Below are 102,491 nucleotides of genomic sequence, written 5' to 3' on the forward strand. Positions count from 1 at the left end.
AGAGCAGGCCGGACCTCCTGCAGTGGGGCAGCTTCTCCTCTGCATCCCCAGGCCTGACCCCAAGCCTGAGAGTGCGCGTGCTTTCGGTTCGGAGACGGTTTCCTGGAGGAGGTGACTTCTCAGACCTGAGGGATGAGTGGATGGGGTGGATGACGGTCTGTCCCAAGGGCCCCCCCAGGACCCTGGGGAGAGGCACTGTGGGATTCAGAATTGGGTTGCATGGGATACCGGGGAGGGAGTTACCCCTGAGGGCCTGGTCCAGGGTTGGCAGACAGGAGGGAAGAGACTCCAGAGGATTTAGAAGTCAAGTTGCCAGGAATTGAGGGCTGGTGGGAGGCAAGGGTGTGGCTGGAGTGGGCAGATGGAGCTTTGGAGCCCATGAGTCCAGTGTCAGTGAGGGCCAAGGGAAGGCCAGGGCTCCCCCCCACCCCCCTCCCCTCCCCCGCCTTTCATACCCTTTGTGATCTGGTGATCAAGTGTGGGACTGAGATAAGATGAAGGAAACTGTAAGCCGCAGGACAGCTGAGGGTGTGTGTGTCCTCACTTCTCCCAGCCTGCTGTGAGCTGGCCCTAGGCACAGGGCCTTTTCCAGACCAGAGACCAACACAGCCAGGCCCGAAGGCAGGACCCTTGACAATGGACCTGTGTGAGGTGGCATGAGGAGCCCTCTGCTGTGTCCACACACCCTAGCCTCTGACAGACAGGGCAGGAGAGACTGTAAGGACCCTGAGATGGGGGATCTTCCTGGATATCCAAGGCCCAGTGTCGTTCCCCGTCACCCACAGCTTGGGGCCCTGGCCCCTCTGCCATCCCCAGGACTACTGTCTGTTCTAGTGGGTGTGGAGAGCAAAGTCCAGAATGTCCATGTCTCCCTTTCTCTGCTGGCCCTGCCAAGTCCACCCCTGGGCCTCAACCTCCAGCCCCGAGCCTGGCCTCCTTTAGTCCCTCATACTGGTCAGGGTTCTGCCCTCCCAGCTTTGGCTGATCTGTCCTCTTTGGCACAACCTTTGCCAAGCAAGAGTCCTCCTCTCCATGTTGGGGGACTCTCTGCCCCAAAGACAGGAGCCTTCAATTAAGACAGAGTTGGACCCACATTGGGGCTGTGTGACTTTTAGTGTTGACACAGCCTCTCTGAGCCCAGTGTCCTCATCTGGGGGACGGAAGAGGATCATAATGGGTGGAGTGGGCCCGGGGGAAGCAAGTACCTGGAGTGGAGAGAAAACTGTCCTCACATGGCCCTGACCAAATGGCCTGGAAGGGGAGCAGGGAGGGGACAGGAAAGGGAGGGTGAGGGTAGAAAGGCCTCTGCATTGGCTGCTCCTGGCTGATCTTCGTGCATATCCACATGGGTCCTTCCCTCAGTCACTCTGGGCCATCAGTGGGAGGCCCCTTGTCCTGCTCCCCTCCCTGTAGTCTGCTCCCCCTCCACAGTGCCCCTCACTCCCTGTCACGGGTGCCCCTTCCAGTGGTCCAGCTCCCAGGGCAGGGCCTGGTGCCCCCGTGCAGGTAAGCAGAGAAGAGAGGGTGACGGGGTGACGGGGTGACAGGGTGATGGGGGAGATGCTGGGTCCGGGGACAGGCTGGGACTGCGGGAGGTGTCATCTGTGTGTCTACGTGTTCCTCTCTGCGTTCCTCTGTGTGACCGTCTGAGTGTGTCTGGGTGCGTGTCTGTCTCTGGGGACGTGTGTGTGTGTGTCTTTGTGCATTTTTGGGTGTGAGTTGTGCTTCTGGGCTGGTGCGTCCTGACTCTGTCTGTGTGTCTGGTCACACGTGCGCATCACGGTTTCTTATGTGTGTGTGCCTGACCCTCTCTGTGTGTCTCTGTGTGCCTGGGTGTGGTCTGTCTCCATGTGTCTGGGGACCTCTGAGCAGGGACACGCTCGGCCTGGCCCTCCTCCTGACTCCTGGAGGCCTGGTGTGGCCCCTGCCCTCCTTTCCTGCTTCTCACCTCTTCCCAAGCACCCTCTGGGCTCTGCCTCTCCTTCCTTACCTTCCCAGAGTAGAGGCTTGGCACAGAGCCTCCCTCCACCTCCTCCTGGTCTTTGCTCAAGTCCCTCAGGGCAGCTGGCACCCAGCACGTGCAGGGAAGGAGAACCAGTTCACAACGGTGATGCCTCCTGCCAGCCCCGGGCCCCGTGCCCGACTGTGGTTCCCAAAGGCTGGATGAGGTAAGGGCCCCAGAAACCCAGATGCCGAAGGGATGGGGGGGAATCATGACCTGGAGCAGCAGGTGACTTAAAATTCCCATTTTACAGATAAGCTCAGAATGGTTCAGTAAGCTGCCCAAGACTACACAGCCAAAGGTTGGGGGAAATAGATTTCTTTGGCTCCAGCTCCGCCCATGGGCCTCCCTATTCTGCAAATAAGAAAACTAGGAGGACTCGGGTGTGTCCTGGGATATGGGATTTCTAGGGCTAGTGCCAGGACAGTCCTGAGCAAACTGGGATGATTGGCCACCCTACCAAGAGGTGAAGAGATTTGCTCAAGGACACACAGTAAGGACAAGAGTTCCTAGGCCAACACCTGCTTGTCCAAGATGTCACCCCCTTTTCCTAACCAGACTGGGAGAGGGCGGGACCTAAAGGGAGCTATGGAGGCATTGCTCTGAAGGGGAGTGGGACCCGGCTGGGTTGGGCAGTGCGTGACTGCGGTCCCAGCGGCTCAGGCACGGAGGCCGGAGGACCGCGTGAGCATAGGAGTCAAGCCAACGGCAGAGAGAGAGCTGCGTCGAAAATAAAATATATAAACAGGAGATGGCAGTCTCCAGTCTGCATTCAAATGTTCCTCTTCTGGACGAGTCAACACATTAGATTCAAAAGCTGCAAAAACATTGACTAGGGGAACATTTTCTCCTACTGGGTCTCCCAGGTCCTGTAGGCTCAATGTCTTGGTTCTCCTTCCTGAGAGAGCCTTTGTGTGTAAATATGTACCTTTTTAAAAAAAATATTTATTTTTTAGTTCTCGGCGGACACAACATCTTTGTTTGTATGTGGTGCTGAGGATCGAACCCGGGCCGCACGCATGCCAGGCGAGCGCGCTACCGCTTGAGCCACATCCCAGCCCCTCTACCTTTTTTTTTTTTTTAATAAAAAATTTCATTTTGCATATTCTTCTGCACCTTATTTTTTATTTATACCAAGTTTTCATTTTTTAAATATATATGTTCTTAGTGTAGTTGGACACAAAACCTTTATTTTGTTTACTTATTTTTTTGTGGAGCCCAGGGCCTCGCACGTGCTAGGTGAGAACTCTACCGCTGAGCCACCACCCAGCCCACCAAGGTTACATTTTTAAGTGTCAGTTGGGTGATACAAAGTGTGTTCATGGGGCTGCTGGGGTGGAGCTCCGGGGTCGAGCTCTTGCTCAGCATGTACGAGGCCCTGGGCTCCGTCCCCAGCCCTGGGAAAAAAAGAAAGCGTACATTCATGCTGCATCAGCACCGTCACTGTTGACTTCTGGAATAGTTTTCATTGCAAACAGAAACCTTTCAATGCTAAATCCCCAGCCCCTCCCAGCCCCTGGCACCTACCATTCTACCTTCTGTCTCTGGGGATCCTACTACACAGGGGACCTCTTGGAAGTGGAATCACATGGCATTTGACCTTCTGCATCTGGCTCCTTTCACGGAGCGTCATGTCCTTAGGGTCTATCCATGTTGCAATGTGTTGGAATGTCAGCCCTGATCACGCAAGAACCATACCCACTGTAGGACGGCCTACAGTGTGGTGTGGAGACATTCATCCATCTGTGCACATGGGCTTGTTTCCACCTTTGGCTGCTGTGAATCGTGCACCTGGGAATGTGGTGTTCAAATATCTCTTCCAGGCCCTTCAATCCTTTTGGGTGTGTACCTGGGAGAGAAATTGCTGAATCACATGGTAATTCTATTTTAACTTTTTGAGAAACATGAAACTTGGCTTTGTTTATTTATTTTTGTGGTGCTGGGGATGGAACCCAGGGGCACTCTATCACTGAGCTACACCCCTAGCCCTTTTTATTTATTTATTTTTTTATTTCTGAGATAGGGTCTCGCTAAATTGTCCAGGCTGGCCTTGAGCCTCAGCCTTTGGAGTCGCTGGGATTACAGTCTTGGCCACTGCACCCCGTGCCTGACAAGAAGCTCGCTTTTAAACTTAATATTCCTAGGAGTTCTTAAAGAAGTCTCTCTCTCTCTCTGTCTCTCTGTCTCTCTGTCTCTCTCTTTTGCTTGTGAAATGGGAAGTGAATACATATACATACATATATATGTACCGATATATATATATCATATACATGTTGGTAACGGCTTTAAAGATGTAATTCACCTATTTCAAATGTCGAGTCAATCAATGGTTATTTAACTATTCATAAAGTTGAGTAGTTCTCACCACCTTGTGTGGTACCACTACGAAGGGATCTCTGAGTAACCAGTCCCCTGTTGTTGGACAAAGTGGTTTCTTCTGATCCAAGCAATGGTGAATGAAAAATCTGATACAGAAGTGGTGTCAAACCCATGGGGAGATTTGAATAAATTCCTACAAGTGAAATGACTAGTCTCAGGATGTGAACTTTGATAAGGATTTGTAGCTTTGATAACGATTGCCAAAGGCATCCTTATCAGAGGTCTCACCTTCTGTGCTATCACCTTTATCAGACTGCTAATCTTTGCTAATTTGAAAGTTTCAAAAAAGAAGCTTGTTCTACTTTGCATTTGTATCATTCTTAGTGAGGCTGAGATTATCTTTTCCTGGAAACTGTTTTTTTTTTTTTTTTTTTAATTGTCAGGTGTTTTCTTCTTTATATATAGAGATTCTTTGTGGCAAAATACATGTAGACATTTTTTTTTCCCCTTTTTATGGTGCTGGGGATGGAAACTCAGGGCCTTGCAAATGCTCTACCACTAAGCTTCACCACTAGCCCCAGAAGTTCTTTTTTTTTTTTTAATTCTATTTTTTAAAGTTTTAAAAAATGTATTCTAATTAGTTATACATGCAGTAGAGTGCCCTTCTCATTCGTCTGGTTGTACCAGATGTAGAGTTACACAGGTCATGCAATCATATACGCACATGAGTAATAATGTCTGATTCATTCTACTATTATTCTTACCCCATACCCCCTCCCCTCCCTTTATTCCCCTCCGAATACCTCTACTCCCACACACACCTTATTGTGAATTAACATCCACATTTGGCCTTTGATTTTTGGGGATTGGCTTATTTTGCTTAGCATAATATTCTCCAGTTTCATCTATGTCCTGGCAAATGCCATAATTTCATTCTTCTTTAAGGCTGAGTAATATTCCATTTGCTTTATCCACTCATCTGTTGAAGGGCACCTAGGTTGGTTCCATAGTTTAGCTACTGTGAATTGAACTGTTATAAACATTGATGTGGCTGTCTCACTGTAGTATGTTGATTTTTAAGTCCTTTGGGTATAAACCTAGGAGTGGGATGACTGGGTCAAATGGTAGTTCCATTCCAGGTTTTCCGAAGAATCTTCCTACGGATTCCCATAGCGGTTGCAGCCCGAGCAGTACTGTATGAGCGTACCTTTTCCCTAATCCTCGCCAACATTTATTGTTGCTTGCATTCTTGACCATTGCCATTCTGACTAGAGTGAGATGGAATCTCAGTGTCTTGCTAAGTTGCTGAGGCTGGACAAAGACGGGACCCAATTTTTGTTTTCTCAGTTGTCCCCAAAACACTCATTGCAACACCCATTTTTTTATGAGCAATTTTGAAAGATCACCAGGCTTGTGGGGCCTGCAAGGAGGGCAGTTTTGAGGTGTGACGGGAAGCTGAAGCTGTCCTGCCTGAAAACTGTTTGCTGCTCCATTGAAAACTTGGGAAATCAACCTGCTCCCAGCCTCGAGCTCTGGCACCAGTTGAGCCATACCCACCGGGAGGAGACCGGGTTTGGGGGAGGGATCGGTAGCTCCTGGTTGTGGAATGTCATAATGTTCCCTGAAACACTAGTAACAGCAGGCCCAACTGTGCCATCACAACCTGAATGACGAATCTGACACTTGGAAGGAGTTCAGGTGGTGGGAGGAGGTGGCGGCATCAGGGCCGAAAATACAGGTGAGTCATTGCTGGAGGAGGACCTGGTGGGCAGTCCAGGCACCATTAAATGCAGAGACGGTGTCATTGTCATCAGCAAACGGAGGAGGGGCTGCTGGGGGGGGGTGGGGGGGTGGGGATGATGATGTCTAAGGTAAGTGCCTTAGACAGCGGAAGTCCAGATCCAAGGTGTCCACCGGGCCCCACTTCCTCTGAAGACTCTCAGGAAGGACCCTCCTGCTCATGTTGGCAGCTTGGTCCTCAGTGTGAGAGGCGGTGGGACCATTAAGAGGTGGCTCCTTGTGGAGGTCACAGGGGTTAAGGTGGTTCCTGGGGCCTGGCTCAGTTCTCTCCAGAGCCCCTCCCTGCACTCTGGCTTCCTGTCTTGCCATGTGACACCCTCCCCCGCCCCAACACACACACACACACACACACACACACACACACACACAGCCTTCTGCCGCAAGGGGGTGCAGCCAGGGGGACATTGCCATGCGGTTGGAGTTTCAGTCTCCAGAACTGTGAGCCAAATAAACCCGTGTTTTGTTTTTGTTTTTCTGTCCTGGGGACTCAAACACCACCCAGGCTGCTCTACCACTGGGCAGCATCCCCAGCTCCTTTTTATTTTATTTTGAGACAGGGTCTGACTAAGTTGTCTGGTCTGGCCTCAAACTTACCATCCCCTGCCTCAGCCTCCGCAGTCACTGGGTTGACAAGCTGCACCAGGAGCCTGGCTGAACCTTTTACTGTGACACATGAGTTAGGGGCTCCGGAGCAGCCGCAGCTCAGTGGGTACAAATTGGGTGAAAGTCATTATTATTATTATTATTATTATTATTATTATTATTATTATTATTTTTTGTAGTTGTAGATGAACAGCATGCCTTTATTTTGTTTGTTTATTTTTTTTTGGGGGGGGGTACCGGGAATTGAACTCAGGGGCATTCGACTACTGAGCCACATCCCCAGCCTCATTTTGTAATTTATTTAGAGACAGGGTCTCAGTGAGTTGCTTAGTGCCTCGCTTTTGCTGAGGCTGGCTTTGAACTCGCGACTCTGCTGCCTCAGCCTCCTGAGCTGCTGGGATCGCAGGTGCGCACCACCCGCCCAGCTTGTTTTTTTTTTTTTTTATGTGGTTCTAAGGCTCGAACCCAGTGCCTTGCACATGCTAGGCAAGCGCTCTGCCACTGAGGTACAGCCCCAGCCCCGGGAAAGTCATTTTTGGTTTGCAGAGAGGGTATGTGTGTGCCCCATTTCCCGGATGGGAAAATGTAAACTTGGGAGGTCCCATAAGCAGCTGGTTCCACCTGTCCCCATGCCAGGCCCTGTTGGCTGGAAGGAGCTCCAGGCCCCAGATGAGGAACCTGTGGCCGGAGGAAAAGCCCCAGATGCACCCAAGAGGAGCTCCCTGAGTTCTGGAGCAGGAGGAGATAAGTGACCTGGGGACGAGGGGTTTCCTAGGCACAAGAGGGACTGGCCTCCATTCTTTGTAAGTTCCCCAGCCTCAGGCATTTCATTATAATAGCAGAAAATGATTGAAATCAGGGCATCCTTGATGTGTGGATCCATTCCTGGATTTCCCCCACCTTCACATGACATCTTCCCTCGCTGCGTGTCTGTTTCTGAATGTCCATATTTCTGTTATAAAGACCAGTCAGGTGGGGTGTGGTGGCCCGTGCCTGGAATCCTAGCTCCTGGGGTGAGGGGTCTAGAGGTGTGCAAGTTCACGGCCAATGGCAGTAACTCACTGGGACACCCACTGTTGGATTTAGCCCCTCCCTGTTGCAATGTGACTTCATCCTAACTGAATGACATCGGCAAAGACACTTTCCAAATAAAGTTACATTCATGGGCAAGTGGGAATTTAGGACTCCAACAGATCTTTTTGAAAGACATAATTCAAACCGCACTACCTAACAAACATTTTTGTTTTTACGTCTGTTTTTCCCCAAAAAGACTGTTCAGGGCTGGGGTGGTGGCTCAGTGGTTGAGCGCTTGCCTAGCATGTGTGAGGCACTGGGTTCGATTCTCAGCACCACATATAAGAAAATAAATAAAAGTCAATCAACAACTAAAAAAAAAAAAAAAGACTCCATTCCGAATCATAGGAATCATATTGGAAAATTCAATGTAATCTATGGCGTACAAATGTGCGTGGGGTTGACATGTCTCCTCTGTCCTCCCTGCCAAAAAAATCTCCGTAGATCATTGTATCATTTTTTTTTTAAATTTTGAGAATCAGCTTGTCATTTCAGTTATAGCCCACACCTTATTAACTCTAACAGAGAGGGCATTCATTTTTGTAATTTGTACTTTCTGAAAAATACAGTTCCTTCTTATCAACGCTTTTGTCCCCTGTTCTGGGTTTTTGGCACATGTTTTAATTGGAGGGGGCCTTTTTTCTGGGACCAGTGAGCTGAAGCGCATCAGAAGGCCCTTGGGAAATCCAGGTCAGTGTGGCGGTGCTTGCTGGGGAGCTAAGTGGGAACAGGGTGTTCGGGAAGCAGAGAGTGGCCAGCTTTCCCCAAAAGGGGGCAGATGGGGACTCGGGGACAGGGTGGTGGAGTTGAGAAGGTGCCCTGTTAAAACAAAACAAAACAAAACAAAACCCAGTGTGACCAGAAACCAGCCACACAGGCTTGAGGGGCCGGGTGAGGGGGCAGATTTCCCAGAGCCTCAGAAAGTTCTTGGTCAAGTTTTTACTGGGGACGTGTCAGGCTCTGATTTGCAGTTTGAAGACTTGCCAGGGCAGCAGCGGGGGAGGTGTGTGGAGAGAACTGGGCCGTGGGACCAACCGGCTAGGGCAAGGGTAACTGGGGACTGCTGGACTGGGGAGAAGGAGAGGAGGTGGGAGGGCTCACCCGCAGGCCTGGGCGGTGCCCAGCGGGGGGCCTGGCGTGATGCCCTCTCTGGCTCAGTGGCCAGGGTGGGCATCCCTCAGTGGGAGGCGCAGCGTGACCGCAGGTTTGGAGGGGAGATGCCCAAGAGGAGGCTGTGGGAGGAGGCGGGTCTGGCCCAGGGTGGGCAGTGGGTCCGTGGTCAGATGTCCAGCTTCCCACCCAAGCCCAGGGGTCAGCAGGAAGCTCCCGACTCTAGTGGAGCTGGGCCCGAGAGGCTGAAGGAAGCCTGCGGGGGCTGGTCCCAGGAGGATGCTGGCTGGCTCTGCACCCTGGAGCCAGTACCTGGACACCGGCTTGGGGGAGTCTCCCAGACTGGAGTGTGAACTGCAGAGGGCACAGAACCAACCCTGCCTCTCTGTGACATCCCAGACCAGGCGGCACTTTTCATGGCAACTGGCACTGATGCAGCCTGGAGTGGCTCTCCAGGTTTTTGCACCTGTGCTGTATGCTTTGCTTGACCGCCAGGCTGCCCTGGTGCAATCTTGCCCTTCGCGGCTCAGCGGGCAGGGAGGAGAGGAGGGGGTGTGAGCAGGGGCCTGGGCTTTTCTTCCAGCCTGGGGGGGCCTGAGAGGCTGGGCGCCCTGGAGAGAAGGAACCTGGGGGAGCAGCTGAGCTTGTGCTGGTAACTCAGCACCTTCTCTTTGATTTTGCAAACGGCAATGTGAGTGTTGAAAAAATTAAAAACAACACAGTTCCTAGATCTGTTCAGAGAGAGAGAGAGAGAGAGAGAGAGAGAGAGGAGAGAGAGAGAGAGAGCACTCCAGGGGCAGGGGCACCGGAGCTGAACTTCAAAGGGTAGGAATGTGCGGGCAGCCAGGCAGTGAAGCGAGGCATCCAGCAGGTGTGAAAACCTGGAGGGCTGAAGGGTTATTCTCCTGTTCTCCAGGCTGGAGGTTAATAGTGAGAGAACCAGAGAGAGAGAGGGACAGGGTGAAGAGAGGCTGCAAGAGGACCAGGGTTGGGGGAAGAAAGTCTGTCTGGAGGTGCGGGGTTGTCTCCTTACAGCCTTGGATCCAATCTTGGGGGCAGTAGAGCGGGGAGGGACTTGGTCCTGCACTTAGCACCTCCAGAGCTTCTCCCTGGCCGCTGTTCCTGGGGTGGGCTGGGGCGAGTGGCCAGCAGGAGGCACTGCCCAGTGCACAGCTGATAAAGCCTGCGTGGGCAGAGCCGTAGAAGGTGGGAGAACGCGGGTGCTTTTTTAGAACCTTTTATTCAAGCATACAGGAAAAAAAAATGCACAAGTCATACATGAACCACTTGACAAACTGTCACCATGTAAATGTGCCGTGCAGCCAGTGCCCAGATCCAAGAAGGAACATCCCCAGTCCCAGTCCCTGCTATTTGAACTTTAAATCAATGGACGCACACAGGGCGCAGTGTCTGGCTCTCTGCACGCCATGATGTTTGCGAGGAATGTCACCTCGTCCCAGGCTGCGGTCCTTGTTTGTGGCTGCTGTTTCTCAGCCACTGTTGGCATTTGGGGCTGAGCAGTTCTTGGTGTGTCCCAGGCATTCAGCAGCGTTTCTGGCTGCGACCCACCCCACGATCCCTGTGGCCCCCGAGTCGTGACAACCAAACCACCTCTGCAAGTGGCCAGTTATGTCCCATCTATGTGTAATGCATCAGAGCAGAGTCCCCTCAGACTGAGAGTCACTGTGCTGTAGTCTTCTATCTTGTGACTCCGCCACAGTTTATTTAGCTACTATTTTTTTTTTTTTGACACCTAGGTTATTTCCAACTTCTGGTTATGCTGAGCAGAGTCATTGTGGACAACCTCCTAGGTTTTGGGGTGAACCTAAGTACGTATCTCCTTCGAGTTGGTACATAGGAATAGAATTGCTGAGTCACGGGAGGGTAGGTGTTTGCTCAACTTTATGAATATGGCCAAACAAGTTTCCAAAGCACAAGTGACAAAATTTTATGCTCTCACCAGAAGCATAGGGTGTAACTCAGTATTGTCTTTTTCTTTCTTTTTTTAAAAAGTTTTTAGTTGTAGATGGACACAGTATCTTTATTTTATTTACTTATTTTTTTTTTAATGTGGTGCTGAGGATTGAACCCAGGGCCTCACACACGCGAGGCAAGCGCTCTACCACTGAGCCACAACCCCAGCCTGGTATTGTCTTTTTCACATGAGCCTTCTGGTAGGTGTAGGGTATTGCCATACATCCATCATTTATTTATTTATTTAGGTTGTTGATGGATCTTTGCTTTATTCATTTATATGCGGTGCTGAGAATTGAACCCAGTGCTTTGCCCATGCCAGGCAAGCACTCTGCCACTGAGCCACAACCCAGCCCATACATTGATTTTAATTTGCATTTCTCCAGTGACTCATGATGTCAGGCATCTATCTTTTCAATTATTAGCCATTTGGAGATTACCTTGTGTGAAGGGTCCATTTTTTTCCTTTGGGGATTCTACCTTTTTCTTGTTGGTTTATAGGTGATCTTTATATATTCTAGTATAGGTCCTTGGGCAGATATTTCTAAGGCAGACATTTTGGAAGGGAAACTTTGGGGAGACATCCAGGAAGTAAGGTCAACAGATGAATGTGACTGGAAGTGAGGAAGAAGGAGGGGAGAATGAGGCACCAATCCTGGGCTAAGTGTTTTGGTGGCTAATGGAGCCATCCTGGACATAGATGCATGGGAGGAGCCACAGGTTGGGGAAATGCTGGTAGATCTGAGGAGTCTGGGAAGAGAGAACACCAGCTTGCAGATGGATATGTTCAGGTCTGGGTTTTGTGATGGTTAATTTTATGTGTCATCTTGACTGGGCTAAGGGATGCCCAGATAGCTGGTAAAACACTATTTCTGGGTGAGTCAGGCCGGGTGCTTCTGGAGGAGATTAGCATTTGAATCAGCAGACTGAGTAAAGAAGGCCCCCTCTCCCCAGCGTGAGTGGGCCTGGTCCAATCTGTTGAGGCTCAGAACAGAACAAAATGGTGGAAGAAGGGAGATTTCTCCTTCTCTCCTCTTGAGCTGGGACATCAATTTCTCCAACATGGGACACTGGAGTTTCTGGATCTTTGGACTCTGGGATTCACACACCAACATCCCCAGCAGTTCTCAGGCCTTCAGAATTGGACTGTGTCCTGTCACCCGCTTCCTGGTTCGTAAGGTGACAGATGGTGTACAGTGGGATTTTTCAGCCTCTATAATCATGTGAGCCAGTTCCCACAATACATCTCCTGTTAGCTCAGTGTTCAATCTGCGCATTGGGGTGGGGAGATGGGGAAGGAAGGAGGTGACATGGGGGCCAAGGGCTACCGAGAGGCAGAGCACTAAATTGGCGCCCCACCCTCCCCGCCCCCGGGGTTGTGATGATTGATTTTCTGTGTCAACTTGATTGACCCAAATATTCAGTAGAACAGGATTCTGTGTGTTCCTGTGAGTTTTGGGGAGATGAGTTTAACATTTCCATCAGTTGACCCTGCTATATGTGGATGGGCCTCATCCAATCAGGAGAGGCTTGGGATAAACAGAAGAACTAATCCTTCTCTGAGTAAAGGGATTCCTCCTCCCACTGCCTTTGAGCTGTGCGTGGGCCTCTTCCTCCTTGGATTTGAACTTTGGCTCTTGCTGGTCTCTAGCCTGCCAGCTTTTGGAATAGAGCCACTTCACTGGCTCTCTGGGTGGGTCTCCAGCTGGCCAGCTCACTCTGTCCATCTTGAGACTTGCTTATTCCATTGTAACGTGTTTCAGGCTACTTTCTGTTGCTATAGCAAAACACCTGAGGCTGGGCAATTTATTTCTTTTTTCTTTTTAATTTTCTTTTTTTTGAACCAGGGATCGAACCCAGGAGCATATGACCACTGAGCCACACCCCCAGCTCTATTGTGTATTTTATTTAGAGACAGGGTCTCACTGAGTTGCTTAGTGCCTCGTTTTTGCTGAGGCTGGCTTTGAACTCACTATCCTCCTGTCTCAGCCTCCTGAGCTGCTGGGATTACAGGCGTGCGCCACGGCGCCCAGCTGGGTAATTTATTAAAAGTAAACTACCTTGTTCATGGTTCTGGAGGCTGGGAAGTCCGAGAACATGGTACTGGCATCAGGAGGGCACTTCTTGCTGCGTCACAACATGGCAGAGGGCATCACTTGGCAAGACAGATCAAGTGTGCCAACTCAGGCTTCTCTTCTTCTTCTCGTAAAGCCACTAATGCCATCACGGGGCCCCTCCCTCGTGACCTCATCTAGCCCGACTCACCTCCAGTTGCCTTTAGTATTGAGCTTTGGGGATTAAATCTCCAATCCATGAACTTCTGGGGAACACGTTCAAATCACAGCCCTGTGCCAGCCGATTCCTGACCAATCTCTGTCTCCGTCTGTACTGACGGCCACCAGCCATTTCTGTCTCTGAAAGCCCTAATACAGGGTTCCTCCCTTGGATCAGTGGGGGCAGGAGCCGGGTGTCGGGGGGTTAAAGGAACGAGAGGAAATGGGGAGGAAGGGACCGAGATGTTGCCTCCAGGGATCCAGAGTGGGAGGAGGTTGTGCCTGTCACAGAGAAGAGGAGGCCAAGTGCTGGGGCTGCCTCCACCCGGAGCCTGAGGACGTGGGCTCTCAGGTTGGCCTAGAGGAGACTGGGAGGCTCAGGGTGCACAATGTGGCTGCAGCTCAAGGAGGTGAAGGTGTGAGAGGAGTAGTTCACGGACATCCATGGACAGCCACGGGATTTGCCCCCAGCCTCGTAGAGGTGGCAGGAAAAGAGGGCAGTATTTTTCGTTTGTTGATTTGTTTGCTTTTTGGAACCTGGGACTGAACCCAGGGGTGCTTACCCACTGACCACATCCACATGCCCAGCCCCTTTTTATTTTTTATTTTTATTTTTTATTTTGAGACAGGGTCTCTCTTGGCTGCCTATCAGCCTCGCTAAATTGCTGAGGCTGACTTTGAGCCTGCCATCCTCCTGCCCCAGCCTTCTGGAAGTGTGCCACCACACTTAGCTGGACAGAGGTTTTGGAAAGGAAATCTCTTTCCAGTGGGTGCCAAGGAGCCAGATGCAAGGACTTTTTGCAGTGATGTTTGTGAGGGTGAAAGTGAACCCCAGGGCTGTCCAGCAGGTGGGGAGCAGAGCCATGGAAAGGAGGGCTGGCTTCAGTGGAATATTACGCAGGAGGGGAAAGGACAGACCTCTGTGTCCTCTCTGCTCACTTTCTCAGCACTAGCGAAACATTCTGCTGAGTGCGAAAGAAAGCCGAGTTACAGAACGCGAGCACAGGGTGATAGTCTATATAAATTCTGCACACAGGAGAGCACTGTCTGTTGGGTAGGGATGCCTCCCTGCGTGGGAAAGCAGATATGGATGATGGGAATGGGGGTCCCATGGGGACTACAGTTATTTCTTTTCTGGGTCCCTGTGGTTTTCAAGCGTGTCTCTTTCCAGGGGCTACAGAGAACAGATCGTGACAGGAGGGCAGCCAGGGAGTCCAGGGGCCAGAGTGGAATGTGACCTCCTTGTTCAGTGCAGCCAGGGGGCCAGAGGGAAGGAGGCCTCAAGGTACTGGGGACCCCGTGGACAAGCTGGTGACGTGTGGCGACGGGTGTCCAGACACAGCCGTCCTTGAATCAGGGCCCACGTCGGGTACCACGGGTCCATGGAGGGCAGCAGGGGCCAGGCACTGGGGGTCCAACCCAGGGCCTCGCACATGCTACCAAACTCTCTGCCACTGAGCACCCAGCCCAGGTCTCCTTTTGTTTTTTTTCCCTGCATTAAAACTTACTTCTAATGATGGTGAAGCAAAATTGATTTTTCTCATCTGGGCACATAGCTGTGGATAGAGAACAGTTCTGTCACTCCCCAAAACTCCCTTGCACTGACCCTCGAGGGTCACATCCTCCCTGCCTCGTCCTTGACAGCTGCCAGTCTGTTCTCGGCTGGGAATGTTCTCTTCCGGGATGGCTGTGCTGTAAAAATAGAATTTCTGTGTGGAATCTTAAGACTGGCTGCTTTTTAAATTTTTTTTATTTTTAGTTGTCTATGGACTCAAGGCCTTTATTTGTTTTTATATGGTGCTAGGATCGAACCCCGTGCCTCACACTATGAAGCGTGTGCTCTTCCACTGAGCCACAGCTCCAGCCCCAAGACTGGCTATTTTTTTTTTTTTTTGGTACTGGGGATTGAACCCAGGGGCACTTGACCACTGAGCCCCATCCCCAGCCCTATTTTGTAGTTTATTTAGAGACAGGGTCTCACTGAGTTGCTTTGTGCCTCACCATTGCTGAGGCTGGCTTTGAACTTGTGATCCTCCTGTCTCAGCCTCCTGAGCACCTGGGATTAAAGGAGTGTGCCACTCACCCCAGCTCCCCAGGCCTTTTTTATTTTAATTTTGAGACAGAGTCTTGCCAAGTTGCTTAGGATCTCACTAAGTTGCTGAGGCTGGCTTTGAGCTCATGATCCCCCTGCATCAGTCTCCCGAGCCGCTGAGATTACAGGTGTGCGCCAACGCGCCCAGCCTAAGATTGTTTTTTAACAAAGTGTATTTTTTAGAGCAGTTTCCCAGCAAAATTGAATGGACCACACAGAAAGGTCCTGTATATCCATTTGCACACCAACCTCACCCTTGCCAATGTCCCCTACCAGAGGGGCACGTGTGAACATTCTCTGGCTTGGGGCAAAGGTACGAGGACATGCCCCCACGATTGCAGCATCTTGGAGTGGTGGCATCACGGCCCTAAAACTCGTCTGTGCATTGCCTGCTCATCCCACACTTCCCCAGGTTCCTGGTAACCATCGACCTTATTGTCAACTGGGCTTTGCCTTTTCCAGAATGTTCTATCATTGGAATCGCACAGTTTGCTGCCTTTTCAGATCGGCTTCTTTTAGTGATGAGCATTTAAATTTCCCTGTATGTCTTTTCACAGCTCCAGAGCGCCAGGGTGCTGTTATCAGCAACAGGGGCTCTAATCCAGGGGGGGAAACCAGTTCCTTCCATACCCTGCTTTCTTCCTAAAATATTATATAAAAACATTTTTAAAATATTTTTTAGCTATAGATGGATGCAATATCTTTATTTCATTTATTCATCTTTATGTGGTGCTGAGGATCGAACCCAGTGCCTCCCACGTGCTAAGCAAGCACTCTGCCACTGAGCCACAGCCCAGCCCCATATAAAAACATTTTTATATTGTTAAAAAGAATCTGAAACCATTTCCAATGACAGCGTCATGGATTTTTCTGTTTTCTTGCAGCACTGGGGGGTGGAACCCAGGGCCTGCACTGGGCTGGGCAGGTGCTTGACCACTGAGCTGCACCCCAGCCCTTTCCATCTTATTTTAAGACAGGGCCTCACTAAGTCCTCCTGCCTCAGCCTCCCGAGTGGCTGGGCGCACGCGGGATTTCATCACATCCCTGCACATTGGACTTGACTGGGCACCTCAGGCTTTGTGCCAATTGGCCACTAGAATAATCTCCCACAGGTGTTGTGATGTGTAAATATTTACCCGTTTCTCAAATTTCTTCAGAATGGAGTCTGAAAGGCTGGCTGGAAAAGCCGAGCCCGTGGAGGAGCCAGCTACTCCCCGGAAAGCACGGAGCTGAGCAAGATTCTGTAAACAAAGTTCCTGTGAATCAGACACCACCGTCTGACTGAGATGAGCAGTGAGCGTCTTTGAGGGACTGAGGTTGGCGACTCTTTCCTGGTGAACTGGACATGTTGGTTCGCTTGCACATCAGGATTTCTCTGTTGCTGTGTTTGTGTTTCGGGTGCTGGGGATGGGCCCAGGGCGGGGACGTCGGGCCAGCGCGCTCGCCGAGAGCCCCATGCCAGCCCTCCTCGGGTTATCTGTGATTTCTTTGCTTGTGATCTCTTTCATCTCTTGGTTGGAATGTAATTATAAGTTGATTCCTATAAGCTCTTTAAGTTTTTTCCCCTTGGCTGTACTGGGAATTGAAGCCAGTGCCTCACACATGCCAGACAATCACTGAGCTGCATACCCAGACCTCTAAAAAATGTTGTTTCGGAGACAAGGTCTCGCTAAGTTACCAAGGCTGGCCTCACACTTGCCATCCTCCTGCCTCAGCCTCCCCTGGGGCTGGGAGGACAGGTCAGACCACCACACCTGGCTACAGTGCACGTGTATCACCATTCCAGCTCTCCCGGGATCTGAGGCTCAGGAGTGGTTCTTCCGCGGTGGCAATCAGATGTCAGCCGGGGATGCTGTCCTTTGAAGGCCTCATGGTGATTCACTTTGAAGGTGGCTCAGTTGCCTGGCTGCCCAGTTGGTGCGGGTTGTTGTTCATGGACTTATGGATGAATGGATTATCATGGGAGTGGCTTTGGTGTACAAGTGGGCTCTCTCTGTCACGCTCGCTCTGTCTTGCCGTGTGGTGCCCTCTGCCAGGTTGTCATGCAGCAGGAAGACCCCCACCAGGTGCCATCATCAGGTTCTTAAGACTTCCCAGCCTCCGGAGCCATGAGCCAGATAAACCTCCGTTCTTTATAAACGACCCCACCTGTGGTATTCAGTTATAGCAACAGAAAGCGGACTAAGGCATATGGTAAGTAACATAGTCATGGAAACAGCCATCATGAAGGCAGAGGTTCCTATTCAGAGTTCCCCTCAGAGGGCAGGCATGGCCCACTATACAGGGCCACCCAGGGTGGCACAGGGGTCAGTTGAGGCAGAGAGAACCGAGAGAAATGTGGGCTAGAGCTTTTATTGTGCTCTCCATGGGAAAGCCTAATCGTGCAGAGTTAGGTTTAGGATTTGGCAAGTTTGGATAATTTCAGCAGATTCTAGGGCATAGGGCTGTCCCCGGTTGCCTGGTACCTGGCCCTTGAGTAACTAGGACAGAGGAATATTGGCCTGAGGGGTAAGAGCGTCCTGTGCTGTGTAAACTTGGGACGGTTGGTCTTTGGAAAGGCATGTTCCTGGGCACACCAGCTGTTTACTATCTCTGGAACTTAGCTAACTGTGGGAGGGGCCATTGCTCAGGATGGCAGCGTCAAGAGGGCAAAACATGAGATAGTATCAGACCTAAGAAGCTTGGCACACAGAACTCTCCTCCCTCTGCACTCTGCCCACCAGCTTCCTCCCCCGACCCCGCGCACCTGACCCGGCTCAGATCCTTGCTCTGCCTGCCTGCCTTCCACGGCAGGGCTCTGTCCCTGGTCCTGTCTGCCTCCCCGGGTCCTGAGCCATCAGGTTCACCCCGGGGACTTCTGGGTCCCTCCTGGAGCCCTGGATCCAGGAGTCCAGCCACCTCCTGATGCCCTCCCGATGTCTGTCATCCCCAGAGCTCATCTCAACCCTGTGCTCCGCCCAGGTGGGGGCTGAGCAGCCTCCCTCTGGGCTCCAAGGCTGTTCCCGTGGCTGAGTCACGCAAAGACATGAGCACACCGCGATTTCTCAGAAATCGGCTCTTTGCCAATCTGGCCCCAAAGAGCACGTGACCTTGAGGGACACAGAGGGGGCTGTGCTGGCCTTCCTCCCCTGCAGCCGGCTGCCCACCGTCTCAGTCCATTTTCTAGGCTATAGCGAGCGCCACGGACTGGGTCCATTATGAGCAGTGGAAGAGCATCTGTGCTCTATTCCGGGAGTCCCTGCGCCTGGCGCCATCATCAGGCCGGGGGTCTTAGCGGTGAGTCCCAAATGGCAGAAGGGCCAGGAAGTGTGCAAGAGACGGAACCGGGCCCCACTTGCCCTGTTTAACAGGACCTGCTACTGCAATCAGCAATCCCAGGACAGAGGTTCCACCTTTTAAGACTGTTAGGCAGTCACCCTGCGCTACATGGGCGGGGCTGTGGCCGGGAGGCAGGGCACTTGTGGGCAGGCTGGAGGCCCGGAGTCCGTCCCCAGCCCTGGAACAAACAAGCTCCAGAATGAGCTTTGGAGGGAATATTCTAAGCGTGGCCCTGTTCAGATCTGATGGGTCTTCCTCCTTCACCTCTCGGAGTCCCTCTTCCTCTGTCCCAGTGCCCATGTTTCCATTCATCTGCCAAGACGCAGACACCTGACTCTGTCCGCCCCCAGACCCAGCCTCAGCCATTAGCCAGAGGGGATCCTGAAACAGTCACGGAGAGCATCTCCCACCCCCGCCTAGAAGGCCTATTGCCCAGAAGAAAGCTCAACCTGACCCTGGTCTGAGTCTGTCCCCCAGGGCTCCTGGGATGGAGGGGTGGTCCCCAGGATAGGGATGCTGAGAGATGACAGGTTGTTAGGAGTTGGGGGTCCAGTGGCGGTTGTTTAGCTCACTGAGGGCGCTAGAGAGGACCCCATGCTTTGTGGAACTCTGGTTAGCACTCATCAGAGGACTAGTTCTCAATGTCATAAAGAGAGCAGGTCTGGCCCGGGCATGGTGGCACATACCTGCAATCCCAGCAACTCAGGAGGCTGAGGAAGGAGGATCACAAGTTCAAGGCCAACCCCAGCAACTTAGAGGTAGGAAGTAGGCCCAAAATAATTTAGTGAGACCTTGACTCGAAATAAAAAAAATAAAAAGGGCTAGGGATGTGGCTCGGTGGTAAAGCACCCCTGGGTTCACCATCCCCAGTATACAAAAAAAAAAAAAAAAGCAAGCCCCGTGATGCACCCAGAGGAGAGCCGATATGGGTACCATGCCCTTGAACCTCCTGAGCTGTGTGCTAAGGAACCCTCTTTTCTTTATAAAGGACTCAGCCTCAGGATCTCATTGTAGTTACAGCAAACATGCCTCTTAGATGGAGCCACAAGCCCTTCCCTGCTAAACTCTGTAGGCCTTTGGGCGGCCGTGAGCATTTCCTGTTGCCTAGACCACAGGCCCCTGGCTTACTCATCACCATGCCAACACATCCTCTGTCTGCCTCAAAGTCACGTCCTCTCTGCTATCAGATTAATAAAGAGCAGATTTTGAGAAGTCATGGTGTGGGTGTGGGTGTGAGTGTGGGTGTGGGTGCAGACATGGCAGGTGTGACCGAGCGGGGGAACAGCCTTGGAGCAGGGCAGTTAGACGAGGCTGTAAAAGTCACCCATCACCTCCCATGCAGCCACCTTATTGGGGGACTCTATCCTGCAGATAAACTTGAGCACACGAGAGAATTCACAGGAAGTGAGTCTGTGCTGCATCTTTGTGATAGCAAAGCCTAAATAGCCATCCGGCACAGCCCAGTTCAGGACAGACAGTGGCACTCTGTGAAATGGGGGTCACGGTGTGGAAGGTGAGTCAAGTTCGGCCAGTAACAGAAGCTCAGGTGCATGGGGTCACTGTCAAGCACCTTGGCCTTATTTGTGATTTTTCTTTTTCCTTCCTTCCTTCCTTCCTTCCTTCCTTCCTTCCTTCCTTCCTTCCTTCCTTCCTTCCTTCCTTCCTTCCTTCTTTCTTTCTTTCTCTCTGGTACTGGAGATTGAGCTACTACTTAACCACTGAGCCCCATCCCCAGCCCTATTCTGTATTTTATTTAGAGACAGGGACTCACTGAGTGGCTAAGTGCCTCACCATTGCTGAGGCTGCCTTTGAACCCGTGATCCTCCTGCCTCAGCCCCCCGGGCCGCTGGCATTACAGGCGTGTGCCCCTGTGCCTGGCCTTGTGATTTTTTTCTTCATGTGCATTGAAACACCCATCCCATTTGCCCCTAGGAATTAAGTGCCACGATTCTCCACACTTTCCAGGTGAGGAGAGAACTGGGCAGTGCTAGGGGAGGGGGGCCTAAGGGACCTGCCCACAGTCAAGAGGGAGAAGTGACGCGGCCACTCGTGTTGAAGCTGGCCAGCCCTCGATGCTGATCTCCCGGCTCCGCCACCTCTCTTTGCTGGGGCGCCACCAAAAGATGTCTCAGTGGTTGTTCATTTAAAAAGCAGGAAATGTTTTTGGAAAATGTTAGCATTTAAGGGAAGCCGGGTGAAGAGAAATGGGAACTCGGTGCATTTTTGCAATTTTTTAAACCTAAAATCATTCCAAAGTAAAAGTTTATGAAAAAGAAAAACACCTCAAAGAGCTATGTGTTCATCTATGTTCATAACAGACGGAAACCATCCCCGTCCATGACAGATGAACGGAAAAACACAACGCGGTCCGTCTGTACAATCGGATGTTATTCAGTTTTAAAAAGGAAGAAGATGTTGACATGTAACCATGTGGATAAGATTTGAAGACATCAGGCGAAAAGAAATGAGTCACTCACAAGAGAACGGATGCTACATGATTGTCCTCATAGTGGGTCCCCGCCACCGTCCCATCTGTAGTGTGCTATCCCGTAGCAAGACCTAAGAGAACCAACTTACACGGAGACAAGGTTTATTCTGGCTCTGTTTAAGGGGTTTCCATGCTCTATTGACTGGTCTTGTTGTTTGGGGCCTGTGACAAGGCAGCCCATCATGGAAAGAGTGTGTGTTGGGGGCTGGGGACGTGGCTCCAGCGGTAGCGCGCTCGCCTGGCATGCGTGCGGCCCGGGTTCGATCCTCAGCACCACATACAAACAAAGATGTTGTGTCCGCCGAAAACTGAAAAATAAATATTGAAATTCTCTCTCTCTCTCTTAAAAAAAAAAAAAAAGAGTGTGTGTTGGAGCAAAATCACTCAGTTAATGGTCCAGATGAAAAAAGAGAGAAAGAAGAAGAGACTGGGGTCCCACAGTCCCCTTCAAGGGCCGCCCTCAATGACCTAAGACTTCCCACTAGGTCTTTCCTGCTAGAGTCTCCACCGTCTCCCAGTGGGCACCAAGCTGTCACACACACGGGCCTTTGAGGGATATTCAAAGTTCGAATCATAGCACTTAGAATCAGAAAGTGGAAGAGTGGGGGTCAGGGCCTCAGGGAGGGGAAGGGAGTTCATGTTTAATGAGGACAGAGTTTCAGTCTGAAATGATAAGAAAGTTCTGGAGATAGATGGTGGTGATGGGGGCAAGTGCCCTGAACGTGCCTAATGCAGCTGAGGCGCGCGCGCGCACACACACACACACACACACACACTCACAGAGTTCAAACCTACTTCTGGGGAAACCCAGGTGTGACCTTGAACTCCTCACCTCCTCCTGGAAGTCCTGATTTCCCAGAGCACTGGGCACCTCCTCCGGGTCTCTAGAGCCCCACGCTTCCCTCTGCTCACTGTGACGTCCACCCTGGGTCCTTGTTTCCTGCTTTTGCCATGTGTGGGGCCAGCCAAGAGCCAAGTCTATGCTGTCCCCTCTGCCCGTCCCCTGTGGCCTGGCACCACCTGTGCCCCAGCTGGACTGGTGTGAGGTGGGCGCCTCCTGCAGCCCTTTCCCCTCTCTCCTGGGGCCTTCCTCCTGCCCCTCCTGGCTCCGTGTCTCTGGGAGCAGACACCACCCAGGGGAAGGAGCCCTCCCCACCCTGACTGGGACCGAGGAACAGAACCTAGATCATCCACCCTCCCTGCTCCCCCGGCCTGGCTGCAGGGCCTGGCTACTAGACCAGGCACCCAGATCAGATCTCGGTCCTGTCACCTCAGGGCCTGTCACCTCCTTCCGACTTCCCTGAGGAAGGTAAAGCTGGTGCAGAGAAAATGAAGCAAAAGTCAAGTCCAGGACCACACCAGGCCTGGAGAGGGGGCCGAGGACTCAGAGCGGGCAGGAACAGTCCTCGAGGTTGGAGAAGGGCAGGCCTGCTGTGAGCCAGGGCAGAGTGGACAGGGCCCGGGGAGGCCGGCTCCCTCTCGTCTTAGCTGATCCCTTCCCGTTCCCTGCCAGCCCTGCCCAGGGGCACCCAGAGCATCCTCGGTGTTGACCAAGGCCAATATCTGCGGCCGTCAGACGAGTGGGATTGGCCAAGGCTTTAGGACTCTTGCCTCCAGGCGGTGGGCGTGGGAGGAGGTGCCAGGCTGTTTCCCCACCACAGACCCACAGACCTGGGTCAGGCCAGCTGGGAACAGAGGGAAGGAAGAAGAAGGCACTGGGTCTTGCCCAAGAAGTGGGATGAGGTGACCAGGTCAGAGGTAGAACCAGGCCCCGGCTGGGAAGGGAGGGGCTTCACCTGGGCCAGAGCCCCCTTTCCAACTGGGTGGTCCTCAGCTCCACCAGGGCAGGTGGAAGAACATCCTGAATGAACCGAACCCACCCCGCACCACCGAGGCGCAGGCCCAGAGGAGTGGTGGGCATGGCGGGGCCCGGGGATGGGGAAAGAGCATCTACCTCCTCGAGGGCCACAGAGGAAACGGTCAACTGTGGCAGCTCAGGAGCTTGACCTTATCAGGGCCTACGCTGTGCAGGCCCAGTAGCAGTGAATGAGGAGATTAGTATGTACCCACACTTAGGGTCTATGACGTTAAGTTGTTAATGTGATAAAACTACTCTGTGTCTAAATTCCACCATCAAAGGAACAGGAGGACCCCTGCTAGGACACAGGGGCCTTTGTGAAAATTGCAAGAAGGCACCCCCAGGGCCTCATGGCACCCCGAGAGCAGGAGCGCACAGTGCCCACAGGCGTAGCTGTGGAGTCCCAGGTCAGGGCTCAACCCCAGGTCCACTATGTCTGAGCTGGGCAGACTGGGCCTTGCCCAACCTCGGAGCTTCAGAGTTTGCTCCTCAGCAAAACCGTGTCAGCAGGTTCTGTGAGGCTGTTGAATGTGAATATAGATGAGAAGAAATGTAGTGCCAGCCCAGGAAAAGCCCTCCCGAAGATCAGCTGTGGATTTAGGATCATCGTCATGTTCTATGATGCCCCATACTTAAACGTAAAGTCGAAGCCCTACGTTGAACATAAAAGGCAGGCGTTGTTATCATCTCTGCTTGCTGCGTGGAAAAGTAAGGCTCAGAGAAGTTAAGTCTGAGAGCCCAGAGCCAGGGAGTGACCGTGCAGCGGACTGATCCAGCCCTTCAACCATGCCAGGCTCAGGGGCTGTCCTTCACATTGACCAGCGCAGCCAGAGGAAAATGGTGCTTGGTCTCTGAGTGGTGCCGGGAACAGCCGAGTCCCCAGGGACAGGTTCTAGCCCACCACTGCGTCCCTTATTCCAACCAGGGGCTCTTGGCTCTTTCTCCTGGTTCCAGGAAAATACTTCCTCATGGGCTACTCCCCATTTGGGGCCAGAGGCTTGGGCTGTTCCTGTGGCTATCAGGCCACTGCATGCAGGTTTCTGTGGATTTGTCACCCGAGTCTGTAGAGCTGGCATCACAGCCCAGGCTGCAAGGCAAACAGGCAGCATGTATCCAAAAGCTGAGTAGCCTTGGACCCAGACATTCTGTTGCTAGGATTTAATTTTAAGAAAAGAGTTAAAGGGGCTGGGGTTGTGGCTCAGCGGTAGAGCACTCGCCTAGCAGGTGAGCACCCTAGGTTCGATCCTCAGGACCACATAAAAAATAAATAAAGTATTGTGTCCAACCACAACTAAAAAATAAATATTGAAAAAAATGAAAGAAAATAGTTAAAGACTTAGGCACAGTTTTAGCCACAATTTTTTTTTTTTTTTGGCACTAGATATTTTACCCAGGGGCACTTAACCACTGAGCCACATTCCCTGCTGTTTTTATATTTCTTATTTAGAGATAGGGTCTCACTGAGTTGCTTAGGGCCTCTCTAGGTTACTGAGGTTGGCTTTGAACTTGCAATCCTCCTGCCTGAGCCTCCTGAGCTGCTTGGATTACCAGTATGCACCACTGAACTCAGTTTAGCCTACAATTTTATGTAAGTGTGTGTGTGTGTGTGTTATACATATATGTGTGTGTGTATATATATGGGGGGTACTATATACACATGGAGTAACAGATATAAAATCAGTTTTTAGTTTAGGGAGGCTTAATCTGTGTGAATATGTGCTCGGTAGATTGAACATCCCTAATCTACTGTGTGTGTGTATGTTGCTGGGGATTGAACCCAGGAGTGCTCTCCCACTGAGCTACATCCCCAGTCCTTTTTATTTTGAATTGCCTTGGCTGACCTTGAATTTGCGATTCTTCTGCTGCCTCCCTTGCAGCTGGGATTACAGGCCTGTGCTACTGTGCCTGGTCCTAAACTATGTGTATTCTGGTGGGCGTGGGGGACGTTTTTTTCTTCTTCGTGCAAAAAGTACGGGAACATTCCTGTGATTACAAATGACCTTTGGCCCCTGGGGCATGTTCTGTAATCCTCTAGATAAACACTTTATTTTTACGCAAGTTAAACATTATTCTCTCTTTAATTAGAGAACATTTCTGGAAGGCCACGTGTAACATGTAACCAAAGTATTAGCAAGTCCTGGACTCACACCTGATGTTATTTGAAGCCCACCAGTGTTCCAGGTTCTGAAAAACTAAAGTAAAGGTTACTGATTAGGAGGTCTCCAAACCATTTTTTTTTCTTTATTCTTTCTTCCTGGAATATTCGACTCTATTAATTAATATCACAGCCACTTAAAGGAGCTTTTCTCTCAGAAGTTACAATGCTGGGTAAAGGGGAAAAAAACAAAGAGTGATTTTACAAGGGGCAATTTTACAAAGTCAAGCTAATCTGGAATGGGTGGTGTAAAACAAAAGGCGGAGTCGTTGCTGCTGTTACAGATCTACATTTATAGAGGGGGGGGGGAATATTTGCCACTATCGAACAAAGACAGGTGGCTGGAAAAAGAACCGACTAGAGATAAGGCAAGGTAGTGAGCGATGGGAACTACAGGACCTGGAGGATAAACCCAGCTATGCCCAAGTGGAAGTTTCCAGAAGGAACCGGAGTGTTCCAGCTCCACAAGGCTGAGTCCTCCTCAGATCTGCTCAGCAGGATATTGCCAGGACCCAGCATGGTGTTTTTCACTTGGTAGATGCTCAATAAACAGCTGTTGAAGGAGTTGAGTTAATTGGAGTATTGACTATTTCAAGCTGAAGTCACTTGAGCAAGGTGACAGCAGGTGGGGCGTCTGACTCTTTGAAATCACAGCAAGCCATAAAGCTTCTTGGGGGAGGGATGTCTTTCACATAGCAAGCCTGGAAACAGCCTTGACTACTGGAGATTGGTTATAACTGAGTGGTAATGAACTTGAGTGAATAACCCTTATCTTCCAATAGCTTCTGTACAGCTCTTTGTAACACACCTTGAATTTACTACCCTTGTTCAGAGATCCATCTGTGCTGTCGCCCCTTTCCAAGATGATTATTTGTCTAAAAAGTATAAGAGCATCGTGCTCTGGCGATTTCTTCAGATCTCACTGTCTTGTGAAGGTTCCTATGTGCATGTAAGATTAGTAAAACCGTCACTTTTGTCTATCAGCTTTTTTTCTGCCCCCTGAACTGGGGACTGAACCCATTGATCTACATCCCCAGCCTTTCTTATCTTCTATTTTGAGATAAAGCCATGCTAAGTTGCCAGACTGGCCTTGAACTTGTGGTCCTCCCGCCTGGGGGGAGGTGGGAGGACGGGAGTGCACCACTGCACCTGGCCTTTAGCAGTAGCTCTTTTATTAACTGGGTTCCTAGATGCGTGTCAGACACCCTGAAGAGCTGGGCGCTGGAGGGCCTCTTCCTCCTTCCCCTGCCTTGTGGAGGAGAGCAGGGACTTGAACAAAAGATGGGCAGGGACTTCCTAATGGGTTGGAAGTTGGGTCTCTGGGCACACTAGCTCCCAAATGGGCTGCAGGAATGTGAGGGGGGGTGTAAGGAGGGGGACAAGGTGTGGTGTTGGGAACAGAAGATTGGACAGAAGGGGCAGCGAGCCAGGTTCTTCCCTATCCACCCCAAGGAGACACAACCAAACAAGCCCCTGCCTGCTGCCCCCACACAGGAGCATCCTCGTGGCCCCCGAGGGCTGACATTGGGTCCCCTGTGGAAAAGATCTCCTGCAATCAAGCTCCCCATTGACATGAACACTGTTAGCTCTGTACCCCACGTTCCAATATAAGATTTAGGGAAACTTCCAAAATGAAAGGCAGAGATGAGAATAGATATGGCAGGGGCCCCTCAAGATACCAGAATCAGGGCTGGGCATATGGCTCAGTTAGTAGAGGGCTTGTCTTGCATGCATAAGGCCCTGAGTTTGATCCCCAGCACCAAAAAAAAAAAAAAAAAAAAAAAAAAAAAAAATCACATAAAGAGAAGAAAACTTACAAAACAAAAGCAATGCAGCCCTGTTATTGTTGGTATTTTCGGGAGGGAGAGATGGCATCAAGCAACGTGGGTGGATGTTTCAAGGTGCTTCTGCCTAGCCCCAGAGTGGAAAGTACCACGAGTCTGCCCAGTGACGAGTGGATGACACACGTGGTCCATCCCCCGTGGACTGTTATCCAGCCACCAAAGGAACGATGCCTGCAACATGCTACAACGTGGATGAACCCGGAGAGCATTCTGCTAAGTGAAAGAAGCCAGATACAAAAGCCACAAACCGATGTGACTCATCCAGGACAGGCCACTCCGTGGGGACAGGAAGGGTAGCATTGTTGGCCAGGGCTGAAGGGAGAGTGGCAACCGTGGTGGTGACTACGGCTAAGGGGGCTGGGGTTTCCTTTCCAGATAATGAAGAGTGTTCTAAGTTGAACTGCAGAGATGGCCGCACTATCTCGTGGACACAGAAAAAAACACCAGAGTGTACACTCGGAAAGGGTGAATTTTATGATACATGAGTGATATCTCAAGAAAAAAAAAATGTGTAGATTCTGACCCACACTAAAAACAATGCCGACAGAGAGAGAAAGAAACAAGTGGCACATGCCTGTCATCCCAGCTACTGGGTGGTGGTGGTGGGGGGGAGGCTGAGGAGGGAGGATCCGGCCAGCCTCGGCAACAGTGGGATCCTGTCTCAAAATAGAAAAGAGAAAGGATTTGAGATTAGCTCACAGGTAGAGCACTTGCCTAGTATGCTTGAGGTCCTCCCCAGGTTCAGTCCCCAGTACTAAAAAAAGGGGGAGAGAGAGAGAGAGGAGAGAGACAGAGAGAGAGAGAGAGAGAGAGAGAGAGAGAGAGAGAGAGAGGAGAATCTAAAACCATTTAAGTAAATGGAAAACACAAAAACATACTGTACATCCAACAGAATCAAGAACAAAGAAAAAGATACCCGTCAAGCTTTCTAGCAAGGTTGTCTGGGATGGGGAAGGATATAGAAGGGAACTTGTAGGCTCTCTGAAAAACCAGGGAAAAGAATATTTCATATTTTAAAATTGAAATGGAGAAAATGAAATGTGAAGAAATGTTCAAAACCTCAATCATCTCATTATTATTTTTATTTTTTTGGTGCTGGGATTGGACCCAGGGCATACACTGGGAAGGGCTCTGTACCCCCAGCCCTGAGCTCATTGTTGAAGACCAAGGCAAAAATAGAGGAAATAAGAACTTGTTTTAACGAGTATGACAAAGAACAAAACAACTGTAGGGAGATGGAATTTATATAGAGATAAGAAAACCAGGGGCTGGGGAGCGGCTCAGGGTAGATGCTGGCCCAACAGGAGGCAGCCCCAGGCTCCACCAGCACCGGAAAAGAAAACACCAAATAGAAAAACCAGCATTAGAGGCAGCCATGGGGCTCAATGAGGAAGTGGAGTTTTGGGAAAGACCCGTGAAAGAGATGATCCCCCAGAAAACTGAATGATTTTTTTTTTTAATTTATTTTTTAGTTTTTGGTGGACACAACATCTTTATTTTATTTTTATGTGGTGCTGAGGATCGAACCCAGCGCCCCGTGCATGCCAGGCGAGCGTTACTGCTTGAGCCACATCCCCAGCCCCTGAATGATTTTAAAACACACAGAAAGTAAACAAGATTAGGAACAAACAAAAGGAGATATGGTCAAAGGATAGACCTAGAGAGTAAAATAAGAATTCTACACACCACTCCGGGAAGCAGGATGAGAAAACCCAGAGGAAACGGATGATTCCTGAGAAAAAGCACATCCTTCTCACTTATCCTGATGAATGACCACAGAAGAGCCAAATGTGCTGCTGGTGCATGCCTGTCCTGCAGGAGGCTCACAAGATCAAGGCCAGCCTCAGCCACTTATTGAGGCTCTAAGCAACTTAGCAAGACCCCAACTCAAAAAAAATGAAAAAGACTCCGGGGTGTGGCTCCGTGGCAGAGCATCCCTGGTTTTAATCCCCAGTACCAAGACCAATCAAAATCATAGAAGAAATTAACCAGAAGGTTAAAGAATCACAATGAAAAAGCTTTTCTACATTTAGAAATATCTGACTTGCTTAAACTATTCCATAGGAAGATTGCAGAAAACTCCCCCAATTAATTCATGATTTTGATTTATAAATTTGATTTCATGACTTCAATTCCAAAACTTGATAATACAGGACAGACAAGTACAGATCTATATCACTTGAGGATATAGATAGAAGCTGGGCTCAATGGCTCACAACTGTCATCCCAGCTACTCAGGAGGCTGAAGCAGGAGCCTTGCAAGTTCCAGGTCAGCCCGGGGAAATCAGTGAGATGCTGTCACAAAATAAAGATGATTTTGGGGGGATTTAGCTCAGCAGCAGAGCATTTGCCTAGCATGCAGAAGGCACTGATTTCAGTCCTTGGCCCAGAAAAAAAATGAAAAACAAATAAATAAAAATAAAAAGGGCTGAAGATGTAGCTACTAGTGGTAGAGTATCCCTAAAAAAAAAAATTACAGAAAATTTTATAAAAAAAGTCTAAATATTAGCAAAGAGTAACTCACAAGATGCCAAAAGAAAAACTGGACATAGCTTTATTTTCAGATTTCCAGATCAATCCATGGAAAAGCCTTCTATCAAATTAAAATAGGAAAACACCATGATCCTACTCATCTGTACTACAGAGAGAGCATTTGATAGAATCCAGCATCCGTTTCTAATCAAAGCAAGGGCTGGGGGTGTAGCTCAATGGCAAAGTGCTTCTCTGGACCCCAGCTAGGTCTGATCCCTAAAACTCCAAACATAAATAAGTAGATAAATAAATAAGCATGTATGTTCAACCCCAGGGCTGCAAATACCATAGCACACTGTTTGCCAATTCCAGAGAAAGAACAGGAAAGACAGAGAGGGTTTGGACCTTTTATTACTCACCCGCCCCTCAGAGGCGGCAGGCTGGGGTGCTATGGAAGGCTGCATTATGCCTATAAGCAGCGCCGATATTTGAGGCAGACCGTGGGCCCGCTGTGCAGGTGGGGTGCTTCAGGTAGGTTTTTTTTTTTTAAATCTTTATTTTATTTTTCTGTGGTGCTGAGGATTGAACCCAGTGCCTCACGCAGGCTAGGCGAGCGCTCTACCACGGCGCCCCAGCCCAGCCCACTTCGGATGTGTTTTGAGTGCATCTTCTACTTTACAGCCAATGTGACTCGGCTTTGATCCTTTGATTGGTGACAGGGGAAGTGGCCAGCTCCCCCTCTCCACTGCCATGTTGTCACCATCTTTAGAGTCCTCGTTACCTCACTGCAAGGTTTCCCAGGCTCTGACCAGTGCTTGCTGCAACAAATGCTAGATAAATAAATAACACTTAAAATAAATATGTAACTAAAAGGGAAGTGGGGTTTAAAAAGAGGAGAAGTTGCTTAAACACAATTAAAAACAATTTCCCTAAAGATAACAATGAATATTACACAAAATCAGTAAAAAAAAAAAAAAGACCCACAGGCCAAGTTTTACTATCACTATCCAACTTTGTCTTGGAGAGTTTAACTGATGCAGTAGGACAAAAGAGCACTAAGACATTAGAAAAGAAGAGATGGCAACTTACTTTTTGCTGATTGTAGAAAAACTCAAGAAATACTGTATCAAAAAATTACGTTTCTTAGGGGCTGGGGTTGTGGCTCAGCGGTGGCTTATTGGTAGAGTGCTCACCTAGCACACTCGAGGCCCTGGGTTCGATCCTCAGCACCACATATAAATAAATAAAATAAAGGTATTGACAACTACAACTAAAAGATAAATATTTAAAAAATCACATTTCTCTATTCTAGCAATAAAGAATTAGAAATGGAAATGAGGAAATATTCCATTCACAAATGACAAGATATGAGCTGTCTGTGAATTAATTTAATGAAACAGGCACAAATAATATATAAGCAAAGTTATAAAAAAAAGTTCATTGAAAGGGTTGAAGCAAGATCTGACACTCTGAAAAGACATGCCATTTCTTGGAAGGAGTGACACTGATATCATTGATAAAATATGAACTCTCCACATCTTAATGGAATACAGCTAGTGCAATTGCATTCGGCATCATGATGGGAAAGGAACAACTTTTCTTGAATTGGAGAAAAAGTGTGTGGAGGTAACTGACACAAATGTACAGAAGAATGGGGGTGAACCAATGGACGAGTTATTAAAATGGAATGAAGAATCAGGTAAATAGCAAATGAACAGAAATGTAAGAGCACATCTCAGCACAGATGTGAATCTACATGTGAAAAAAGGTGACATGGTAGTCCCTTGTCTGTAACCAAATCCCACAGACAGGGTAATTTATAAAGAACAGAGGTTTGCTTCGTTCACCGTTCTGGAGGCTGGGAAGTTCAAGAGCATCTGGTAAGGTCCTTCCTGCTGCATCGCCAGATGGCAGAGGGTGTCCCATGGTGAGAAAGGGCAAGTGTGACAGAGAGAGCCAGCGTGGCTTTCATGAACCACTTCCATGACAATCCACTAATCCATGAACAGAGTGATCTGCTCATGAGGGCAGAGCCTACCACCTCCAAGGTCCCACCTCTCAAATACCATTCACAGAGGACTTTGGGGAGTAAGTTACCAAATCATAAAGTTGGGGGACACATTGAAGCCTAGCAGGTAGTATTTTAATTCCCAGGGAATAAGATGTATCAATCAGGTTCAGGCCATTATAATAAAGTTTTCTTGCACAATGTCTTTGGGGACGGGTGTATGCAGCACTTAGATCTGGGTTTGGGCTGGCCTCTTCTGAAAGACTCAAGGATCATCTGCATGCTGTAGCCTCCTGTGGGCAGTGCAGCGCTGAGGACAGTCCATGCTAAAACCTGAGTGCCCTCTAGTGACAACCCAACGAACTCCACCCTTCTTGGCAAACTAACTCCTCAAACTTAATATGACTGTGTGGCTCTCTCCCTAGAACCCTCCATTGCTCCCTGCTGCCTCCAGGTCACATCCATGCTCCTGGTTTCAAGGTCCTGCTCAATCTGAGTCCTTCTCAGCCCTTCCTGAACACTTGCCACTCCTTTCCCCCAGCCACTCCTGACCTGCCCACCATCACTCATTCCTTCAGTGAGCGTTTACTGAGTGCTGGGGGCTGTGTCTGGAGCTGCCCTGGATGCAGATGCCTGTAAGTCCTGGAGCACTGGGCTTCTGAACAATTATTGCATGGCAGTAACTTGGCGTTACCCCAGCTGGATAACAACGCGTGGCTCCAGGAGTGGGCGTCACCCGCTGGGATTGAGCTACACTCGCCTGTTCCTTTGTAATCCTACCCCTTTGCCCTTTTTGGGGATAGAATGTTCCAATGAAACTCCCCTTGTGTGTCCCCTAAGAATAAAGAACTCTGGTGGCTCTCTTTCCACAAACCCTCTAGGTTGGAGAGCCATCACGGATTTTGAAAGGGAACTTCTGTGTATTTGCGTGCTTTGTCGTTTTTTGAAGTTACGGGAAGAGTCCGATTTTGTGAACCCAGCATTAGGTCTCCAGCAAGGACAGATGGCGATGGGGATGCCCTGGCACATGCACGTCTCCTGACTGGGTCACGCTTGCACTTCTGGGTTTGACAATTTGCACTTGACCCACTTTATCCTTGCCCTCCGTCTTCTTGTCTGACCCTGAACCTCTTACCTTCCGTGCAGGATCGTTGGGGGAACTCTGTGCAATAATGAATGTAAAGTACCTGGCACACAGTAAGTGCTTTATAAATGTTGATCCCACTTATAACATCCTTGAGGCTTGGGGCAGGGCAGGAAGCTTCAAGTGGAGCCCCCACCCCCAGGAAGGGGACCACACACACGGAAAGAGTCTGGGGGTGCCCTGGAGCCCCTGATCCGTGGGTGCAGACAACAGGGCTTGAAATGGGTGCTGGGGTCCTCCCTCCTCCAAGCAGGACTAGCCATGCCCAGCTCATGGTCCCAGTGTTTGCAGGACACACCCCTGCGGGGACCCCTCCCCCTGCCGCACTAAAGCCCTCCGAGGCTCCCAGTTCCGTGGCGTAGCCCCCGAAAGGTGCATCCAAGAGTCCTTGACCATCTCTAGGACCCGCTGGCCCTGGGAGGGGCTAGATGTCAAAGAATCAGACACAGAAAATTAAAAGGACGAAGCCCCGCGGGGAGAAGATGGCTATCCATGACCCGAGGAACGCCAGAGGCCACCAGAAGCTACAGGAGAGGCCTGGAGCAGGTCCCCGGTCCCAGTCCTCAGCGGAACCGACCCTGCTGACACCTCGATTTCAGACTGACTCCCAGCCTCCAAAACAGTGATACGACACCACATTTCTGTGGCTCTGAGCCTCCCAGTTCATGGAGCTTTGTTAACGGCTTCCCCAAGAAGCTCATGAAAAGCTTTCTGGAGGGCAGTTTTATAACAATCTCATAGATCATTAGTGAATCAAAATGCAGCCCCGACTCACACCCCGCTGCACGGATACCCACGGTGTGTCCGCCCCTCCACCCATCGGTGGCCTCGGGAGCTGCCACCTTTGGTAGCAGTGAGTCATGCTGCTGTGGACACCTGTGTGCAGGTATCTTGTTTGGAGCCCTTCCAGGTGCACGTGCCCAGGTCGGAACGGCTGGATTGTAGGGTAGCTCTAGGCTGAACTTTTCGAGGAACCCTGATGCTGTTTACCACAGCAAACTGCACCATCTTCACCCTCAGCCGCAATGCAGGAGGGACCGGCTTCCGCACGAGTTCACCACACTCACTGTTTTCCACTTTACTGACAATGGCATCCTGATGGGTGTGAGGAACATCTCCTGGGGGCCCAGACTCCTGACTTTCACCCTGCAGGATGGCTTCCCCTTGTCTTCTCGTGGCTACAGAAGCAAAGAGCCTCCTAAAACTGCCTCTGAATCCTCCAATCCTGACCTTCTGCATGTGGCAGGTGCAGGTCCCTTCCCGGGTGGGACGTCTGAGTTTCAGGACTCCTGTTTGTCTTCAGATCAGGGGATGTGCCTCTCCTTATCTCCTCTGCTCCCTTTTCTCTCTCTAGAATGTTCAGATTTCCTCTCTGCTTGGGGTTTCCGGCCTCTGACGTCAAGTGTCTTTGTGGCCAACGACTCTCCAACCTCTCCTTCTGCCCAGCATGGCCATGTGTACCAGTCACCTTTGCATTACTGTAAGGAAATACCTGAAGTGGTCAACTTAATAGAGAGAAATGGTTTATCAGCTCACAGTTCTGGAGTTCAAGTCCAAGATGGGGCGACCCCCATTTGTTTGGGTCTGTGGTGGGGTGCTGATGGCAATGGTGAGAGTGAGTAGTCACATGTCTAACCAAGAACAGAGAGTGGCTGAGAGTCCTGGGTCTCACAGTCCCTTCTAAGGACATGCCCCCAATTATTTACGGGCCTCCCATTAGGCCCCACCTCCTAACAGTACATAGCACCTTCATGGAGACCTGATCTTTACCTATGGACCCTGGGGGATGCTGCCCATGTTTGAAAACATGACACTCAGTGAAAGAAACCAGATTAGAAGGTCACATTCTGCACACTTTCATTTATAGGAGCATCCAGGGTAGGCAAACCCACAGAGACAGAATCTAGGTTAGTGGCTGTCAGGGACAGAGAGATGGCTGGGGACAGACTGCTGATCTGCACGGTTTCCTTTTGGGGTGATAAAAACCTCTTGGAACTAGGTAGAGGAAGTGTGTAAAGAAGACTGTGATTGTATTCAGGGCCCTTGAAAGGGCAACTTGTATGTTATGTGAGTTTTACCTCAATAAAAGGAAATAGGAAGTAAAAATAATCTCCGATTGAATTTGCAAATAAAATAATTTCTTTCACAAAGAGGAAAAAAAGGAAAGTGCAGAATGATGTACAAAGGTACTTATGTTTCCGAAGACCTTGCACACGTGAGGCAAGCACTACACCGCCGTGCTGTGCCCCTGCGCTGATTTCATAAACACAACCAACGTGCATGTGTGTATCAGGCATCGACAAGCTGCTCCCACCCTCCTCTGCCCTGAGGCCTGTGTTGGTCGGGATGGGGAGAACCAGGCCCCGGGAAGCATCCTGGTTCATTTTCTGCTGCTGTAACTGAATACTTCTCATAAGTGGACTGAGCTCCTGATTCCAGATCCCGGAAAGGGAGGCAGCAGGTGCCCGCTGTGGGTGGGGCCTCTTTCAGCATCCTCAGGTGTGGAGGGACAGCAAGCTGCTGGCGCCAGCTCCCTCCCTCTTCCTATGAAGCCTCTCATGCAGCCAGCAGGGTGGCCTGCGCCCGTGGCCCCAGGTACTCAGGAGGCTGAGGCAGGAAGATGACTTGAGTCCAGGGGTTCAAGGTCAGCCTGGGCAACAAACGGAGACCCTACCTTAAAAAAAAGCCACCAATTCCATCTTGGGGGGATGCACCCCCAGGGACCTCATCTAATCCTCATCTCCCCAAGGCCCTGCCTCCAAATACCATTAACAGGGATTTGAGGAGTAAGTTTCCAGTAATTGAGTTTCGAGGGACACATGCGAATCGTAGCGGGGAAAGAGTTCAGCTCTGTGGCCTGCGTCCAGATGGCCTGTGCTCTTTCCTGGCCGGGGGACCCGGTGAGTGCCCTGGTGGCTCTGCGCCCCGGCTTCCCCATCTGTGTGGCGAGAGGACAACAGAGCCGTCCTGCGGTCCTTGTGAGGGTCCAGTTAGCAGGCAGGGAGCGGTCCACCAATAGGGTGGGGAGGGGAAGCTCCCAGGGCCTCCCTCTCTCCCTGGCCCTCCCCGTCCAGCCTGGCCTCCTCCTCAGGGCCTCCCCTGGGTCTCCAGTCCCCCAGCCTCATTCCCAGGCAGCCGGCCAAACTCAGGCCATGTGCTCAATCCTCCCTTCCACCAGCTGCTTCCTGAGCTCAGACAAAGAAGGCTCTGTCCCCAGGCCACCCCGTCTGGGCGGCGCGGTCACCCCACACACCATAGACTGCAGCCATCTACCTCCCTTCCTGCCATGTCTCCTTGTCCAGGCCCAGCTTGCCCCCGTCCCTGAGCCTGGACGCTGGGGAGATGCTCTCTGGGCACCGGCAGTGGAGTTGGCAAGAGGGGCTCTGGGACAGCACAGAAAAGAAAGGAGCAGGATGAGGCTGGGGTGGGACGGGAATGACTGAGTGACCTGAACAGGATGACAGTGTGTGTGTGGGGGAGGACTCATGGTGACATTAATGGTGTGACAATGTGACAGCAACAGGTGACAAAGCAATGCTGGGAACTGGAACAATGGGGAGACAGTTTGACAGCAACAGGTGACATTGTAATTAAAAAAAAAAAACAACCACCAAGAGTTGGTGTCATGAGTAGAGGGGCCATCTTATGGTGACAAAGGACAATGTGTATGACAGTGCCAGGTGACAGCAGGCATGCAGTATAGTGAGAGGGCAGCGGGAGCTGTAGGGCTGACTTGAGAGGGAGTCAAGGGCCTGGGCATCACACAGTGGGGTGGGCCCGTGCCAACTCCAGCCATCGGGGGACCCTGAGTCTGAGAAATCGGCAGAGCCCACGATGGTATTCCAAGGCACCATCTTCTCAGCTCCCTTTGCAACAAGAAGGTGACACATGCCCCACACAGGACAGCAGATGCCTCAGTCCCCTACAGAAGCAGGCGTCAGAGGCCCTGTGGCCCTTGGGCTCCACTTTGCTGAGCTGCTACTGGTTCCCAGACTCCAGGGTCTTCCAGCAGCCCCGGAGGCTAGAGCCGGAGGCCACAGGCTGTGTCTGTGTGAGGCCAGAGCTGTGGAGGCTGCTGGCTGCCAATTTCCCAGCCTCCGAGGGGCTTCTACAGTGACTCGGAGCCCTTTCTGCTGGGACTGGTCAGTGCCAATGTCCAGCGCTCTGGATGAGGTGCCACTGACCATTCACAGTTGACAACGTAATGGAAGAAGTAGAGGTGGCAGAGATGTCACGCACGTTACAGGTAGTGAAGCAACCAGAAAACAGCCAGCGTTACGATGACAGGTGACACTGAGAGAGATGTCTGGGAATGAGAATTTGCTGGTAGTGTCACTTTGATGGAGAGAGTGTGTGATGCGCTTTATCTTTGTCACAGTCCTGGGGTGGCACTGTGATATGGAGAGTCTGTTTAGATCTTGGATGTCCCTTTGTGAAGATGTGTCATGTGAGAACCCTGTTAGTATGATCAAATGGATATGGGCAGCAATGTAACAGACCAGAGTGGACAGCATCCCACGGGCAGAACCACTGGGAGAGACAAGGTGGACAGGAGTGGGGGGCTAATGACAGCAAGCTGCTGCCCAAAGCTGCTGCCCTCTCTTCCAAAGAGCCCTGGGAGGCTTCCAGACCCCTCCTCCAGAAGGGCCTCCTCTGGGCTTCCTCACTGCTGCCTTGGCCATGCTGTGTCCCTGGTGGGACTGTCCCCACCTTCTGCACAGGCTGGGCTGCTCCTAAAGCACCTGGCACCTGACCCAGTGCCCCGTGTAGGATTCACTTGTTGGCTGAAGAACTGGCCAAGGTGGACCTTGGCAAAGGGCCCTGGGAAGGGGTGTCTGCAGTGTCCCAAGCAGCTTGCCCTGTCCCCAATAACCCCTGGCCCTCCCGCCCTGGAACCCCACAGCTCTGTCACAGCCAAGCCATTGGGATCCTGGGGTTCCCTCCTGAGCCTACGCTCCCTAGGTCCCACCATCCCACTTGACCTTCTTTAGAGGCCTCAGGGACCCTGCTCCCTTGGCCTGAATGACCTCAACTTGTCCCCCAGTTCTGCCCTGGGGTCCCCACAGTGCAGCCTTGGTGGCAGATGCCTCTCCTGTGAGACTGCCAGGACTCCCCTGAGAGGCGGCTAGAGCCTCCTGGGGGCTCTGGAGTGCTCCTGGCCCCTTCTCAGCCCAGTGGTCCCCTGTGGTCCCCAAAGCTCCAGCTCACTCAGCCCTGGCCTGTTCCTCATTCTCTTCCTCCAGGCCTTTGCCTGGGCTGTGTCCTCCCCGCCCCCCACTTCCCTCCTCTTTTCCCACTCCCTCCCTTCTGCGGAGCCTCCTAGGTTTTCATCAGCTCCTTCTCCTCTCCCTCTCCCTCTAATTTGGGCGTGTCGTGTCGGGGTCTGGGGAATCCCAGCTGGGTTGTGCGATGCTGGGCAGCACCAGGGAAGTCTGTAGGACTGGGGGTCGTCTCCCTCCGCCCCAGCGCTCTCCCCAAACCTCTTTACCAAGACCCTCCACATGTCCATCCCTGTGGCCTATTTCCCAGGGACCCACTTTTCTCCCCTGAAAGGAGGCAGCTCATAAGAGCCCCCAGATCCCTCGGGATCAGTCTAGCAAAGATGACGGACCCAAAGAGATCAGGTTTGGATTCCAGACCCACCACCCAGTCGTTTTGTGAGGCTGGACAAGCCACTCCATTCTATGTGCCTTAGTTTACTCCTCCGTAAAGTGGGAATTATATACGAGTATCTCCCTCACAGGCTTTTCTGGTGATTAAATAAGATGTGTATGAAATTCTTAGCACCAAGTCCGACAAGCTGCGAGTCTCACACCCAATAAAGGCTAGCTCAAGTTGTTATATGCTATTTATATATAACGGTTCTAGAAGTTCTGGGATGGAGGCATGTTCAGCACTGGAGCTTTGGGACTTCCACAGGGTAAACTAACAATCTGCAAGAGTGAGGGGATTTTTGAACTGGTTTTTGCCAGTTGCATAGGAGTTTGCGGGATGGAGAAATAGCTGCAGGTTCAACAGCTTCTGCCACTGGTGGGGTGTCTGTTCCCGAAGGTAGGAAAATGGTGGGGAAATTTAGAAATTTCCACTTAGCGTGTGGATTCCAGACAGGGAGCCAAAATGCTGAAGTTTGGTCTCTTTGGCAGGTGGAGAAAAGGAAGTTTGGAGAGATTTGAAAGTCTCGCTGTTGGGCTGGGGTTGTGGCTCAGTGGCAGAGAGCTTGCCCTTCTCATGTGAGGCACTGGGTTCCATCCTCAGCACCAAAAATAAATAATAAAAACCAATAATAATAAAATGTATTTTAAAAAAAAGAAGAAGAAAAAGTCTCTCTCTTTCCAATTCTTCATTTCTGAGAATTTCTGGGAATCAGATGAAAAAATGTGGACCTTCTTCTCAGGAACGCGTCCCATCTTGGCTCAGCGTTCTGCCGGTTTTCTCGGGGCCTCGGGATCTGTCTCAGTAGGAATCTGGACTCCAGGTGCCAGGTGAGGTTCCCTCGTCATCCTTGGAATTCTCCTTGCCCGAGGGAGGGGGAGGCAATGTGGGAGGGCCTCCCAGGTAAGGCCCGGACCTCCCCGTCCTGGCTGTCGCCCAGGCCGCCCCAAGTCAGAGCCCCACCTCCGGGCCACCTCCAACTCAGTCGCTAACCCCAAACGCGGCCCCCGCCCCCCCAGCGCAGCCCCAGCTCCCCAGCTCCCGGGAGTTCCATCCGGAGCCCCAGGCCCTCCCCCGCTGCAGCCTCTCTCCCCGCCCAGGATCGGAGCCCCCCGCCCCCGCCCCGGGAGCTGCGAGGTGCAAACGCGCCCTCCCCCAAACTCCTCCCGCCCCCAACTCTGGGCCGGGAGCGCGGCGGGCTCGGCCTCTCGGTTTCGCCTTCCTGCCCCGGGCCCCCAGCGCTGCGGGACCCGGCCCTGCAGAGCCCAGCCCCGCGCGTCCGCCCGCGGTGCAGCCTCCACGCGCGCCGCCGGGCAGGTAAGGGAGGGAGCGGGGCCAGCGCCGGGCGACACCCTGGACGCGGGGGCGGGGGCGGGCGAGCGGGGCGGGGGAGGGGAGCGGGCGCGGGAGGGGGGAGGGGATTCCTTTGTCTGCGGCGGGCAGCCCCGGGCCCAGCCCCCTCCCCTCTCCGCCTTCCCTTCGGCGCCGGGGTGGGTGGCGGGGACCCGGCGCCCGGCGGGAGGGGCTCGGTCCCCGATCCGCAGGTGAAGGCGGAGTCGGGCTCGGTGGTGGCCGGGGACCGTGCATCCTCGGCCCTGCCGGGTGGAGATCGCGGCCGGCGGACTCCGGGGGCGCGCTCGCTCCTCCAGGGCCGAGCCCGGGACTCTGCGCCCCGCGGCCTCGCAGCTCCGCGTCCGCGCCGCGTGCGCCGTCCAGGCTCATTCATTTGCCCAACTCCGGGGCGCGGCTCTCGGATGCAGGGAGGGTAGGGGTCGTGTCGGGCCAGGCTGGAGACCCCCAGCCAGAGGGAGCGAGGGCCCGCAGTCCCAGGGGCTGCCTGGAGAAGGCGTCCTCGGAGCCACAACTGGCCCGGCCAACTTGGAAGTCAGAAAGGGCGCCCCTCCCCGTCCGGCCTGTCCTACAAAGTTGACAAGAGTTGGCGCCATCTGGTCCGATTTTTACGGGACCCCAAGGCCCAGAGAGGGGGACCCTCAAACCCACCCAGCTCTCCCAGCCCGTTCCCTCCCCGCCCCCCAGGCCAATTCCTCTCCCAGATTTGGAAAGTAGAACCTTGGAAGGGGCCCGGAGTTCCACCTGGTCTGGCTTCTCACCTCCCGGTGCTGTATTTCCCTCTCCAAACCTTTGACTGGCCATCTTCACCGGCCATGGTCCATGTCCCCATGTTCTTCGTGAACAAGCAAAGAGCCAGACACTTTGGGGCGGGGAGAACCCGGGTCCTTTTTCCCTCCCTCTGCTCAGCTGCAGCTCGGGCTCTGCCACCCATTCCCTGTCTCCTTCTGGGACCCTCACTGGCTCCATCTAACACCATGTCTCCCCTTGTTGCTCCTGCTCAAAGCTTCTCAAAGGCTCTTCGTCTCCCCTGACATAAGTAGAAGCTCCATTACATAGCTGTACCCACTCCTGCAACACCTGGCCCCACCTGGCCCCCTCTCCCCTGCCTTCCTCCTCCACACATACCCTGCCTCTGCTTTGCTGTGCTCCTTCTACCCCAGGACCTTTGTCCTGGCTAATTCCATCTGAGGCATCACATCTCTTCCAAGAAGGCTGCCCTGATGGTTTGCCTGCTCCCAAGTCAGGGCTGGATGTATCCCCTGGCTCCCTAAGGAGCCACATGGTCTCCCAGGGCTGCCCCATCCCAGCAACCTCCCCAACCATTCCCAGTTCTGTGCAGTGCCCCTCTGCCAGGGTGTTCCCTGGGGCTGACTCTACTTCCTCTCCGCAGCCTCCAAAGGACACATCATGACTGGGGAGAACCTGCATTTAGCAAGGAGAGATGCTGGAGCTCTCACCATGGCCTGGGGACCCCGAGCTCAGCTCCTGCTGGCCTGGGTGGTCCTGTCATGCATGGTGGGTGGCCATGGCCACTGGGATGGGGCCATGGAGCCTGCAGGTCCTGGGCGTGTGCGGAGACGAGGCAGCCCCGGCATCTTGCAGGGGTACGTGGAACCTAGGATGCAGACAGACCCTTGGGTGTGGGCAGGGCTGTCCTGGAGGACTGCCCAGGGGACAGGGTAAGACTTATCAGCCTTGCTGTACTCTCCCTGAAGGCCAAATGTGTGTGGCTCACGCCTTCACCCCTACTGCTGCCCTGGCTGGAGGACGCTGCCTGGTGGGAGCCAGTGTGTCGTGCGTGAGTGCTGGAAATGGGGGTGACACAGGGGTGTTGGGGCATCTGTCCTACCTGCCTTCTGCCAGCAAGCCCAGCCCTGTTCTCGAGTGACCCTGGGGGGCTCTGGTGAATGGCAGGAATGGTGCCTGCCTCCTGGGTCCCCGAGCTCATTTCCTTTGCCCCACAGTCTCCCCTCCCTGTCTCTTCTTCTCTGTCCCTATGGCTAAGTCTGGGTCCCTTTCTTGGTCTCTCCGTCTGTCTCTGCTACCCCCACCCCCATCTCTCTTTCTCTCTGGAATCTGAGTCCCCTCCCAGGAGACGCCAAGGCCCAGCCCCTCCACCCTCCGCCCTGTGCTCAGTACTTCTGGCCCAGGGATCTCTCCCAATGGTTCCAGTGGAACCCCAGAGCTACAGCTGGGGTCACACCACCTGCCCAACTCAGACCAAGACTTGGGGGACATCCCATGTGGATGCTGAGCTGGATGACGGGCAATATCCGCCCAGTGCTCCGGCTGGCCTGGGGACCCATGGAGCAGGGCTGGCGCAGGATCCACCCTGGCCTTGACCGCCTCACTCTGCCCTTCCAGCCGTCTGCAGGCACGCCTGCGGTGAGGGCTTCTGCTCCCAGCCCAACCTGTGTACCTGTGCCGATGGGACGCTGGCCCCCAGCTGCGGGGTGAGCCGAGGTGAGAGGGAAACGGGCTTCTGTGGGAGGAGAAGGGCCAGGCTTCTGGGTGCCACGAGGAGCCCTGGCTGGCTTTGCCGAAGGCTGGACTGGGCTGGGCTGCCTGGCCTGGCCATCTTCCTTGGGCAGCTTCACCTCATGTCTGTCCCTCCTGGACCCTAGGGCCAGGGTGCAGTGTGAACTGCATGAACGGGGGCAGCTGCCAGGGAGAGTCCTGTCTGTGCCAAAGAGGCTACACGGGCACTGTGTGCGGACAGCGTGAGTACCCCCAGGACTGGTTCCCAGAGGGTGGGTCCTGCAGCTTCTGCCCACTGCCCACACGTCCCTCATGGAGGACCAGGGATTGGAGGGCCACAGCCTTATCATTCGATCTGGGTCAGATGGTGGGGATTCCTGGGTGCAGACAGTCTTGCTGGGGCCCCAGCTCCCTCTGCGGGCTGGGGGACCTCTCGTCTCTCTCTCCTCTCCTTCCACAGCCGTCTGTGCCCGGGGCTGCTATAATGGCGGCCGCTGCATTGGTCCCAACCACTGCGCCTGTGTGTACGGCTTCATGGGGCCTCAGTGTGAGAGAGGTACCAAGGGGACCCAGGGGAGGAAAGGGTGTTTCCTGGCAGTGGCTGAGATATGGCCTGGCCCTGAGAGGGTCCAGCTGGCCTGAGTCCTGCTGCAGGGGCAGTCTGAGGACATTTCTTTCATTTGCTCATCCGTTTTCCAAAACATCTGTTATTCCCTGGCTGTGTGCGAGGCCCCGTGTTGGAGCCTAAGCAACATGTCGGTCTGAGGGACAGGAGGACGCAGCCCAGTTACAGAAAATTCTGAGGAGGGGTCAGTGCCACGATGAGGGGACTGTGAAGGGCAGAGAAATCATGGGGTCCAGGGAAGGGGGTTGGGGAGGGCTTCCTAGGGGAAGGGGCCCCCTCAGTTGGACCTCAGAGGATCTGTAGGAGTTCATGAGATAAATAATCCCCCCTTGGCTGAACCCTGGCTCATGAAACAAACCCACGTGGGGTCACCTAAATTAAGAGGGTGGAAGCAGTACTGTCTTGATGTCTTGGGGAAGGCTGGATGGGGGTTGGATGGAGTGAACCGTGAACCCCAGGTCTGGTCTGACAGCTGGGGAGAGGGTGGGCAGCAGGGGCCAGGGCAGGGGGAGACAGAGCCATCACTGTGCCCTCTGAGGAATTGCAGGGGTCAGTTGAGGTTCCCTGGGAAATGGGGAGGGGGGCAGCAGAGAGGGGGCCGCCTGGGCATTTCAGGGCAGACAGAGGTCAGGGAGCCCGAGGAGACGGAGAAGGGGAAAGAACAGGGGTGCAAGGCCCGGGGGTGCTGGGCCGTGCAGAGGGCATCAGGGCACCCGGTGTGACCAGGGACCCCAGGAAGGTGAAGACCTCCAGGGGCCTGGGACTGACGCAGTCATGGGAGGGAGCAGGGACCCTCCCATCCGTGACAGAGGCTGGGTGGAGAGAGTATAGCGATGAATCAGAAGCTGCAGGGGCTTGGGGGTGACCTGGATTCCAGAGGGGGAGAGGAGAGGCCAGGGGTCGGCAATGGACAGTGGACAGGGAGGGGCAGGTCTTGGGGACTCGGGCCCACAGGGGGTCTCTGAAGCCCCTTCTCCATAAGAGGCCGGGGTAGAGGGTGACTTTGGCTTCTTCTGGGAGGGGCTTCCTTGGTGGACTGCCAGCCTCTATATTGGAAACATCTGGAAGGTGGAGACAGGAAGTCACCTCAGTTGGCAGTTGGGGAAACGCTGTGGCTCCCCAGGGTGGGCCCTGGGATTCAGGGATGCAGCACTGGGGCAGATGGTGACTCCCTCCAAAATTTGGGAGACTTGGCAGGGCCAGGTATATGCTCAGGGTTGAGACCCTCCCCAGCTGGCTTCCATGGTCCCTGCTGGAAGGGGGGACGGGGTCCAGACAGACCTTGAGCTTTGTGGGCTTGGAGATCATGGCCTCTGGCTTGGAGGCTAGCTGAGGAGTCCTGAAGAGAAAGGATTTTGAAGGATGAGTGGATCATTAAGTAGGGAATGGAGAGAGAATGGAGGAGCAGAGGCTGGTGGGCAGGAAAAAGCCCAGTGTGTTGGTACAGAGGCTGGGACGGTAATGGGGAGGGACTTGGGTAAGTCTGAGGCCAGCTGCTTATATCCGTCTGCCCCACAGACTACCGGACAGGGCCCTGCTTTAGCCAAGTGGGCCCTGAAGGGTGTCAGCGCCAGCCCACCAGCCTCGTGTGCACTAAGGCGCTCTGCTGTGCCACCGTGGGCCGTGCCTGGGGCCTTCCGTGTGAGCTGTGCCCCGCACAGCCGCACCCCTGCCGCCGCGGCTTCATCCCCAGTGTCCGCACCGGGGCTTGTCAGGGTGAGTGGGTGTCCTCGAGGGGGAACAGAAGCCCTGGGAGCCAGGGCCGGTTGGAGCCTGTGGCACCTCGGGTCCTCCTTCTGATGGCCTCTCGCTCCCTTCCTGGGTTTCTTCCTTGCAGATGTGGACGAGTGCCGGGCGGTGCCAGGCCTGTGCCAGGGGGGCAGCTGCATCAACACCGTGGGCTCCTTCGAGTGCCGCTGCCCAGCTGGACACCGGCTCAGCGACAGTGGCGCGAAGTGTGAAGGTGGAGCACGGCCTGGGACCTGCTCTTGCCCGGGCACCCGGGCTTCCCCCCGGGGAAGGTGGAGGGCCTGGCTGGGGAGGCGCGCTGACCAGGTCTGTCTGCACAGATGTGGACGAGTGTCTCAGCGTCCCCGGCCTCTGCTCCAGGGGCGACTGCACCAACACCGTTGGCAGCTACGTGTGCTCCTGTCCCCGAGGTTTTATCGGCAGCCTGGATGGCACCCGCTGCCTGGGTGAGGCCCTCCAGATGGGGCTGAGGGGAGAGGGTGGGTGGGAGACAGGTCCCTTGCTCATCTCTCTGCCACGCTCTGGTCCTCAGCTCTTCCTGCCCTCGGGTCTCTGTGCCGGTTCCCATCCCCTGAGGCTTCCTGGCTCCCTACCCATGAGCCTCTGGGCTCTGGGAGCCTCAGCTGGGGAGCCGCGGGCCCTCTGTGCTCTCCAGCACTCTGCTGCACTGACCCACCCCCATGGCCCTCTGCCCCTCAGACTCTCTGCCCTTCTGGATCCCTGCCCCTCCCCCACAGGCCTCCCCTGACCCTCTGGCTTTGATCCCTATGCCCCCCTCTGACCCTCTGCCTTTCATTTCTGTGTCCCTCCACCCTCTAGCCTTCATCTCTAGGCCTCCTGCTGACCCTCTAGCTTTGATCTCCGTGCCCCCTGCCATCTAGCCTCCATCTCTGAACTCCCCACTGACCCTAAGCCTCATCACTATGCACCCCCCCCACCCCCCCACCGTCCTCTAACTTTCAAATTTATGTCTGTTCCCTGCCCTCCCTCCCTCCCTCCCCATCCTGATGCCCCGCTGTCCACCTGCAGGTCTGTCCCCACACTCCATCCCTCTCCCACCTCGTCAGAAGCACCTCCTTTCCTTCCCCCACCCCATTTTGAAGATGGAGGATCAAGTTCAGAACAGAGACAGGACCACAGCCACTCCTCAGACCCCTAGCCAGGATGGGAGTCTCTGGCTTCGTGCCCCCCCATGCCCACCCTCCTGCACTCCCCACACCCCACCTGGCTGTTGGGGGCACCACCCGCTCTCCCTGCTTTCTAGAGGAGCTGGTTGTCAGGCCCTGGAAGTCGAGTGGGGTCCACGGGGTTAGCTGGGAATGTGGATGCTGGGGGGGGGCGGGGTCCTGGTGTGGGGAGGGGTGGGCAGGGAAGGGGACTTGGCAGTTTCCCAGCATCACCCAGACCCCTCTGGCTGGGCCTATACCAGGCAGGGCGGGGATGTTATGTTTGGAGTGTGGCCAGGCTGCGGTGGACGACTCTTCAGGCCTCCACCTCTGGGGGTTATGGTGGCTGGCATGGAGAGGCGCCTGTGGGCACATCCCCTGGACCCTCCCCCAGCTCCTCAGGGCAGAGCCTGCATTTGAGCAAGTCTGGTTGCCTCAGAGCAGGGACTTTGCATTCCGTTTTGGGTTCTGAATACCAGCTGAGCTGCTCCCAGACTCTGAGACACTGGGTGACTGTATAACCTCTCTGTGCCTCAGTTTCCTCACCTATAAAATGGGCTGATAGTAGTCCCGACCTCATGGAGTTGTGGGGATTAAGTAAGGTAGGAGTTGTGATCTGCAGGTTCATAGAGGGCATTTGACACACACTCATCAAGACAGGGAGGGAGCTGGGGAAGCTGAGCAGGGCCATTCGGCAGGGACTGGTCACAGCCAGAGCAGCACCATCTCCATTAAAATTCTTACGCTGTCTCTTCCCTGTTTGAGAGGCAGCCTCCTGTTGGATCCCCTGGGGCTGGGAATCTGGTTTCCCATCCTTCTTTAGGTTTAGCAGCTGGGTGACCTTGAACGAGCTCTTGACCTCTCCTTGTCTGGGCAGGCCCAGCCCCCTTTTCCAGGCTGAGCTGTTGCTGAGCCCCTACACCCACACATGTGCCTGGGGGGCCCCAGGTGCACAGAGTGGGACTGAGGAGGTGGAAACATTCGCCACTTTTCCCAGCTTGGCCAGGGGTAGCTGCCAGCGGCCCGCCCAGCCGGTGGGAGGGTTTTCTCAACCATGGGCCACCAGCCAAGATTTGCAGGGTTTTAAACTAAAAATATGCTCTTTCAGCCAAAGCCTGAGAAATCTGACCCCTACACAGAGCCAGGGGGCCCGGCGGCCTGGTGGGAAGTGGATGAGTGTCCGAGTGTCCATGCTGGTCATCCCTAGGAAGCCTGTGCCTCGGTCTCCCCAGAGGCTGTGGCTGTCGACCCACCGCCTTGCCCCTCTGGGACCCTTCTCAAAGTCGCAGCCTCCTGGGCTTCTCTGTAACACCCAAGGCCGGCCGGGGAGGACACACAGGGCAGTCTCAGTGTGCCTGCCCGACGTCCCGCTGGGCAGCCCCTCCCGGTCAAGAGGTCGTCCTGGGTGTGGTTGGACCTGTATTGACAGCGAGCTTACTACCTGTGCCAGCTTTAGATGTTGGAACCCTCATCTGAATAAGGTCAAATGTCCCTCTTACTCTCCCTGAGAATGACAGCTGGCTGCTCCAGGGTGGGTCACAGGCAAGCAGCACTCCTGAGGTGCGGTGGGTGTTGGCACAGTCAAGGAGGTCCGTTCCACCCGTAGGTGGCATGGGCGCACCTGGGGTTGAACTCAGGTCTGGCGACCGGTGCTCCCCGCCCTTGCCCTGTGCTGATGGGCCCACCTCTGCCCCGTTGCAGACCTCCGGATGGGCGCCTGTTTCTCCGTACTAATCGGGGGCCTCTGTGCTGGAGACCTTGCCGGTCATTACACTCACCAGCAGTGCTGCTGTGACAAGGGCCGGTGCTGGGCAGCTGGCCCAGTCCCTGAGCTGTGTCCTCCGCGGGGCTCTGGTGAGTGAGAGCTTGAGATTCAGTTGGTGGCCCCTGGGCAGGGCTGAGCGCCTGATCTCAAACCCTGTTTCTTGCAGCTGAGTTCCAGCGACTCTGCGCTCAGGGGCTCCCGCTGCTGCCCTCTCACCCGGGACCCTTCCCAGGCCTCTCGGGCTTCGGACCCAATGGTGTGGGTCCTGTTCCGGGGCCGGCACGACACGGGCCTCACAGCTCCGGTGGGCGTGGGGTCCCCAGTCTGGGCCCTGTTACCTCCAACAGTGGTAAGTCCTGGGACTTGGCAGGAGGGTTCCAAGACCAGGGGAGAGGCCCTGGACAAGGAGAGGGGGCTGCTCTCTGAGTCGGTCAGTGCTTTGGAGTGGCCTGGGTGGCAGGGAAGAAAGGACAGTCAACCTCTGGATCTGGGAGTTTCTCAGCCTCAAATTCAACCAACCATGGGTAGAAAATATTTTGGGGGAAAAATCACATCTGTACTGAATAGGTACAGGTGTTTTTCTTTACATAGCACATGTGTTGTAAGATAACACGTCACCCAGACATGAATGAAAGTCTGCGAGCCTGCGTGTAGGTTTAATGCAAATACTATGGCATTTTATGTAAGAGACTTGAGCATCTGTGGATTTTGGTGAATGTGGGGGTCCCTGGACCCAACCCTGAGATACAGAGGGATGCCTGGACTGTCTGGGAGTGGGGTCAGCTGGGGCGCTTGTCTTCAAGATCAGGCTTTGGACCCAGCCTGCGAGTCTTTCCTTTTCCTTCAGCCTGGGTTGGGGGTCTTGGCCCAGGGGGTGGGGTCTAGCCCTAGGGTGGGGATCTGAATCTAAGGTGTGACTCTGGGCTCAGGTGTGAGAGCTGGGACACGGGATGGGGTCAGGGCCAAGAGGCGAAGCCTGGAGACTCTGGCTGGGCCTCTGCCGGTGCAGGTACAGCCACTCTGAACCAAACCATTGACATCTGTCGGCACTTCACCAACCTGTGTCTCAACGGCCGCTGCCTGCCTACCCCTGCCAGCTACCACTGCGAATGCAACTTGGGCTACACCCAGGATGTGCGGGGCGAGTGTATTGGTGAGAGCAGACGGGCAGGGTGGGCTGGGCAGGGTGGCGTGCTCTGCCGGGCTGGAGCTCAGGGTCCTCTGTCTGCAGACGTGGACGAATGCTCAAGCAGCCCCTGCCACCGTGGTGACTGTGTCAACATCCCCGGCTCCTACCACTGCCGGTGCCACGAGGGTTTTCAGGCCACACTCACCAAGCAGGCGTGCGTGGGTACGCCCCGTCCACCTGAGAGTGGGGGAGGGGAGGGGAGCCTGGCCGGGTGGGGCCCCTCCTGACCGCCCACCTGCCGCCTCCTCCCAGATGTGGATGAATGCACTGTGAGTGGCGGCCTCTGCCATCTTGGCCGCTGTGTCAACACGGAGGGTAGCTTCCGGTGTGTCTGCCACGCGGGCTTTGAGCTCAGCCCTGACGGCAGGAACTGCGTGGGTGAGTAGAGGCTGGCTGGGTGGCAGGGGACTTCCAGGCCCCACAGCACCTGGAGTCCACTCCTGACCCAGAGCCCACCCCAGACCCACCCTAAACATTGCTTCTCTCCATCGCCCCAAATTATTTCCATGAATTGTAAGAAGGGGTCTCTGGGTGAGACCAAGCAGTCTAATGCCTAATCCTGGGCCTGAACTGGGGACCTTCCCTGTCCCAGGACAGCCCAGAAGGACTGGCTGCAGAGAGGGTGGGATCAGGACCTTGGAGAGCACCCAGCTCTTCGCTGCCCGAGGGGTTTGGGTAGGGTCTGGATCCGTGCTCAGTGGGGTCCCCCTCCTTTCTTTAGTCACCTTGTGAGAAGATCTGCCTCCAAAGTCCCTTCTATGGAAGGATTTTAAAGCATCTTTCTTGTATAATTTTCATACCATAAATCACCATTGAAAACCTGCAGTTCAGTGGTTGTTAGTAAATGCACAGTTGTACAAGCATCACCACAATGTAAGTTTAGGACATCTTTACTACTTAAAAAATAAAGCCCCGGTCCATTACTACTTCCTTCCTAATCCACTCTCCGCTCTCCAGCCTTCGACATCAGGCGGATCCACTTCCTCTCTCTCTGAATTTGCCTATTATGGACATTTTCTATAAATGGAATCACATACTATGTGGTCTTTTATGTCTGGCTTCTTTTGCTGAGCATCCTCCACCTGTAGCATGTGTCTGTACTTCATTTCTTTTCATGGCTGAATAATATTTCTCTGTATGAAGGAAGCACATTGCATTCATCCATTGATGGACATTTGGGTTATATCTATGTTTCAACCTTAGGGATAATGCTGCTATGAACATTCACATACCAATTTTTGTAAGGGATTTTTTTTTTCAATTTTTGTATGGGATTTTTTTATACTAGGGTATAAAAAATATTATTTTTTATATTATTTTGAGACAGGGTCTCAATAAGTTTCTTAAGTCCTCACTAAGTCGCTGAGGCTGCCCTCAAACTTGTGGTCCTCCTGCTTCAGCCTCCCAAGCTGCTGGGATTACTGATGTGCACCACTGCTCCCGTCTTTTCTTTTTCCCCTTCTGTATGTGCTATCCGTTAGTGTACATAACAACACTTTGGGAAGCAACTCATCTCCTCACTTGCCACATTGCTTTAGATTAGATTGTTTTTTCATTAGCTGACTTTCACCTTTTTTTAAAATTGAAGTGAAGTTCACGTGACATAAATTGAATCGCTTTAAAGTGAATAATTTACTTAAATTTTTTTCAATGTACTTTATTTAAATGTAATCATTTGAAACTGAATAATTGGTGGCTTTGGGTACATTCCCAGGGTTACACAATCATCATTTCGCCTATTTAAAAGAAAATTTTGTTTCGCACTTTTTTTTAAGTGGCAAAATAAACATAATATAAAATTTGCTATGGTATATATATCATATTGGTTACTGTCAGTCGTCTAGAGATAATTAAAGTCTATGGCAGGTTGTGCCTAGGCTCCAGGCCAACGCCACCCCTTTACGTATGGGGCCTGAGCATCCTTGTGTCTAGTAAAGGAAACAAGTAACGGACAGTCACGGGCTGTCACATCCCAGGGAGGGTCCTTCAAAGGCTCGGCCCTGAGTCCTGGAGGAGAGAGAGAGGGGCTGGTCAACAGGATAGGGTGGCCTCCCTCCCTGGACCCAGCCTCTCCCGGTGTCCCCAGACCACAACGAGTGTGCCACCCACACCATGTGCCTCAACGGCGTGTGCATCAATGAGAACGGCAGCTTCACCTGTCTCTGCAAACCTGGCTTCCTGCTGGCACCTGGTGGCCGCTACTGCGAGGGTGAGGCTGGACTCCGACCAGCAGAGGGTGGCCGGGAGGGGGAAGGAAGAGGAGGGACAAAGAGAAGAGAGGAAGGACTAGGAGAAGGAGGTGAGGAGAGAAAAAGGAGAAGGAAAAAGAAGGGAAGAAAAATGGGGAGGGAGAAAGGAGGGTGGGGGAGGATGAGGGGGCAGAGAGGGAAGCACGGGCAATGGGAGGTGAGGGGGAAGGGGGCAGGTCCCAATGGGTCCCACTTATCCCAGACATGGACGAGTGCCAGACGCCAGGCATCTGCATGAACGGCCACTGCACCAATACCCAGGGCTCCTTCCTCTGCCAGTGCCTGGGGGGGCTGGCGGTGGGCGCGGATGGCCGCGCCTGTGTGGACACCCACGTGCGCAGCACCTGCTTCGGAGCCGTGCATAAGGGATCCTGCGCCCGCCCCTTCCCGGGAACAGTCACCAAATCTGAGTGCTGCTGCGTCAGCCCAGACCACGGGTTTGGGGATCCCTGCCAACCTTGTCCTGCCAAGAACTCTGGTAAGCCTCTGGTTGCCTGTCCCCACCCACCTCCTTGGTCCTGGGCCGTTTCTTTGGTCCAGGAAAGGGAAGAGACGAAAGGGGGTTGATCTCCCTTTGGGGATGTGGGCGGCACATCTTAGCCCCAGACTCTTGCCCAAGACCGAAGAGTCAGGGTCAAGAATGTGGCTGAAAGTCTACAATGGCTGACCTCCCGACCCATTTCCCTGGCTCTTCCCCCGCAGCCGAGTTCCAGGTGCTGTGCAGCAGCGGACTTGGCATCACCACGGATGGTCGAGGTAAGTGGGTGCAGCTCCCCCATCCCCGGCCAACGTGCTGTTGACCGGTGCTGCCAGGTAGAGGCGGGGTGTGGCTGGGAACTGTATTGTCCGCCAGAGCTGCCATAATCAAGTACGTAACCACATACTGCAGACTGGCTCCTCCAACCACGGAAGTTCATCCTCTTGGGGATCCTGGGGGCCAGAAGTTCAAGGTCCAGGTACAGGCAGGGCTGGGTCATCCTGAGGCCACGAGGGAGCATCTGTTCCAGGCTTACCTCACCCCTTGCTTTCAGTGATTTATTTGATGGTGATCCTTGGCATTCCTTGGTTTGAAGAAGTCTCATAGACTTTACATCATCTCTAGATGGCTTAGAACACCTAATACTATGTAGATGTTGTACACATGGTTGTCACACTGCATTGTTTAAGGAATAATGACAAGGGGGGAGAATCTGTGCATGATGGTGCACACTCAGGAGGCTGAGGCAGGGGGATCACGCGTTGGAGGCCAGCCTGGGAAATATAGTGAGACCTTGTCTCAAGATAAAATAAAAAGGTCAGGGCAGCAGTTCAGTGGTACAGTGCTTGCCTAACATGTGCGAGGCCCTGGGATTCATCCCTAGCACCAGTCACACAATAAAAATCTATACATGTTTAGTATGAATGCAGCTATTTTCTGAACGTCTTCCATCCTGGACTGGTTGAATCCACTGATGTAGAACCCACAGACACTGAGGGCCACCTGTATTATATTAAGGGATGCTATACAAATGTCTACTCCATGCCTTCCAAACTGGGGACAGGGGACATTTGGCAATGTCTGGCATCTCATGGGTAGAAACCAGGGATGCTGCCCCAACATTCTGCAAGGTGCAGGATGTCCCCCCACCCACAGTAAGGAATGATCCTGCCCCCAAGGTCAACAGGGCCAAGGCTGGGCAACCCTGGTAAGGGGAGAAGTGAAGCAAGGTCTGGGCTGGAACTCCAACCTGGGGGAGACCCCCGGAGAGCCCGTGCAGCTGCTGTCTCTCTCCTCCTGCTGCAGACATCAACGAGTGTGCCCTTGATCCCGAGGTCTGCACCAATGGCATGTGCGAGAACCTTAGGGGCAGCTACCGCTGCATCTGCAACCTGGGTTATGAGGCAGGAGCCACAGGCAAGGAGTGCATCGGTGAGCATGCCCACCACTGGTCAGGGGGTGGGCTCCTCCCACGGCAGACCCCTGATCCCTCTCTCCAACCCCACCCTACAGACGTGGACGAGTGTGCCCTCAACAGTCTCTTGTGTGACAACGGGAGGTGCCGGAATAGCCCTGGTAGCTATAGCTGCTCCTGCCCCCAGGGTTTCAGCTTCCGGCAGGATACAGAGACCTGTGAAGGTACAGGGTACCGGGCACACTTCTGGCAGCACACACGGGACACACAAACACACAAGCAGATACACATGCTGCATGTGGTGTGTGCACACACAGGCTCTACACGGCCGGGCCACCTGCTCCCTTCCTGGGCTGACCCCCTGCCACACCCTGACCTCTGTCCATTCTCCATTTTCCTCCTATGTCTCACTTTATCTCTCTCATGCCACAACCCCCTTTAGAGTCACCGGTCCACACCATGCATGCTCCTGAGACCCTGCACATCAGCATTCATGCACGGGGGCTGAGTTTGATTTATAATAAACATATTTTGGGCCATATTCCTGGCACAGTGCTTCAAACCCTCTTGTAATCTGAGCAGTAAAGATTCTAGGAGCATCTTGAGTCCTAATGGTTGGTTTTTGACCCTGAGTCCCGACATGGAGTTCTGAATCTCTTGGGATTTCCTGGGTGGTAGAAAGGTGTTTGGTTCTGATGAAGCAGCTGGTCACCAGAAAGACCAAGCCATGATTAGAAGCTGGGAGCTTTCCATGCTCCCTCCAACCTCTGGGAATGGAAGACGAGCTGGAGATGGAGTTAGTCATGCCTACATCACCAAGCCTCCATCAAAATCCCAGAATTATGTGGCCCGGGGAGCTTTCAGATAGCTGAAATGGCAGCGGCGCCTGGAGCTCCCCACCTGCTTCCCGATACCTCATCCTCTGGCCATGTTTGTGAGCTCCCCTGGAGTGTGCTAGGAAACGGAAGTCCAGTGCTTCCCCGAGTTCTGTGAGCCTCCAGCTAACCATGGAAGAGGCTCTGGGAACCCGCAGTTCCTGGCTAGCCAGTCAGAAGCTCTGGAGGCCTGGATTTGAATGCCACCTACCTGGGTGGGGGGCAGTCTTATGGGACTGAACCCTTCACCTGTGGCATCTGCCTGTAACTCAGGTAGACAATGTCATCATTGAATTGAGTTAAAGGGCACCTTGCTGGTGTGGGAGAATTGGTCAGTGTGGGGACAAAAATTCATGTCTAGTCACTGGAGTGTTTTGCGCTTCATTGAGGTAAGAGTAGGAAAAAGAGTGTGGTTTTTCTTGTCTCTTACACACACACACACACACACACACACACTTTGAACATGCTTGCGTGCACACTATTCCCACATTCTCTGCCTGCTTCTGCTTGCATCTGGGTGTAGCAGCCCCCCGGGGAGGAGGGGGCCCCCGGCCAGGTGTGCCTCCCCTTCCCACAGCTCAGCAAGTGGTGGTGGGCTGTCCCCGCAGACATCAACGAGTGCCTGTCCAGCCCCTGTGTGAACGGTGTGTGCCGAAACCTGGCGGGCTCCTACGCCTGCGAATGCGCCCCTGGCAGTCGGCTGGAGCCCTCTGGTACCGTGTGTGTAGGTGAGAGGGGTTGCAGATCCTGGGCCTCTGCAGGTGGAGGTGCAGGTGTAAGCCCTGCAGGTGAGACAGTGACCCCACCCCCTTCCACCCAGACAGCACAAAAGGCACTTGCTGGCTGCAGATCCAGGATGGCCATTGTGAGGTGAACCTGCAGGGAGCCGCTCTGCGGTCTGAGTGCTGCGCCACCCTCGGGGTCGCCTGGGGGAGCCCCTGCGAACGCTGCGAGATAGGTAAAGCTTATCTGGGGGCCTCCCGAGGCCAGTGCGCCTGCGTGCTCTGGTGCCCATTGGGAGCACGGGGTGGAGCTGGTACCCTGGGGCTGGCCGTAGAGTGATTCTTCTCTCCATCCCCATTCACCGAAACACAGACCCTACCTGTGCACGTGGATTCGCCCGAATGAAGGGTCTCACCTGCGAAGGTAACTCTGACCCTCTCTCTCCCGTTCTCTTCCCTTCCAAATCCACATATACAGGCAGGTGTGTGTTATACTTGGGTGCTCCTGGGGATCCTCCTGAGATAGAGATCGAGATTTTCCCTCCCTGGTACCCAGGTCTTCCCGAGATCCCCCAGTATCCTTGCCATGGCCCCCTCCTTCCTCCCCAAGGACAGCTTGGGCTTCCTGAGCTCCCAGGGGAATGACCAGCAGCCCTCTTGGGGGCCTCCAGCCCTCCCATCTCTGTCTTGCCTTCCACTGCCCAGATGTGAACGAATGTGAGTCCTTCCCGGGCATCTGTCTGAACGGGCGCTGCCTCAACACGGCTGGCTCCTTCCGCTGCGAGTGTCCCCAGGGCCTGAAGCTGGACGCCTCGGGCAGGCTCTGTGTGGGTGAGTCCAGGCACATCCCCGGAGGGTGCCCTGCCCTCCCCTCCTTCCCTCCACCTGCAGCGACGATGCCTCTAGGAACAGGACAGATGCGGGCCCTCCAGGACCCTCTACTCCCACTCAGTGCTCCCTGAGAATTTATATGCCTCCTCTCTGAGCATTGCAAATGACAAAACCCTCGTGAAATCGCATCTACATGCTTGGTTATTCTCTTTTCCAATAAAGTGTACCCGGGTGGCCCTGAGCAGGAGCCCCCAGGAGGCGTTCAGCCAGCGGGCTTGCTCACACACCTCCCTCAGTCTCGGGGCTCAAGGTCACTGGAATGTTTTGCTCTCAGTCTCAAAGTCTCTGAAATCCCAGCCCCCTCCTCTCAGCATTATTTTGAGGATTAAATGGATTGAGTGCTTGGTTAGCATCCAGGCAGTGAGCATTATTATTATGGAACTTCAGCGTGAGGAAGCTACGCCTTTTCCTTCTCCCCCCATGTTGGGGAGAAAGTTTCAGGCAGCGGGTCCCGAGCCCCCGCCTGCAGTGTGGCAGGGGTCTGACCTGGCGATCGCTGCTCTGTGCAGACGTGAGGCTGGAGCTGTGTTTCCTGCGCTGGGACGAGGACGACTGTGGGGTCCCCCTGCCCGGCAAGTACCGGAAGGACACTTGCTGCTGCTCCATTGGGGCTGCCTGGGGTGCTGAGTGCGAGGCCTGTGGGGGGCCCGACTCCCCGGAGTTCGCCAGCCTGTGCCCCCGAGGTCGGGGCTTCGCCCCCCAGGACTTCCTGTCTGGCAGGCCCTTCTATAAAGGTGTGTGGGGAGGGGAGCCTGCAGGAGAGGCCCTGGCAGGATGGGGAAGCCAGAGGAGGGGACAGCATGGGGACAGTCCTGGAGGTGGGAAGTGCCTGGAGAGGGAGGTGAGAAAGTTCAGGGGTCAGAACCCGGGAGGGCTTGGTTGACGATTCCCAGCTTCAGGATGTGGGGTGGTCTGATCACGTGTCACACCCCCCCACACTCCAGATGTGAACGAGTGCAAGGTGTTCCCCAGCATCTGTACCCACGGCACCTGCCGCAACACCGTGGGCAGCTTCCACTGCTCCTGTACCGGGGGTTTCGCCCTGGATGCCCAGGAGAGGAACTGCACAGGTAGGTGCCCCCTCTGCCTCTTGGAGAGGGGAGTCATCCATGCAGGGATGGCGGCCTTGAGTCAGAGGTGGAAGCATGACCCATGTAGGTGCCTCTTGTACCCACCTGTGTGCTGTGTGACCTAGGGTAGGTCTTTACCCTCGCTGGGTTGTAGGAACCCTCTGTCCCTGTGGAAGGGCTCCAAATGTGACCACTCAGGGCCTTCAAGCTAAAAAGACCCCTGCCTTGCTCAGTGTTCAGAGCAAGCACCTCTTTCCCTGCTCCGTGAAGCATCCAGGGCTCCCCTGCAGCCCCTTGTGTCCGCAGAGGTGGAGACGCTGCCCTGGATCTCCTCTTGGGTCAAGTCCAGGGACCCCTAGGGATCCTCCTCCCCAATCCCCCATGCCACACACACAGACCCTGGCCCACACCCCCTGTCCCCACAGATATCGACGAGTGCCGCATCTCTCCCGACCTCTGCGGCCAGGGTGCCTGTGTCAACACTCCGGGCAGCTTTGAGTGTGAGTGTTTCCCTGGCTACGAGAGCAGCTCTGTGCTGATGAAGAACTGCATGGGTGAGCGGCCGCAGGGTGAGGGCGGGGTGGGGTCCAGAGGAGGGGCCTGGAGCCTCACCGGTGGAGGGCAGGCATGGGAAGGGGCTGCCATCCAGCTAGGGAAGAGCACATCTGGATGCCACAGTCTGTCTTTAGGAGAGAGGCCTGGGGACTGAGACCTGGGTGGGGACATGCGGACAGTGAGGTCTCCCAGGAGGGGTGCAGCATGAGAAAGACAGGGCTCCACAGAGAAGCTTGGGAGACACTGCCATTCAGAGGCCTCAGCCCCATGGTTCCTCTGTTACTCATTCAGTGAACATTCCACTGCAGAGAGCTTAGCCATAGAGCTGTTTTCTTGGAGCTCATGGCCTTGTGGGGAAACAGATGTTAAAACGAATCCCCAAAGCAGTGCACAATTTCCAATAGGAATGCGGACCTGGAAGATGGGCCCATCCTGTGGGACCTGGGGAGTGGCTGAGAGCAGTGGGAGAAAATGTGGTGAAGAGAAGCTAGAGGGACAGCCTGGAGTGAGAACAGCATATGCAAAGGCCCTGAGGTGGGCCTAGGGCTAGAAGGAGACAAAGGTGGCTGCAGGGCTGAGCCTGGTCCAAAGGGGAGGGGAGGGGCTTCTCAGGGCTTCTGTCCGTGATTCCAAGTGTCGGCCTCCTGTCCCAGTTCTGCGAATTCTAGTCCCTCTTCCCCAGATCTGACTTGTCCCTGCTTCTCCCAGCTCAGACCTCACTGTCCCCGGTCATCCAAGCCCTAAGCCTCTGGGCTGTCCTGGCTTCAGCCAGGGTGAGGGAGCCTGGGGCAGCAGGGGAAGCTTCCAGGAGCCACTTCACCGCCTCCTCCAGTTGGTGTCTTCAGCCTGCTCTTTTCATACATTCAGATGTGGACGAGTGTGCAAGGGACCCGCTGATGTGCCGGGGAGGCACCTGCACCAACACGGATGGGAGCTACGAGTGCCGGTGTCCCACAGGACATGAACTGGTGGCCAAGGGCACTGCCTGTGAGGGTGAGTGTGCATCCTGCACACGTGATGTATATGTGCACGTGCCCTGAATGTGCTAGTGGGAGTGTGTGTCTCAGTGTCTACCGTGTGAGATGGCGGGTGATTGTATTGGTGTATCTGAGGATGTGCTTATGTGTGAGTGTGCAAATGTGTGTGTATGTGTGTGATTGCATGCACCGGGTGGTGGAAGTGTACATTTGTGTGTCTCCATGGGTGCACAGGAATGAGATTGGAGGAATGTGTCTGTGAACGTGAACGTGTACCTGTGAATGCATGTATATGAGTGAGGGTGCCTGTGAGGATGTATGTGTGTGCCTATACAGGGTGTTCACATGTGTGCAGATGTGAGGGGGTGTGCATGTGTGTGAGCATGTAAGACGTGTGAGTGCGCATCTGGATGTGAATGTGTCTATAGAGGACAGAAGTGTTTGCATGTGAGTGTATGAGCTTGTATGGCTGTGCAAGAGATGTGAGTGTGTATGGATGCACGTTTACACAAGGAAAATGGGTTTGTGAGTGAGGGCATGTTCATGTGTGTGAGCATGCACATGGTGTGAATCTACCTGAGTGCGAGTGTACATTCAGGTGTACAAGTGTGAGCATAAGTATGAGTTAGTGTGAGGTGTGTTTGTGAGTCTGAGTCTGTGTATTTGTGTTTGTAACGGAGTGTGTATCTGTGGCTGTGTGTACCAGGGACGAGTGTGCATGGTGTGAGTGTGTGTTTGTGTGAGTAGGCAGGTGCCCGTGGAGGGAGTGCTGATGTGGGGAGTGTGAGCTGATTGGTTAGGTGTGTCTCACCACAAAGAGGGCAGAGGGTACAGGTCCCTCCTTCACCAGGGAACCCCACCAGCCTTGTGCTTCCCCCCACCCCACAGACATCGACGAGTGTGCCCTGAGTGACAGCCTGTGTCCGCACGGCCAGTGTGTCAACGTCATTGGTGCCTTCCAGTGCTCTTGCCACGCTGGCTTCCAGGGCACGCCTGACCGCCAGGGCTGCGTGGGTGAGCCTGCGCTTGCCCCAGATCCCCGCTGCAGCCCAATGGCGCCTGCCCCAGATCCCGTGCAGCTCAATGGCAGCCGCTGCAGTTCCTGCTGGCCTCCTCTAGGGTCCCACTCCACTCTTGCCCCTGAATGAGCCGCACCCACCTGGGCCCCGCCCACTGTCCCACCCCCACCCCACCAGACTGCTCCCACTTTCCAGTCCACCCAACCCGCCCCGCCCACTTCCCTGGCCCCATGCACTGCCCCACCACACCAGACCCCTCCCACTTCCCAGCCCCGCCCACCAAACCATGCCAGGCCCCTCCCACTTCCCTGGCCCAACCCACACATGGCCCCTCCCACTGCCCAACTCCACTGCTTCCCAGCCCTGCCCATGCCCAGCCCTGTGCACTGCCCCAGCTGCTCCCTGTCTGCCCTGCCTCCTGTAGACATCAATGAGTGTCAAGTGCAGAATGGTGGCTGTGACGTGCACTGCGTTAATACTGAAGGCAGCTTCCGGTGCGGCTGTGGACAAGGCTACTTGCTGATGCCTGATGGGAGGACCTGTGCAGGTGGGTGGGCCTGGCCTCTCTCTCTGCCTGGGATGGGGACTTGCTGGCATTAGCCAAGCCCCAAAGTGGCCCAGAGGCCAGCATCACACAAAGTCCAGGGCAAAGCCAAAGCATCCCTGCCTGTCCTTGTGGGCTGCTGACTCTGGGAGAAGGATCCTGGGATCTCCCCGCATGCTGTGCACTTGCAGCCCATCCTCCACTCCTGTTCTTCCAGATGTGGACGAGTGTGAAGAGAACCCAGACATCTGTGACCGGGGCCAGTGCACCAACACGCCCGGGGGTCATCGCTGCCTGTGTTATGATGGCTTCACAGCCACTCCGGACATGACAACATGTGTCGGTGAGAAGCCAGGACTGTGGGGTGGAGGAGGCAACATCAGAACCCCTACTCCCCCTACCAGGAGGCACGAAGGCACAAGTGCGAGGTCCCATCCCTGTCAGGAAAGGGAGGTGAGGCTTGGTAGCAGTGGGCTGCTTGGAGGCCACCAGCACTGAGGCCTGCCTCCAAAGCCCTGGAGTCTCTCTTGTAGAAGCAGAGCCAGCCAAGCCTGTTCTTAGGGATCACCTTTTGTATATATTTAGTTTTTAGTGTTTTAGGTGGACACAACATCTTTATTTTACATGTATGTGGTTCTGAGGATCAAACCCAGTGCCTCATGCATACTAGGCGAGCACTCTACCACTGAGCTACAACCCCAGCCCCTTAGGGATCACATTTATTGAGCATTCACTGTGAACCCAACACCAACCAGAAAATCATGCTGTATTCTGGGGGTTGGTGCTTTCAGATCATCCCAGGCAAAGGGGAGGGGGAACAGGATGAGAGAGAGAGAGTCAGAACGGTGTTCTGTGAGCCCTGTTTGGGGTTTTGCAATCCCTGTCCTCACCCAGCCACAGGTGTCCCTGGGGACTGGGGAGGAGATGTGTACTGGGTGCCCTACCAGGGCAGAGCTGAGGGGAGAGTGGGAAGTTCCAGAAGTAACCATGTGACTCCTGACCAAAACTTACTTGGACAGTGGAACTTGAGTCCCATGCACCGGGATTTCAGAAAAAAGCCTTGTGAACAAGTAAATGTAGGGATTGCTGTCCACGTAATCCTGCTGCAGACCTCACGTGAAGTCCTGCTGGAGGCAAGCCTGGCTGTCTTGTGGAACTCGTTCCCTAAATGTCCTGGACAGTGCAGGCCTGTCATGGCTCACTGGCTCCTGTGTTCCATGAAGCACATGCTGTGAAACACTCATCACAGGACACCCAGCCTGCTGCTGGCTTCCGTCCTGCCCTCCCCCAGCACCTAATCCTCAGGCCTCCTGCCCTCTCACCCTACAGATGTGAACGAGTGTGACTTTAACCCTTACATCTGCATCCACGGGATCTGTGAGAACACAAAGGGGTCCTTTGTGTGCCACTGCCAGCCAGGCTACGTCGTCAGGAAGGGGGCCATGGGCTGCTCAGGTGAGCTGGTGGTCAGTGATGCAGGTGAGAGGGACTCCAGGGGCCAGCTTGATGGTCATCAGGGCTGCCCCAGGCCTCAGGCAGAGTGTAGCCAGAACTCATTCTGATGGATCTCCACTGATGACACCTCGTGTGAATGCACTGCCCCGGGGTCCCCTTAAACAGCTGGACAGAGCACCCCCAAATGCCCACAGCACCTTCCCAACGCAGCAGGGGAGCCTCTGCTTTACAGGACACATTGAAACACCGAATTTTTATAGAATCCGTTTCCTGGGGCTGTCAGATGAGCATTTGCCTCTTAGTATAAAATCCCAGGGATTTGGCCTCCCTCCAGAAAAAAGTTCTGGAGCCAAAAGGCCTGAAATCAAGGTGTGGCCAGGCTGGGTTCCTTCTTGGGAGTTCAGAGGGAGAGTCTGTCCCACGCATGTCTCCTAGCTTCAGAAGGTTGCTCACAATCTTTGGAGTTCCATGGCTTCACCTTGACCTCTTCCTTCCACAAACACGGCACAGTACTGCCATAAAAGCAGACACATAGACTCATGGAATAGACCAGGGGGCTCAGAAGTCAACCCCCGCAGCTATAGGCACCTGATTCTTTTTTTTTTTTTATTGGTTGTTCAAAACTTTACAAAGCTCTTGACATATCATATTCCATACATTAGATTCAAGTGCGTTATGAACTCCCATTTTTACCCCAAATACAGATTGCAGAATCACATCGGTTACACATCCACATTTTTACATGATGCCCTATTAGTAATTGTTGTATTCTGCTACCTTTCCTATCCTCTACTATCCCCCCTCCCCTCCCCTCCCATCTTCTCTCTCTACCCCATCTACTGTAATTCATTTCTCTCCTTGTTTTTTTTCCCATTCCCCTCACAACCTCTTATATGTAATTTTGTATAACAATGAGGGTCTCCCTCCATTTCCATGCAATTTCCCTTTTCTCTCCCTTTCCCTCCCACCTCATGTCTCTGTTTAATGTTAATCTTTTCCTCTTGCTCTTCCTCCCTGCTCTGTTCTTAGTTGCTCTCATTATATCAAAGAAGACATTTGGCATTTGTTTTTTAGGGATTGGCTAGCTTCACTTAGCATAATCTGCTCTAATGCCATCCATTTCCCTGCAAATTCCATGATTTTGTCATTTTCTTAGTGCAGAGTAATACTCCATTGTGTATAAATGCCACATTTTTTTTATCCATTCATCTATTGAAGGGCATCTGGGTTGGTTCCACAGTCTAGCTATTGTGAATTGTGCTGCTATGAACATCGATGTGGCAGTATCCCTGTAGTACACTCTTTTAAGGTCTTCAGGGAATAGTCGAGAAGGGTAATAGCTGGGTCAACTGGTGGTTCCATTCCCAGCTTTCCCAGGAATCTCCATACTGCTTTCCAAATTGGCCACACCAATTTGCAGTCCCATGAGCAATGTACAAGAGTACCCTTTTCCCCACATCCTCGCCAGCACTTGTTGTTTGACTTCATAATGGCTGCCAATCTTACTGGAGTGAGATGATATCTTAGGGTGGTTTTGATTTGCATTTTTCTGACTGCTAGAGATGGTGAGCATTTTTTCATGTACTTGTTGATTGATTGTATGTCCTCCTCTGAGAAGTGTCTGTTCAGGTCCTTGGCCCATTTGTTGATTGGGTTATTTGTTATCTTATTGTTTAATTTTTTGAGTTCTTTGTATACTCTGGATATTAGGGCTCTATCTGAAGTGTGAGGAGTAAAAATTTGTTCCCATGATGTAGGCTCCCTATTTACCTCTCTTATTGTTTCTCTTGCTGAGAAAAAACTTTTTAGTTTAAGTAAGTCCCATTTGTTGATTCTTGTTATTAACTCTTGTGCTATGGGTGTCCTATTAAGGAATTTGGAGCCTGACCCCACAATATGTAGATCGGAGCCAACTTTTTCTTCTATAAGACGCAGAGTCTCTGATTTGATATCAAGCTCCTTGATCCATTTTGAGTTAACTTTTGTGCATGGCGAGAGAAGGGGATTCAGTTTCATTTTGTTGCATATGGATTTCCAGTTTTCCCAGCACCATTTGTTGAAGATGCTATCCTTCCTCCATTGCATGCTTTTAGCCCCTTTATCAAATATAAGATAGTTGTAACTTTGTGGATTGGTCTCTGTGTCCTCTATTCTGTACCATTGGTCCACCCGCCTGTTTTGGTACCAGTACCATGCTGTTTTTGTTACTATTGCTCTGTAGTATAGTTTGAAATCTGGTATCGCTATACCGCCTGATTCACACTTCCTGCTTAGAGTTGCTTTTGCTATTCTGGGTCTTTTATTTTTCCATATGAATTTCATGATTGCTTTGTCTATTTCTACAAGAAATGCCATTGGGATTTTGATTGGCATTGCATTAAACCTATAGAGAACTTTTGGTAATATCGCCATTTTGATGATGTTAGTTCTGCCTATCCATGAACAGGGTATATTTTTCCATCTTCTAAGATCTTCTTCTATTTCTCTCTTTAGGGTTCTGTAGTTTTCATTGTATAAATCTTTCACCTCTTTTGTTAGGTTGATTCCCAAGTATTTTATTTTATTTTTGAGGATATTGTGAATGGGGTGTTTTTCCTCATTTCCGTTTCAGAAGTTTTGTCGCTGATATACAGAAATGCCTTTGATTTATGCATGTTGATTTTATATCCTGCCACTTTGCTGAATTCATTTATTAGTTCTAGTAGTTTCTTTGTAGACCCTTTTGGGTCTTCTAGGTATAGAATCATGTCATCTGCAAATAGTGATAATTTAAGTTCTTCTTTTCCTATTTTTATGCCTTTAATTTCTTTCATCTGTCTAATTGCTCAGGCCAGTGTTTCAAGAACTATATTGAATAGAAGTGGTGAGAGAGGGCATCCCTGTCTTGTTCCAGATTTTAGAGGGAATGCCTTCAATTTTTCTCCATTCAGAATGATGCTAGCCTGAGGCTTAGCATAGATAGCTTTTACAATGTTGAGATAAGTTCCTGCTATCCCTAGTTTTTCTAATGTTTTGAACATAAAGGGATGCTGTACTTTGTCGAATGCTTTTTCTGCATCTATCGAGATGATCATATGGTTCTTATCTTTAAGTCTATTGATGTGATGAATAACATTTATTGATTTCTGTATATTGAACCATCCTTGCATCCCAGGGATGAATCCTACTTGATCATGGTGCACAATTTTTTTGATGTGTTTTTGTATCCGATTCCCCAGAATTTTATTGAGGATTTTTGCATCTAGGTTTATTAGAGATACTGGTCTGTAGTTTTCTTTCTTTGAGGTGTCTTTGTCTGGTTTCGGAATCAGGGTGATGTTGGCCTCATAGAATGAATTTGGAAGAGCTCCCTCTTTTTCTATTTCCTGAAATAACTTGAAAAGTATTGGTATTAATTCTTCTTTAAAGGTTTTGTAAAACTCCACTGTATACCCATCCGGTCCTGGGCTTTTCTTGGTTGGTAGTCTTTTGATTGCTTCTTCTATTTCATCCGTTGATATTGGTCTGTTCAAATTGTGTGTATCCTCCTGACTCAGTCTGGGCAAATCATATGACTTAAGAAATTTATCAATGTCTTCACTATCTTCTATTTTATTGGAATATAGTTTTTCAAAATAATTTCTAATGGTCTTCTGTATTTCTGTAGCATCTGTTGTGATATTGCCTTTTTCATCCCGTATGTTAGTAATTTGAGTTTTCTCTCTTCTTCTCTTCATTAGCATGGCTAAGGGTCAGTCGATCTTATTTATTTTTTTGAAGAATCAACTTTTAATTTTGTCAATTTTTTCAATAGTTTCTTTTGTTTCAATTTCGTTGATTTCCGCTCTGATTTTAATTATTTCTTGCCTTCTGCTACATTTGCTGTTGTTTTGCTCTTCCTTTTCTAGGGCTTTGAGATGAAGTGTGAGCTCATTTATTTGTTGTTTTTTTCTTTTTTTGAGGAATGACCTCAAGGCGATGAATTTCCCTCTTAAAACTGCTTTCATTGTGTCCCATAGATTCCGATATGTTGTGTCTGTATTTTCATTTATCTCTAAGAATTTTTTGATTTCCTCCTTTATGTCTTCTGTAACCCATTGATCATTCAGTAACATATTGTTCATTTTTCATGTGATGTAGGATTTTTCCTTCCTTCTTTTATCATTGATTTCCAGTTTCATTCCATTATGATCAGATAAAATGCATGGTATTATCTCCACCCCTTTATATTTACTGAGGGTTGCCCTATGGCATAATATATGGTCTATTTTTGAGAAGGATCCATGTGCTATTGAGAAAAAAGTATATCCACTTGATGATGGTTGATATATTCTATATATGTCAGTTAAGTCTAGGTTATTGATTGTTGTATTGAGTTCTATAGTTTCTTTATTCAACTTTTGTTTGGAGGATCTGTCCAATGGTGAGAGAGGTGTGTTGAAGTCACCCATAATTATTGTGTTGTGGTCTATTTGATTCTTGAACTTGAGGAGAGTTTGTTTTATGAATGTCACAGCACCCTTATTTGGTGCATAAATATTGATAATTGTTATGTCTTGTTGGTGAATGGTTCCTTTTAACAGTATATAATGTCCTTCCTTATCCCTTTTGATTAACTTAGTCTTGAAGTCGATTTTATTCGATATGAGGATGGCCACCCCTGCTTGCTTACGAGGACCGTGTGCGTGGTATATTTTTTCCCAACCTTTCACCTTCAGCCTGTGTATGTCTTTTCCAATCAGATGTGTCTCCTGGAGGCAGCATATTGTTGGATTTGTTTTTTTAATCCATGTTACCAGCCTATGTTGCTTTTTTGGAGAGTTTAAGCCATTAACGTTTAGAGTTACTATTAATATATGGTTTGTACTTCCAGCCATGTTTGATTATTTATCTTTTTTTTTTTAATTTAGTTTGTTTCTCCATGATTAGCTTTCCCCCTGCCCTCTGTCTTTACTGAGGTTCTTCCCACTGATGGTTTTCATTATTGTTTATCATTTCTTCCTCATGTAGTGTTTTGCTCAAGATGCTTTGCAGTGCTGGTTTTCTGGCTGCAAATTCTTTTAACTTTTGTTTATCATGAAAGATTTTTATTTCGTTGTCGTACCTGAAGCTTAATTTTGCTGGATACAAAATTCTTGGTTGGCATCCATTGTCTTTCAGTGTTTGAAATACGTTGTTCCAGGATCTTCTTGCTTTCAGCGTCTGTGATGAAAAATCCGTTGTTAACCTTATTGGTTTACCCCTGAATGTAATCTGCCTCCTTTCTCTTGTAGCTTTTCATATTTTCTTTTTGTTCTGTATATTGGATATCTTCATAACAATGTGTCTTGGCGTTGGTCTACTGTGATTTTGTATGCTCGGTGTCCTGTATGCATCGACAATTTGTATATCCGTTTCCTTTTTTATTTCTGGAAAGTTTTCTATAATTATTTCATTCAGCAGGTTGCACATTCCCTTGGTTTGAACCTCTATACCTTCCTCTATCCCGATGACTCTTAAGTTTGGTTTTTTATGTTATCCCATATCTCTTGGATGTTTTTCTCGTGATTTTTTTCCAGCCTTTCTGAGTTGGCTAGACTCTTTTCAAGATGATATATTTTGTCTTCATTATCTGATGTTCTGGCTTCTACTTGCTCCACTCTGTTAGTGATACTCTCATTTGAGTTTTTAATTTGGTTTATAGTTTCCTTCATTTCTAGAATTATTATTTGATTTTTTTTATAATCTCTATCTCCTGATAAAGATGCTTATTTGCTTCTTTTATCTGTTTATGTAATTCATTTTCAATGTGTTCTTTCACTGTTTGAATTTGCTGTCTCATATCCTCTTTAAGATTCCATTCCATCTGTCTAAGGTATTCCTTGAGTTCTTTATTTGGCCATTTTTCTGATGCCTCTAGGTCCTCCTGAATATTTAGGCTGTCCTGCGTTGTTTGTACTCCTTTTCTTCCTTGCTTTTTCATGCTGCTCATGTTACTTCTTGTTTTGTTTGACTGCTGAGTTACTGTTTACTCCTATAAATTTATTTGATGCTTGGGAGGAAAGGTATTAGAAGGGAAGGGAAGAAGTCACTAAAGAGAATGAGAGTAAGCAGGTAGAGTTCAAGGAAGGGGGAATAAGGAAATTGAAAAGAAATGAAAAGACAAAAGAAAAAAATAGAAAATAAAAAAAGAAAAAAAATAAAAAAAAATCAAAATTAAAATTAAAAAAATAATAAAAAAATTTTAAAAAAATTAAAAAATGAAAATGAACCCCCCCAAAAAAAATTAATAAATGAAGTTTGATTAACTTCTCTTCCAGGAGGTGGAGCTGTGCCCACCGGGCCAAGCTTCTCCTCTCAATACACGGGAACCAATCACTGTGCAGCAGCTCCTCCTCCCAGACTGGGCGGGTCTCCAATCCTGAGTGCCTAGGGCCTTCTCTTGTGTCTAGTCACTTCCCTACTTTTCCTCAAGCCAGGCCCCGCTCACCGGTGGCACTCACCACAATACTGGCTACACGCCAGGTCTGCTGCTCCCAGGAGCCCTATTTTCTTGAACGACTGGGCACACTCTCCCTGTTTGCCATTCCCTCAGACCCTGTGTTTGTGGAGCTTGGGGCTGAGAACCCTCAGTGAATTTTGCTTGCCCTCCGGTAACCACGCCCCCGGTAGCTGGTGCAAGAGACCTCAGTTGTCAGCACTGGTGGGAGCGGTAGCTGGGGGTCCCGCGCCGTGGGTCCCACGCCACTCCTGATTCCCTTGGTCTGACTATCGTGCTCACGGGAGAGCTGGGAGGGGCCCTTAAGGTTTTCCCGCTGTGTGGAGAGGAAGGGCTAGGGGGTTACACACCTGTCGCCGCCAGTTTCAATGAAGTTATCTCCTCCGCCACATTCTGGTGACATCAGTTCTCTGCCATGGTGGTATCCCATGCAAATGGCGACAGTTCGTTCCCTTTGCCGGGTGACCGATGCAACGGGTGGGTCCTGACTGTCTCTCCCAAGCCCCGTCTCAATCCTGTGGCCACTACCTATGAAGGCTCGGTTGGTATTAACCTCCGCAGGTTCAGAAGGACTGACCAGTTGTTTCAGCGGGATCGTTTAGTGCTGACTCACAGCGGTTTGTCTGCGAGACGCAGGCGAATGGGAGCTTGAATTCAGCCGATCCGGGCTCAGTGTGTGTTCTGAGAGGCCCTGACTGTTCGCCCCAGATCCACGTCAGCTCAGCATTGTCTAGTGGTCCTGAGCAAACAGCATTTAGACGATTTATGACTCCCTATGCCCGCGCAGCTGAAGAGGTCAGAGACTTGATCTCTCCACGCCCACCGCCATGTTGGATCTCCCCAGGCATCTGATTCTTGACCAAGGGGCCAAAAATGTGTGGTAGGGAAAGTCAGCCCCTTTGACAAATGGTACTGGGTGGATTTCCGCATGTGGAAGAGTGAAAGGTGAACCCATCTCCAAATGAGAACACATTCACAGATTCAAGGGGTTAGGACTTGACTGGGTGTTGCAAGGGCCCACATCCCTGCACGCTCTAGTTGTATAGTTATTTGAGTGTGTGTTAGATAAAAGATTGCATCGCAGAACGTCAAGCCCTATGATTTTTTTTCTTCCCATGCACTGTATGGGACCCAGGGCCTGGTGCAGGCTAGGCAAGTGCTCTACCACTGAACTGCACCCCTAGCCCAAACCCATGACTTTGAGTTTGTCGGTGTTTTTATAAATTTTTCTTTTAAAATACATTTTTGCAAGTATAACTGAGAGTCCAGGTAAAGAAAGGTTCAGTAACAGTAGCCACTTAGGTGGTGCACCAACACTGCAGAGATGATAAAGGTGATGCAAAACTGACTCAGTTAGAAATGACAGAGTAGAAGGAAACCCTGGTTTAACTCTTCATTGGGACAGTTACTCTTAATGTCTACCTGAGTCTCTTGTGTGGCTATTTTAGATCATTTCTGAGGGCTGCTAAGAGTTATGCCTATTGGGTTGGGGATTTCTCTCTTGGACTTTGGATAAAGACAGAAGGTCCTGGGGTAGGTGGAAGGAGACTCTCTGGGGACTTTCTCCCTCTTTTCACTGCTATCACAACAAGCCTCCCCCTCTGAGACTGGGCCCTGTCATTTCTCCTCCCCACTCAGATGTGAACGAGTGTGAGCTTGGGGGACACAACTGTGACAGCCACGCCTCCTGCCTCAACGTCCCTGGGAGTTTCAGCTGTAGGTGCTGGCCAGGCTGGGTGGGGGATGGCTTCGGATGCCAGGGTGAGTACCTGGGGCAGGCGTCCCTACAAAGTAGAAGAGGGGGCTGGGGATGTGGCTCAAGCGGTAGCGCGCTCGCCTGGCATGCGTGCGGCCCAGGTTCGAACCTCAGCACCACATACAAACAAAGATGTTGTGTCCACCGAAAACTAAAAAATAAATATTAAAAAAAAGAGAGAAGAGGTAGGTGGGTGCAAGGTGGAGATGGTGTGGCTGGGTCCAGGGCCGGTGGGACCATGCAGGGCTGGGTTGGAGGGTCTGCCTCTCTGTAGCCCCTGGCATGCACACTGGGGGACTCCACTCTCTGTCCCCTACAGACCTGGATGAGTGTGCCCTCCGAGAGCACCGGTGCAGCCCGCGAGCCGACTGCCACAACACCCCTGGTTCCTATCGCTGCGCCTGCCGCCAGGGATTTTCTGGGGATGGCTACTCCTGTGAAGGTGAGAGGAAGCAGGTGCAGACACCAGAGAGAGGGATAGCCACGAGGCTGGACTCGCCACCTCCCACCCTGGGGATGCTGGAGAGATACAGCCTCAGCCCCCAGGCCACCTACCCACCCGCGAAGGCTGTCTTCTCCCTTGGACTCCGCGTGCTTGGGGATGCTTGCTTACTACCTGGCTGCCCTCTGCCCAAGGCCCTGAGTGACCAAATCCCTCTCTGCCCGACTGCTGGAGTCTGCATGTCCAGAGCCCCCTCTCCTCTCCCTGGCCCCTGTCTTGATCACATGCCCACCCCGAGTTGGGGTCCAAGTTCCTAGAGCTTCATTCCTGCGTCCCTGGGGACACTGAAGTGTTCGAGTGACTGGATCCTCCCACCCACCTCTTGGGGTTCCAGCCCAGCTGGCCCCCAGCCCTCCGCCCCTTGGGTTCCGTAGACAGGGACGAATGCGCTGCGGACATGGACCTCTGTGAGAGCGGCCAGTGTCTCAATGTACCTGGTGGCTTCCGCTGCGAATGTGAGATGGGCTTCAGCCCCACCGAGGACCACCGGGCCTGCCAGGGTGAGGCCCGGGCTCCACCGGATAGGGGGCAGAGCAGGTGGGTCCCCAAACATGCTGTCCAGCCAGGCGGGCTGACCTGGGGTCCCTACAGACGTGGACGAGTGTGCTCTTGGGAACCTCTGCACGTTCGGGACCTGTGAGAACCTGCCTGGGATGTTCCGCTGCATCTGTGACGATGGCTATGAGCTGGACCGCAGTGGCGGCAACTGCACAGGTGCGGGGTCAGCCAGGCTGGGGAAGCAGGGATACAGGACTGAGGGTGGGGCCGTGGCTTGCTCCCTCGCTGCCCCCCCCCCCCCGGGAGCGGGCTTGCCTGACCTCAGCTCTGCAAGCCAATCTCCATTGGCTGTACTCCACTCTGCCGCTGTTGAACAGCCACAGACGATATGTAAATGAATGGCCATGGCCATTTGCCAATAAAACTTTATTGACACCAACAAGCAGTGGGCCAGATTTGAGTTTTCCACCCCATGGTTTGAAAGCATTTTCTAAATCTGGGTTTTTGTGTGTTGGCTGAGTGGCACGCAGGGTGGGGAGAGTTTTCAAGGGGAAACCTCTAAGCCCAGTTGAATGGAACAGGAAGAGGAGGGGGTCGGAAGGGCCAGTGCAGACTCTGGAGGCCTGTCCCCTTCAATTTCTTTCCAGGGAAGGACAAGGACTTGTTCCAAGGTCCAGCACCTAAGCAAGGGCCATGGCTTTCCAGGAGCAAGCCAAGAGGGAGGGGGATGGAAGGAGGGTGGAAGTCCTGCTGATGGTGGTGTTGTCCCCCACAGATGCCAACGAGTGTGCAGACCCTGTGAACTGCATCAACGGCCTGTGCGTCAACACCCCCGGCAGCTACTTCTGCAACTGCCCCCAGGATTTCGAGCTGAACCCCAGTGGGGTGGGATGTGTTGGTGAGTCCATGCTCAGCTCTAGCTGGAGGGACCTGGGGTCTGTGGAGCCAGCTGGATGTCAGGCTGTCCACCTGCTCCTGACAAGAGGACACTTGCTGGCTTGGAACCAGGATCATCCTTGTCCCCCAGAGAGATACAGCCTTCTGGTCTAGATCCAGCTACACGCCCATGCAGACAGTCTCACAAGCACACACCTTCCCTGCCCGGCCCTTCCCTGTTCATGCATTCAGGAACACCCAGCCACCACCACACACACACGGCCACACACACACACACGGCCACACACACTGAGTCAGTCAGTCAACAGTTGTCTCCCCCAACCCCCACACAGGCACACAGAGACACTCAGAGGCCACAGCTACACATGCATAGACACATAGCAAACACACATGCACATGGTTTCTCTCCTGCCATTTGCTGACCACCCCTTTCTGCCTGTTCAGATACCCGGGCTGGGAATTGTTTCCTGGAGACCCTTGACCGAGGGGATGCTGGCATTTCCTGCAGTGCTGAGATCGGAATTGGCGTCACCCGAGCCTCCTGCTGTTGCTCCCTGGGCCGGGCCTGGGGCAACCCCTGTGAACTGTGCCCAATGACCAATGCCAGTGAGTTCCTCTGCAGGGCAGGCACCGTGGCCTGAGCCACAGAGACCAGGATCTTTGGGGTCATTCTGCTAACAGTAGGCTTTGAGGGACAGGGAAACTGAACACCAGGGAGGGAGAAGGGCGCATCCTGGGGCACATTGCATGCTCTGGGCAGCTCATGGGCCAGGCCTCTCCAATTCTCTGTGCTTCACTCCATCACTTGGCCAGTCAGCAAACACTGGGAGTTCCTCTGTGCCTTGTGCTAGGGTCCGGGGACTGAGAGAAAGACAAGCCACATCGGTTCCTCACCTGTGAACCAGTGGTCTCAGGATTGCGAGGGTAGAGCTCTCCAAAGGGCTTGTTTGAGGCTTAGGGATGGTCCAGGAGAAAGCCACAGAGAGGAAGCAGGTAAAAGAAGGCTTCCCAGGGAGAAGGCTTGAGCGAGGTTTTGAAGGATGAGTAGGAGTTTTCCTAGAAGAGTAGGGGGAGGATGTGAAGGCAGTGAGAACAGCCTGTGCAAAGCCACTACCTTGTGACCCATCTGCTGCCATATTGAATGTGAAAACACATTTACACACACTCACACTCACACACACCGAATCCCCAAGCAGCCCTAACATTGGGCTAAGGTCTCTTGACTCCAAGAGGCCAAGGATGACCAGATGGGGGCCTGCTCTTGAGCACTTTTTAAGGGACCCCCCTCCCGTTTCCCCTAGGCTTTGATCCAATGCCCCACCCCATAGCCCCTCACAAGAGCCTGTTTCCCTTGCAGCTGAGTACAGAACCCTGTGCCCAGGTGGTGAGGGCTTTCGGCCCAACCCGGTCACTGTCATTCTAGAAGGTGAGTTCCTGGCAGACCATCCAACTGGCTCCACTTTCTCTGTATCTCACCAAAGTACTGAGTTGGACTGCCTGGGGAGCATATCTTTTCACCTGGAGGACAGGTGGGAGAACCAAACCATGCTTCCACTTTGCAATGCATTGTTAATTTATTCTTTCAGCCGTTTCTTCTCCCGTCTGTTGGCTTAGTCATCCAACCATCCACTTATCCATCCACCCATCCTTCCATTTATCCATGCCCTATCCATCCATCATCTATCCATCCATCCATCCATCCATCCATCCATCCATTCATCCATATCTCATTCATCTATTCATCCATGCCCATCCATTCATCATCCATTCACCCATGCCCTATCCATCCATCATTCACCCCCCATCCATCCATCATCCATCCATCTATTCATTAATACCTCATTCATCCATTCATCCATGCCCCATCCATCATCCATCCATCCATCCATCCATCTATCCATTCATCCATACCTCATTCATCCACTCATCCTTCTCCTATCCATCCATTCATTCATACCTCATTCATCCATTCATCCATGCCCCATCCATCCATCATCCATCCATCCTTCTATCCATTCATCCATACCTCATTCATCCACTCATCCCTGTCCTATCCATCCACCATCCATTCATTCATCCACACCTCATTCATCCATTCATCCATGCCCATCCATCCATCATCTATTCATCCATCCCCATCCATCCATCATCCATCCATCTATCATCTATCCATCCATCCATTCATCCATACCTCATTCATCCATCCCCATCCATCCATTCATCCATGCCCTATCCATCCATCCATCCACTCATCCATCCCACATCTTTCTCACAATGAAAGGAAAGGAGTTGAACTCAAGAGAGTCTGGGTCTAGCCTTTGAGATAGACCTCCAAATGTTCGACAGCCATGAGGGGTATCTCTTGGGGATCCTTGAAGGAGCCCAGGAAAGCCCAGGAAGCTCCCACGATCAGCTTTTTCTCTTCCTTGACAGACATTGATGAGTGCCAGGAGCTGCCAGGGCTGTGCCAGGGAGGGGACTGTGTCAACACATTTGGCAGCTTCCAGTGCAATTGCCCACCTGGATACCACCTGAATGAGGACACCCGCATCTGTGAGGGTGAGTGTGGATTCTTCCCCAGGCAGGGCCAGGCCCTCCCTGACTTCCTGTCCTGCCAAGCTCCATATGGATAAGGAAGGGAAGTCCTCACCTGAGTTTGGTTTGCCTTGGTTTGCCCTCTGCTCTTCCTCCTTCTCCTCTTCATTTGTCCATCCATCTGTCCATCCATCTGTCCTTCTTCTCTTGAGCCAAACTGACCAAGGCCCAAAGCTAAGCGTGAGAAGGAAAAAACATGAGAAGAAACAGTCCCACCTTTCCTTCAAGCATCACTTCACCTGTCTATCCTTCTTTTTAATATTTTTTTAGTTGTAAATGGACCCAATATCTTTATTTCACTTATTTTTATGTGCCTCACACATGTAAGGCGAGTGATCTACCACTGAGCTACAAACCCAGCCCTGTCTATCGTTCTTGTTTGAGCATCACAGGAATGGTCAACAGCTAGCTGGTGCCCAGGACGGTGTGTTAGGATGAGGGACAGTGTTTTATTCCACTGTGGTTGGAGAAATGCTTTGTATGATTTTAATTTTAAAACAATTTATTCACACTTGTTTTGTGACCTGATCTATGGTCTATCCTAGAGAATTTTTCATGTCCACTTGGGAAAAAAAAGTGTATTCTGCTGTTTGGGGGTTGCATGTTCTATAGATTTTCCTTAGGTTTAGTGCTTCGTGGTGTTGATGAAGCCCTCTCTTGTCGACCTTCAGCTAGTTTCTTTTTATCTCTTATTGAAAGTGGGCTATTGAATTCTTCAATTGTTTTTGTAGAACTCTGACCGTTTTTTTGTCAGTTTTTCCATCACGTATTTTGAGGCTCTTTTGTTAAGTGCACGTATGTGTATTATTGTTATATCTTCTTGGTGGGTTGACCATTGTATCAATATATGGTATTCTTCTTTGTCTCTTATGGTAATTTTGGGCTTTAAGTCTATTTTTTTAAAACAACTATTGTCACCCCCAATCGCTTTCTTTTTTTTAATATTTTATTTTTTTAGTTGTAGATGGGCCCAATATCTTTATTTTATTTTTATGTGGTGCTGAGGATCGAACCAAGGGCCTTGCACATGCTAGGCAAGTACTCTACCACTAAGCCACAACCCCAGCCCACCCTGATCTCTTTCAATTACTATTTGCATGGAATATCTTTTCCCTACCTTTCAACTTCAACTCATTTGTGTCTTTGGGTCTACAGTGAATCTCTTGTGGATAGCACCTAGTTGGATCATGTTTTCACTTTTTGTCCATTCTGTTAATGTCTGACTTTTCATTGGAGACTCTAATCTATGTACACACTATTACTGATAAGGAAAGGCTTACATGTGCCATTTTCTATTTGTTTCCTACATGTGTTGTATTTTTTTGTTTGTTCCATTTTGTTTTGTTTTGGATTGAACCCTGGGCCTCACACATGCTAGGCAAGTGCTCTACCACTGAGCCACACCCCAACCCTATTAACTTTTTTGTTTCTTTTTTCGATTGATTGATATTTTTCCTAGTGGACCATCTTAATTTCCTTCTTGTTTCTTTTTCTGTATCCTTTTAAAGTTAAAGAAAAAATAGGAGTTAATAACCAACAATGCAATACTACTGAGTTCTACGTTTACCTATGTAGCCCACTGTTTCATTGAATGTTATTTCCCTATATGGGTTTGGGTTACTGTCTAGGATATTTTCATTCCATTTGGAGGGGCTCATAAGTATTTCTTGTGAGGCCTACTAGAGATGAACACCTTCAATTTTTGTTTATTTCAGACTGTCTTAAGAAATTCTCCTTCATTTCTGAGGGATACTTTTGCCCTCAGTATTCTCAGTGGACAATTCTTTTTCTCAGTTGAGAGTCTTTTTTTCTTCTAGGGCTTTACTTCACCCCACTGTTTTCTGGCCTCCATGGTTTCTGAGGAGAGATTGGCTGTTAACCTTATCGAGGATCCCCTGTGTTCAATATGTCACTTCTCCCTTCCTGCTTTTAAGATTCGCATGGTAGCTGTGGCCATGAGAAGGGAAGGATGTGACACTGTCAGGGGCACTTACAAATACACAGCATTCTCGTGTTGCAGCATGGTTACTATTTATTGTAAATTATTTGTTATAAGTTTTCGACAGGATTCTAGAGTTCCACATATGTTGATTCCTGCCCCCTGTTTTTTGCCTGTTTAATTTGCTTTTGTGAAGGTGTGGAGCCCGGGAGTTCTCTGCTCTGCCATTTTTGGTGATGTCACTCTCAGTGTAACATTCTGTCACCTGTTTTTATACAGCCTGCTAGCTAAGAATTTTTTTTCCATATTTTAAGTGATTAGGAAAAAAATCAAAATAATATTCTCTGACACATGAAAATTATATGAAAGTGAAATATTAGGGTCCATAGTAAAGTTTTCTTGGAGCATGGACAGTACCACAGATCATTTTCACACTGTTTGTGACTGCTTTTATGCTGCGGTAACAGACCAGATAATCAGGAGAGACTTCCTCTTGATTCAAAAACTGCAAAACAATGTGGCCCTTTACAGCCAAAGCTCTGCCTCTGGATGGGAGGAATTGACCCCCACCCCAGGATACAGTGGTCCCCTTTACCTATGGTCAACTTCTGTGATTACCCATGGTCAACCCAATCTGAAAATATTGAATGGAAAATTCTAGAAACTATTTGTACGTTTTAAATAACATTTATTACAGCATCTGGTCATGCTTGTTTCATTTTATTAGCGGTTACAATTGTTCATGTCTCACTGTGCCTAATTTAAAAATTAAGCTTCATCATAGGTGTGCCTGTATAGGAAAAAAAAACAGAGTTTGATACTATCCACAGTGTTAAGCCTCCTCCGGGGTCTTGGTGGTGCGTCATCGTTCTATCACTGTGACCAAAATACCTGACAAGATCCACTTAGAGGAGCAAAGATTTATTTTGGCTCTCCGTTTCAGAGGACCCAGTCCAGGTTGGCCAGCTCCAAGTCTGGGCCATCAGGGCAGATGCAAGTGGCAAAAGGAAGCTTCTCGGCTCAGGGCAGCCAGGGAACAGAGAGGGAGGGGCGTGGTCAGGGAGAGGAGGGACCCTTCCAGGGCACGCCCCCGTGGCCTCCTTCCTCCCAGCCATCCATCCAGCCACCAGTTCATTGATCCATGATTCAGTCACTTACCCAGAGCCCCTCTCTGCATAGGGGACCTTGCTTTCATCATGAGACTTTAGGGAACATTCCAGGTCCAAACTGTACCAGGGGGACCGCTCTGCGTTTTCCATGGGGCTCCTGCTCTCTATCACATCGCAGGGGGTAGACGTGGTTGCCCCTTGGCGATGGCACAACCAGTGTGGGTTCAGGTCATTTCCTTAGTGTAAGTCGTGTCACAGTAAGTGTTTCTTCATGTCATGTCCCTACTATATCTGTATAATGATAAGCTGATTTTGAAACCAAACCACGGAAGTGCCTCCTGGGCCTGGATAGGAGTTACCTGGAATGTTCCTGGACGGGGTCTGAACACCCCGTCTGCCCCACCTCCCCTGCAGATATCAATGAATGCTCCACACACTCGGGCATCTGTGGCCCTGGCACATGCTACAACACCCTGGGGAACTACACCTGTGTCTGCCCTGCGGAGTACCTGCGAGTCAACGGTGGCAACAACTGCATGGGTAGGGAGCGGGGTTGACCAGGGGGCTGGCAGTGGCTGGAGCAGCACATGGGTGTGGGAGGAGCTGCCTCCAAGCCTTGGAAGAGTGCAAAGAGTTGTATTTGGGGGGAAGAGAGGAAGGGTGAGCGTATCTGGGGTGCTGATATGTGTCAGTGAACAAGGCTGCAGGACTCAAGGGCCCAGGGCTGCCACGCGGCTGCCACGAACAGTCGCCCAGGCTGTGCACAAAGCCTGAAATATGAATGAGGCCCCCAAGTGTGCTGAGGGAGAAACACCAAGCCAATTGTGTTCAAATGGATCCATGAATCCCTTCCTGTTTGGTCCTCTCTTCCTCTCACCTGGGAGACCTTTTCCCACACTGCAGACATGAGAAAGAGTGCCTGCTTCCGGCACTACAATGGAACGTGTGGAAGTGAGCTGCCCTTCAACGTGACCCGGAAGACATGCTGCTGCTCCTACAACATTGGCCAGGCCTGGAACAGACCCTGCGAGGCCTGCCCCACTCCTGCCAGCCGTGAGTCCCCCCTCCCCACCTTCCTGCCAGCCTGGCCCCTCCCAGCACAGGGTACTTAGGGCTCTGAGGCTAATCTGCCTCGTTCTGATGAGCTGGAGTCAGTTAGGTTCCCTTGGGTGGACAGTGGGCAAGGCACTCAGTCTTCCTTTGCAGACATTGAGAATTCAGGATGGATCGATGGAGCTGTCATGGTGGGAAAAGCTCTTGAAGACACACAGAACCAGTGGGTGTTCGGTACAGATGCAGTGCTTTTTTTCAAATACTTTCCATCTAAGGCAGGTTGAATCTGCAAATGCAGAAACTGCAGGTATAGAGCTCTGACTGTGACTGGAGGATAAATTGCTCAGGAAGCCCAGGGCCCACTGCCTGAGGCCAGAGTGACTGCGCAGGGGTATTCACCCATTGGCTGCCATGGACGCTCAAGTTTGAAGCAGGGTTCACTAGGTGTCTCAGTCTGTTTTCTATTGCTGCCACAAAATACCTGAGACTGGATAAGTGATAAAGAATAAGAGTTTATTTAGTCCACAGTTCTGGAGGCTGGAAAGTCCATGAGCATGGGCTGGCATCTGGTGGGGACCTTTGTGCTGTATGACAACACGACAGAGGGTGTCACATGATGAGACGGAGCGAGCATGTCAGCTCAGATCTTTCTCTTATAAAGTCACTCATGCCTTCACGGGGGCCCTCCCCTCACGACCTCATTAAACCTCACCACCTCCCAAAGGACTCACTTCCAAATGCCATCAGTATAGGACTTTGGGGATTCTGTTTCCAACACATGAGCTTTTGGGGGACACATTCAAACCATAGTGCTGGGGAGGGTGAGGGAGAAGGGCTGTCAGGGCAGAGGTGCGGCAGCTTGGAGGAGCGGGTCATGTTCAGCGGGTCCTCTGATGGCCCTGTGCAGGCGTTTCTGCGGGAGAGATGGTGGGGCCAGGGTGAAGGTCTTGAGGTCACAGCTGAACAGTCTGTTGTTTTTGATGAGGGCGAGGGGTGTGGCTGGAGTGCCCATGCCAGCCAGAGGTGGCCAAGTCCCACCTGGGCATCAGAAAGTCACGGGTGTATGGCCACCAGGGAGGAGGCAGGGGGATGGTGAGAGGCCAGGTGGGGGCTGGGCTGCAGGGAGGGGCCGTCGCGGCGGTGTGCGGGGGTGGGGGTGGGGGGGGGCCTGGGCTGCAGCTCTGCTCTCCTCTGGCAGCTGACTACCAGGTCCTGTGTGGGGACCAAGTCCCGGGCTTCGTCATTGACATCCACACAGGGAAGCCCCTGGGTGAGTGACCAGCGCCCCTGCTTCTCTGAGCGCCCTCTTTCCTGTACCTCTAACTCCCCAGGAATTTTGCTTCCAAAATACTTCCTTCTTCTTTTCTTCTTTTTTTTTTCCTTTCTGTTTTTTGAACAGTGAGGGTGTTTTTATAAGACTGTCCATCATTTTTTGAACAACAGTAATACACATACAATAAAATTCATCATTATGACTGTTTCTCAGTGCCCATTCAGTGGCACTGAGCAGTTTGCACTCTTGTGTGACCATCTCCATCATCGTGGTCATGAGTTCTTCACTTCCCCGAACTGAACCCCCGTCTCCATTCCAACACTGTCTCCCGTCCCCCCCCAGCCCCTGCTCCACCATCCTCTAGGGCCTTCCTGTGAGTGGAATCATGCAGAGTTTGTCTTTTCGCTTAGGGAATAATGACAAGGACAAATTCTGTGCATGTTCAGTACAGATGCAAAAATTTTTTTGAATTTTTGCAATATGTAGTTGGTTTCATCTGAAGACGTGGAAACTTCAACTACGGAAGGCCAGCTGTGTGTGTGCATGCATACCACTGAAAGCGCCTAATTTAAGCTGGGCGTGGTGGTGCATACCTGTAATCTCTGCTACTCAGGAGGCTGAGGCAGGAGGACCACAAGTTCGAGGCCAGCCTGGGCAACTCAATGAGACCCTGTCTCAAGATAAAATAAAAAGGGCTGGAGATGTAGCTCAGTGGTGGAACACCCCTGGGTTCAATCCCCAGTACCATAAATAAATAAATAAATAAATAAATAAATAAATAAATAAATATAAATTTTTAAGTTAAGCGCCCAATTCAGTGGATTTGGTGCATTCAGAGCTATGTAGACATTCCCTCCATCAAACCTTAGAGCATTTTCATTATGCAAAAAGAAATCTGGTCCCCATTAGCAGTCATTGACCCTCCCCCGACCCCCAGACAATCACACTCCTTATGTTTCTGTGGACTTGCCAATTCTGGGCACTTCTTATAAGTGCAGTTCTATGATATTTGCTTTATTTATTTTTTTGATCTGGCTTTGTTTGCTCAATGTCACTTTCAGGGTTAGAACCTGAAAAGCAGGGTGCTAGGTCACAGGAAATGTATTTTCCTTTTTTTTTTTCCTTCAGTACTGGGGTTTGGACCGTAGGCCTCACGCATGCTAAGCAGGTGCTTTACCTGTGAGCTACATCCCCAACCCTTTCTTAAATTTTATTTTGAGACAGTGTCTTGCTAAGTTGCCCAGGCTGGCCTCAAACTTGCCATCCTCTTGCCTCAACCTCCCATGCAGCAAAATGTGCATTTTCTTTCTTTTTTAAATTTTACTATATTTTTGTTAGACTTTTAAAATGTTTTAATTTTTCTAATTAGTTATACATGACAGCAGGATGCACTTTGATTCATTGTACACAAACGGAGCACAAGTTTTCACTTCTCTGGTTGTACACAAAGCAGAGTCACACCATTCATGCCATCGTACATGGAAATGTGCATTTTCAATAGAAAGTGAGGCTCTCTCCTGCCTTTGCGTTTCCTGCCACATCCTGACCTCTTTCTGGTGTGAGTAGATATATTTTGGCTACAGCAGGATTTTTGGACCATGTGTTGGTCTCTGGCCTCATCTTCTACCAGACCACATGGCCAGTGGGTCCTTTGGTTCAGGGTCCCCAGAAGGTCCCTGGGGCTAGGCTACCATTGATGGCTCTTGCCCTCCCCAGATATCGACGAGTGCGGGGAGATCCCAGCCATCTGTGCCCACGGTGTCTGCATCAACCAGGTCGGGAGCTTCCGCTGCGAGTGCCCCCTAGGCTTCAGCTACAACAGCATCCTGCTGGCCTGTGAAGGTGCCTCCCACCCCCACCCCTGTCCCCAGTCCTGGGTTCTGTGTAGGATGCTGGTTCCCCGCTGTGCATTCTGGGTGAGTCTAGACACTCTGTAGGCCTCCGTTTCACTGTTTCCCTGTCTGCATAGCTGGGCTAACACCTTCCAGAGCATCTCCATCCCAAGTAAGCACCCTCCCTCTAATTCTGGCGGTGTGCAGAGAGACCACCTGCTGCTTAGCTGGGTTTGGGGTTCGGTTCTCCCAGGGTGGGCCTCTCTCTCACCCCCATTCTGTTTGCTGGCTTCCCCAGATGTAGACGAGTGTGCCAGTGGGGGGGGACCCTGCCGGAGGAACGCAGACTGCACCAACATCCCCGGCAGCTACCGTTGCGAGTGTGCCCTAGGGTTCAAGCTGTCACCCAGCGGGGCCTGTGTGGGTGAGTGGGGTCGCCAGGGAGCCAGAGGCCAGAGCCCAGGACAGCAAGGGGAAGGGGAGGAGGTGGGCTGTTGCCTCCGTGACTTGGTGGAGCAGGGCTCTTTTCCCTTGTCTGTAGGTGGGAAGGTAAACTCGAAGCACCTGCCTTGGGTGGGTGCTGAGGACTGAACCCCGGGCCTCATGCTGCGGACCTGCATTCTGTCACTGTGCTGTTCCCCTAGCCCTGAGGGCACCTGTCCACAGGACAGTGACAAGGGTCATGCAGGGTGTGATGGGGCAGAGCTTGAAGCCCCTGGTGGGAGCTTGGATGTGGGACTTCAAGGCAGGCTCTGGCTCCTCCATTGCAGCAAGGGGGAGCTCAGGGAAAGAGGGGTGAGGCTGACCCTCTGTAGGGTGGGGTGCTTGGGGACACCATGCTACCTGCACCCCTCAGGACGGAACGAGTGTCGAGAGATCCCAAATGTCTGTAGCCATGGCGATTGTGTGGACACAGAGGGCAGCTACACATGCCTGTGTCACCGCGGCTTCCGGGCATCGGCAGACCAGACCCTGTGCATGGGTGAGAGCCTCTTCCACTCCGTTCTCTCAGCCTAAGCTTTGCCTGGGGTGTACACCATCTCTGGGGCTGGGATGGCTCCTCTAACCATCCCAATTCACAGAAAGATCCAGGTTTGAAGCCTGGCACTAAGACCTTGGATAAGTGACTTTTTCATTTCTTGCCTCAGTTTTCTCATCTGTAAAATGGAGGCCATAAATAGTACCAGGGGTCTTTCTCAGCTGTCCCCTCTAGAAGTCACTACCCAGCCATCCTCTCTAAAGGTCACTACTCAGTCGTCCCCTCTAGAGGTCACTACCCAGCCATCTGGGAAGGCTTAGGTGCAGGGGAACCAGGCTGGGCTCAGCCAGGTCCCTGTCCCTGAGCCACCCAATGCCCTAGGGTGAATTGGTGGGTTTGCGGGGTTTTGTTTTCAGACCTTGATGAGTGTGACCAACAACCGTGTGGAAATGGGACCTGCAAGAACATCATTGGCTCCTACAACTGCCTGTGTTTCCCTGGCTTTGCAGCAACACACAATGGGAATTGTGTGGGTGAGCCAACTGGGTTGGTGGGGAGGCCTCAATATTCTCCACTGCACAGGAGATACATGATCTGAGGGCTCCTCTGAAACAAAAGACCTTGACCCTGAGCAAACTCAAGGGGTTGGTGTTTCCTCTGAAAATGAGTTAACTATAAAGTTCTCCATACCCACTCAATTTTCCAATACCAGTGGGAGTCTGTGTGGGAGTCTTGTTAAGAGTTTATGCTGAGGTTGATGGGAGGCCGGTAGGCAATATAGTTTAATGCTATGAATTTGCCTCTAAGTGCTCTCTTAACTGCATCCCACAAATTTTAATATTTTGTGTTTTCATTTCCACTTAATTTCAAATATCTTCTAACTCTCTTATAATTTCTTCTTTGGTGAAATTATAAAACAGGGTAGGGAAGAATGAAAGCAAGACTTGATGGTATGGCACTACCCAATTAAGTGCACTGGGTTAAAGCATGAACTCCAAGATCAGAAACTATGAGTTCAAATCCCAACTTTGCCACCTACAAGGCCCTACACAAGTCATATACCTCTGAATATCTCCATTTTCTTATCTGTAAAATGGAGATTAACAGTAGTACTTACCAGAGAAAATATCAGATTACATAGGCTTCTCAACTGAAATATTACCTGTAATAGAGAGAGATATTTTATATTGAGCAGAAGACCAAGTTACTGAGAAGATATGATCATTAGTGCATAAGCAACCAACAGTAGAGCTTCAAAACATATGAAGTGAAATCAATAATAGAAATAGAAATAGAAAAATCCATAATTATAGTTGGCAACTTCAACATATCCCCTGCAGTAGTAAAGAAAACAAGTAGGTGGAAAATCAGTAATGATATAGAAGACCCCAACAATACTGTCAACCATTTTGACCTGAATGATATTTATATAATATTCTAGAATACACATTCTTCTCAAATATACATGGACATTTGCCAAGGAATATTTGCCATATTCTGGGCCATATCCTGGTTTGTTAAAGCAACCCTTAACAAATTTTAAAAAACTGTAGTCACGTAAATTAAGTCCTCAGGAAGTAAGAGAATACAACTAGAAATCAATCACAGAAGATACCCAGAAAGTCCCAAGGTATTAAGAAATTAAACAATGTATTCTTTTTTAAAAAATATTTTTAGTTGGGCCTGGGGTTGTGGCTCAGTGGTAGAGGGCTTGCCTAGCATGTGTGAGGCACTGGGTTCAATTCTCAGTACCGCATATAAATAAATAAAAATAAAGATCCATTGACAACTAAAATTTTTTAAAAATATATTTTAGTTGTAGATGGACACAATATCTTGGACACAATATCTTTTTATGTAGTTCTGAGGATTTCTCTATAAATCAAAGGAAAAATCATAAATGAAATTAGAAAATATTTTTGAATTAAATGAAAATAAAAACAACATATCAAAATATGTGGGATACAGCTAAGAGAGGATTTGGAGGCAAATTCATAGTATTACAATGGCTGTATTAGAAAATATCAGGACCTACCTCATAAGGTAGTAGGAAGGTTAGAATACAGAGTCTACACGAGTGCTCAGTAAACTGAAGGAAGTGCAAGGGAGGCTCAGTGCCCTCAAGCTCCTTGGTTGACCCTACCTGCTTATCTCCCCTCTGCAGACATTGATGAGTGTACCACTCTGCTGGGGCAAGTGTGCCGATTTGGCCAGTGCCTTAACACAGCCGGTTCCTTCAACTGTCTCTGCCAGGATGGCTTTGAGCTCACAGCCGATGGGAGAAACTGTGTGGGTGAGTCTCACCGCAGTCCTGGGACCCATCTCAGCCAGTCCTTGCTCCACATTTACCTGAAGTTGGTACTTTTGAGTGAGCGTGCTTCCATTCGTCATCCATGCATAAAAAGTATTTTTAAAAACCCAGCACATTCCATTATAAATTTAGAACATAATTTTGTGATTTAGGGTGAAGCTGTCTTGAAAATGTAAGTTCTCTGAAATCAGGAATAGTAGGGGTACTAAGTGGATGCCAGGAAAATCCCAGAGGAATCTCCAAGTGGCTCCAGATTAGGAACCGGGCTCCCTCTTCCCGCCCCCGACACCATCTGGCTCCACCTGTACCCCCCAGGGCCAGATAATCCTTTCCATGCTATCCCTGTTTTCTGGAATCTCAGCCTTTCCCTTGGACCCAGAACTGCCACTGGAAGGGCTTCTCCTAGGTCCCTCAGCCATCATGCAGTGACAGCAGGTGTCGGCCCCAGACCTGGGTGAGCCCTCCGCCTCCTCTCTGGTGCTGGGATCCCCTCCTTCTCCTCTCCACAGACACCAACGAGTGTCTCAGCCTTGCGGGAACCTGCCTGCCAGGCACTTGCCAGAACCTCGAGGGCTCTTTCCGCTGCATCTGCCCTCTTGGCTTCCAGGTGCAGAGAGACCACTGCATAGGTGAGTGTCCAGCCCAACCTCCCAGCTCTGGGGCCAGGGAGGTGCCTTTGAGCTTCTGTTTGCCCATCTGTAAGATGGGAATACCAGTTGGGGTTACAGTGAGGTGAAGATGCACTTAGCATAGCGCCAAACACAGCTCCATGCACTATTATCAGTATTAATGTTTCTGCACTCCTGGCTCAGGGCTTTCTCTCTGGGGCCCTCAGTCTTCCTTGTGAATCCTATAAAATGGACATGGGTTTGGGGGTCTCACTGCACCTCAGGAATCTAATAATAGAACTTCTCACTCCAATGAATGGTTGTCAAGGACAAGTCTGGTCCAAGTTCTACTGGTATAATGACCCATAGGAGTGATTGTACACTCTGGACTAACCTAAATCAGTCTGGCCTGACCTCTGTGGTCCACTTATTCACCTGGGTTGGCCTCATTCCATGTGGACTAACCGGACCGTTTGGCCCGAGCAGACAGGCTAGTTTCATATGGTCTGGGCTAACCTGCGTTAATCTGATCTGGACTGATGGCCCTTTTGTCCAGTCTTCCATTGGGCTAGTCTTATATATTCTAGGCTAACCTGGACCAGTCTGGCCTGGCCTCTTCTGGTTTTTTGTATCTGAGCTAGCTTGATACAAATGAGCCACTCCATCTAGTATGGGCTAACTTTATTCAGTCTCGGTTAGCTTTATACAATTTTAGTCTCTAGCAATGAACTTTTCCAGACTATGACTCCTACATCTCCTGGGAAAGACCCCTTCCCACCCCATACACACTGCCCACCCAATGCTGCAGCTTATACTGAGCCTTAGCTTCTTGCCCCACTTCAGCCCGCGACCCACTCAGGCTGGACCCCTACTCCTTCTGCCCTTCTTCCCAGCCAAGACCTCCCCACCCTGGTGCAGGTCCTTCTTGCAAACACCCCTCCTTCCCCACTCATGTCCCTGCCCCTCCAGACATTGATGAGTGCTTGGAAGAGCCAAATCTTTGCCTCTTTGGTACCTGCACCAACAGTCCTGGAAGCTTCCAGTGCCTCTGCCCACCTGGCTTTGTCCTCTCCAACAACATGCACCGTTGCTTTGGTGAGTTTGGGAGCAGGGAGCACCCGGGGCTTAGGGAAGAGGGTGGTGGGAGATGAGGTGGGAAGGGCTTGGATCACCCAGAAAGGAGTGCCACAGTTTCTTGTATGACACTCCAGGAGCTCTGACCAAGCAGAAGCGTCTCTCTGCTTAGTGGGGTTATTCCAGTCCAGGCAACCTTTTGGCCAAACTGATCTCCTCTACAGAGGGCCAACTTGGACCATCCCTGGCTAGCCTAGACCCCCGGGTTGTTCAATGTTAACCAGAGCTTCTCTTGCTATGCAAGTGTTGTCTAGTTTGAAATAGCTGAGGTCACTCTGGGCTGGCTTCATCTCAGCTGGGCTAGCCTTAGCCAACTTGAGCTAGCCTTTACTTATAGGTTAGGGGGAATAAGAGTGTGAGCAGAGTCACAGTTCAACTCAACCAGTTCTGGTGGCCCAGGGCCCAGTAGTGAGCCACACACACCCCAGCTTGCTGAGTGCCGGTGGAGCAGAGATCTAGGAGTTTGGGGTCTGAAGTCCGGGGTCCTCCCACCCTCTGAAGAAGGGCCTTCTGATTCAGGAGCATCGTAGCCAGTTTGCTCATTCTTCCAGGCACAGGGACACCCTACAGCAGTGAAGTAGGTTAGAATATTGCTGGGATTCTTCGCTATCCCGCCAAAGCCCAGGGTTTATCCCCATTGGACCAGTGTTGATCACGTGTTCATTCCTGAGCCAATCACTGTGACTGGGGGGTGTGGAGTGTTCTGATTGGCGGCTAGTAGGCTCAGCTCCACTCATTCATCAGGACTCGTGTAGAAGAGGGGCGCGCATGCAGTACTTTGGCCTTTATCAGCTTAACACCCAAACGGCCTGCTCTCTCCCACAGACACAAGGCAGAGTTTCTGCTTCACACGTTTTGAGGCTGGAAAGTGCTTAGTGCCCAAAGCTTTCAACACCACCAAGACCCGATGCTGCTGCAGCAAGAGGCCTGGGGAGGGCTGGGGTGACCCCTGTGAGCTCTGTCCTCAGGAGGGCAGTGGTGAGTCTGCTCTGTCCCTCTGCTCAGATCCTGGGGGTTGTGTCTGGCCCTGGATTCTGACTCCTTTTCTGAAACCCCCTCCCTGCCCAGCTGCTTTTCAGGAGCTCTGTCCCTTTGGCCACGGGGCAGTCCCAGGCCCGGATGACTCTCGAGAAGGTGAGCCCCTCACCCAGGTGCTGAGAGCCTCTCCTGAGCTACCCAGCCCTGCCCTTCTCAGCTCTGCCTGGATACCCAAGTCTCAGGCTCCCTCCCAGATGCACAGGTGGCCTGGGGTCCCCACAGTGATAGCCGCCCGGTCTGCAACCCTTGCCACGTGCAGATGTGAATGAGTGTGCAGAGAACCCTGGCGTCTGCGCTAACGGCGTCTGCATCAATACCGATGGCTCCTTCCGCTGCGAGTGTCCCTTTGGCTACAGCCTGGACTTCACCGGCATTAGCTGTGTGGGTGAGTGACCAGCCCTGGCTGGCCCCTGTCACCTTCGTCATTCACTCATTCTCTCCCTTGTCCTTCATTGACTCTCCCACTCACCCTTTTCCCCATTGCTCATTCATTCATTCATTCATTCATTCGTTGACCTGTTCGCCCATTCACTCGTTCATCCATTCACGCTTTCCACTCATTCATCCTACTTTCATGCACTCGTTCAGTCACTCATGATCTTATTTGTTCCCTTATTCATTCATCACTTGGTCATTCACTCATTCACCCCCTGCTCATCCACTCATTCATTCATTCTTTGAATGTGCACCTGTGTTTGCCCTGCAGCCAGCTTAGAGGGCAGCAGATCTTGCCCTGTCCAGTCTGTGGCAGTCACCAGGGAGGCAGACAGGGATGTGAGGGATAGGAGTTTCTCTGCAGTCACTGACTACTCCTTATCCTCAACCAGACATAGATGAATGCTCTGTTGGCCACCCCTGTGGAGAAGGTACATGTACCAATGTCATTGGCGGATTTGAATGTGCCTGCACAGATGGCTTTGAGCCTGGCCCCATGATGACCTGCGAGGGTACGATGCTGTCTGCCCAGGATCTGGGATGTGTGATGGGGACCATCCCCCTGGGAGGGAGCAGGGGTCCTGCAGGCAGACCTCACCTACCTGACGCCTCTACTGACCTCCATAGACGTCAACGAATGCTCCCTGAACCCGCTGCTCTGTGCCTTCCGCTGCCACAACACTGAGGGCTCCTACCTGTGCACCTGCCCGGCTGGCTATGCCCTGCGAGAGGATGGGGCCATGTGTCGAGGTAGGCTCTACACAGGCCCCATGGCAGGGCCCCGGGACTCCTCGTCCTTGGCCTCATCATCCCCATGTGTGTAGGCGACATCCTGAGCCCTGCAGTCCAACAGACTTAGGTGTAGACTCGGTCGTTCCTCCACTTCTTCAGCACACGATGGAGAAGTAAGAGCCATGAGCCCCCACGGGTGGGTGTGAGCAGCATGGCCGGTGCAGCTGGCCCTGTGAGCAGGCGGGGCACCTCCTGGGAGGGGTGGTCTTCTTAGTTCACTTTCTTCTGCTGTAACCGAGACCACAGACCAGGTCACTGATAAAGAGTGGAAGTGGGTCTGGCTAATGGTTCTGGGATCTGGGAAGCCCAAGAGGATGGTGCTGGCCTCTGGTGGGGATCTTTATTGTTGCCGCACAACACCCCGGGAGGGGGGGCACCCCATCCCAGAGCACGAGGTGCTAGCTTGGCTCTCTCTCTTCTTATAAAGCCACCGATGCCATCACGGAGGCCCTACCCTCCTGACCTCATCTAGTCCTAGTCCTGTCCTCGAAGGCCCAGCTCCAAACACTATTAACATATGGCTTTGGGGATTAAGCTTCCAATTTAATGAGCTTGGGGACACATTCAGATCACACTCGTGGTTCTGACTTTGCTCTTGTGAGCTTTGTCATTTTGCTGTTAAAATGGGATAAGAAGAGCTCCCTAGGCCCAGAGTCCACTAGGACATCAGGGGCTGGACCTGCCCTAAGTGGCATAGGTCAGAAGGGACAGAGATCATGCCTCCCTGGGGACATGTGCTCATGTCTGTGAGTTCCTCATTATCACAATTAAAGCGGGAGAGTCTTGGCGTTGGGTGGCAGGGGATGCTGCTAAATACCCTACAGCGCACACAGACCAGCCCCCTATCACAAAGGACTTTCTTGTACCAAATGTCTATAGTGTCAAGGGCAAAAGACCTGAGGCTGGGGCTGGATTCCTCCAGGGCTGTTTCAGAGTCCATGTTCAGGAGCCATGAGGAGGCCCTGACAGATTCACAGCCTCTGGCATGGGCAGGGGAGGTGGAGCATGGGGGGCATCCTGAGCTTTTTGGCTGGGATCTTGTGGCTCCCTTGTTGGGAAGACCTGCAGTGCCCTCATTCTGGTCCAGCAGGAGGCTGCTGGAGTGTAGGACCCAGGCCCTCCAGCCTAGGGCCAGGCCATGAGGCAGCTGACTTTGACCAACACCTGTCCCTGGTCATCCACAGACGTGGACGAGTGTGCAGACGGGCCGCAGGACTGCCACGCGCGAGGCATGCTTTGCAAGAACCTCATCGGCACCTTTGCGTGCATCTGCCCCCCGGGGATGCGGCCCCAGCCCAGCTCTGGGGAGGGCTGCACAGGTATGGGGGAGAGGCCAGAGCAAGAGGTTGTGGCAGACCCAAGGGAGGAGCTCCAGGGCTGGGGGAGGCCAGCTCCGGACTCTGTCCTCCCCTCTGGCCTCCTTCATCCCTCCCACCTCAGATGAGGATGAATGCCACGCCCAGCCCAGCCCCTGCACCAATGGCCGCTGCATCAACACCGTGGGCAGCTTCCGGTGTGACTGTGACCAGGGCTTCCAGGCCAGCCCCACCCTCACTGAGTGCCACGGTGAGTGTAACCAGGCGTAAACAAAATGGCTGCAGCCACTCTCCACCCGTGCCTCCTCCTGCCCAGGAGCTCCCTGAGTCAGGGGAGCAGTCGGGGCACTGGGGAGGCATGTGGGGTTCTGAGCCACCGTGGACACATGGCCAGTGTGCACACAGCCTGTCTCCCATGATACCGCCAACCCCCAGACAATACCCAGGAGTGAGCCCTCCCGGGATTTCCCACTTCCTGGAAGCTAAACCCAGCAGGTGACATGCCAGTAGCCTCTGTCCTGTGAATTGTCTTCTTTCCTCCCTGAGTGTGATATCCACCCCACAGCTTCAGGCCAGATGTGTGCATCCAGCTGCTTCAGGGACATCCTTGTCCCTACCCCCAACGATACAGCTCACCTCCAAACACTGTCTCGGTGATGGGCCCCCAAGCCAACCTTCCAGAGTAACTGGGAAGCCTCCTCTTCCTCACCCTAATGACCAGTCTGCATCCAGCTGTCCCCACTTCCCATCTGTCCCTAGATGTCATTTTTCCTCATTGTCCCTGATGTTTCATCCTGGGCACCAGTATGTCTGGTCCCCTTCCTGACGTTCCCTGCATCCCCTGCTGCCTCTTGGCCATCTGTTCCCTCTGTGGCCAAAGAAGGCTGCCTTTGGCTGTCCAGCCTCTACAACCCAGCCCTGGGTGGTCACTGACTGGGCCTGTAGCTTCTGCCCCAGCCCCACCCCATTGAGGGGGTGTCCGTGTCTGGTAGCAGTGCCTTAGAAGATTTCACACTGTGCCAAAGCCACCCTACACCCCAGGGAGGAGGGTCCTCGGTGGCACGATTCTCCTGCCCACCTTTCCTACCCATTCTCCGCAGACATCCGGCAGGGCCTGTGCTTCTCTGAGGTGCTGCAGGCCACGTGCCAGGCGCGGTCGAGCAACAACGAAGCTGTGCCCAGGGCTGTGTGCTGTTGCGGGGGCGGCCGGGGCTGGGGACCCCACTGCGAGCTCTGTCCTCTGCCTGGCACCTCCGCCCACAGGAAGCTGTGCCCCCATGGCTCGGGCTACACTGCCGAGGGTCAAGGTGGGTGTCCTTGAGGTTGTTTCCAGATCGTTGTGTCTGTGCTCCGGTGAGTGCTAGTGTGTGTGCATGTGTGGGTTTGCCTCTAGGGTGAGGACTGGTGGGCAAAGGGAAGTGAGCATGCCCTGGTGGCCAGCCAGACCCCACCCTGCCCTTTTGTCCCCAGATGTGGATGAGTGTCATGTGCTTGCTCACCTGTGTCCCCACGGCGAGTGCATCAACAGTATTGGTTCCTTCCGCTGTCACTGCCAAGTTGGGTATGCACCAGATGCGGCTGCCACTGCCTGCCTGGGTGAGCCACAGCCCCCCGCCCGCGTGCCCCAGCCTGTCTCGGGCCCGGTCAATAGCCCCTGGCCCCACTTCCCTGTGCCCCTCCAAGTTTGCAAGACTTGCTTTTCGTTTCCAAACCGGCGACCACAGCCTAAGGAAACCAGAAAGTGGACACCAGAAGCAAAGCTTCACCCGGCTTGAGCCACGTTCCTCCCCTGCTCTGATGCATCCTGAGATTCTCCAGTTACGTTGTGTAGTAGACGTTCATCTAAGTCAGGAGGGAGCGGACTGCAGCCTGAGGGCCAAATCCAGCCTTCCACTATTTTTGAAATAATTGTCCTGGCACCTAGCCATGCCTGTTTCATTTCCTTTAACCGCTACTTTTCTGAAATGAAGGCTGTGTTAACTAGTTGTAACTGGGACTGTGTGGCCTGAGGAGCCAAACATCCAGTAGCCGCTTGGTGTCCAAGGAGGATTGGCTCCAAGATCAGGGTTTCTCCATTACATAAAATGGGGTAGTGTTTGCACACATCCTCCTGGTTACTTCATTTTATTTACTTATTTATTTTAGTTTTCATTTGTTTGGTTTTATATTTACTTGTGGTGATGGAGATGGAACCTGATGGTTCCATCAGAGCCTGGTGCATACTCTAGACAAGTACTGTACCGTGGAGATGCATCCCCAGCCTCCGACTGGACACTTTAAATCTCTAGATGACTCACGGTAACTAATACAAGGTTAATGCTAAGGACAGAGTTGCTCTGCTTATTGTTTAGGGAATACTGACTAGAAAACCTGCGCCATGTTCAGCGCAGATGCAGTTCCCCACCCAGTATCTGCAATCCACAGTCGGTTGAATCCACAGGTACACAAGACTGTGCACTATTTGACTTTTTTATAGAAAAGTACCAACTCCTGCGTTAAGTCCATAGATTTCAGGTGGCCAGAAGCTGGGAATGAGACTTCAACCCTCAGTCCTGCAGGGAATGTCCCTGTGACCCGCCTCACACCCCACCTTTCCCCACAGATGTGGATGAGTGCAGCGAGGCCCCCAAGCCATGTTCCTTCCTCTGCAAAAACACAGATGGCAGCTTCCTCTGCGCCTGCCCCCGAGGCTACCTGCTGCAGGAAGATGGCAGAACCTGCAAAGGTGACCTCCTTCCCTCCCATTAACACCTTCTGGGGGCCATCCCTGTTAGGGACAAATGCCCCAGAGAGGTCACCTGTGGTCTCACCCCCTCCACCTGCATAGAGCTGGGGACTACATGGGGTTATTCTCCTGCCACTCCTTTGCCTGAAGGTGGCAGGAGCACCCTGAGCCCTAACTGAACCCTGCCCACCCCATCGTCCCTACCCCCTGAGCCCCGCCCCAGTCCTGGACCCACCCCATGCTGAGTCCCACCCCTGAGCCTGCTGGGACGTCTGTGCTGTGCTGCAGACCTGGATGAGTGCTCCTCCAGGCAGCACAACTGCCAGTTCGTCTGTGTGAACACCATTGGCTCCTTCACCTGCCGCTGTCCCCCTGGTTTCATCCAGCGCCACCAGGCCTGCTTTGGTGAGTGCCCCTGCTGCTCGTGTGACAGGTGACACACAAACCTAGCCTTCTCAAGTTTGTCACCATAGAAGTATCAAGCACTCTGTGTGTGCTAGACCTTGGGGACGTGGGCAACGGTGGAACAAAGTGCTTGCTTCCTGGGTGCTCCCATCCTGGTGGCATCTGGGACTTCCTCCTTCCTGCCCTAAGTCTCTGAAAGGTCCACCCTCAGAAGTTCCACTTACCTGGGTCCAGGCCATCTCCTTTTGCCCCTGACCAGTCCCTGCTGGGTCTCCCAGAGTGCTCCCCAAACCTCTCACAGCTCAAAGGGGGAGTTAGCTCAGAAGTCAGAGCCACAGAAACACCTGCCACCGTTTGCTTCTTCGTGTCTTGTGACCCAGAGGGAACCAGATCTCCCTTTGAGGCTGAGCCCAGCCACAATTGGCCCATGCAGGCTCCCATTGACCCTCTTAGCACCTAATGATCACCTTCTGTGTTCCAGACAGTGCTTTGACCAGAGGATGGCAAACTCCAGCCAACCATCCAAAGCTGGTCTCTGCTGGCTTTTGCTAATAAAGTTTTATTGACACTCAATCTCACCCACTTTATCTATCATCTGTGGCTGCTTTTTTTTTTTTTTGCCCAACACTATACTGACAGAATCCAGACAGTCCAGTTTTGCCAGCAGAGCCAAAAATGTTTACTCTGAACCATTTCAGACACGGTTTACAGAGCCTTGCTCTAGATCCTGGGAGTACAGGACAGCGGAACCTGATACCGTCAGGGAACTTCCCTTCTAGGAATCAGACTGCAACTGACATAACATTAAGTATGTCCGCAGGTGTTGAGTGGCTGGAGAGAAAGACACAGTACAAGTAGAGTCAGGAAATTAACAGGGAAGAGAACTCTGGTGGAGCCCCATCCAAAGGGAACATTTGGGCAAAGATTTGAAATAATGTGTTTCGATTTTTCTGCAACAGTAAAGCTGTGTGTGTGTGTGTGTAGCTGCACATGCCTAAACATGGAGGCACATGGACCGTTACACATGTGTCCCACACATGTAGTAAGCTCACAAGTGTCTTCTCTCTCTAGAATAGTTTAGGTTCTCTGCCAGGCAGTTCATATTCTGAGGCTCAACTACATCAGGAATCAGAAAACTTTCTGTAAAGGGCCCAAGAGTAAATGTGTTCAGATTTCCATCCATATGGTCTCTGTCAGATTGACTCAACTCTGCCATTCATTGTAGCACCAAAGCAGCCAGAGATGACACACAAACTAATGAACAGGCTGTGTACTGATAAAACTTTATTTGCACAAGCGAAAGGTGGGCCAGATTTTGCCCCACAGGGCCCCAGTTTGCTGACAACTGAATTAGGAAATCAAATACACATGATCAAAGCAGACAACTATGACACTTGGTTCTGTTTCTGGATTCAAGGGAAAGAAACAACAGGTGGTGCTGGACGTTTCTAAGGAGAATCTGGATACTAGGTTGTTTTTGTTGTTGGTTTGTTGTTGTTGTTGTTGTTGTTGTTTGTAGCTTCTCAAGGGAGACAGCTCAGGCATTCATTTGCAGACACTGTTCTGCAATTGATGCATGCAGAAGCTCCATGTCCCCTTTGTTTCTTGTACCTAAGGCAATTCTACATCTCTACAGGAATGTTTGATGTCAAATATCTCTGTGATCAGGGAAGGCAAAACCAGGAGTGTCGCGTTCCTCATGACTAAAACACTCAGGGTCACCGCAGGGGGACTGGGCTGCACGGGGATAACCACACAAGAGACAGAGAGACCTTTTTCTTTGGGGTCCTATGATGGCTCCTCTGACCTTAAGGGTCTGCAGAAAGAAAAAGAGCATGTGCTGACCCCTTTTATTGAGGAGAAGCCATTCAAATGAGGCCAGGGTTCAGGTTTCAGGGGGCTGAGTCTAGCTTCATGGTGTCCACTGTCAGCAGGTTCACTGACATCTAGGAAGGCCACACCCAAGGGCAGAGCAAGAGAAGGGGACACACAAAGGGCATTTCCATGAAACATTCTATCCCAAACAGGGCAAAGGGGTAATATCACAAAGGAACAGGTGAGCGTAGCTCAATTCATGGGGCGACATGCCTATATCTGAAGAGGCGTCCTCCATCTCCGGGACCAGGGCAGTGTCCAGGTCACTACGAGATGTAGTGACGGTCAGAGCCTCTCCGCTCAGGGAAGGAGAATGCGAATCATTCAGACTGGATTCCCACACAGGAGTTTTCTGCTCATTCCTTAAAACCTGTCCAAATGCAGTTTACTATCCACGGGTCATTACCACCAGAGCAAAGCTGCCTGGAAACCAGCTCTCAGTCATCTTAGATTGCTGCAACAAAGACACCCACAACAGAAAGAGGGAGGTTTTGCAATTCATATCCAAAAATTTACAGATATGGATCTCTGCGCCCACCATTCCACTTTAAGGAATCTATTCTAAGGAAATCATCACAGACACACACACACACACACACACACACACAGGTTTATCTAGTCTTTAATTTTATTTAAAGTGGCAAAAAAATAAAAATCTTTGTGCCTTTTAATTGGTGTTTGGTTAAAAGGAAGCAGAGCTCATCTAACCAACCAAAGATGAAGTGACCATTAAAAATGACGTGGGGGGCTGGGAATGTGGTTCAAGTGGTAGCGCGCTTGCCTAGCATGCGTGAGGCACTGGGTTCGATTCTCAGCACCAGATAGAAATAAAATATTGTGTCCACCTAAAACTAAAAAAAAAAAAAATGATGTGGGTTGAGCATGGTGCACACCTGTCATCCCAGTGACTCCAGAGGCTGAGGCAGGAGGATTTTAAGTTCAAGGCCAGCCCAGGCAACTTAGACCCTGTCTGAAAAGGGGCTGGGAATAGAGAGCACCCTTGTGTTCAATCCCCAGTACCAAAAGAAAAAATGAATAAGGAAACTAAAAATATTTAAAGATATGGAAAGATATTCACAGATTAAGTTTTTTTGAAAGCTTAAAAAAAACACACTGGGTGTTTAAACTACAGAGATTTGCTGTCTGAGTTCCGGAGGCTGAGAAGTCTAAGATCGGGGTGCCAACACGGTTGCTTCCTGGTGAGGCTCCCTTCCTGGTTTGCAGACAGCTACCTTCTTGCTGTGTCATTACATGGCAGAGAGATGGGGGTGGGGAGAACGAGCACATCCTCTCTGGTGTTCATTTTTATAAGGGCACCAGTGGCATCGTGAGGTCCCACCTATGACCTCATCTAATACTAACTTCTTTCCAAAGGCTGAATACTATTCCGTTTAGAGTTGAGACTTCAACATGATTTTAGGGGACACAAATTTTCCATCCATGGCACTGGCTGATTTCACACTATTGTCAAGTTCCCTAAAGGACAAAGCTCAATAGGTGCCCCCTGGTCATTTTCCCATGGGAGAAGCAAAAAGGGTTTTTGCTTTGTTTTGTCTGTTTTGGGGTGCTGAGGATCAAACTCAGGGCCTTCCATGGGCCAAGCATATGTTCTACCCCTGGGCTACACCTCTAGTGCCCAAAGGAATCTTGGTTGTCTTCTGTTCTCACACCAGGCACTGCCCTCAGCCAGGTGTGTGGTTAGGTTAATTCTTACTCTAGAATGCAAGGGGATGAGACTCAAGCAAAGTCCTTTGTATGCACCATCTCAAGTGTTGGTGGCAATTCTGTGAGGTAGGAACTGTTATGGATCTCACTTCCCCGAAGGGGAAACCGGCAGGAGGTGGGAGTAGTGACCTGCCTGAAGTCACACAGTGGGTCATGCGTCCCCTAACCACCAGGAACTGCCCTTTCTCTGTCCCCTGCAGACAATGACGAGTGCCTGGTGCAGCCTGGTCCGTGTGGCACCCATGGACTCTGCCACAATGACCCAGGTGGCTTCCACTGCGAGTGCTACCAAGGCTTCACCCCGGACAGCTCAGGCCATGGCTGTGAAGGTAGAACAGGGTTGGGTGGGTCCCAGGCTGGGGGTGGTCCCAAGGGCCACTGGTCACACCCTGTCTCTGTCTCAGATGTGGATGAATGTGGTGGGCCACATCACTGCCAACACGGCTGTCAGAATGAGCTGGGGGGCTACCGCTGCAGCTGCCCCCAAGGCTTCACCCCGCATTCCCAGTGGGCCCAGTGTGTGGGTGAGTGGCTGTTGTGACACATGACTCAATCAGTCAGGATCACTCCAGGTGAATTGGGTTGGCACGAAGTAATCACACAGGGACACAGAAAATACCTTTTCCTTGGGGTTCAGCGATGGCTCCTTGTCCCCGGCTCCCACAAGGGAAGCAAGAGAGGCAGACAGAAGAGAGTGACAGCACACCTGAAGCCCTATTTATTCAGGGGAAGGTACTCAAGATAGTTCCACCCGAATGAGGCAAGGGATTGGGTTTCAGCGGGGTATAGCCCAGTCCCGCTGGGTGACGCCCACTCCCAAGGCCTCATTCCCCTGCCGCGTGGAGGTGGGATCCACCTGCTTCCGTGCAGGGAAGCCGTCTCCACACTTCCATCGCTCAAGGCTAAGGGTCATGCTCAGCTCCTTTTCATGGTGTGGCAAGTGGCAGGGGCTGGGGAGGAAGCTGGGCCCCCAACTGGAGTCTTTCCAGAGGGGGTGGGGGGCTGGGAACCACCTCCCCGCCATGCTGTGACAAGCACAGCTATTTAAAAAAGCAACCAGGCCAGCCTAGAAGGCCTCCCACTAAGGAGTTCAGGGGCATCTCAGCAAGCACAGCACGGTTACTTAGCAGTGGTGGCCTGCAAGACTCAGTTGACAAAGATTCTGAGAGCAATTCCCGTGACAATGGGGGGAAAGCGCTATGGTTGATTAGTGATGTCTGCAAGGATGCGGCAATTGTGAGTGAAGGCACGCATGCTGCGTCTTTGCCACAGCTGTTGCAGAGGCTCTTCAACTGGGGAGCTTGCCTTCTGCCCCCCAACTTTTCTTCTTTTGCTGCCCAAGACCTTTCTACTAATAGCCTCCTCCTAACCAACTGTCTACCTTTCTGTCCTACAGTCTGGCTTTCACCCTCTACCTTGGTTGGGCTCATTTGCTCTCCAGAGCCTTCTCTGTCACGTCTCCTCAGCTCCCACCCTTGACCTCCACTGTAATGGGCACTGTGGCCCCATCCCCCTGGACACTCCCTCCTTCTGCAGACTCTGAAATGCAGCCCTCCCCACTCTCCTGCTGCCTTCCAGGCACTTCCTGTCTCTCGTGGTAGGTCTTAGTTAAGTTCCTTGTCTCTATACCCCCCGGTGTTTGTCCCAGGGACCTCAGGATGTCACAGACCACTGGCCTTTGCTGGCAAATCCTCATTCTCAAGTTCTCTGCTTGTCTCCTCCTCTGCATGTTTTTGATCATCCCTTCCCCCAACTCTTTGCGGAGGACTTGCCCTTCTCCAGGCCCTGAGGATGCAGGAGTGAGCCCCAGACAGACGCCACCCTCGCCTTGAGTTGCCAGTTTAGCAGAGGAGATGGGGACTGCTAGACCACTTCCTGGGTTAACTGAGGACCATTTTGCGCCCCTGGGGGACATTTGACATATCTTGAAGCCATTTTCAATCATCACAACTAGGGGAGGGGTGTTCCCGGCATAGAGGGGGTGGAGACCTGAGATGCTGCTCAGCGTTCACAGTGCAAGGGCATCCCTCACCACAGAGAATGACCCAGCCCCACCTGCCAATACAGCGAGGGTGCAGAAGCTTGTTCTGGAACATGCTGCGATTCAGGATTTAGGGGAAGTTTGGAGCAATGCTATGAAGGAGAATTACAGGCTTTGGAGCAGGGGCTGGGGGGATAAGGGAGGATAATAGGCAGGGGATGGAGAAAGATGTATTCTGAGGGCCCCTGGCAAGCTTGCTGCAGGCTTTGACATTGGACCTGGGCTCTGAAGGAGGAGCATCCCGCATGGAAAGCTTGGAGGGGGCAAAGCCCCATCCTTCCTCTCCTCCTCCCTCCACAGACAAGAATGAGTGTGCATTGTCACCTGCGGCCTGTGGCAGCGCCTCCTGCCACAACACACTTGGAGGCTTCCGCTGCGTCTGCCCCTCTGGCTTTGACTTTGACCAGGCCCTTGGGGGCTGTGAGGACGTGGATGAGTGTGCTGGACAGGGCAGCCCCTGCAGCTATGGCTGTGCCAACACGCCCGGCGGCTTCCTCTGCGGCTGTCCCCGAGGCTACTTCCGCGCTGGGCAAGGGTGAGAGATTCAAGTGGGGCAAGCAGGGACGAGTATAAACTCCATGCCCTGCAAGTGTAGATACACGCAGGCTGGTGCAACCACCAGATACCCACCAGAAGAGCCACCTCGGCCTGTGCACCCCTCCCCTAGTTGTGTACATGTACACGTGTGTATGAAGAGCTGAACACACAGAGGTGCTTGCATCTGTGCACACCCCTGATGTGTAATTATCCACATAGTTTATAAGATGCCAGCATGCCTGGGCATCCTCGGGCACTCTCAGGTCCCAGTGTGTACATGTGTATGTGTCCATGTCATCCAGCATGCCTGCAGACTTATATGGCCATATCCCTGGGGACACTTGTGTGCCATCATCCATACATCCTGGCTTGCACGTGTGAGAAAGCACACATCACAAGCTCTTTGCTCATGCTGGCTCACACTTTGTGATCATCCCTCAGTATCTGAGGGTCGTCTACCATGGGTGCAGCAATTGTGAGCTAAGGCATTGTGAGTTTGGTTCTAGGATCCCTAATGGATACCAAAACTGACCAGGCTCAAATCGCTTTCCTAAAATGGCAAACTGTTTGCATAGAACCTACACACAAACTCTTACACTCTAAGTTATCTGCAGATGACTTATAATAACTGATACAAGGTAAATTATATGTACATAGTTGCTATAATGTTTTGCTTAAGGCAGTAATGACAAGAAAAAAACTAAGTGTTCAGTACAGATGACTGAACTACATAGAACACACAGCAACAATGTAATGTTCTCTCATTACTTGGGTGGTTGAATATGAGGATGCAGAACCAATGATTATGGACAGCTGACCCTGCTCACATCTCCAAACACATGCAGGTTCTTACATTGCAATAGGCACGTGTACTTGCATGTTATCCTCCATGTATGTACATGGGTTTGCACATGTACATGCCCATGGGCACTCAGGTACATTCATCTGTCTCAGCATGTGCACATCATTCCTTCTGTGTTCATACCTGTGCTCAGGTAAACCAAAGGACACACACACTTCACACTTCCCACTGTGCATGCTTCATATACACGTGGCACCTCGCCAGCACACACACACAGGTATACTTGCAATGCAACCCTTGCCCCATGGGGCAGTAGAGCTCAGAATAGAATGCGAGGGTGGTAGGGTGTGGTTGAGGAGGTCCCCCCAGCCCACTCCTGAAAGCCACCCACCTGATCCTGGCCTAGGCACTGTGTCTCTGGTTTGGGCTTCAGTCCTGGATCCTGGGACACCACAAATCAGGAACAGCTCTCGCCCGAAGCCTGCTATGAATGCAAGATCAATGGCCTCTCCCCTCAGGACCGACCACGTCGCAGTGCTCACAGAGGCCACCAGGTGCCACAGGGACAGTGCTGGAGGGGGCAACCATGGGGACTGCCCAAGGGTGGGAAGAGGGCTGTGGTCCCCCAAGAAAGAGCACTAGACTCCAGGTGCCATCTTGGCCCTCATGTCATGGTGCCTGCCCAGGTCTCCCTGTACTTCCTCAGACCTAGTTTTCCCTTGAGGACTCTTGGGGCCCCCAGACAGTTTGCCTCACTCCTGATGAGAACTCAGATACCTCCTATACTGACCTTGGCTGGGTTAGGGTGCTTCTTGTGGATTCCCTCTTTTGGTGGCATTTAGAGGCAGGAGAAATACATTGGTCTCTCTAAACCCTCTGTGCACTCTGGAATGTCAACCCTTACCATCTGGTTAGTGAAGCCCTCCATCAGAACTATTCTAGATTTAGCACTGCTCAGAGCAGCCAGATAACAGCCTCTGCCTCAAGTTCTGCCCTGTTCATGACTCCTGGGCTGGGCACATTGGGATGAAATCTGGACAGAGGCTTTGTGCCTTTGCCTGCAATTCCCACTTTCTGCCAGCAGGTGTCAATAAGTGCATATGTCTGAACCACACTCCGGGGACAGGCCCAAGATTCCCAGAAGGAGGGGGCTGGGAGATAGGAATAGCTTTCACTTGAATATAACAGAATGCTCCATGGGCATATAAATGAGGTGAAAAAAAAAACAGCACAGCCCAGAGCAAAGGGGAAGAAAACAGATAACCTTCTGTGGGATTGGATACGTCACCCAGGCCTGGGTAGCCTGCCATTGAATCTCACTGGTTTATTGAGGGTTCTGTCCAGCTGCCAGGACCAGGAAGACACTTCAGAGGAGCTTGAATAAAGAAGGGTTTGTCATCTGCACACAGGGGGCTCTTAATGAGAGCCAGATGCAGGAAGTACAGAGGAAGCTAGCAGTAGCCTGGCCCTTGCTCTCTTCTCTCTGGCCCAGCTGGGTATCCTATTTGTCTCGAAGTCAGCTCTGACATCCTTTAGGGTCTGTCTTCTGCAGAAAAGGCCTTTGGTCATAACTTCAGGCACCCCAGGCTGCCTGAGTGACCTTTGGGACTCAGGGGCCCAGTGCCATCTGGCTGACCCTCTGGTTGGGTCTTTGGGGCGAATACTTAATTCCCTCCACCCAGGTAGGGGCCTGACCGTGGTGATTCAGCTGAGAATAGGGTCTGGAGTCTGTGTAAAAGTGGCTGCCTGCCTGTTGGCCTTTACTTTTCACCTGAAAACCAGCCTCTGCCTGTGCCCTTATGTCCTCAGCCCAGGCTGACCTCAGTCTTGCAAACAGAGGGCTAGACAGAAGTGGCCAAGGGCAGAGTACATTGCATGCAGGATGTTTTCTTCCACATTAGACATTGTTTAAAATCACTCTGGCCATGACCCCAGGGCCCCTTATCTACCGCATCCCTGTTCAACCAGCCTCTGATCGCCCACCTGGTTTTTCTCCCCAGGTGAGCCTGGCCACCCTTGACACAGAAGTCCCCCTGACCTTGGCCTTGAACCTCTCACATCTGGGCCAGTCGGAGCATATCCTGGAGCTGCGTCCAGCTCTGGAGGGCCTGGGAGGCTGGGTGCACTACGTCATTGCTCACGGCAACAAGCGAGGTTTCTTCCGCATGCATCACCTGGGCAGCCTCAGCTCCCTGCAGCTGGGACGACGGAGGCCCAGGCCTGGAATGTACCAGCTGGAGGTGGTGAGCGTGGCAGGGCCCCGGGGTGTCTGGCCAGGTTCGGTGGGCCGGGCCTTGCGGCTGAAAGTGCAATTGCAGCTGCTCTAGTTGAGAAGAGCCTCCATGGGCCCCAAGCTCCTGGGCCACCCAAAGGTGGAGATTCTGGAACTGGGAAGGACTGGTCCCCAGCAGCAGCAGCTGACCAGGTCAAATCCTGAAACTCAGGAAGAGAGGAATGCTACACTTTGACCTCAGATGGGTCCAGGCACAGGCTGGACCTCTGTGCCAGCCAGGGGACCCCAGTACTCAGTCTTTCCTGGAGACAGCTGGACGCTGTTGTGTGTACCTCCCCCCCACACAGCCAGGGTCAGTGGGGGCCCAGTGGTCACTGTTTCTGGTCAATCTCAGGCTTAAACTTCTGTATTGCACTGTGGCCTCCCCGCCGGGGGGTTGGTGGGATATGGGAATGAGTTGCTGGAGTGGGCATGGGCTCATCCTTCAGAGCAAAGAGAGGAGCCCTGACTGCTCAGAGTTAGTGACTGGCTGCCATGTTTATTCCCCTGGGGCCTGGGCTGGGTGTGAAGGATGCTTTTATATCAAAAGTGGAAACAACAATAAAGTTATTTTGGGTTAAATCTGCCTTCCTCTTTGGTAAGTTCTCACATAAGGAGATGCTGTCCTCTGCAGAGCCACATAAAGCTCCTACCTGGGAGAGCCAGAGGGGACCTCTGCAGCCCCAGAGAGGCCCAGGTTTGGGAAAGGATGGGCTTTGTCCCCAGGACCCAGGAGAAAATGTAGTGAGAGTCTTGCAGGAAGGGTTCCCCCAACCTCAGGCCTGTGCATTTGGCACAAACCCAGAGCCAGGCTGTGAGTGGCAG

The 102,491-nt window shown here is 51.9% G+C and overlaps 1 protein-coding gene across 1 annotated transcript; it reads left to right on the top strand.

Moving 5' to 3' along the window:
* The first annotated feature begins 36,738 nt into the window (after positions 1-36,738).
* Fbn3 (fibrillin 3) lies at positions 36,739-101,721 on the top strand. The gene is made up of 65 exons (XM_027954874.2): positions 36,739-36,780; positions 39,287-39,503; positions 40,930-41,143; positions 41,255-41,337; positions 41,904-42,002; positions 42,164-42,259; positions 42,478-42,573; positions 44,161-44,358; positions 44,480-44,605; positions 47,259-47,411; positions 47,489-47,671; positions 48,332-48,475; positions 48,554-48,673; positions 48,764-48,889; positions 50,598-50,720; positions 50,963-51,238; positions 51,463-51,516; positions 52,544-52,669; positions 52,751-52,876; positions 54,136-54,255; positions 54,348-54,485; positions 54,623-54,673; positions 54,955-55,080; positions 55,650-55,874; positions 56,085-56,210; positions 56,636-56,764; positions 57,633-57,758; positions 58,631-58,756; positions 59,186-59,308; positions 59,523-59,648; positions 60,635-60,760; positions 68,856-68,978; positions 69,293-69,415; positions 69,850-69,975; positions 70,067-70,189; positions 70,749-70,871; positions 71,315-71,476; positions 72,228-72,296; positions 73,304-73,429; positions 76,928-77,053; positions 77,417-77,566; positions 78,765-78,836; positions 80,556-80,681; positions 80,970-81,095; positions 81,528-81,653; positions 82,067-82,183; positions 83,815-83,943; positions 84,471-84,590; positions 85,539-85,664; positions 86,529-86,681; positions 86,772-86,837; positions 87,001-87,126; positions 87,569-87,688; positions 87,804-87,926; positions 89,153-89,287; positions 89,409-89,534; positions 90,385-90,591; positions 90,755-90,880; positions 91,887-92,009; positions 92,298-92,414; positions 96,215-96,343; positions 96,419-96,538; positions 98,356-98,590; positions 99,801-99,948; positions 101,395-101,721. Exons 1-65 carry the CDS (start codon positions 36,739-36,741, stop codon positions 101,719-101,721), a joined length of 8,718 nt encoding a protein of 2,905 aa, XP_027810675.2.
* Positions 101,722-102,491: the final 770 nt, after the last annotated feature.

The sequence above is a fragment of the Marmota flaviventris genome, chromosome 1 (genome assembly GCF_047511675.1).
Source record: "Marmota flaviventris isolate mMarFla1 chromosome 1, mMarFla1.hap1, whole genome shotgun sequence".
Taxonomy (NCBI): Eukaryota; Metazoa; Chordata; class Mammalia; order Rodentia; family Sciuridae; genus Marmota; species Marmota flaviventris.

Bases quoted from the DNA above. Each gene is read 5' to 3' on its own strand.
- Fbn3 (XM_027954874.2), top strand. From the start codon at position 36,739: ATGGAAGAAGTAGAGGTGGCAGAGATGTCACGCACGTTACAG. The intron at 52,877-54,135 runs GTACAGGGTACC...CTGTCCCCGCAG, and splicing joins GGATACAGAGACCTGTGAAG to ACATCAACGAGTGCCTGTCC. The intron at 57,759-58,630 runs GTGAGTGTGCAT...CCCACCCCACAG, and splicing joins CAAGGGCACTGCCTGTGAGG to ACATCGACGAGTGTGCCCTG.